Raw genomic sequence first — 144179 nt, 5'->3', positions numbered from 1 at the left:
GCCCAAGCTGAAAAGCCCTGTAGGGTGATCTTCATCATCCCCTTTCTCTTGAAGAGGATTTGTCCTCAGATCTAGATGATTCTTTAAGGCCCACAGCTTTGAAAGCTTGATTCCTCCAGGATCAAAAACACATCTACAAAAATCATCAAATAAATTTTCATTAAAATTCTGGACATCATGTAGACTATGTTTTCCGAAGACACATGACAATGGGATTTTATGTTTGGAAATATTTTCAATGAAACCCACTTCACTAAAACATTGATTTTCACTTTGACCTAATTGAGTCCAAAAAGGTAATTCTAAGTCAGAGATTGACTTTTGCAAATCTTTTGAGGAATATGGAATGATTGGTGAAGATGGAAAAACAATTTTAGGGAGAGTTAAGACAAAAGTATTAATGACTAATAAAGAAGAGTTGAAAGATGGAATTACTCCCTTGAAGTCTATACAATGAGCCGTAGGATGTTGTATCTCTACTTCCCTAAGGATTATTTCTTTCCTCTCAATCTCTTCCTCTTTTCTTTTAAACTCTGCCTCTTGTCTTACTCTCTTTTCCTCTTCATATTCTATTCTCTTTCCTTCCTCCTTTTGTTTTCTCAACTTTTCCTCTTCTTCTCTCAATTCTTGCTCAAATTTCTCTCTTTCTTTTTGCTCTCCTTTCTGAATTCTTATTTTTTCTTTTTCTTCCAACCCCCTCATCTCTCTTAAGAGTATTGTGAGTTTTTCCTCCTTCCTTCTTGCTATCTCAATTTTCTTTTTCTTTATCTAACGATCAAAATCAAAGGAAGGTGGTATGAATGTTCTTCTTATGCATGCTCTCAATTAACTCCAATTTTGAATGGGAGATTTTCTTCCTTTTTCCACTCTAAACTGCCTATAATCCCACCACTCTCTTGCATGTCCTACAAAACTTGAAATGCACAAAGTAATAAAGTAGTATTTACTATGTCTAAGATGGAATGATTGCACCAAATCATCTATTTTCCTCTCCCAAGATATGTATGATAATGCACTTATGTCCTCACCAAAGAAAGGGAATGTACTCTCATGTGTATGATGCATTTTATCTTCACTATGACTACCTAACAATCTATTGTACAAACGATAACTCATTTTGGAAAATACTCTTGAAACACTTATCTAAACAACTTTTCACAAAGAAACTTTAGGAATTTTAAAGAGAATATAAAGGAAAAGATTTCTAGAGATGTTTCAAGGAAAGGGAGGTGAGTTTCATGGACAGGCTTAGAAACCAAACCTTTCCTAGCTAGAAATCTCTAAATTTCTTTCACAAAAATTCTCAATAAAATTTCCCAACAAGACAGATCTTAATTGTGAAAAACAACTTCCAAAGTGTGTGAAATCTTATGACCAAAGAAAGGTCAACTAAGTGTTTAAAGATTTGCACCTAGATATCACGGTGACCTAGAACATAGAAGCAATCATACAAATTACACAAAACCTTGACATTTACAACATAAAGGCAGAAAACATAAAAAGTGAAAACCTAAACTAGACGAAAATCCTAAGTGAAAATTCAAGTGGCCTTTGGAACCCCTTGAACCTCACACTACACCTTAAACTATTACAATTAAATGCTAAGGATGGGATTGCTCTAAAGCATTTTCCCACCTAAGCCAAATAAAAGGAGAAAACTGAAAGAAAGAAAATTACATAAAATTCGTGACATCAAAACAACAAAAACCAAAATAAAACTATGCTATGCCAAGCTATGTCTCTCACGCTCTCGGTCCAGCCTCAAGTGTGTCTCCTTTGTGAACTTTACTTGTTGCTTGGAGTTCCACTTTGGTTTCCACCTCCTAGGATGCTACCTAGAGTATTTGGTTACCTCCAAAGAAATCTTCCACCAAGAATGTAACACCAAACCAAAGAAGCCAATAAGGAAAAACAAGAAAAGCTTAAATGAAAGAAGAGCTAAACTCAAGTGGAATATAGTTGAAACATACTCAAAGATTTAACAAAGAAAGACAAACTAGAAATAAGGCAAACAAACAAGTTAAGCACTCAAATGAATTACCTAAAGAATGACACTAGAATTGAAGAGAAAATCTGAAAAAGAAGTGCTCAAACATGAAGCTTATAGTACTCATTGCAACAGTGCCAAATGAAGCGAAGAATCCACTTGAAATTAAGGCAACTCAAGGCAATATAGAGCACATAATGAAGGATTGACCCCAACCAAGGATGGAGGCACATGCTTAAGAAGACTAAGCATGTTTAGAAAGGAAGTTCACTAATCCTTCATCCCTTTCATTTGTGTTTGTTATTTTTGATTCCCTAAGTTGACTTAGTTGAATTAACTTTAGTTGACTTGTTGACCTTTGACTAGGTTTGACTTGTTGATTATAGTTGATTTGACTTAAGCCAACATGTTAATCTATGTTTATTTGCTTTGTAGGTTAATTAGGAGTAAGAAAGCAATGCTAGGTGGCGCATGGTGATTGGGGAGCACAAATGATGTGGATGAGAGAGTAAAGCAAAGGAATAAAGCATAAAGTAAAAGGCATAAAACAAGTGTACCTATGTAACTTTGGTCTCCTTTGTTTTTAGCACACTTTGGCCACTTTTTGGAGACATATGAGACACATTCTTTCTCTCCTTTTGTGCTAGAACGAAATTAGCCTTGCACACACCATAGTTGGCTCTTTTGTCTCTCAGTTTTGTAACCTTATTTGACCTAGTTTCTAGAAGCTAGGGTTAGGTTTTTGTAGAGACATCCTTAGGTATCTTTTATTTGCTTAGAGGCCCCTAAACTCTTCTATATAAGGGGTGCTCCTAGACATGTAAAAGGGTTGAAGATTTTGAAGTAAAAACACTCTTGTGTCTCAACCATTTGTGAGAGTTTCCTTCCTTGGGAGTGAATACTATTAAGCCTTATATTGCATAGCAAGTGGCGGCACACATCCACTAATCTTCAAGGTTCCCATGGCTTCTAGCCTAGCCTTGTAGTGGCGTGCTTCTCACATTTTTTTACCATTTCTCTCCTCTCCATTTTATGTTTTCTTCTTCCTTTAATTGTTCTTGGTTTTCTATGGTTTATGTGCTTTCCATTTCCTTTTTGTTTTGAATCAATCCATCATCTTCTTCTCTTGAGCTTTGTGAAAGGAACCTTCACATCTAGATATCTTGCTATCTTAATGTCCAGTGGGGATTTCACTTAACTTTCTTAATCAACTCACACCATATTCAATAATCTTAAAAAGGAACAAGATAATCCTTCATCATTTGGTATGCCAATAAGCTAGAGATATACACTACTTAATATTGCTGATTTTGGAGTTTGTAAAATACATGAATAAGACCTTGATTAGTTCAAGTAACTTCTAATGAAGCATAATTGGGTTATGTGGTATGTCTCTATCCATTTGAATGTTCCTTTGGGTTAGTCACATGTGGAGAATTGGTTTGGTGAAGGCATGGGTGTCAATATTAAATTGCATCGGTGCATAAGATCATGTGCTTAAAATTGTTAGAGTGTCGCTGCTTACATTGTGTTTGAGCATGCTTGGGATGGTCTATACAACTAGGGTATGAATGCACATGTGAGATGCTATAAGGCCTAGAACATTATAGATGGCAATGCTTTTCATTAGGGGTACTCTAGAATGAGAGCAAATGAGAGCAACCTGTGTGAAGTCTGCTTGAACCTGATTTAAAACCAGTAATTTGCAAGTACTGGTGTAGCGACTGGCGGTACGTGTCCCCCGCCAGGCAATCTGGAAGCGACAGTGCCTAGCGGTATGTGTCTTCCGCCATGCGATTTTGCTATAGCAGATTGGTGTTATGCTTGTTATGATGTGCGTGATCTACATGGCTTTTAGGATATCTTAAACGCCGGCTTGTTGGTGTTCCTTGAGTTGAGCTCGGAACGTATCCTTTGAGTTAAGCTCGGGATAGGGGTTAAACACGTGGCATTCCTCGAGTTGAGCTCGGAATGGCATCCCTCGAGTTGAGTTTGGGATGGCGGATGAACACGAGGAACCCTTGAGTTGAGCTCGGGTTGGTGAGTGTTGCCGGTGTGAGTGTGCTGGTTGTGGCCAGTACGGATGGGTCCAAATAGATTGCCCTCCTTAGTAGTTGACTGACGAGTTTGGTAGTCTTGGGACATTACGAATTATGTTCTTATATGGGAACACCACCTGGCATTACGGTGTATGATCCGTAGCATGGTTACCCGCATGTGCTCTATCGGTTGTGGCCGATAGGTATGGCAACAAGACACCTTGAGGTACCCACTAGAAGATGTAGAACACGAATAACATGGTGGTGGCCATGTGATGTGATATCAAAGGATGGAATTCCTTTGGTGTGATTGTGTGATTTGTATATTTGTGTCATATATATATATATATATGTTTATTTTGTTAGCTCACCCTATCTGCTTGTGTTTGGCGATGATCGTGTACGCGGTACACAGGAGCAGATGATGTTGCAGGTGGATCTGGTGAGGCTTAGCAGCGGAGTGGGGAAAACTCATGGGAATAGTTTTATAAAGTTTTATCATTTATGGTTTTGGATTAAAGATGTAATTTATTATGAGACTGTTTTGATATTTCATTTAATTTTGAGAAGATTTGAACTCAGAGTTATCTTTATTATGAAATAAATTATTTGAAATTTCCCATGTTTTTGGGAAATGGATTTATAATTAATGCGTTTTTATTTTCTTATTTTATTTTTTTGTTTAAACCCGTAATATCCTAACGGGATGTTACATTTGGTATCAGAGCAATGGTTTTCAAAAGATTTTTGGGCCTTGGGGAGTGAGGTTGACGCGTTTCAGTTGTAAATTGTGTGTTATGGTTAAGTTCTAATGCTTAACTCTATATGTCTAAGCTTAGTAACAGTGTACGTGCTGGGTTTTGTTGAGCAGGCAAGGGTAGTTGCTTATAAGACCTAAGAAAAGTAATGCTCTTACTGGGTTTTGGTGAATAGGTAAGGGGTATTACTTGTCTTTCCCGATGCGTTGGTGCGCGAGGGGAGAGGTTCTTTCCAAGAAGCGTTGGTGCACAGGGAAAAGAGCTTGTGAACTGGAAGTATTAAGAATAGAAAATGTCTTGGTAGAGTGATGAGGGTGCACACTCATGACTATATCTGACATAGTTTCCTTTCTTAATTCTAAAGGTTTTGGTAAAAAGGGAGAATTTCAAGATAAAGGGAGTCGAGACAGTCCTATTTGCATTTTTGATGGGTGACCTCAATTTTCGAGGACGAAAATTTTTTAAGGTAGGGAGAATGTAAGACCCGTGAACATTAAATAATTAAATAATTAATTAATTAATAAATGCGGGTAGGAAGAACATTTATGGTATTTAATTCTGATTTGTATGACGTGAAAAAGTGCTAGCTCAAGTGGTTGAGAGTACTTTGATTGTGTGAAAGGACTTGGGTTCGAGTCCTATGTATGCCATATGTGTAATTATGTTGTGGAATAATATAATATGTTAATTATATTAGTTAGCAAGAAACATGAATTGGCTTGATGGTTTAGCATTGATTTGGTATTGACATGGTTGTGGGTTCAAGTCTTGGAGAACCCAAATTAAACCATGAGACAACCAATGGACATTAACCATAATTTAATTGGATTTTCGTTTTAGACCATTAAACCACATTAAGAGCACTTTTAAAAGGCTAATTAGAGGTAAGAAAGAGGGTTTTGGTGGGCTGTTATTGTGGTTGCAGAAGGGAGAACGAAAATTTAGTGTTTGTGAAGATTGAGAGTGTTGAGAAGAACCAAAGAGAGCCATTGTGATCAAGGGAGAATTTTCAAAGTTCTAAAGCAAAGGAGACCAGGTTAGGGGAGCTGAACCACGTCCTATATGAGTTTTTATGCGTAATTGTATGATTATAGAATGTGTATGTTTGGTTTTTGTTAAAATTGCATTGAAATCTGAATTTCTGGAATTTTTCCAGAAACCGCCTGGCGGCACATGCCAGTTTAGTATGTTTCTGGGTTCCCTGAGGAACCGCCTGGCGGTGAATCCCTGTATCGCCAAGCGCCACGAACCTGCAACCCAGTTTCTGGGTTTTGTGATGAACTGCCTGGCGGTGATGAACACCTGCCAGGCAACGTGAACTTGTTCATTTGATTTTGATATTTTTATGTGTGCTGGAGTGATTCTGATTGAGGAAATGGGAAGTCCTTATTGGTTCTGAATGTTTGGGCATCATACATAATTGAATTACATGTGAGTGATGGTTAAATTGGACAAAAATTGAATTAATATTATTTGGGTTTGAGATTGTTATTGTGACACTAAGTTAAGCGGAATAATGTAAAGCGTTTTCGTATAGTGGGAGCCATAGGAACGAACCATGATCTTAAACTTGTAAGTGTAGCCTTTGAATCGAAAAATCAATGGAAAACAGAGTAGTTGGGGATTGGTTAAAGCTCGCATGTGTAGAGAAGAAGGTTGGGATTCCTAGAACAGCAGGAACCGCCTGGCGGCACATTGGTTACCGCCAGGCGCCATATCAGAGGTGTGAGGGGTGCTCTGGTTCATGAAAAATGTTGTTATTTGTACTTTTCACGCAACAGGGATCACCCGGCGGTAGTACAGTCCCGCCAGGCGCCATCTTCCACTTCTGGGCGTCAGGCGCCATCTTCCACTTCTGAAGATTTGAACTCAGAGTTATCTTTATTATGAAATAAATTATTTTAAATTTCCCGTGTTTTTGGGAAATGGATTTATAATTAATAAGTTTTTATTTTCTTATTTTATTTTTTTGTTTAAACCCGTAATATCCTAATGGGATGTTACACATGCCTCCCATCACCTTCACAGACGACGACTTTCACGGCCTAGACCACCAACAAGACGACCCTATGGTCATTACTATCGAAATAGAAAACTACGCAGTTAAAAAAGTCCTAGTAGACCAAGGCAGTTCCGTTGACATACTCTATTGGGCAACATACCAAAAGCTTCAATTCTAGACATGGCCATGGTCCCGTATGATGAACCCATTTATGGCTTTTCTGGAGAACAAGTTTCCACCCGCGACTACATTGACCTTCACACAGTCTTCCGTGATGGAGCCCAAACCAAGACCATTCCTATATGCTTCCTCATTGTTGACGCACCCACATCTTACAATGTCCTCCTTGGCCGCCCCTCGCTCAACACCCTTGGCGCCGTCGTCTCCACCCCTCATCTGGCCATGAAGTTCCCCTCCCCTTCTGGCGACATCCTTACTATCCATTGTGACCAATGCCCTGCACGCGAATGCTACATGGCCAGCCTTCGCCCATAACTCCCTATCCAGCAAACCAATCACATTGAGAGACCACCCCGCTCCGAGATCGCTCTGTTGGGTGACGATCTAGACCACAAAGTGGGTCAAGATGTTCGCCTCGAACCTATTGAAGAGACCACCCCCCTAGAGCTCCCGAATGGTCACTCCATCAAACTTGGCACCGGATTAGACTCTGACGAGCGTGCCATCATCACACCCGTTCTAGTCGGCAACATAGACCTTTTCGCCTAGTCAGCTGCTGACCTACCTGGAGTGGACCCTCTAGTAGTATCCCACAAGTTATCTATCTACAAAGAAGCCCAGTATATCTCCCAAAAAAAACACAAACTCGGTGAGGAGCGATGCCTAACGGCTAAGGCTGAGGCTGATAAATTACTGAGCGCAGGATTCATTGGAGAAGCTCACTACACCACTTGGCTTTCTAATGTAGTCCTGGTGAAGAAAGCCAACGGCAAGTGGCGGACGTGTGTCGATTACACTAATTTGAATAAAGCTTGTCCTCGAGATGCCTACCCCCTACCCAACTTTGACCGACTTGTCAACGGTGCGGCTAGGAACATGGTCCTCAACTTTCTTGACGCATACTCCAGTTACAATCAAATCCCCATGGCCGCATCCGACATGAACAAAATCGCTTTCATCACTGACGACGCCAACTATTTTTACAAAGTTATGCCTTTTGGCCTCAAGAATGTTGGAGCGACCTACCAACGATTGATGGACAAATTCTTTAGTCCTTTGATGGGCAAGCTCATCGAAGTATATGTCGATGACATGGTTGTCAAGTCTCCGAGCCATCACCAGCACGCGCAGGACCTCTCGGCAGTCTTCTCCGCGTTGCGACAATACAACCTTCGCCTCAACCCCGACAAGTGGGTATTCAGTGTCGACCGCGGCAAATTCCTCGGATTCATGCTAACCCAGTGCGGCATCGAGGCCAACCCCAAAAAGTGCAAAGCCATCATCGAAATGCGAAGCCCCACCAACGTCAAAGAAGTCCAACGCCTCATAGGCCGTCTTACGGCCATTTCCCGTTTCCTGCCCAAATTAGCCGAACAAACCCAACCCATCATTCTGCTGCTCAAAAAATCTACCAAGTTCATGTGGACTGATGATTGTGAACAAATTTTCCAAAAGCTGAAAACCACCCTTACCTCACAACCTATCCTCCACAAACCGGATACTCATCAACCATTGTTGGTTTATACCACGACTACAGATCACACCATCAGTGCCATGCTGGTTCAGGACGTAGGCGGCACTCAGCATCTTGTTTACTTCGTCAGTAGAACACTACAAGATCCTGAAATCAGATACCAAATGGTGGAAAAGTTGCCCTATCCTTGGTACACGTAGCCCGCCGCCTACGCCCATACTTCTAAAACCACAGCATCATCGTCAAAACCGATTACCCAATTCAGAAGATTTTGCAGAAACCAAACCTAGCAGGATGGATGTCGTCCTAGGCCGTTGAGTTGTCCAAGTTTAACATTCGTTATCAACCTCATGGCCCCATTAAAGCTCAATGCCTCCTAGACATCATCAACGACCTCCAACAGACACCCACAGAGGACCAGTGGACACTTCACGTAGATGGTTCTTCGAATCCGAAAGGTGCAAGTGCTAGCATCGTGTTGGAAGGCCCCAACGATATCCTCATTAAGAAATCCCTCCACTTCGCCTTCAAAACATCCAACAACCAAGCCGAATACGAAGCCATCCTCGCCAACCTATCCTTGGCCCGCGAAGTTGGTGTCAAATCCTTAACATGAAAAACTGATTCCAAGCTCACTGTGGGCTATCTGAATGACGAGTTCCAGATCAAGGACCCCACCCTTTTACAATATTACCATCTCGTCCGAGCAGTCATCCAATCCGCCTTCGACCAGGTCCGCATCCAACACATTCCTAGAACCGACAACATTAGAGCTGACATCTTATCCAAACTAGCCAGCACCAAATTAAAAAGTCGCCACCGATTCCTATTGCAACAGAACTATCTTCCCCTTCCATCACAAATACTTGCCACAACCTAACCTAGTCCCAAACCGACAATTCGACCAATCTTTACATCCAGTATCTACAAGAAGGGGAGGATGATGAAGAATTGACCCCAACCAAGGATGAAGGCACATGCTTAAGAAGACTAAGCATGTTTAGAAAGGAAGTTCACTAATCCTTCATCCCTTTCATTTGTGTTTGTTATTTTTGATTCCCTAAGTTGACTTAGTTGAATCAACTTTAGTTGGCTTGTTGACCTTTGACTAGGTTTGACTTGTTGACTATAGTTGACTTGACTTAAGCCAACATGCTAATCTATGTTTATTTGCTTTGTAGGTTAATTAGGAGTAAGAAAGCAATTCTAGGTGGTGCATGATGATTGGGGAGCATAAATGATGTGGATGAGAGAGTAAAGCAAAGGCATAAAGCATAAAGTAAAAGGCATAAAACAAGTGTACCTTTGTACCTTTGGTCTCCTTTGTTTTTAGCACACTTTGGCCACTTTTTGGAGACATATGAGACACATTCTTTGTCTCCTTTTGTGCTAGAACGAAATTAGCCTTGTACACACCATAGTTGGCTCTTTTGTCTCTCATTTTGGTAGCCTTATTTGACCTAGTTTCTAGAAGCTAGGGTTAGGTTTTTGTAGAGACATCCTTAGGTATCTTTTATTTGCTTAGAGGTCCCTAAACTCTTCTATATAAGGGGTGCTCCTAGACATGTAAAAGGGTTGAAGATTTTGAAATAAAACACTCTTGTGTCTCAACCATTTGTGAGAGTTTCCTCCCTTGGGAGTGAATACTTTTAAGCCTTATCTTGCATAGCAAGTGGCGGCACACATCCACTCATCTTCAAGGTTGCCATGGCTTCTAGCCTAGCCTTGTAGTGGCGTGCTTCTCACATTTCTACCATTTCTTTCCTTTCCATTTTATGTTTTCATCTTCCTTTAATTATTCTTGGTTTTCTATGATTTATGTGCTTTCCATTTCCTTTTTATTTTGAATCAATCCATCATCTTCTTCTCTTGAGCTTTGTGAAAGGAACCTTCACATCTAGATAGCTTGCTATCTTAATGATCAGTGGGGATTTCACTTAGCTTTCTTAACCAACTCACACCATATTCAATAATCTTTAAAAGAAACAAGATAATCCTTCATCAACTCCTCAAATGCGTCACTCCAAAACAAGCCCAGTACATCATTAAGGAATTACATGAAGGATTATGCGGCTACCATTCCGGTGCGCGCACCATGACTACTAGAATCTTTCACGCCGGTTACTTCTGGCCGACTATGGAAGTGGATTGCCAAGACTTCGTCAAAAAGTGTAAACCATGCCAAAAGGATGGCAACCTCATTCACCAGAAACAAGAACAGCTTCATTCTATACTATCCCTGTGGCCCTTCGCTAAATGGGGTATGGACATCCTCGGCCCCTTCTCCCCTGGCAAAGGTCAAGTAAAGTTCTTAATAGTACCCGTCGATTACTTCACCAAGTGGATAGAAGCCAAACCACTAACCACCATCACAGCCCAGCAAGTCCAACAATTTGTTTGGAAGGATATTATATGTTGATATGGTGTCCCACATACCATCATCACCGACAATGGCCGACAATTTATAGATAAGGAACTCACCAAATTCTACACCAGTCTAGGCATCAAACACATAACCAGCTCTGTCGAACACCCATAGACAAACGAACAGGCCGAGGCTGCAAACAAGGTTATCCTAGTAGAGCTACGCAAGCGGCTAGACAGCGGCTAAGGCCGGTGGCCCGAAGAACTAGTAGAAGTGCTATGGGCCTACAAGTGCACCCCTCAATCAGCAACGAACGAGTCTCCGTTCAGCCTAGTATACGGTGCAGACGCCATGATACCCGTTGAAATTGGCGAACCATCTATGCACTGAGAACTATATGACTAAACCCACAATCATCAAAATATGGCCACACACCTCGACCTCCTACCCGAGCTAAGAGAAAAAGCTCAAATACGCAACTTAGCTGCCAAACAAAGAGCTGCCAGGAAATATAACACCAACCTATGCCCAAAATCGATCATAAAAGGAGACTTAGTTTGGAGAATGGTCAGCAGTGCAAGAAAGAAGGATGGCAAGTTCTCCGCCAATTGGGACGGCCCATACCGAATACGTGAAGGCACTAGGGGAGGGGCATATCGGCTGGAACAATTGTCTGGGGAAGAAATACCCAATACATGGAATGTGTCCCATCTCAAGTTCTACTTTAGTTAAAAAAACATGTATTGTATCATACCAAACACTTGTAACCCTGGGTGTACTCTTTTTCCTCACCTGGTCTTTTTTCCCTAAGGAGCATTTTGGTCGGAGAGGTTTTAACGAGGCACCCCAGATTCAATGAATAATACGAAGGGTTCCAACCTTTATGACCACTCTTTACTTCACTTCTCGCATTCGTTTAAGTTCCCCACACTTACCACAAGTAAGCGGCCTGGGTCGAACACCCTTAACTTGATGTTAATTCGTTTAAGTTCCCCACCCTTACCACAAGTAAGCGGCCTGGGTCGAACACCCTTAACTTTATGTTAATTCGTTTAAGTTCCCCACCCTTACCACAAGTAAGCGGCCTAGATCAAACACCCTTAACTTTATGTTAATTCGTTTAAGTTCCCCACTCTTACCACAAGTAAGCGGCTTGGGTCAAACACCCTTAACTTGATGATTCGTTTAAGTTTCCCACCCTTACCACAACTAAGCGGCATGGGTCGAACACCCTTAACTTGATGTTAATTCGTTTAAGTTCCCCACCCTTACCACAAGTAAGCGACCTGGGTCGAACACCCTTAACTTGATGTTAATTCGTTTAAGTTCCCCACCCTTACAACAAGTAAGCGGCCAGGGTCGAACACCCTTAACTTGATGTTAATTCGTTTAAGTTCTCACCCTTATCACAAGTAAGCGGCCTGGGTAGAACACCTTAAACTTTATGTTAATTTGTTTAAGTTCCCTACCCTTACCACAAGTAATCTGCCAAGTAACGCAGCCATGACTTTCTTCAAGTATTTACCCTTACCGGGTCGAGCCGGTAGTTCAGCCTTCCTTTTAGTGCCGCCATGCACATGCACCTCAACTAGCGACTCCTGTAAGTTTGGAACATTAGTGTTCCCAGCTGTTTTTGCCTTCGCAACCATCTCCTTCCGCAGTGCTTGAAATAGCGTCAAGTTCTTCTTCCCGGACTAAGCCATATGCCCTACAAAAATGCACCAACATCCGATTAAGTCAACTTAGAAACATCAAAACCGTTTAAGTCATAAACAGATACCTTCAATATCAATAATCGGGTGAATCGAATTATAAACCCTAACTAGGCCCTTAGTGGGCAACTTATCAGAAAACTTCATCAAGACCTCCACCACCTCCTTATCCTCTACCAACAACTCATTGGTGCCCATATCCTTATACCGAAAAGGGGTTCCTATCCAACTAAATGGGAATTTTGTACTCCCATCTACATTAAGGAAGTAAGACCTGCCCTCCTCCTTCACCACAACCTTAAAGTAACCGTCTTTGAAGTGTTTGAAGGATTGTGAGAATGTGTCCAATCTGCTAATGCTAGGACGACTCACCAAGGATAACCAAGTAGTCGACTGACGGGGCCTAATGTCATAAAAATACAAAAATGCACGAGGAGAAGGTTGTAGATATAGTGATTGGCACAAAACACGAAAAGCTTGCATGTAGGCCCAACTGTTCGGATGCAACTGTGTAGGTGCCATGTTGAGCTTACGAAGTACTCCCATGGTGAAGTCATCCAATGGCAATCTCACATGCAGTTGGGAGAAATGACACATATACATATAAAAGAACTTCTCGGTCGCCCCCTCTTGGCCGTGACATACGCAGTCCATGGCGCTCACCCGCTCCAAGGAAACAATACCCTGGTTCACACCTTTCGCGATAACAGGGATGCAGTTCAACCAAGAGTTTAGTAGACGCGACCACCGAAACAAAGACGACTGATTACGGACGACAGTCGCTATCCATTCGTAATCGGCCTTGGTCGGCCAATTACTCTCCGCCATTTCTTCAGGAGGGTCTTATCGCACCTCAGTCACCGTCTCCATCGGAATTCTGCCCACCACAACCGCTGGGCTACTACTCTCCTCCTCAACTTGTCTACCTACACTCCTCCCAGACTCCATACTCTCACTACTGGAAGAAGATAACGACACACTATCACTACTACTAGACATACCATTTTTTGAAAAGATGACGGCAGGATCTAGGAACTAGTCGGACAAGTATAACTCACGCAAAGTCTTTGATTATTAAATTCTCGCAAATGAACCAACAAACATAAACTCATCACGAAATCTGCATTTATAATGGTGAATCTCAAACGATATAACTTTTTCCCGTAAAAAATCACGACCCATACCAATCGCCACAAGCACACCAAAGGCCATGGGTATCAGAAACGACGACGCAAAAACCCCCTTTGATTAGACCTCTGAAATCCCTTCACCTACTACCAACCTTTTCCCGCCTTTAGCCTTAACACTATTCATCACACTTAAAGGCTGGGGGACTGGTGTACCACACCTAGTCGGTCCCGCTGGCATATCAACACATATCATCCTTGACCGATATACCTATATCGGCAAAGGCTGGGGGACTGGTGTACCATACCGAGCCAATTTAACCAAGTAATAATAATAAACGATCACCATACCTACACGCAAAATCATTCAAGTAACCGGCCTAGGCTGACCTAAGCCTAATCGGCCTGAACCGGTAACATAGGATGCTAAAAGGAATAACCCGCCTAGGACAACATATGAGCAATAGCAGCACAAGCCGCCAAAGGGAGTAGTCGGTTTATGCCGACCACCTTAAGATACTCAGTGAAATCAAAGCCCCCCTGATATCCAGTGAGCCCTCAATAGTCGAGACTAAGGGCCTAGGCCAAGGCCTAGGCCCACCTATGGCCCAAACCAGGGCCTAGCCCATGGAATGGGCAAACATAATTAATAATCTATAAATATACATGGACCCCACAAATTAAAGGTACACATTCATTACTTCATTAATCACCTGAATTGACTTTTTTAGAGTTTTTGGCTGACTTAAGCTTCAGAGTCTCTTCTGCAGGTAACCCCTCCCGGGTCCAAGCCGATATATGCCAAATGGGAAGAGGCCAATCAAGGAGATAGCAGCTTATATGGGTAAGGTGACACTTGTGCCTAACTGATCTTATTGTTCTCTGCATGAACATAACTTTTGTCCTTTTTATATGGGTAAGGTGACACTTATGGTCATTCCTCAGCATGGAATGTATGACACGTACTCAAAACAAGCTTTACTCATTACCCTACTGTTGTTTTTACTTAGTTTGGACCATTTGCTGGTATAAATTTGCCATCTTTGATACTACTTTGCTGTGGATTCTGCTGCTTGAGGCTCTGCAGCAAAAAGGGGGTTTCAAGCTTATGTTTAATTCCTCAATCAATAGGTTCATTGATCCTTTGAGGTAAGCTCGCTGATTAAATTATTTTACAACACGTTTTCTTATTCTATCAACACATTCTTCTTGAATTTCAAGACTTGCAACAGGATTGTGTAGTGGTGGATTTGATTTCTTTTACTTCATTTTCACTAGTTTTCTTTTTGCCCTTTCATATTCATTTCCAGTATCATCTACTGATTTTTTTCCTATTTAAATGGATTTTGTGTATTCAGTTTGATGTATCAGAATTCATAACAGAAATCAGTTCGGTTGCCTTTGCTTGTGTTGGAAGGAAATATTTATAGTGAATTGTGATCAAATCCATCTATCAATTCTTCTTTCATATGTGGACTAGCCTCTTTTTCTCACTAGATTGATTTGGTTGTTTGCTCTATATTAGATAATTTACGGTTATTACTTGGTTGTTTTCCCTATTTTAGAGCTTCTTTTTGAGAAATGAAATAGATATGTTGCATGCACCATATTCTAACCACTAGTCTTAATTCCATATTTGATGAACTAAGTTGTCATTTTTTTCTTTCTGAGTCCTAGGCGTTACCCATAAGATTGGTCATTCATCTAAGATCCCACACCTTGTCTAGTTAGAGTAACTAAAACCATTCTTAAAACTTTGCTAATAACCTTAGGTATGCACGTTAAGCAGTTTTTGCTTCTTACAAGAACAAATAATATAATCTAGCAAGTGCTAGACCCATACACCAATTCTTTTTTACTGTTTGCTAGATTGATATTAATATCCACGAGTATTACATGGCAAAAATTACAATGTGCTATTATTTCTATTAATCCCAGGAAAAATCTGAGGTAAAGCTTCTGATGAAACAAGTGCTTAAAACCTTTGTTCCATAGGAATCATATACATAATAACATGCATTTATATCGTGCAGTACTAAGAACCACTAACAGAAGCTACAAGTTTAAATTATAATCAACAAGTCACAAAAAGAAAAAGATGTTTTAAAACCAAATACACTGAACTAGAATTGTCGCTAGTTTCACCAGATCCTCTCTGGCTGATATTTGTATACATTATGAGAATACACACTTTTGTGTAGTTGTATCAGCTTTTATAATCTATTTTTTAATGGTTCATTTGGTTATTAGTGGTCAAAGAGGAGGCCTGCCTATGGATAAGTAAACATAGGTGAATGTTATTTTTGTGCCAATTTGTTGAAATGCAATGAGTTCCTTCATTTCTTTTCAATGAAAGACATTACTGAACCATCTATGGAAGCCTTGGCTTTTCTTCTTTAGGATAGGGCTTGCATGTACGAAATCCCCTTTAAGAACAAAAGACAAAATTACAATGAAATGTGAACACGGTCTCAAGGAGTTGGAATTGGTTGGATTTTGTGAGGATGTGAGGTTGAATTAGCTACCTACATATTTAAGAATCACTACCAAAAAACTACTTTTTATTAGCGATTATTTGAGAGTATATTTCATGTCGTGGCGAACTAGATGTTGATTTGTTGTTAATACCATTGTTGTCACTTGATATAGCTTTGAAATTTTCGTTGAGTTTCTCATCAAGGCCTCCACAAATGTTTGTGCCACACCAGAAGATATTGTGGACCCTAAATGCATGGGCATCAGTGGATGCAGGTTAGTGTAAGGACTTAAACGAGTCCAGTTTTTCCTTTTCTTGGTTAATATGCTGATACTAAAATTCAAACTTATTTCTCTGTTTCTGTTTATTGGGGAGTGATACAGTAAATTTGAAAATTGCAAGCTTTATTCTGGAGATGTGGTTTAAGTGGCATGAATCTATGTGGGTATGGTTCCCTAAATTTATTAAGGTATGCATTAAGTTAGGAAATTGTGAGTTATATATATTAATTAATGTATTCTTGTCATGTGCTATTGATGTTTTGAGTTAGTGGAGCTTCCAATAAACCAAGATTGTTAGTAGTTACTAAAGTCAATATTGGGGCTTTGTCACCCATAAGCTATCATGTTGTATATTGTTTGTAATATATACATGACACGGGGAAGAAACTTCTGCCTCAAATCTTGAACTTTTAAGTATTTATATCATAATTTCCAAACACCCAATTCCTGAAAATTAGGATAAGAGGAAAATATATCATTGCCTGATAAGAGGAAAATATATCATTGCCTGTTAAGGATTGCATAAGGATTGCAACCTGTGTAGTGATATAGTATCATTCTTTCTATCGGTTAAAAATATTTCAAATAATAGAGCATACAGTCCTTATTTATATTGCCCATTAATATTCCTCCATTTCCTTTTATATTTCCACTTTAAGAGCAATGTAGTCGGCTTTCTCGTTTGTGTTAAAATTAGTTTTATCCTATATATTTGACTACTATTATTTCTCTCATTTATAACTAGTCTGCGGGAGAGCACCATCTGCATGTAATTGTTTCATTTGAAGTCAATGCATTTCATTGTTGATTCTAAGGACAACCAAGATGTCCTCTACCTTCACTGGTAATCACATTTTATCTCTTAAATCTAATCAATAGTGTAATGAATATTCTTGTGCATGAATGAATGGTTTAACATTTGATATGTTGCATTTGATCTTTTGGTGTCCTGAGATTTGGCTGTACTGTGAAAGTTTCTTGTATGTTGTGGAGAAGGGTGAATAATTTAAACTTTTGTCTGTTACTGGAATCATTTAGAATGAGGGATATTACCATGTAACACTCCAAAAACAAAAATTTTCAAGGTTTATTTGTTCTAGGAAATGTTATAAATGTATAAGTAATTTCTTCTTTTTAAGATAGATGTTGACTTAGACTTATGGGAGATTGTTCAATTCTTTTTATTATATTGTTCAAGTGTCGATTGGAAATTTATTACTTCAAAAGAGAATTAAGATTACTAATTTTTTGTTCATTACAACACTAGGTATATAGTTGATGTAAAAAAGAAAAGAAAAATGTTAACTGTAAGACCCGGGGAAAAATTAAATTAAAGGGAAACACATGATAAAAATTAATGACTTGATTAATATTGTTGATTTATTTAATTTAATTAAATTATCTAATTATGAAATATGAAATAATTATTATTTAAGTGATTTAAGTTATTGTTGTATTTATAATAATTATTTAAGTGATGTTATTGTTGTATTTATTTTTAGTTATTAAGATTATATTTAAGATATATATGTGTGTTTATAAAGGGTTGGTGCGTGAAAAATAACAAGAATGTGTCTAATTCAGTGGCTAGCGCTTGTAGTTGTTTGTGCGGCAGTTACAGGGGTCGAATCTCTTCGACTTGTTGTCGAGGTTTTAATTAATTTCTCTTTCATTCTTTATTGGTTGTGGGGCCCATGGAAAATTATAAATTGAAAGTTTCTCTCTCCTCAAATTGGTTTTCCATACGCGAAACTACATGCTGCAGGTTTTATTTTTTCTCTTTCTCTTTGCTGCCATGCACAAAAAAATCTGAATCTTTTATTTCTCCTAAAAACAAAATCGTTGCAGCATTTATTCTGTTTCGCTTTCCTAAAAAAAAAACAAAACCTGATTCTTTTTATATTTTCTCTCCTCTTTTGGTATTTGAAAATGAGGGTTCTTCCTCTTTCTGTTTTCCTGTTGCTGCACCTGCAACCAGCTTTTATTTTGTTAAAGAAACGTTGCTGCCTCTGTTATAGAAAAAATAAAAACGGCAAAAGCTTAAAATTTTAATAGAAAGATTACGTTAGGGTTTATTAGTGGAGAGTGTAATATATAATCTAAGTTATTTATGTTTTGGGGTAAAAAGAGAAGAAAGAAAGTGGCAAATGGAGGTTGTAACCTAGAGAAGAACTAAGGGTGAAGGCTACTACATGAGGTAGGGGAAGCTTAACTCTTTCTTTGTTCTCTTTTAAATGTTTGATGCTTGAATGTTGTGCCACTGGGAACTTTTCGTGATGGTGGTTGGGTTCTAGTTTTGTGAAGCTTTGATAGTTGGGGTGTGTGCATGATTCATGGGGTTGTTTACCATGGTGTGTATGAAGTATGAGGTTTGGTTTGAGGTATCCTTGTGAAGATTGCAACGCATGGTAGTAGGTTTCTTGTTCGTTGGGGTTTAAAGTTCTCAAACTTACGTTTTATTTATTTATAGCAAACTTCAGATTTGATTGGTGCAATGGTGGACGTGAAGGGACACCTCTTATTCATGGCAGCTTAGTTTCTTTTTACCACATATAGTGTGTCATTATGCTTTACGTATGGGCAGCTATGTACTATTCATTTTATATGTTCCAGATATGTTCCAGTGGGTTGAATGGTGGAAGGCCATGCTTTCACATGAAATTTCTCTTTCACATAAACACTTGTATTAGCTTTTCTCTTTCTTCATTTTCATATCTCTTTCACGTAAAAGTGGTGCAGTAAGTTTCTTTCTAGTTTTCCCAAGATTAGCATGTTGGTTGGTGCATGGGTGGGATCCACGTATGAATACAATTTTTCTTTCCTTAATTTTCTCTCTTTATTTGAATGCATGCAGACCACACGTTTTTGGTCTTTGGCCGATTTTAATAGAATATACTTATGTGCTTTGGAACTTTTGATGGAACAACATTTTGTAAATGAGTTATGGGAGATTTCTATATTTTGGTTACTAGCCACGGGTTCTACTTTTATTTGACCATTTTATATTCTTGTTCATGTAAAGGCTTGAGTGAAGTAGTGGAGAGGGAAAATATATTTCTCCTTATTTCGGCTCGTTGCGAGTATAGTGCTCGATATGCGATGCATCGACGTTTTTACTCATAATTCCTTGAGGGATAAGGGAGATAGTCTAGCTGCATTAAGCAGGATACATCGAACCGTCTGTTCTAGGAAACTAGATGTTGTTGTGGGGTGAGAGGCCGCGGAAAACCAAAGATTGTGTATGATTACTATATGTGAAGAGGAATTGAGATGAATGTGGTGTTATGCTTAGTTGAGCATGATTGATGTTATTTTGGTTAATTGTTTCTTGAATGCGACGTTGAGTATTATTAGACATATTTTTTTTATGAATTTCTTTTATGAATATCATTATTTATGGTTAGTAGAGGTGTCAATTTGGCCCAGCCCATAGGGTTTGGCCCTAGCCCATGTGGGTTAGGGCCAAAAAAGCCCACATTGAAAAAAAAACCCCAACAAAGAAGCCCACAGGGGCAAAAACCCTACAAAAGCCCTATGGGCCAGGGCCAACCCATGGGCTTTCATCTTCCACACGAAAAATATATTATTTTTTAAAATATATTATTATCTGTGGGACAGGCACGACGACCCGAATAGGTCTAACGACTCGGACCTGCCCGACGACCTCGACAAGAATGACGGCTCGAACGGGCCCAATGATCCAAACAGGCCCAACAACCCGAACGGGCCCGACGACCCAAACGGGCCCGAATACAAGACAAACCTCACAACACGGACGGGCCCAACGACATGGAAGGGCCCGGCGACCCGGACAGGCTCGATGACCTGGACGGGCCCAATGACCCGAACAGGCTCGACGAACCTGACAGGCCCTATGACCCAAACAAGCCCGACAACCCGAACGGGCCCGACGACCGGTATGGACCCGACGACCCGGACGGGTCCTACAACCCAGACAGGCCTGACGACCTAGATGGGACCGACGACACAAACATGTCCGACAACCCAGACAGGCCACACGACCTAGACGAGCCCGACAATCCGGACAGGGCCAACAACCCGGACGAGACAAACGATATGAACAGGCCCGACGACACGGATGAGCACGACGATCCGAACGGGCCCAATGATCCAGACAGGCCCAATGACCCCAACGGGCCCGACAACCTGTATGGACCTGACGACCTAAACGGGCCCTATGACCCAGACGGGCCCGACGACCCGAACGGGCCCGAAGACACGTTCGAGTCCGACGACCTAGACGGACTCGACAACCAGGACGGGCTCGACGACCCGGATGAGCCCGACGACCCGGACGAGTCCGACTACCCGGACAGGCCCGACTACCCGAACAGGCTCGACACCCAGACGGGCCATATGATTCGAACGGGCCCGACGAACCGGACGGGATCGACGACTCGAACGGGCCCAACGACCCAGACAGGCCCGATTATCCAGACATGCCAAACGACCCGAACGGGTCATCAGGCCCATCCAAGTTGTCGAGCGCATTCTGGTCGTCAGGCCCGTTTAGATCGTCGGGCTCGTTCGGGTTGTCGAGCCCGTTCGGGTGGTCGGGCCCGTTCTGGTCGTCTGGCACGTCTAGGTCGTCGGGCCCGTCTGGGTCGTCTGGCCCGTTTGAGTCATCGAGCCCGTTTGGGTCGTCTGGCCCGTTCGGGTCGTCGGACCGTCTGGGTCGTCGGGCCTGTTTGGGTTGTCGGGCCCGTTCGGGTCGTTTGGCCCGTTTGGGTCGTCAGTCCCATTTGGGTCGTCAGTCCCGTTCGGGTCGTCGGGCCCGTTCGGGTCATCTGGCACGTCTGGGTCATCAGGCCCGTCTGGTTCGTCGAGGTCGTTCAGGTCGTCGGGCCCGTTCGGGTCGTTTGGCACGTCTAGGTCTTCGGGCCCGTTCGGATCGTCGGGCCCGTTTGGCTCGTTGGGCCTGTTCGGGTCGTCGGGCCCGTTTGGCTCGTTGGGCCCGTTCGGGTCGTCGGGCCTGTTTGGATCGTCGGGTCCGTTTGGATCGTCGGGTCCATACGAGTCGTCGGGCCCGTTCAGGTCGTTGGGCCTGTCTGGATCATTGGGCCTGTTTGAATCGTTGGGCCCGTTCGGGTCGTCGGCCCGTTCAGATCGTTGGGCTCGTTTGGGTCATAGGGCCCATCTCGCTCGTCTGGCCCGTCCGGGTTTTCGAGCCTGTTTGGGTCGTTAGGCTCGTCCGTGTTGTCTGGCATGTCTGGGTTGTCAGGCCTGTCATGGTCGTTGGGCCCATCTTGGTCGTCGGGCCCGTCCGTGTTTTCTGTCATGTCCGGGTTATCCGGCCCGGCCTGGTCGTCGGGTCTATCCTTGTCATCGGGCCCGTCCTGGTCATTGGGCTCGTCCGGGTCGTCGAGCCCGTCCAGGTCATTGGGCTCGTTCGGGTCGCACAACTTAATCTTTGACTCTGGCTTAATGTAGTATTATTCTAGGGGCTAACCCACCTTAGCCCTAGCCCTAACCCACTAGAGAGGGGGCTTTGGGGGCTGGGGCTTTTTTTTGGCCCCCTCATTTGGGGGCCTCCTAAAAGGGGGCTTTATGAAGAGTGGGCCAGGGCTGGCCCATGGGCTAAGGGCCAAATTGACACCTCTAATGGTTAGTTTACCCCTATTTGTTTGTTTGTGTGTTTGTTGTATGTGCGATGATCGTATAACGTGTGTGTTATACGGGAGCAGATGATATTGCAGATAATCTTGGCTTGGAGTAGATTGACGAGAGGCTATGGTGAACTCGGGATGTTTTTATAATATATTTAGTTGTTTTAAATCAGATTCTAAAATTATGTAATTTTCTTTTATCCGCAAATGTTATTGGAAGTTTTTGACAAAGTGACGTTTGGAATTATGTAATTTAAATTAATTGAAAAGTGTTTTTTCTTAGTATATTTTCAATGATAATTCTTTTTCATCAAATGCGTTCATTTTATAACTATCCGTGACATCCCAAAATTGGGGTGTTCATTAACCAATATATTTTAGGCTAGAAAACTATAAATAGTAACAATAATAGGGAAATTAGAGAACACTAATGAAAATTTGAAATAATGAACAAGGAAATATTTTACATAACATAAAACACTATAGCGTTATTCGAAGTCCAAAGTGCTTCAAAGCACAATGCCCATCAAGCCTTATGGTGGAAGAAGGTTTTAGAGAGACAAGATTGCAACAATCAAATTCTTTACCAAATTGTCAAAGAAATTGTCACATGTCAAGCAACCAACTCATCCTAAATGCAAATTGAGAATGCAATAGGGAATTGGGAAACACTAATGACAATTTGAAATTAAAATGAAAAAGGAAATATTTTACATAACATAAAACACTACAACATTATCCAAAGTCCAAACTACTTCAAAGCACAATGCCACTCAAGTCTTATGGTGGAAGGTTTTAAAGAGACAAGGTTGCAAAAATGAAATTCTTGACTAAATTTTCAAAGAAACTCTCGCATGTCAACTAGCCAATTCATTATAAATGCAAATTGAGAATGCCATTGACTAATAATGGTTCATATCTAACAATAACAATCCTTAAGGGTTGAGTAAGCAAGAACATACAGAAAGCAAACCTTTTACAGTTTTTACCACATCATATATTATTACATTGTCAACCAATTAAAAATCATCTTAAACTTAAACATGTCACAACCTATAATGAAATGTTTTGGAAGATACCCCAGAGTCACCTAGATTCTATAGAAACTTCTAAAATTTGTATAATTATGATTTTAATATTTTTTGGATTTAATGCTATATATTTTAGGTAGGAATTTGTTTTTTTATTACTGTCTTCCTTGGGAGACTACTTCGTTTCTTGTTGTCTTTATTAGGGAGATTTATTTCCCCTTTCATTCCATATACTTGGCTCTAAAATGTTGATGTACAAATAATTATAAGCAATGAGAAATAATTCTTCATATTTGCCTTCTCCTTTAGAATGAGTTTAAAAAACCTTTACATTGTTGTTGCATTCTAATTAAATTCATTTTTTTCATCCAATTCATGAAATATACTTAAATGAACATGAAGGTACAACAAACAATACTAAACTTATGATATTTCGAAGAAATTCCCACCAACCTTTAAGCCACATGTATCTTTCCGTTTGGTTGTTGGACATTTGAAAGGTTCAATAATATGTTTGTTATTTGTCATAACATTCTCCAATGAACAAGCAACAACACTTTTTGATATACGGGTTTGCGTATGTGATTCATACAGAGAACCCTTAGAGCACACAAAATCACTAGACGAAAGCAGTTTGCTCTCTATTGTCTTTCCAAATTGTTTTGATGGTATCTTATGTTGCTTCTCGATTGTAGAGCATTTATGTAAACCAACAGATTCAAAGACACATTTTCTCCTTTTCATCGAAGGGATGTCTGGCTTCGCAGTTTTAGCATTTGTTATTTCTCTCCTTAACAAATCATTTGGTTTGCTTAGATGCCAAGTCCAGTACACCACCAATATTAATATTAGAATTTTTAACATCTAGTTGACCCTTATGATGCTTAGGAAAATTTTTTGCAGTCTGTTAGTATCCCCATACAAAAAAAAATCATTGGCATCATCATTAAAAACAAATGAGACACAATTATTGCATTGTATTTACAAAAAGTACCTATTAGAACACCTTCAAAAAGGAGTTTATCAACAAAGTGATATATATAATTTCTTTTATATGTTTTGATTCTTGTTATATTTCAATTGTTGTTAAACTAGTTGTGTAATAATTTTGAAGGCTAAGTTTCTAGTGGAATCTGATGCTCATGTGACATATATATTCAAATCACTTAACATAAAATGGAGTGAGTATAGACAACAACTATGGCAACAACTTCTTTTATTTTTCAGAGTTTACATTTGTAATTATGATTCACATTTATATTGTAGGTTTCTGATCAAGGAAGTGTGCCAACTAATAGAACAAGTTCTGGACATGAGGAAAATCATATGTGATAGTTGAAGAATATAATATAATGTAGAAGTTAATTGAATCATTTTATGTTTTGAGAACCATTGCAGTACTTCATGATAGTTTTTGTTGACTAATATTGTACTTGAATTTGAATTTGAATTCGTATATTTGTTATACTTTGATATACATTTAGTCATCTATAAATAATTTGTCAATTTGATGAGTTTATATCTATTTAAGTATAATTTCATTAAATATAGATTAAAAAAATAGAATAAATGTAAATAATTGTGATTGAAAAAATATATATGAATACATAAATTATAAATGAGTAAAAAAAATATAATAATAATAATTTAAAAATCTATGGTACTTTACGGAGGTTTTGAAACCTATAGTATTTTACGGAGGTTTTGAAGCCCATGGTAGTTTAGGGGGTTTTGAAACCCATGGTATTTTATGGGGTTTTTGAAACCTATGTTATTTTATGGAGGCTCTAAAACCCATAGTATTTTATGGAGGTTTCAAAATCCACGATATTTTACGGAGGTTTCAAAATTCATGATAATTAACCGGGGGTTTTAAACCCACAAAACTTAACTGAGGTTTTAAAACCTATGTTAAATACAAGAGGATAAAAAACCTCCGTTATTGATTGGTGCTTCTTGGGGTTCATAAGAACCCCGGCTAACACATTCTCCAGGGATGGTTTAGCAGGGGAAATCGAAACCCTGGGTAAAAAACTTAGTAGAGGTTTTAACCTTGGGTAATGTAAAAATAAACCTTCGTTAAAAATATTTTTTCTTGTAGTGTAACTTCTTGATTAATTCTAATCTAAGTTTTCACCTTTAATCAAAGTAACTTCTCAATTATTAGCAAAAACTCATTCAATCATATGAAAGTTTCTAAAATTAATCAAAGTAACTTCTCAATTAAAATTTAAAAACCCTTGGACTCATATGATTGTTATGTTATGTAGATTTAACATCGTGCTAACTTGCTACATTGTAAAAATCATTACTTTTATTAAATTAAGAACCAAAAGACATAGATGAAAATAAATCTCAACAAGAATCAATAGAACAAACAAATTAATTGATCTAACCTCAGAATCCAATTAAGAAATTACAATGGAATCAACCCAAGAAGTTTAGCTTTCCATGGAATGCAAAATAAAGATAGAAGAGAATAGAGAGAGAAAAAGGAAACGAAATTAGGCCCCCTAAGGGTTCTTAAACTCCGAAGTCCCGAGCTTGTTCTTTCTGCTTCTCCCTTGGTCTCTTTATATAGGAATTGGACTAGGCTTTTATGTTGCTAAAATCTCTCAAATATCTTTTAAAATAAAGATAAAGATAAATATTTAAAAATATTTGGAGAGATATAGACTATTTGACAAATATATATGGTTGATAATATCAATATCTAATATAATTAAATTAATTAATTAATTAAAGATATATGATAAATTATCACCAATTAGTATTTGTATTAATTTTCCAAATCAACCCTTTGCAATCTCCTTAAATTATCTTCTAAATAATCCAATATCTTCAAGATATATTTGTTTGTTGTGGAACTAAAAAGATTCAAGAAGATCTTGTCATATTTAAAAAGATTTGGTAGTTATTATCTTTTAATATTTTATGATATAATTAAATAAGATAATTATTTAAAAATATCAAATAAAATATCTAAAGATATATTTTTCCCAAATTATCTTTTATCATAAAGATAAAGAAAATCGCAAGGTCCAATTTTTTTGTTCCTCTCTTCTTGGTACAGCCAAACTTCTTCACTTTTTCAAGCTTTTCTTGTCATCTTCATGCAATGCTTGGCTTGAATTTTTGTGCTTTTGATAATTTCTTATTCTTGGATTTATCCTTAAAGTGCCATGAAGCTTTAATCAATTTATTTCTACACCTCCATGAGCTCAACTTAGCTGCAGCTGCACTAACACACCTCAAAATATCCAAAGAACATTTATGCAACTAAAAAGCTATTTTTAACATGTTTTTGTATCTCATGCTCAATAAACCCAATTATAAAAAATCCCAATTAAATCAATCTTTAAGCACACAAATTCAATTAAATACCCATAATTAAACATTAAATGAGGGCAAAAATACGCACTCATCAATTAGTTAAGCTGAAGTAATAAAGAGCAAATGAAAGAAAATCAATTACACAAAAAAACACAACAACCTAAAAAACAACTTACTTTTTTAATTCTTTACCTTGACTCAACTCCACATATTGGCTAATCGGAGTAGTTTCTTTTACATCTGTAGTAGGTCAAAACAACTTGGTACAAAATTGAATCAATGTCCGTTTCGAGTTCTCTTAACTAAAACATCATTTCAAGATAAACTGCTAAAAGTCAACTTCGATCAATGATGTTAAAATCAATCTCTCAATACTCCATAGAATTATGCAAAGTTGAAATATCAAGCTAAGCTATAAATATCAGCACTACAACACTAAAAGAAAATACAACCAAAACTACTGAAACAACTTTTAATTGGTATAATAAAGTGCAGAAAAGGCAAAGGTCTGGTCCTAAACCTGGTATCCCAACACCCTTATCCACAAATTAGATTTCACCGGAACACAAAAACTCTCTACAGAATCAGTGGTCAATATGCACAAATTACGCTGAAACTAAAATTATCTAGATTAACATATGCAAATCAACTAACACATAAACAATCAAACATTGTAATCTCCCCGGCAAAGGCGCCATTTGTAAATCCTCTAGTGGCATGACGATTCAATCAATAATCCTAGTTTCTACCTAATGAAGTATACATAACTAGCTAGGTTTCAATCCAAAGAGATTGCAAATGGGTGGAGTGCATGAGTTTGGGCTAATCTAATTTGTATGGGGGAAAACTAACTTAACTAGATTTTCACATCTATTAAATCTAGATTAGCTATCCAAAATTATACTAGTAATCTTACAAATGCAAGACTAAACTACTGACTACAAATGACAATGCAGATACTCCTACTTCTAATATAAGATAACTAACTACAAAAATTCCTAAAGAAATCCTATTAACTAGTATAAACCACAAAAAATATGAACTCAACACAGCTCCATACTTAGCCATTTTTGACTCATGGCCAAAGTAAAAAAATAGCACATCCGAGAAAACTCACAACCTAATTCAAGATCAAACTACACAAAATATGAACTTAACACATCTCCACACTTAACCATTTTTGAGTCATGGACAAAAAAAATAGCACATCCGAGAAAACTCACAACCTAAACACAATTCTGCATAAATCAATTGGATCAATCGTAGCTCAAAACTGCAAAATGGGCATCAAACATCCAAATTCAAGCTTGCAAAATTATATCAAGCCAAAATATCTTAGATCAATCAAAACCAAGTAAGAAACAATCAAGCTCAGTATCAAAAAATCAGATTTCACCTTCCAAGACAGCTCAATGTGTGGAGGCCTGTGTTTACTTTAGCAAAAACATGCAAAAATCACAATTTCAAAAGTTTGAAAAGATTCTAATCAGTATTAGTCAATCCAAAACACACTCCAAATCAAATCGCTATGACATCATCTCAGCTTGTAATCGTGGTCTGGTTTTGGGGTAGGATTTAGAAAAGGGCCAACTCAAGATCAAATACTCATGTGCAATGACAATTTCTCAAGGTGAGTCAAAATGGACTAAGTGGACGAACAAGTCCTAGATCATCATATTTAGAGCATCATCCCAGATCAAGCAACACCAAAAAAAGGAAATTCTTACACGCAACTCTACATAAATATAATCGTACAATCAATAAGTAAGCTCTAAAGATCTCGAGGGATAATGTTTGTCTAAACTTAAATTTTACTTCTCTTTCATGCAAAACTATGACAAGAATCAAAATCAAGCACGTAAGCTAATTTTCATCTTGATAAAATAGAACTTAAACGGAAATTTGCAGTCAAAATGAAATTTAGCTAACCTATATAATTATGCAGACTTGAAACAACAAGTAAGGTTGATAATAGTACCAAAATTGCAATGAAAACTAAAATAGAACCACAATACAACTTTAAGGAGGAGGTCTTCAAAAATTTGACCGCACTACTGCTATTTACGCTACCCAACCTGTAGCAGCTGCATGAAAAAATCTAAAACAAAAAATAAAGAAAGTGAATTGTTCCTATACTTAGAAAATTGCAGAAAGTCGGTAAAAAGTTATAAAAAGAACACTTGTTAGTAAACATGTTAGTAAACCTAAATTAACAAATTAAAGCTAAAGTGAACACATGATAAATGTCAACATGTCAAAGTTTAACTTTGTAACGAAACTGTACAATAAAACAAGATCTCACAATTTAAAACAACGAAATCTTCAATTAAAGTATTTAACAAGAGTAAAACATTTGTTAAGCTGAAGTAATAAAGAACAAATGAAAGAAAATTAACTACACAAAAAAACACAACAACCTAAAAAAAACTTACTTGTTTAATTCTTTACCTTGACTCAATTCCACGTATTAGCTAATCAGAGCAGCTTCTTTTACATCTATAAGTCAAAACAACTTGGTTCAAAATTGAATTAATTTGTTTCGAGTTCTCTTAACTAAAACATCATTTCAAGATAAACTGCTAAAAGTCAACTTCGATCAATGATTTCAAAATCAATCTCTCAATACTCCATATAATTATGCAAAATTGAAATATCAAGCTAAGCAAAAAATATCAGCATTGCAACACTAAAAGAAAATACAACCAAAATTACTGACACAACTTTTAATTGGTAACATAAAGTGCAGAAAAGGCAAAGGTTTAGTCATTAACCTCGTTTCCAAACACCTTTATGCATAAATTAGATTTCACCGGAACGCAAAAACTTACTACAAAATATGTGGTCAATATGCACAAATTACACTGAAACCAAAATTATCTAGATTAAAATATGCAAATCAACTAACACACAAACACTCAAACATTGTAATCTCCCCAACAAAGGCGCCATTCTTAAACCCTCTAGTGGCAAGACGATTCAGTTTATAATCCTAGTTTCCACCTAATGAAGTACAGTACCTGGGTTTCAATCGAAACAGATTGCAAATGGGTGGAGTGCATGACTTTGGGCTAATCTAATTTGTATATGGGAAAACTAACTAAACTAGACTTTCACATCTGTTAAATCTAGATTAGCTAACCAAAATTATACTACTAATCTTACAAATGCAAGACTAAACTACTGAATACAAATGACAATGCAGATACTCCTACCTTTAATATAAGCTAACTAACTGAAAACATTCCCAAAGAAATCCTATTAACTAGTATAAACCACACAAAATATGAACTTAACACATCTCCACACTTAGCCATTTTTGAGTCATGGACAAAAAAAAATAGCACATCCGAGAAAACTCACAACCTAAACACAATTCTGCATAATTCAATTGGATCAATCGTAGCTCAAAACTGCAAAATGGGCATCAAACATCCAAATTCAAGCTTGTGAAATTATATCAAGCCAAAATATCTTAGATCAATCAAAACCAAGTAAGAAACAATCAAGCTAAGTAGTCAAAATCAGATTTCACCTACCAAGACAGCTCAATGTGTGGAGGCCTGTGTTTACTTTAGCAAAAACATGCAAAAATCACAATTTCAAAAGTATGAAAAGATTCTAATCAATATTTGTCAATCCAAAATGATGGAGCTCCAGAGGTGCATGAAGAGCTCCATGTGCAACGGAAATGGATGAAGGAATGGAGGCAAGTTGGAAGGCACTTGCAAGCAATGGAAGGTGAAAGAAGTGATAGGATTTCCTAATCTATGCTAGCCTAAGGAAGGTGGCTAGAGGTAGAGAGAGGAAATATCTAGAAAGTGGTGACTCTCAAAGGCAATAGAGGGAGGAGTGCTCTCAACTCAAGTTGCATCTGTTGCATAAAATTTCAAGAGTGTCTACAAATGAGTGAAATTTTGGCTTTTATATGAAGCCATTTACACATGAGAAAGGAGAGCCATTAGATGGAGTGGGCCTTGATCTTGGCCCTTAGATCAAGCTTGGAGAAGGAGGCTTGATCTTGGCCATTGGATGATGCCTTGGAAAATGAGGAAGCATTCCTAACCCTTGGATGCTTTGGATCCATAAGGTGTAGGAAGAAGTGTTGACTTCCACTTAGTCCACCTTGGCTCTTTTGATAGCTCATGGCCAAATCTCCTATTGGGCTTAGTCAAGCCCAATTTTATCAATTGAACTACTCATTGTTTGACTTATTATTCTAGAAAGCAAGGCCTAAACAATGGGCCAATCTTATTGCTATTCTATTGCTCTTTGATACACCTCTTCAAATCTTCATATCTTCTTTGGCCAATGTGAAGAGTGTGAGAAGCCCATGTGGGTTTGGGCCATCTTGAATGAAGCCCAATTGGATCTTTTTGAACATGCCTCTTGTTATTGGGCCTCTTGATGGGCTTGGGCTTGAGATGCATATGGGCCATGGATTGGGCCTTGTGCATGATTTGGGCCTAGGCGTTGCCCAAGCTATAAGCCTTATTGGGATCACATCACAAAACACACTCCAAATCAAATCGCTACGACATCATCTCAGCTTGTAATCGTGGTCTGGTTTTGGGGTAGGATTTAGAAAAGGGCCAACTCAAGATCAAATACTTATGTGCAATGACAATTTCTCAAGGTGAGTCAAAAAGGACTAAGTGGACAAACAAGGCCTAGATCATCATATTTAGAGCGTCATCCAAGATCAAGCAACACCAAAAAAAGGAAATTCTTACATGCAACTCTACATAAATGCAGTCGTACAATCAATAAGTAAGCTCTAGAGATCTCGAGGGATAATGTTTGTCTAAACTTAAATTTTACTTCTCTTTCATGCAAAACTATGACAGGAATCAAAATCAAGCATGTAAGCTAATTTTCATCTTGATAAAACAGAACTTAAACGGAAATTTGTAGTCAAAATGAAATTTAGCTAACCTATATAATTATGCAGACTTGGAACAACAAGTAAGGTTGTTAACAATACCAAAATTGCAATGAAAACTAAAATAGAACCACAATACAACTTTAAGGAGGAGGTCTTCAAAAATTTGACTGCACACTACTACTACTTATGCTACCCAACCTGTAGTAGCTGCATGAACAAATCTAAAAAAAAAAATAAAGAAAGTGAATTGTTCCTCTATTTAGAAAATTGCAGAAAGTCGGTAAAAAGTTCAAAAAAAGAACACTTGTTAGTGAACATGTCAGTAAACCTAAATTAACAAATTAAAGCTAAAGTGAACACATGTTAAATGTCAACATGTCAAAGTTTAACTCTATAACGAAACTGTACAATAAAACAAGATCTCACAATTTAAAACAACGAAATCTTCAATTAAAGTATTTGACAAGAGTAAAACATTTGTTAAGCTGAAGTAATAAAGAACAAATGAAAGAAAATTAACTACACAAAAAAACACAACAACCTAAAAAACAACTTACATGTTTAATTTTTTACCTTGACTCAAGTCCACGTATTAGCTAATCAGAGCACCTTCTTTTACATCTATAGGTCAAAACAACTTGGTTCAAAATTGAATCAATCCATTTCGAGTTCTCTTAACTAAAACATCATTTCAAGATAAACTGCTAAAAGTCAACTTCGATCAATGATGTCAAAATCAATCTCTTAATACTCCATATAATTATGCAAAGTTGAAATATCAAGCTAAGCTAAAAATATCAGCATTGCAACACTAAAAGAAAATACAACCAAAATTACTGACCCAACTTTTAATTGGTAACATAAAGTGCAGAAAAGGAAAAGGTTTAGTCATTAACCTCGTTTCCAAACACCTTTATGCACAAATTAGATTTCACCGGAACACAAAAACTTGCTACAAAATATGTGGTCAATATGCACAAATTACGCTGAAACTAAAATTATCTAGATTAAAATATGCAAATCAACTAACACACAAACACTTAAACATTGTAATCTCCCCAACAAAGGCGCCATTCTTAAACCCTCTAGTGGCAAGACGATTCAGTCAATAATCCTAGTTTCCACCTAATGAAGTACAGTACCTGGGTTTCAATCGAAACAGATTGCAAATGGGTGGAGTGCATGACTTTGGGCTAATCTAATTTGTATGTGGGAAAACTAACTAAACTAGACTTTCACATCTGTTAAATCTAGACTAGCTAACCAAAATTATACTACTAATCTTACAATTGCAAGACTAAAATACTGAATACAAATGACTATGCAAATACTCCTACCTCTAATATAAGCTAACTAACTAAAAACATTCCCAAAGAAATCCTATTAACTAGTATAAACCACACAAAATATGAACTTAACACATCTCCACACGTAGCCATTTTTGAGTCATGGACAAAAAAAAATAGCACATCCGAGAAAACTCACAACCTAAACACAATTCTGCATAATTCAATTGGATCAATCGTAGCTCAAAATTGCAAAATGGGCATCAAACATCCAAATTCAATCTTGTGAAATTATATCAAGCCAAAATATCTTAGATCAATCAAAACCAAGAAACAATCAACCTAAGTAGAAAAAATCAGATTTCACCTTCCAAGACAGCTTAATGTGTGGAGGCTTGTGTTTACTTTAGCAAAAACATGCAAAAATCACAATTTCAAAAGTTTGAAAAGATTCTAATCAGTATTTGTCTATCCAAAACACACTCCAAATCAAATCGCTACGACATCATCTCAGCTTGTAATCGTGGTCTGGTTTTGGGGTAGGATTTAGAAAAGGGCCAACTCAAGATCAAATACTTATGTGCAATGACAATTTCTCAAGGTGAGTCAAAAAGGACTAAGTGGACAAACAAGGCCTAGATCATCATATTTAGAGCGTCATCCAAGATCAAGCAACACCAAAAAAAGGAAATTCTTACATGCAACTCTACATAAATGCAGTCGTACAATCAATAAGTAAGCTCTAAAGATCTCGAGGGATAATGTTTGTCTAGACTTAAATTTTACTTCTCTTTCATGCAAAACTATGACAGGAATCAAAATTAAGCATGTAAGCTAATTTTCATCTTGATAAAACAGAACTTAAACGGAAATTTACAGTCAAAATGAAATTTAGCTAACCTATATAATTATGCAGACCTGAAACAACAAGTAAGGTTGTTAACAGTACCAAAATTGCAATGAAAACTAAAATAGAACCACAATACAACTTTAAGGGAGGTCTTCAAAAATTTGACCGCACTACTACTACTTACGCTACCCAACCTGTAGCAGCTGCATGAACAAATCTAAAACAAAAAATAAAGAAAGTGAATTGTTCCTCTATTTAGAAAATTGTAGAAAGTCGATAAAAAGTTCAAAAAAAAGAACACTTATTACTGAACATGTCAGTAAACCTAAATTAAATCTAGATTAGCTAACCAAAATTATACTACTAATCTTACAAATGCAAGACTAAACTACTGAATACAAATGACAATGCAGATACTCCTACCTCTAATATAAGCTAAGTAACTAAAAACATTCCCAAAGAAATCCTATTAACTAGTATAAAGCATACAAAATATGAACTTAACACATCTCCACACTTAGCCATTTTTGAGTCATGGACAAAAAAAAATAGCACATCCGAGAAAACTCACAACCTAAACACAATTCTGCATAATTCAATTGGATCAATCGTAGCTCAAAATTGCAAGCTTGCGAAATTATATCAAGCCAAAATATCTTAGATCAATCAAAACCAAGTAAGAAACAATCAAGCTCAGTATCAAAAATCAGATTTCACCTTCCAAGACAACTCAATGTGTGGAGGCCTGTGTTTACTTTAGCAAAAACATGCAAAAATCACAATTTCAAAAGTTTGAAAAGATTCTAATCGGTATTAGTCAATCCAAAACACACTCCAAATCAAATCACTACGACATCATCTCAGCTTGTAATCGTGGTCTAGTTTTGGGGTAGGATTTAGAAAAGCGCCAACTCAAGATCAAATACTCATGTGCGATGACAATTTCTCAAGGTGAGTCAAAAAGGACTAAGTGGACAAACAAGGCCTAAATCATCATATTTAAAGCGTCATCCAAGATCAAGCAACACCAAAAAAAGGAAATTCTTACATGCAACTCTACATAAATGCAAACGTACAATCAATAAGTAAGCTTTAAAGATCTCGAGGGATAATGTTTGTCTAAACTTAAATCTTCTCTTTCATGCAAAACTATGACAGGAATCAAAATCAAGCATGTAAGCTAATTTTCCTCTTGATAAAACAGAACTTAAACGGAAATTTGCTGTCAAAATGAAATTTAGCTAACCTATACAATTATGCAAACTTGAAATAGGAAGTAAGGTTGTTAACAGTATCAAAATTGCAATGAAAACTAAAACTACTTACGCTACCCAACCTGTAGCAGTTGCATGGTCAAATCTAAAACAAAAACTAAAGAAAATGAATTGTTCTTATACTTAGAAAATTGCAGAAAGTGGGTAAAAAGATAAAAAAAGAATACTTGTTACTGAACATATTAGTAAACCTAAAATAACAAATTAAAGCTAAAGTGAACACATGATAAATGTCAACATGTCAAAGTTTAACTATGTAACGAAACTGTAAAATAAAACAAGATCTCAAAATTTAAAACAACGAAATCTTCAATTAAAGTATTTGGCAAGAGTAAAACATTAGTTAAGCTTAAGTAATAAAGAGCAAATGAAAGAAAATCAACTACACAAAAAAACACAACAACCTAAAAAATAATTTACTTCTTTAATTCTTTACCTTGACTCAATTCCATGTATTAGCTAATCGGAGTAGCTTCTTTTACATCCATAGGTCAAAACAACTTGGTAGAAAATTGAATCAATTCGTTTCGAGTTCTCTTAACTAAAACATCATTTCAAGATAAAATGCTAAAAGTGAACTCTGATCAATGATGTCAAAATCAATCTCTCAATACTCCATAGAATTACGCAAAGTTGAAATATTCGGCTAAACTACAAATATTAGCACCACAACACTAAAAGAAAATATAATCAAAACTAGTGACACAACTTTTAATAGGTACAATAAAGTGCAGAAGACAACCACCACCACCAGCGTGTAGGACGAGCTCTTCTCGCGAAGACAACCATCAGACGACCTCTTCTCGCAAATACAACCTTCAGATGAGCTTTTCTCGCAAAGACAACCATCAACAAAGACGACCTTTTCACCTTTAAGAGTTGAAACAAATAAGCAATGGGGTGACTTGTGACATGATGTTGAACGGTAAAGTTAAAAGGTTTGTGAGAAGGGATCTAAGTCATGTTTCCTGATGACAAACGCCAGCCTTGGCCAAATGCAGACAAGAAGAGTGGTCTTTAACTATTGACAAGGCCCAAGCTTTTATCTTTTGGGCCAAAATTTTTAAATACTAGATTAGGATTTTATTTTGGGCTTTGTATTTTGGGCCCAGTAGAATAGGGTTTTCTTTGGGCCATGTATTGGGCCTTAGAAGAAATTGGGCTTTAGAAGTAATTTTGGACCAAAAAGGGGAATTGGGCCAAATGGGCCAAGAGTAGTGTGTCTACTCTAGAAAAGCCTAGAAGCTTCTCAAACTTGCTCTCCAAGGATAAGAGTTAGCTTCCCATGGCAAGACAAGTGTGACTTGCTTAGGTGGCAGGTCACACCTTCCACATGCTCCTTTTTGGCTCTAAAATTCAACTTTCTAAACTCCTTTTTCCCTCCACTTTTTGGAGACTCCTTGGTCTCATTTTATCCTATAAATAGAAGACTTAGGAGATGTATTTTTCAGCTTGAAATTGAGTAATCAATTGCTGCCCAAATTTGTGCACAAATCTCTTTTGAGCTCACCTTAGAGTAAACTCTTCTCTAGTTTACTCTAGTCTTCTTCCTTAGGAGTTGGCCTCATCTCTCTTAAGAATCCTTTCACCTACACCGAACCAAATACCTTAAGCTTCTTTCCTTCATGCTTCCGCATCTAACACCATCCATGGAGCCTCCATTCTTCATGCAAGCTTCAATGGAGACAAGAAGAAGCCATCATGTGGTATCGTGAGCCTTGGTTTTAGTGAATTAAGGGCTTCTTCTCCATTTTTCTTTCAATTTCGTGTTGTTCATCACTTTTTCTACTTGTCTTGCTGTTTTTGTTCATTTTATTTTGAGTATTAATGTCTTTTTACTTTGGTTCATCTTCATTTGCTTCATCTTGAACCATCCTTGTGTGCTTTAGGTGTTCTATTTGGTTTCTACCGTTTACTTTTCATTTTAATTGAGTATTTGTTGTTTTTTTGTTTAGTTCATTCTCTTGTTCTTGAGTTTATTTTGATTTTAAGATCCATATGTTTTGTCTAGAGTCATGTTTAGTCCATATATGTCATTAATTCCTTGTTTAGCTTTTAATTTTCTTTGAATTTGTTGGTGATGTGCTGTTGAATTCTGTTTCAGATTTGAGTGCAGTTTTAATCCTTAAAAATTAACACTCTCTTCTCTCTTTGAGCCTTGGAAATGAACCTTCACATCTAGATAACCTTAGTTATCTTAATGTCCAGTAGGAATTTTCCTTGTGCTTGCTTAATATCACCATAAATCACACTAAATTTCCTTTCAATTAATTGTGCTTTGGTGCTTTTTCATTTCTGTTTTTGAGTTCAGATTGCTATTTAGATCTTAGCAATGTCTTAGAGTCAATTTCCATTGTTTTTCATGATCTTCTTTTGGTTCCTTTAAGTTTCCTCCTCCTTTTTGCTTTTTGTTTCCATTAAAATGCAAATGATCAAGCATAGTGTGGTGGTGATTCTGTTTTGTGGTGGAAACTAGTTGATGTAAGAGCTATAAAAAGAAAGAAAAAGAGCACAAAAAGAATAAAATCAAGTGCCAAAAAGAATCAAAAGAAAAGATCAAAAGAAAGTGGCAAAAGAAGTACACTAGAATCACTACCATCACTTGAGTTTGAGAGCATTATTTTGTTGCATTTTACTGCTGTTCCAGTTTCTGTCTGACTGCACACTGTTTGTATTTGATTTATCATAAAAAATTGGCCGGTGCAAATCCAAATCTATTTTTTGCCTCTTTTAGCTAAGACATAGACAAAAAAGTGAAATAAAGAATCATTGAAAAATGTTGAGAAATGAAAAAATGAAAAATAGCTGAAGCAGAGGCCTGAATTCACGTTTTTGGACTGGCAGTGAGTGAAAAATCAAATTTAAGTGCAGTTTTCTAGCTTATTTTGGTTGTTTTTCATCCATTCTAGTGTCATTCATTAGGTAATTCATTTGAGTGCTTATCTTGTTTCTTTACCTTATTTCTAGTTTTTCATTTCTTTGGTAATCCTTTGAGTTTGTCATGGCATTATTCACTTTTGGTTTAGCAATTATAATTTTGTGCTTTTCTTGCTTTATTTCTTGACCTCTTTTGGTTTGGTTTCTATATTTGGTGCATACTTCTTTTCGGAGATGATCTAATTTTCCTAAGGTAGCATCCTAGGAGGTGGAGTACCTAGTCCCGAAAGAGAATCTTCTTTGGTGAGATCAAGAGGAAGTGCAAGAGTGAAACACTTGTGAGGACCAAGCCAAGAAGACAAAGCCAAGAAGACCTTTTACATTTTGTGCACTTTGATTGTATTCAAATTGAGTTGTAAAATTGTAATGCTTTCCTTCTTGTGTTCATGGCCTAGTTAGGTGTCTTGGGGGAGTCTTAGGTACTCAATCTCATCTCTTAACTAGAACCTCTTCTATACATTAGTGAAGCGCTTTTAGTGGTGAAGTTTGAAGGTTCCAAGTGCCTTCTACTTCTACCAAAACTTACGCCGCATATAGCTTATAATCTTTCTTGTTTTTAATTTTCTTGTTTGATAGTTTAGTGTGTGTCAACTTAGTCTTTGAATTAATTTCATTTAAGAAGTTTTGTACAAAAGTTTCAAGTTCCCTTGGCTAGGAAAGACTTGGTATGTAAGCAATCCAAGTGATTCACCTCTCTTTCCTGGAGAAGAACTAAAAGCTTTTGCTATCTACTTCTTCTTTGAAATTTTCTTTTAAAGACCAAAGTATTCTAAAAAAAAAGAAAAAATGTCTCAACCTCCTTCTCAATGTATAAGTGCTTCAAATGTAGAAGAAATAAGTTTGAAACAAATTGTCTTTGATTTGAGAGCACTACTACGTTGGAAGGAAGATGAAATAATTGCAAGGGAAAGGGAAAAGCAAGAAAGAGATAGGTTTCATCAACTTTTAGATAAAGAGAGGAGGGGAACAAGAAATATGGAAAGGTTGCATGAGAGGATGAGTAATAGGAGTCAACATTTGTACTCCCACACTCCAACACTAGTCACACACTATGAAGAAGATAGTAGACTAGTTGACAACTTCTATCAGCCTCCTTCTCCTCTGAGAAGAGAAAGAAGAGAGCCTAGGGAACCAAGAGCCATTAGAATAGAATTCCCTCACTTTTATGGGAAAGATGATGTTGAAGCTTATCTTGATTGGGAAATGAAGGTTGAGCAACTCTTTGCTTGCCATCAAATAAGTGAGGAGAGGAAAGTACCCTTAGCTACCCTTAGCTTCCAGGGAAATGCTATGTATTGGTGGACTGCCTCGAAAGAGATAGGAGAATCAATCAAAGTCCCGAGGTCAAATATTGGAATGACCTCAAAGGAGCCCTTAGGAGAAGACATATTCCCTCCTACTATCATAGAAAGCTAATGGATAAGCTCCAAAGACTCCATCAAAATAAAATGAAAGTGGAAGAATATAGACAAAAGATGGAGTTATATATGATGAGGGCTGGGATTAGGGAGTCCAAGGATACCACCATTGCAAGGTTTCTTAGTGGCTTAAGTCTTGAGATAAGATATAGAGTAGAATTGTTGCCCTACCAAGACTTAAATGACTTGGTTCAACTTTGCATAAAGGGAGAGCAACAAATTCTAAGGAAAAATTTTCGAAATGACTACTCTAACTCTTATACCAAGAAAGAATTCAAGAGGGAGGGTAAGCAAGTCAAAGAGGAACCCTCCAAAAGTTTCAAGGAAAAGGAGAAACCAAGGGAAGGCACATCTTCACACACTCGCACTAGTGAAATCAAATGTTTCAAGTGTCTTGGTAGAGGTCATGTTGCATCTCAATGCCCCACCAAAAAGACCATGATCTTAAGGGGTGTTGACCACTATAGTAGCCAAGATGAGCAAGAAAGTGAGAGTGAGACTTCTAGTGAGGAGTCTAATGATGAGTCTAAGGAAATTGCCTATCCTTGTGAAGGAGACCTTCTAATGATTAGAAGACTTCTTAGCAACCAACCCATTCCAAAAGAGCCAACACAAAGAGAGAACATCTTTCATACAAGATGTAAAATTTTAGAAAACACTTGTTCTCTCATTATTGATAGTGGTTCATGTTGTAACTGTTGTAGTACAAGGTTGGTTGATAAGTTGGCTTTGACTATCATTCCCCATCCAAAACCTTACAAACTGCATTGGCTTAATGAAAGTGGGGATTTGACAGTCCAACATCAAGTGAAGGTCAAGTTATCCATAGGGAAATATGAAGATAGTGTGTTATGTGATGTAGTACCTATGGAAGCTTGTCATGTTTTATTAGGAAGACCTTGGCAATTTGACAAGAAAACCATACTCAATGGTCTTACCAATGAAATCACCTTCACTCACAAGGATAGAAAGTTTGTCTTGTATCCTCTATCACCATCTCAAGTAGTAGAAGATAAAATGCAAATGAAAAATAAAATAAAGAAAGAAAAAGAAAATTCTACCTACATGCATATTAGTGAAACAACAAGTTCCAATTATTTAGGTAGAAAACACAAGACTTTTGAGTGCCCTAGCAAAAAAATCATCATTCTAAGGGGCAAAGACATGTGTGAAAATAAGGTCAGGCTTACTTCTTCCTCTAAACGAGAAAAGCAAGACCAAAATAAACCTTGTGTTGAAAAAGGAAATATTTACAAAATTATATGGATTCAACATAAGGAAAATAAGAAGCAAGATGAAAAAGCTCCTAAAACCAAATACCTTTATCATTCATTTGATACAAGGTGTATGAACATTGGGAGTCACATTATTTGGATGTTTACTAGTATAACATTCATTTTGTTGTTTGGTGTTTGTTGTAGGATGGTCTTTGATCCTGGAGGAGGAAGACACAAGAATAACAATAATAAAGGCTGTTGTCATGAAGAAACATGTAGATCTGAGGACAGATCCTTCGCAAGAAGGAGGGGATGATGACAAACGCCAGCCTTGGCCAAATGCAGACAATAAGAGTGGTCCTCAACTGTTGACAAGGCCCAAGCTTTTATCTTTTGGGCCAACATTGTTTAAATACTAGATTAGGATTTTATTTTGGGCTTTGTATTTTGGGCCTAGTAGAATAGGGTTTTATTTGGGCCATGTATTGGGCCTTAGAAGAAATTGGGCTTTAGAAGTAATTTTGGACCAAAAAGGGGAATTGGGCCAAATGGGCCAAGAGTAGTGTGTCTACTCTAGAAAAGCCTAGAAGCTTCTCAAACTTGCTCTCCAAGGATAAGAGTTAGCTTCCCATGGCAAGACAAGTGTGACTTGCTTAGGTGGCAGGTCACACCTTCCACATGCTCCTTTTTGGCTCTAAAATTCAACTTTCTAAACTCCTTTTTCCCTCCACTTTTTGGAGACTCCTTGGTCTCATTTTATCCTATAAATAGAAGACTTAGGAGATGTATTTTTCAGCTTGAAATTGAGTAATCAATTGCTGCCCAAATTTGTGCACAAATCTCTTTTGAGCTCACCTTAGAGTAAACTCTTCTCTAGTTTACTCTAGTCTTCTTCCTTAGGAGTTGGCCTCATCTCTCTTAAGAATCCTTTCACCTACACCGAACCAAATACCTTAAGCTTCTTTCCTTCATGCTTCCGCATCTAACACCATCCATGGAGCCTCCATTCTTCATGCAAGCTTCAATGGAGACAAGAAGAAGCCATCATGTGGTATCGTGAGCCTTGGTTTTAGTGAATTAAGGGCTTCTTCTCCATTTTTCTTTCAATTTCGTGTTGTTCATCACTTTTTCTACTTGTCTTGCTGTTTTTGTTCATTTTATTTTGAGTATTAATGTCTTTTTACTTTGGTTCATCTTCATTTGCTTCATCTTGAACCATCCTTGTGTGCTTTAGGTGTTCTATTTGGTTTCTACCGTTTACTTTTCATTTTAATTGAGTATTTGTTGTTTTTTTGTTTAGTTCATTCTCTTGTTCTTGAGTTTATTTTGATTTTAAGATCCATATGTTTTGTCTAGAGTCATGTTTAGTCCATATATGTCATCAATTCCTTGTTTAGCTTTTAATTTTCTTTGAATTTGTTGGTGATGTGCTGTTGAATTCTGTTTCAGATTTGAGTGCAGTTTTAATCCTTAAAAATTAACACTCTCTTCTCTCTTTGAGCCTTGGAAATGAACCTTCACATCTAGATAACCTTAGTTATCTTAATGTCCAGTAGGAATTTTCCTTGTGCTTGCTTAATATCACCATAAATCACACTAAATTTCCTTTCAATTAATTGTGCTTTGGTGCTTTTTCATTTCTGTTTTTGAGTTCAGATTGCTATTTAGATCTTAGCAATGTCTTAGAGTCAATTTCCATTGTTTTTCATGATCTTCTTTTGGTTCCTTTAAGTTTCCTTCTCCTTTTTGCTTTTTGTTTCCATTAAAATGCAAATGATCAAGCATAGTGTGGTGGTGATTCTGTTTTGTGGTGGAAACTAGTTGATGTAAGAGCTATAAAAAGAAAGAAAAAGAGCACAAAAAGAATAAAATCAAGTGCCAAAAAGAATCAAAAGAAAAGATCAAAAGAAAGTGGCAAAAGAAGTACACTAGAATCACTACCATCACTTGAGTTTGAGAGCATTATTTTGTTGCATTTTACTGCTGTTCCAGTTTCTGTCTGACTGCACACTGTTTGTATTTGATTTATCATAAAAAATTGGCCGGTGCAAATCCAAATCTATTTTTTGCCTCTTTTAGCTAAGACTTAGACAAAAAAGTGAAATAAAGAATCATTGAAAAATGTTGAGAAATGAAAAAATGAAAAATAGCTGAAGCAGAGGCCTGAATTCACGTTTTTGGACTGGCAGTGAGTGAAAAATCAAATTTAAGTGCAGTTTTCTAGCTTATTTTGGTTGTTTTTCATCCATTCTAGTGTCATTCATTAGGTAATTCATTTGAGTGCTTATCTTGTTTCTTTACCTTATTTCTAGTTTTTCATTTCTTTGGTAATCCTTTGAGTTTGTCATGGCATTATTCACTTTTGGTTTAGCAATTATAATTTTGTGCTTTTCTTGCTTTATTTCTTGACCTCTTTTGGTTTGGTTTCTATATTTGGTGCATACTTCTTTTTGGAGATGATCTAATTTTCCTAAGGTAGCATCCTAGGAGGTGGAGTACCTAGTCCCGAAAGAGAATCTTCTTTGGTGAGATCAAGAGGAAGTGCAAGAGTGAAACACTTGTGAGGACCAAGCCAAGAAGACAAAGCCAAGAAGACCTTTTACATTTTGTGCACTTTGATTGTATTCAAATTGAGTTGTAAAATTGTAATGCTTTCCTTCTTGTGTTCATGGCCTAGTTAGGTGTCTTGGGGGAGTCTTAGGTACTCAATCTCATCTCTTAACTAGAACCTCTTCTATACATTAGTGAAGCGCTTTTAGTGGTGAAGTTTGAAGGTTCCAAGTGCCTTCTACTTCTACCAAAACTTACGCCGCATATAGCTTATAATCTTTCTTGTTTTTAATTTTCTTGTTTGATAGTTTAGTGTGTGTCAACTTAGTCTTTGAATTAATTTCATTTAAGAAGTTTTGTACAAAAGTTTCAAGTTCCCTTGGCTAGGAAAGACTTGGTATGTAAGCAATCCAAGTGATTCACCTCTCTTTCCTGGAGAAGAACTAAAAGCTTTTGCTATCTACTTCTTCTTTGAAATTTTCTTTTAAAGACCAAAGTATTCTAAAAAAAAAGAAAAAATGTCTCAACCTCCTTCTCAATGTATAAGTGCTTCAAATGTAGAAGAAATAAGTTTGAAACAAATTGTCTTTGATTTGAGAGCACTACTACGTTGGAAGGAAGATGAAATAATTGCAAGGGAAAGGGAAAAGCAAGAAAGAGATAGGTTTCATCAACTTTTAGATAAAGAGAGGAGGGGAACAAGAAATATGGAAAGGTTGCATGAGAGGATGAGTAATAGGAGTCAACATTTGTACTCCCACACTCCAACACTAGTCACACACTATGAAGAAGATAGTAGACTAGTTGACAACTTCTATCAGCCTCCTTCTCCTCTGAGAAGAGAAAGAAGAGAGCCTAGGGAACCAAGAGCCATTAGAATAGAATTCCCTCACTTTTATGGGAAAGATGATGTTGAAGCTTATCTTGATTGGGAAATGAAGGTTGAGCAACTCTTTGCTTGCCATCAAATAAGTGAGGAGAGGAAAGTACCCTTAGCTACCCTTAGCTTCCAGGGAAATGCTATGTATTGGTGGACTGCCTCGAAAGAGATAGGAGAATCAATCAAAGTCCCGAGGTCAAATATTGGAATGACCTCAAAGGAGCCCTTAGGAGAAGACATATTCCCTCCTACTATCATAGAAAGCTAATGGATAAGCTCCAAAGACTCCATCAAAATAAAATGAAAGTGGAAGAATATAGACAAAAGATGGAGTTATATATGATGAGGGCTGGGATTAGGGAGTCCGAGGATACCACCATTGCAAGGTTTCTTAGTGGCTTAAGTCTTGAGATAAGATATAGAGTAGAATTGTTGCCCTACCAAGACTTAAATGACTTGGTTCAACTTTGCATAAAGGGAGAGCAACAAATTCTAAGGAAAAATTTTCGAAATGACTACTCTAACTCTTATACCAAGAAAGAATTCAAGAGGGAGGGTAAGCAAGTCAAAGAGGAACCCTCCAAAAGTTTCAAGGAAAAGGAGAAACCAAGGGAAGGCACATCTTCACACACTCGCACTAGTGAAATCAAATGTTTCAAGTGTCTTGGTAGAGGTCATGTTGCATCTCAATGCCCCACCAAAAAGACCATGATCTTAAGGGGTGTTGACCACTATAGTAGCCAAGATGAGCAAGAAAGTGAGAGTGAGACTTCTAGTGAGGAGTCTAATGATGAGTCTAAGGAAATTGCCTATCCTTGTGAAGGAGACCTTCTAATGATTAGAAGACTTCTTAGCAACCAACCCATTCCAAAAGAGCCAACACAAAGAGAGAACATCTTTCATACAAGATGTAAAATTTTAGAAAACACTTGTTCTCTCATTATTGATAGTGGTTCATGTTGCAACTGTTGTAGTACAAGGTTGGTTGATAAGTTGGCTTTGACTATCATTCCCCATCCAAAACCTTACAAACTGCATTGGCTTAATGAAAGTGGGGATTTGACAGTCCAACATCAAGTGAAGGTCAAGTTATCCATAGGGAAATATGAAGATAGTGTGTTATGTGATGTAGTACCTATGGAAGCTTGTCATGTTTTATTAGGAAGACCTTGGCAATTTGACAAGAAAACCATACTCAATGGTCTTACCAATGAAATCACCTTCACTCACAAGGATAGAAAGTTTGTCTTGTATCCTCTATCACCATCTCAAGTAGTAGAAGATAAAATGCAAATGAAAAATAAAATAAAGAAAGAAAAAGAAAATTCTACCTACATGCATATTAGTGAAACAACAAGTTCCAATTATTTAGGTAGAAAACACAAGACTTTTGAGTGCCCTAGCAAAAAAATCATCATTCTAAGGGGCAAAGACATGTGTGAAAATAAGGTCAGGCTTACTTCTTCCTCTAAACGAGAAAAGCAAGACCAAAATAAACCTTGTGTTGAAAAAGGAAATATTTACAAAATTATATGGATTCAACATAAGGAAAATAAGAAGCAAGATGAAAAAGCTCCTAAAACCAAATACCTTTATCATTCATTTGATACAAGGTGTATGAACATTGGGAGTCACATTATTTGGATGTTTACTAGTATAACATTCATTTTGTTGTTTGGTGTTTGTTGTAGGATGGTCTTTGATCCTGGAGGAGGAAGACACAAGAATAACAATAATAAAGGCTGTTGTCATGAAGAAACATGTAGATCTGAGGACAGATCCTTCGCAAGAAGGAGGGGATGATGACAAACGCCAGCCTTGGCCAAATGCAGACAAGAAGAGTGGTCCTCAACTGTTGACAAGGCCCAAGCTTTTATCTTTTGGGCCAACATTGTTTAAATACTAGATTAGGATTTTATTTTGGGCTTTGTATTTTGGGCCTAGTAGAATAGGGTTTTATTTGGGCCATGTATTGGGCCTTAGAAGAAATTGGGCTTTAGAAGTAATTTTGGACCAAAAAGGGGAATTGGGCCAAATGGGCCAAGAGTAGTGTGTCTACTCTAGAAAAGCCTAGAAGCTTCTCAAACTTGCTCTCCAAGGATAAGAGTTAGCTTCCCATGGCAAGACAAGTGTGACTTGCTTAGGTGGCAGGTCACACCTTCCACATGCTCCTTTTTGGCTCTAAAATTCAACTTTCTAAACTCCTTTTTCCCTCCACTTTTTGGAGACTCCTTGGTCTCATTTTATCCTATAAATAGAAGACTTAGGAGATGTATTTTTCAGCTTGAAATTGAGTAATCAATTGCTGCCCAAATTTGTGCACAAATCTCTTTTGAGCTCACCTTAGAGTAAACTCTTCTCTAGTTTACTCTAGTCTTCTTCCTTAGGAGTTGGCCTCATCTCTCTTAAGAATCCTTTCACCTACACCGAACCAAATACCTTAAGCTTCTTTCCTTCATGCTTCCGCATCTAACACCATCCATGGAGCCTCCATTCTTCATGCAAGCTTCAATGGAGACAAGAAGAAGCCATCATGTGGTATCGTGAGCCTTGGTTTTAGTGAATTAAGGGCTTCTTCTCCATTTTTCTTTCAATTTCGTGTTGTTCATCACTTTTTCTACTTGTCTTGCTGTTTTTGTTCATTTTATTTTGAGTATTAATGTCTTTTTACTTTGGTTCATCTTCATTTGCTTCATCTTGAACCATCCTTGTGTGCTTTAGGTGTTCTATTTGGTTTCTACCGTTTACTTTTCATTTTAATTGAGTATTTGTTGTTTTTTTGTTTAGTTCATTCTCTTGTTCTTGAGTTTATTTTGATTTTAAGATCCATATGTTTTGTCTAGAGTCATGTTTAGTCCATATATGTCATTAATTCCTTGTTTAGCTTTTAATTTTCTTTGAATTTGTTGGTGATGTGCTGTTGAATTCTGTTTCAGATTTGAGTGCAGTTTTAATCCTTAAAAATTAACACTCTCTTCTCTCTTTGAGCCTTGGAAATGAACCTTCACATCTAGATAACCTTAGTTATCTTAATGTCCAGTAGGAATTTTCCTTGTGCTTGCTTAATATCACCATAAATCACACTAAATTTCCTTTCAATTAATTGTGCTTTGGTGCTTTTTCATTTCTGTTTTTGAGTTCAGATTGCTATTTAGATCTTAGCAATGTCTTAGAGTCAATTTCCATTGTTTTTCATGATCTTCTTTTGGTTCCTTTAAGTTTCCTTCTCCTTTTTGCTTTTTGTTTCCATTAAAATGCAAATGATCAAGCATAGTGTGGTGGTGATTCTGTTTTGTGGTGGAAACTAGTTGATGTAAGAGCTATAAAAAGAAAGAAAAAGAGCACAAAAAGAATAAAATCAAGTGCCAAAAAGAATCAAAAGAAAAGATCAAAAGAAAGTGGCAAAAGAAGTACACTAGAATCACTACCATCACTTGAGTTTGAGAGCATTATTTTGTTGCATTTTACTGCTGTTCCAGTTTCTGTCTGACTGCACACTGTTTGTATTTGATTTATCATAAAAAATTGGCCGGTGCAAATCCAAATCTATTTTTTGCCTCTTTTAGCTAAGACTTAGACAAAAAAGTGAAATAAAGAATCATTGAAAAATGTTGAGAAATGAAAAAATGAAAAATAGCTGAAGCAGAGGCCTGAATTCACGTTTTTGGACTGGCAGTGAGTGAAAAATCAAATTTAAGTGCAGTTTTCTAGCTTATTTTGGTTGTTTTTCATCCATTCTAGTGTCATTCATTAGGTAATTCATTTGAGTGCTTATCTTGTTTCTTTACCTTATTTCTAGTTTTTCATTTCTTTGGTAATCCTTTGAGTTTGTCATGGCATTATTCACTTTTGGTTTAGCAATTATAATTTTGTGCTTTTCTTGCTTTATTTCTTGACCTCTTTTGGTTTGGTTTCTATATTTGGTGCATACTTCTTTTTGGAGATGATCTAATTTTCCTAAGGTAGCATCCTAGGAGGTGGAGTACCTAGTCCCGAAAGAGAATCTTCTTTGGTGAGATCAAGAGGAAGTGCAAGAGTGAAACACTTGTGAGGACCAAGCCAAGAAGACAAAGCCAAGAAGACCTTTTACATTTTGTGCACTTTGATTGTATTCAAATTGAGTTGTAAAATTGTAATGCTTTCCTTCTTGTGTTCATGGCCTAGTTAGGTGTCTTGGGGGAGTCTTAGGTACTCAATCTCATCTCTTAACTAGAACCTCTTCTATACATTAGTGAAGCGCTTTTAGTGGTGAAGTTTGAAGGTTCCAAGTGCCTTCTACTTCTACCAAAACTTACGCCGCATATAGCTTATAATCTTTCTTGTTTTTAATTTTCTTGTTTGATAGTTTAGTGTGTGTCAACTTAGTCTTTGAATTAATTTCATTTAAGAAGTTTTGTACAAAAGTTTCAAGTTCCCTTGGCTAGGAAAGACTTGGTATGTAAGCAATCCAAGTGATTCACCTCTCTTTCCTGGAGAAGAACTAAAAGCTTTTGCTATCTACTTCTTCTTTGAAATTTTCTTTTAAAGACCAAAGTATTCTAAAAAAAAAGAAAAAATGTCTCAACCTCCTTCTCAATGTATAAGTGCTTCAAATGTAGAAGAAATAAGTTTGAAACAAATTGTCTTTGATTTGAGAGCACTACTACGTTGGAAGGAAGATGAAATAATTGCAAGGGAAAGGGAAAAGCAAGAAAGAGATAGGTTTCATCAACTTTTAGATAAAGAGAGGAGGGGAACAAGAAATATGGAAAGGTTGCATGAGAGGATGAGTAATAGGAGTCAACATTTGTACTCCCACACTCCAACACTAGTCACACACTATGAAGAAGATAGTAGACTAGTTGACAACTTCTATCAGCCTCCTTCTCCTCTGAGAAGAGAAAGAAGAGAGCCTAGGGAACCAAGAGCCATTAGAATAGAATTCCCTCACTTTTATGGGAAAGATGATGTTGAAGCTTATCTTGATTGGGAAATGAAGGTTGAGCAACTCTTTGCTTGCCATCAAATAAGTGAGGAGAGGAAAGTACCCTTAGCTACCCTTAGCTTCCAGGGAAATGCTATGTATTGGTGGACTGCCTCGAAAGAGATAGGAGAATCAATCAAAGTCCCGAGGTCAAATATTGGAATGACCTCAAAGGAGCCCTTAGGAGAAGACATATTCCCTCCTACTATCATAGAAAGCTAATGGATAAGCTCCAAAGACTCCATCAAAATAAAATGAAAGTGGAAGAATATAGACAAAAGATGGAGTTATATATGATGAGGGCTGGGATTAGGGAGTCCGAGGATACCACCATTGCAAGGTTTCTTAGTGGCTTAAGTCTTGAGATAAGATATAGAGTAGAATTGTTGCCCTACCAAGACTTAAATGACTTGGTTCAACTTTGCATAAAGGGAGAGCAACAAATTCTAAGGAAAAATTTTCGAAATGACTACTCTAACTCTTATACCAAGAAAGAATTCAAGAGGGAGGGTAAGCAAGTCAAAGAGGAACCCTCCAAAAGTTTCAAGGAAAAGGAGAAACCAAGGGAAGGCACATCTTCACACACTCGCACTAGTGAAATCAAATGTTTCAAGTGTCTTGGTAGAGGTCATGTTGCATCTCAATGCCCCACCAAAAAGACCATGATCTTAAGGGGTGTTGACCACTATAGTAGCCAAGATGAGCAAGAAAGTGAGAGTGAGACTTCTAGTGAGGAGTCTAATGATGAGTCTAAGGAAATTGCCTATCCTTGTGAAGGAGACCTTCTAATGATTAGAAGACTTCTTAGCAACCAACCCATTCCAAAAGAGCCAACACAAAGAGAGAACATCTTTCATACAAGATGTAAAATTTTAGAAAACACTTGTTCTCTCATTATTGATAGTGGTTCATGTTGCAACTGTTGTAGTACAAGGTTGGTTGATAAGTTGGCTTTGACTATCATTCCCCATCCAAAACCTTACAAACTGCATTGGCTTAATGAAAGTGGGGATTTGACAGTCCAACATCAAGTGAAGGTCAAGTTATCCATAGGGAAATATGAAGATAGTGTGTTATGTGATGTAGTACCTATGGAAGCTTGTCATGTTTTATTAGGAAGACCTTGGCAATTTGACAAGAAAACCATACTCAATGGTCTTACCAATGAAATCACCTTCACTCACAAGGATAGAAAGTTTGTCTTGTATCCTCTATCACCATCTCAAGTAGTAGAAGATAAAATGCAAATGAAAAATAAAATAAAGAAAGAAAAAGAAAATTCTACCTACATGCATATTAGTGAAACAACAAGTTCCAATTATTTAGGTAGAAAACACAAGACTTTTGAGTGCCCTAGCAAAAAAATCATCATTCTAAGGGGCAAAGACATGTGTGAAAATAAGGTCAGGCTTACTTCTTCCTCTAAACGAGAAAAGCAAGACCAAAATAAACCTTGTGTTGAAAAAGGAAATATTTACAAAATTATATGGATTCAACATAAGGAAAATAAGAAGCAAGATGAAAAAGCTCCTAAAACCAAATACCTTTATCATTCATTTGATACAAGGTGTATGAACATTGGGAGTCACATTATTTGGATGTTTACTAGTATAACATTCATTTTGTTGTTTGGTGTTTGTTGTAGGATGGTCTTTGATCCTGGAGGAGGAAGACACAAGAATAACAATAATAAAGGCTGTTGTCATGAAGAAACATGTAGATCTGAGGACAGATCCTTCGCAAGAAGGAGGGGATGATGACAAACGCCAGCCTTGGCCAAATGCAGACAAGAAGAGTGGTCCTCAACTGTTGACAAGGCCCAAGCTTTTATCTTTTGGGCCAACATTGTTTAAATACTAGATTAGGATTTTATTTTGGGCTTTGTATTTTGGGCCTAGTAGAATAGGGTTTTATTTGGGCCATGTATTGGGCCTTAGAAGAAATTGGGCTTTAGAAGTAATTTTGGACCAAAAAGGGGAATTGGGCCAAATGGGCCAAGAGTAGTGTGTCTACTCTAGAAAAGCCTAGAAGCTTCTCAAACTTGCTCTCCAAGGATAAGAGTTAGCTTCCCATGGCAAGACAAGTGTGACTTGCTTAGGTGGCAGGTCACACCTTCCACATGCTCCTTTTTGGCTCTAAAATTCAACTTTCTAAACTCCTTTTTCCCTCCACTTTTTGGAGACTCCTTGGTCTCATTTTATCCTATAAATAGAAGACTTAGGAGATGTATTTTTCAGCTTGAAATTGAGTAATCAATTGCTGCCCAAATTTGTGCACAAATCTCTTTTGAGCTCACCTTAGAGTAAACTCTTCTCTAGTTTACTCTAGTCTTCTTCCTTAGGAGTTGGCCTCATCTCTCTTAAGAATCCTTTCACCTACACCGAACCAAATACCTTAAGCTTCTTTCCTTCATGCTTCCGCATCTAACACCATCCATGGAGCCTCCATTCTTCATGCAAGCTTCAATGGAGACAAGAAGAAGCCATCATGTGGTATCGTGAGCCTTGGTTTTAGTGAATTAAGGGCTTCTTCTCCATTTTTCTTTCAATTTCGTGTTGTTCATCACTTTTTCTACTTGTCTTGCTGTTTTTGTTCATTTTATTTTGAGTATTAATGTCTTTTTACTTTGGTTCATCTTCATTTGCTTCATCTTGAACCATCCTTGTGTGCTTTAGGTGTTCTATTTGGTTTCTACCGTTTACTTTTCATTTTAATTGAGTATTTGTTGTTTTTTTGTTTAGTTCATTCTCTTGTTCTTGAGTTTATTTTGATTTTAAGATCCATATGTTTTGTCTAGAGTCATGTTTAGTCCATATATGTCATTAATTCCTTGTTTAGCTTTTAATTTTCTTTGAATTTGTTGGTGATGTGCTGTTGAATTCTGTTTCAGATTTGAGTGCAGTTTTAATCCTTAAAAATTAACACTCTCTTCTCTCTTTGAGCCTTGGAAATGAACCTTCACATCTAGATAACCTTAGTTATCTTAATGTCCAGTAGGAATTTTCCTTGTGCTTGCTTAATATCACCATAAATCACACTAAATTTCCTTTCAATTAATTGTGCTTTGGTGCTTTTTCATTTCTGTTTTTGAGTTCAGATTGCTATTTAGATCTTAGCAATGTCTTAGAGTCAATTTCCATTGTTTTTCATGATCTTCTTTTGGTTCCTTTAAGTTTCCTTCTCCTTTTTGCTTTTTGTTTCCATTAAAATGCAAATGATCAAGCATAGTGTGGTGGTGATTCTGTTTTGTGGTGGAAACTAGTTGATGTAAGAGCTATAAAAAGAAAGAAAAAGAGCACAAAAAGAATAAAATCAAGTGCCAAAAAGAATCAAAAGAAAAGATCAAAAGAAAGTGGCAAAAGAAGTACACTAGAATCACTACCATCACTTGAGTTTGAGAGCATTATTTTGTTGCATTTTACTGCTGTTCCAGTTTCTGTCTGACTGCACACTGTTTGTATTTGATTTATCATAAAAAATTGGCCGGTGCAAATCCAAATCTATTTTTTGCCTCTTTTAGCTAAGACTTAGACAAAAAAGTGAAATAAAGAATCATTGAAAAATGTTGAGAAATGAAAAAATGAAAAATAGCTGAAGCAGAGGCCTGAATTCACGTTTTTGGACTGGCAGTGAGTGAAAAATCAAATTTAAGTGCAGTTTTCTAGCTTATTTTGGTTGTTTTTCATCCATTCTAGTGTCATTCATTAGGTAATTCATTTGAGTGCTTATCTTGTTTCTTTACCTTATTTCTAGTTTTTCATTTCTTTGGTAATCCTTTGAGTTTGTCATGGCATTATTCACTTTTGGTTTAGCAATTATAATTTTGTGCTTTTCTTGCTTTATTTCTTGACCTCTTTTGGTTTGGTTTCTATATTTGGTGCATACTTCTTTTTGGAGATGATCTAATTTTCCTAAGGTAGCATCCTAGGAGGTGGAGTACCTAGTCCCGAAAGAGAATCTTCTTTGGTGAGATCAAGAGGAAGTGCAAGAGTGAAACACTTGTGAGGACCAAGCCAAGAAGACAAAGCCAAGAAGACCTTTTACATTTTGTGCACTTTGATTGTATTCAAATTGAGTTGTAAAATTGTAATGCTTTCCTTCTTGTGTTCATGGCCTAGTTAGGTGTCTTGGGGGAGTCTTAGGTACTCAATCTCATCTCTTAACTAGAACCTCTTCTATACATTAGTGAAGCGCTTTTAGTGGTGAAGTTTGAAGGTTCCAAGTGCCTTCTACTTCTACCAAAACTTACGCCGCATATAGCTTATAATCTTTCTTGTTTTTAATTTTCTTGTTTGATAGTTTAGTGTGTGTCAACTTAGTCTTTGAATTAATTTCATTTAAGAAGTTTTGTACAAAAGTTTCAAGTTCCCTTGGCTAGGAAAGACTTGGTATGTAAGCAATCCAAGTGATTCACCTCTCTTTCCTGGAGAAGAACTAAAAGCTTTTGCTATCTACTTCTTCTTTGAAATTTTCTTTTAAAGACCAAAGTATTCTAAAAAAAAAGAAAAAATGTCTCAACCTCCTTCTCAATGTATAAGTGCTTCAAATGTAGAAGAAATAAGTTTGAAACAAATTGTCTTTGATTTGAGAGCACTACTACGTTGGAAGGAAGATGAAATAATTGCAAGGGAAAGGGAAAAGCAAGAAAGAGATAGGTTTCATCAACTTTTAGATAAAGAGAGGAGGGGAACAAGAAATATGGAAAGGTTGCATGAGAGGATGAGTAATAGGAGTCAACATTTGTACTCCCACACTCCAACACTAGTCACACACTATGAAGAAGATAGTAGACTAGTTGACAACTTCTATCAGCCTCCTTCTCCTCTGAGAAGAGAAAGAAGAGAGCCTAGGGAACCAAGAGCCATTAGAATAGAATTCCCTCACTTTTATGGGAAAGATGATGTTGAAGCTTATCTTGATTGGGAAATGAAGGTTGAGCAACTCTTTGCTTGCCATCAAATAAGTGAGGAGAGGAAAGTACCCTTAGCTACCCTTAGCTTCCAGGGAAATGCTATGTATTGGTGGACTGCCTCGAAAGAGATAGGAGAATCAATCAAAGTCCCGAGGTCAAATATTGGAATGACCTCAAAGGAGCCCTTAGGAGAAGACATATTCCCTCCTACTATCATAGAAAGCTAATGGATAAGCTCCAAAGACTCCATCAAAATAAAATGAAAGTGGAAGAATATAGACAAAAGATGGAGTTATATATGATGAGGGCTGGGATTAGGGAGTCCGAGGATACCACCATTGCAAGGTTTCTTAGTGGCTTAAGTCTTGAGATAAGATATAGAGTAGAATTGTTGCCCTACCAAGACTTAAATGACTTGGTTCAACTTTGCATAAAGGGAGAGCAACAAATTCTAAGGAAAAATTTTCGAAATGACTACTCTAACTCTTATACCAAGAAAGAATTCAAGAGGGAGGGTAAGCAAGTCAAAGAGGAACCCTCCAAAAGTTTCAAGGAAAAGGAGAAACCAAGGGAAGGCACATCTTCACACACTCGCACTAGTGAAATCAAATGTTTCAAGTGTCTTGGTAGAGGTCATGTTGCATCTCAATGCCCCACCAAAAAGACCATGATCTTAAGGGGTGTTGACCACTATAGTAGCCAAGATGAGCAAGAAAGTGAGAGTGAGACTTCTAGTGAGGAGTCTAATGATGAGTCTAAGGAAATTGCCTATCCTTGTGAAGGAGACCTTCTAATGATTAGAAGACTTCTTAGCAACCAACCCATTCCAAAAGAGCCAACACAAAGAGAGAACATCTTTCATACAAGATGTAAAATTTTAGAAAACACTTGTTCTCTCATTATTGATAGTGGTTCATGTTGCAACTGTTGTAGTACAAGGTTGGTTGATAAGTTGGCTTTGACTATCATTCCCCATCCAAAACCTTACAAACTGCATTGGCTTAATGAAAGTGGGGATTTGACAGTCCAACATCAAGTGAAGGTCAAGTTATCCATAGGGAAATATGAAGATAGTGTGTTATGTGATGTAGTACCTATGGAAGCTTGTCATGTTTTATTAGGAAGACCTTGGCAATTTGACAAGAAAACCATACTCAATGGTCTTACCAATGAAATCACCTTCACTCACAAGGATAGAAAGTTTGTCTTGTATCCTCTATCACCATCTCAAGTAGTAGAAGATAAAATGCAAATGAAAAATAAAATAAAGAAAGAAAAAGAAAATTCTACCTACATGCATATTAGTGAAACAACAAGTTCCAATTATTTAGGTAGAAAACACAAGACTTTTGAGTGCCCTAGCAAAAAAATCATCATTCTAAGGGGCAAAGACATGTGTGAAAATAAGGTCAGGCTTACTTCTTCCTCTAAACGAGAAAAGCAAGACCAAAATAAACCTTGTGTTGAAAAAGGAAATATTTACAAAATTATATGGATTCAACATAAGGAAAATAAGAAGCAAGATGAAAAAGCTCCTAAAACCAAATACCTTTATCATTCATTTGATACAAGGTGTATGAACATTGGGAGTCACATTATTTGGATGTTTACTAGTATAACATTCATTTTGTTGTTTGGTGTTTGTTGTAGGATGGTCTTTGATCCTGGAGGAGGAAGACACAAGAATAACAATAATAAAGGCTGTTGTCATGAAGAAACATGTAGATCTGAGGACAGATCCTTGGCAAGAAGGAGGGGATGATGACAAACGCCAGCCTTGGCCAAATGCAGACAAGAAGAGTGGTCCTCAACTGTTGACAAGGCCCAAGCTTTTATCTTTTGGGCCAACATTGTTTAAATACTAGATTAGGATTTTATTTTGGGCTTTGTATTTTGGGCCTAGTAGAATAGGGTTTTATTTGGGCCATGTATTGGGCCTTAGAAGAAATTGGGCTTTAGAAGTAATTTTGGACCAAAAAGGGGAATTGGGCCAAATGGGCCAAGAGTAGTGTGTTTACTGTAGAAAAGCCTAGAAGCTTCTCAAACTTGCTCTCCAAGGATGAGAGTTAGCTTCCCATGGCAAGACAAGTGTGACTTGCTTAGGTGGCAAGTCACACCTTCCACATGCTCCGTTTTGGCTCCAAAATTCAACTTTCTAGACTCCTTTTTCCCTCCACTTTTTTGAGACTCCTTGGTATCATTTTAGCCTATAAATAGAAGGCTTAGGAGATGTATTTTTCAGCTTGAAATTGAGTAATGAATTGCTGCCTAAATTTGTGCACAAATCTCTTTTGAGCTCACCTTAGAGTAAACTCTTAGTTTACTCTAGTCTTCTTCCTTAGGAGTTAGCCTCACCTCTCTTAAGAATCCTTTCACCTACACCAAACCAAACACCTTAAGCTTCTTTCCATCATGCTTTCGCATCCGACACCATCCATGAAGCCTCCATTCTTCATGCAAGCTTCAATGGAGACAAGAAGAAGCCATCATTTCCTCTCCAAACAACATGATTTTTAATTGTTACCACTTCACCGATGTATTTATTTTGTTATTAGTTCACAAAGTTCAAGCTTATAAATCATGTATTGCATACGGAATGAATAACTATACAGGAGACCAAACATATTATCATTAATGCGGGTTAGCTTGTAACATTAAATCCATTTTCCATTTTTCATTTTTCATTTTCTATTTTGTCAACCAAGCTTAAACAAGCTAGCTATTTATGTTTAGGAGATCATTTGTCTACGGAAACAATAAAATTGAAAAAAAAATATTATTTATTTAAATAAAAGTATATGTTTTAAGACAATATATTCTTGCATGTAACATTCTTCCTTTATTAATAAATTTTTAATTTACTTTATGACAAAATTAACTTAAATTCTACCTAGTGGAAGTTTTTAAATAAAAAAGTCTTTATTTTCTAATCATCATAAGTAAAAAATTATTAAATTGCTAAGATTTATTTATATCTTGAATACTCTTATTTAAATTGTAAAATGCATAACTTTTTTTATTTTTTTATTCTAACCACTGATAAACTACATAAATGATATAGATTACATAAGTTAACACATTGATAAATAAAAATTTAAAAAAAATGTGATAGAATACAAATAAAAAAAATGTCGAAAACTAAAGTATTAAATTATAATATAACTTAGTTAGAAACATAATATTTGACGGGATAATTACTTAATGAGTCATCATTTAATTTCTCAATTTAACTTTAAAAATTTGTTTGTATGATTTTGTCGTATCATCCAATCTTTGGATGTGCCAAAAAAACTTAAGTGGACCGACAAATAATGTAACGTCCCAAATAAATAGGTAAAGTCCATTTAATAAAAACGCCACATACATAATATTCAGAGGGTACGAAGATTTGGGATATGAAATACTCCATACCCCAACATATCCATAAAACATAAAAAAGGCCCCACACGACCTAAAACAAAATACACTAGTGAACTAATAGTACTAAGTCTTGTACAGATAAGAAAAAAAACATAGCAAATAGATTTTTCAGCGATGGGCTCCATAGTGGGCCCAATACCCGTCCAGTCCATCAAGCTGTATCATTCCTATCATCATTACCACTGCCAGATGTTCTCCTATCTGCTCCCATCAATAGAATTGATGATCATCGCAATAAGAGAAGAGCCACATACAAGACAACCAAACAAGCAACAGGGTAAGCTAGTGTAAAGAAATCTTATATCACAACAGTCAACATGCAATCTCAGGTCAAACATGAATAACAGACATTCACACGTGGATTACCAAAATCATTTAAGACCCCAAGACTTGACTATCCGGATACGCATAATGAGGCACCACCATGTGGCAGTGGAATTATGTCCTAGCAATGAGGCGTCACCACGAGGCCTTCGCAGAATTATACCCTTACAAGAGGCACCACCACGTGGCCTTCGTGGAATTACGTCCTGGCCTTGAGGCACCACCACGATACTCACATGGAATTACGTCCTTATGTTGAGGCACCACCATGAACTCTCACCACGAGGTTCATGGAATTAAGTCCAATAGGTGAGGCACCACTAGTGAATCCCATTAGGAAGTCCCATGAGATTACGTCCAACATATGACACGCCACCAAGAGCTCTCACTACAAGAGTCATGGAATTACGCCCTACTCACACTTTATACATGTTTCACCAACCAATCAGAAGTTCCCATAATACTAATCATCATGTATAACAATCCCATCATGCAACTCATGCTTTCCAATCCATACAACATACAACAACATACCATTTCCATCTCAACCTCATATATTAATCATGGCATCATCCCGCAAACCCTTCTAGTAAAGCATTTAGATCAGACAAGCAAGCCACACATCAGTGAGCCATTCAACAATAGCATCAAAACCCGCCCGTAACCTCGCTCAAGCTAACAGGTCTCGCTCAGGCGAGAGAGACCCTCTCGCTCAAGTGAAACCCTTCTTGCCTAGGCGAGGGCGCGACAAGAGGACAGTGGGTTCTGCGATGTCTCGCTCAGGCGAGACTCTTCTCACCTAAGCGAGATTGTACCTCGCTCAAAATGAAGCCAAGTCGCCTGAGCGACCGTTCGCGTAGGGAAACCTGGGCGAGCCCCTATTAATCTCGCCTAGGCGAGGCAGGCTCGCTTGGGCGAGAAGACCAGTGCTCACCACAGTTCTCTCGAGTAACAGTCACCCACCCTCATCCAAACAGTTCAACAGGCATTTTCAACCGATTATATTCTCACACAGGCCATTCAATCATCATATACTCATCAAATAAGCATATTCTACTGAAAATATGGTAAGGTCTAGCTTCCCTTACCTGGAAATAGCTAGAGGGAGGGTTCGACTCCAATAGCGGGGACGCGACAATTTTCGGGACAAACGCACAAGCTGGAACAGAAAAGCGGAGCGAGTTTTCAGAGTGGTTCACCATGAAATCCTAGCTAGGAACACAAGCATACGGACGGAAAGGGAATGAGGGAGTTGTAGAATACTTTAACGAATCAAGGAGACGAAGCTGGGCTCACTGGATCTGGATTGGGGTTAAACCCTAGCAGAGCTCTTGGAGAGAGTAGAGAGAGCTTGACGGCTGTGTTTTCTGCAGAGTGAAGTGAAAGAGGTGAGACTAGGGTAGATTAGGTCTGAATCTCCTTTTGGGCCAGCCTTTAGGCCCAATCGATTGGGGCAACCCTTAAAATAAAAGGCAGAAAAATAATTGGGCCTTACAAATAACACCACATAATCCTCCATGAATCACTCCTTACAATCACTCTACACTACACATGTCAGTCTCACAACAACCCATCAAGATGCATTCCTCTACACCCTTCCACACCATATATCAACAACACATACTAACCAAATAATAAAATCTTACAAGTTCAAAAGTAGTTATTAGGTTAAAAATTAGAGTCGTCAAAGTGGGTCAGAACCCATGGGCCAACTCGGCCCACCACGGGTTCGGGCCGAGTTGGGTTGAAATTTTTTTACAAATTTCAGTAGGGTCAATTTTTGACCCGTCTCACCCGGGTTGAACCCGTGGTGGGCTGGGTTGGCCCACCAACTCGCGTGGTGACACACATTATGTTGGACTTTACAATGTTGGGTTGTGTTTTTAACCAAACACATTGGTGGGTTGACAAATGGAAACCTAGTTTCAAGTAACAAAAGTATAATTATTGAAAAAAGTATAATTAGTTTGCTGAAAAAAGTATTGCATTCAATAAAAGATTGGGTAAGTCACAAGAATGCTTTAATTTTGGATAGTAATTTGTATTTTTATTTATTTATTTTGGTTTGTATTGGAGTTTAACATCGATTGGATTATATTTAGATTGTATTCAAGTTTATTTAAATTTTAATTCGAAATATAATTTCCGACTTAAGAAAAAAAATTATATTTTTTTTAATTAAGTGGGCTAGTGAGTCAACCCATTTAACCCACCAACCCGTGATGGGCCAGGCCGGGTTCAAATTTTTTCGGCTCGCTAATAAGTGAGCCGGGTTTGGTTGGCCCACTAAGTGACCAATCCATGGTGGGCCAGATTGGGTTGGGTCGGGCTGGGCGGTCCATTTTGACAGCTCTAGTTAAAATACATATTTGATCCCTATTTTGGTTTAGTTTTATTATTTTAGACCCAATATTGTTTTTTTTTTCAATCAGGTCATAATTTCCTTCAATTTGGTCCATTTTTACTAACACCGTTTAAATAAATAACGGTAATGAACAGTAATGGTCATGTGTCACTTCGTGATTTTTTTGTTTTTATTTTTTTTTTTAATTTTTAAAAAAATGTCCACGTATCAATTGAGCTGCGTGTCACGTGTCATAGTTAATATTTTATATTCAATTTAGTTTCGATATTCGTTATTTTTTTTCAATTTAGTCTCAATTTTATCTAAAATTGAACAATTTTTTTCCTCTCGAAATTGATAGCAAATTTAATTTTCATTTAAAACTTGTAATGATATTTTTATTAAAATTCACAAATTTATTAAATTTTTTTGTTTAAGATTATAATTAGTTTAAAATGAGAACGAAAATTTTAAGGATGATAATTAACACCATAGATTTAAACTTTTCAAATTAGTCCTCATCCTTATCATTTTCCCATTTTTAGTTCTAATTCAAACCTAATTGTAACCCTATTTACATAAAAATTAAATTTGATCTCAATCTAAAGTGAGACAAAATTGTTTAATTTAAAAAAAAATAGGACTAAATTGAACAAAAATAACAAATATAGGGATCAAATTGAATATAAAACATTGACATGTGAACATTTTTTAAAAATTTAAAAAATTAAAAAAACCGCAAAATGACACATGATAGCCACGGTTCATTATCATTAACTATTCATATGGTGTTAGAAAAAAAGACTAAATTGAACAAAATTGATGAAAATTTAGACCTAATTGAAAAAAAAAACAATATTAAAACTAAAATAACAAAACTGAATGAAAATAAAGACCAAATATATTAATTTTCAAAAATAGAACAAAGAAATATGAACCGCTTAAATTTTGAACTTGTGGTCAACTTTATTTTTGATATTTTACGTAATTTTATTAAAAATAGTTATTTTATTTAAAAAAAATTAAAAAGCAAATAAAGAAGACTAAATTTAAAAAATATTATTTAAGAGAGTAAAATTAATAAAATAATTATTTTAATTTAGAAAAAAATATTGTTTAAAATTGGAATAAATTTATATATATTAACAAAGAAAATCCTTTTTATAAGTATAACTATAATATAAAAATTTATCAATCGGCGGAATATACCTTGATTGTATCGTTTTAAACCTTAAATTAAAAACTTAATATGTTTTAAATATGTTGCATTATAAAATAAACAACTTCATTAGATAAAAATATATAAAATTTAAAAATGAATTATACAATATATAAAACTTATTCATTACTCATTAATGATATTGTTAATCTTTAAACATCACAACATACAACATCATTAGTAAGTTTCAAATTTCATAAAAGAAACTAAAACATTAAACAAGTCAAAATTAGTATTACAAAAGTTCTAATTTTTTTTTTCCTTCACGAGTTATGTTGTTTACTTGTGTTGGACTAATCATGATTTTACTACTTGTAGTTCTCACAAACATGATTTTATTTTCTGCTTCAATGAATAATAATGAAGATGACAAAAGCTTAAACCTCCAAGGGCTTGGCTGTTTTTCACAGGGTAACTCTAATGCATCTCTGAAGCCAAATGGTAACTATGTTTGGCTTTGGAAACTCCTTTTCTCTATCATGCAATCTTCCAAAACTATCCTAAAAGAGAGAGAGAATGAGGGATTAAACTGTCAAAGTAAAGGTTTTGACAGAATTTAATTAATAAAGGAATTAAACTAAAAGCAAGCATAGTGATTTTCTCATGAGCTCATCTATACTCGAGAAGACATCTCGGTGATTTGTGTCCACTTTGTGGTCACTTGGTTCCCAAGAGAAAACCTAACTGTGTGCAGATATTGAATCCAATCTCAACTCACTGATTAAACATCACAAACTGAAATTAAGACTAGAAAGCGCTGCAGAATTTAAAGGCAAAAATCATAACATTGTGAGTGAACAATAAATAAACAAATGCACAAGCTGAAAATGAGAATTGGAACTTTGAACGGAACTAAACAACAAAGTGTAAATGGATTTCATTGCAGAATCGGAATCAAAGGTTTACAAGAGATAAAGAGAGTGTTAGAAATTTAAATGGTGCAAGGAATCTAACTCAGGTCATCTCCGACCACTTTGTACTCGTGGTTGATCCAAGTATAGCTACTCGCACACCAGGAAGACTCAATCTCGCCGGCCATTTTGTGCTTGTCGGAATGTGAGTAACCCCTATACAATGACTCTCAACTCTCGCTCACAACAACATTGAACCCTAGCTCTCACACATTCCTCTCTCGCGCACTCGCAGGGCTCTCTCACAAAAACCTAATCTGCTCCCTTTTAAACCCTTGCGAAAAATCAGAAAAGAAAATCATAAAATGCCTAACCCAATTCCTTGATCAGAACCAGAAATGCGACAATGAACCCTCTTCGTGGTGCCTTGGATCAACCTTGAATTCTCCCTGTTCGTTCATCACAAATCTGCCCTGATCTCCTCGCCCATCAACCTTGATCATGACTCAGGTTTGTTCTCCCTTGGATCAAAAACTCGCACATCAGATTCTAGATCTCGAGCCTCCATCTCACGCGAATCAACTTCATTCTCTCTTCTCAAATCAGCTTTCGCACATAAGATCCCAGCATCAAGGGTTGGCATGCGTTGGAGCTCTCCATAATGTCAACAACACTCGTCCGCGTCTCAATAGGAGTTGTGACATTTTTAGTTCAATGTTGCGTTTTGACTAATGGCATATCTGCAATAAGAAGAAAGTTAGATTAAGGGTTTAAAACTAGGATTAAAAAAAAAAGGGAGAGCCTCCTGGCAAAAACTAAGTTTTATTAAAAGGGGACATTTTTAAAAGAGCAAAATTATTTTCAACAAAAGACTACTAAAACCACCTTTTTTTATCACATTTTTATGAAAACTCAATTTTTCTAAACAACCAACAAAAACTATTTCATTAAACATAAACACATATTTATTTAAACTAAAAAAAAAAAACAACATAAAATGGAGTGCTAACAAAGGTTTACATCCTTCATCCTTTCTTTCTTCTTTTCTTACTTTTCTATGTATTTTTTGTATAATCTGGTTTGACTTTTTTCTATGTTGTGGATCCTCTCCTTTTTCTTGCACCCTTTATATAAAGTGGTAGAAGAAATAAATAAAAATAAAAATAAAAAGGAACGAGGGTGGGAAATTATGTTAAATATGACAAGAAAAGATATTGTATGAGAGTGAAAGAATGTGAGAACAAGGAAAGTGGATTGTTACAATACATTTTCTTTATTTTTTATTATTTATATTTTATTAATAGACCATTGTAAATTTTTGTTTTAAATTTAAGATAATACTTTTGATATATAAGTTTTTAGTTTTATCAAATCAAATAACATTTTATTTTTGTTAGAAAACCTTTTTTTTCTACTTTTTCAGGTTGTTTTTTAATATATTTTATCATTATATATATATATATATAATATATATATATATATATATATAATTAATATATATATACATTTTATTTGTTTTAACTTTTTGTTGTTTATTTTAGAAACAATTATGATTTATTTTATTCAACATTTTTAATTATTATTTTATAAACATTTATCATTTAGTTATCGATAAGTTCATAAACAGATAATTATATTAAATATTTACATTACGCACATCACTTATATTACGCATTACATTATCATTGATTTAATAAATGAGATTATATTGACTTTCAGTAAATTTTAAATAAAACAGAGACTTATTTAGATAAAAAGAAGTTTAATTACTTTAACAGTATCTAATTTTCTTCGGATATATTAATTTAATATCCATTTTAAAAAAAAATTAAGTTCTAACTTTTAAAAATATAATTTAATTAGATAAAATAATAGAAATCATGTTAAAAAAACTTTATAATAAAAAAATATAATACAATTTATTTTGAATATTTATTTAGTTGGATTTGCAGAGATACTTTTACTTATTAACAAAAGTTAAAAATAATTAATTGTCTTAGAAATTGATTAAGTTGACTCATCTAATACTAAATGAATTATATTACTATAGACTAAGTCCATGTGTCCATATTACGCATAATAAATAAATTTATTTTCTATGACATCATTTGAATTCGTCTCGATTTTAATAAATATCTCCCTATTAAATGTTTGAAGATATATGTAAGTATGAGTATCATGAATGACAATGATGTGGGACGGGACGGGTTTCACTATCCCATATTCATCCGCGTAAAAAATATTTATCCACATCCTTATACCCAAATCCAACCAGTATCAAAGTTTTATCTCATCCTCATCTTCACCAGATAATAGGTATAATCTCGTACCCGTACCCGTTTCCTCACTACTTCAATATAAATTTTAATTAATTTTTATAAAATAATAAAAAATTATGGTAAAGGAAACATAATATTATTAAATATTCAATATTAGGAGCATGATTGTTTCTTTGATATCAAATACTTTGAAATAAATTATAATTGTTTACATTTTAGATTAGAATACAAAAATAAAATTTTATGAGAACTAAAACATTTATTAAATTTGCAAACTGCAAACATTAATGAAACCTAGTTGATAAAATTTGAAAATATTTTTAAATAAATTTGAAGGAAAACAAATATTCAAATTAAAATATATTTTAAATGTTTGTTTACTTCATTTTTTTAATTCTAATGAATCTCTTTTTTTATACACTAATAAAAATGATAATACATCACTTAATCAAAATGATGCAAATAACAAATAATAAACATAATAATAAAATTTTAACATGGATATTGTATCTTTTGAACTCCAATATATATTGGATGGTGATAAAAAATATTCATGATAAATTATATTAAATTTTTTGATATTGTAGTAAATAAAAGTTATTTATACAATTATAGTAAAAAAATTACAGTATAATTGATATAATGAGTTAGAAAATAAAAATAATTAGATAAAATATACTGAAATAGAATTCTACATGATGAAAATAAACAACAAATAAAAATATTTAAAGATTAACAAATGTGTCTCAGAAACAATTTGAGAAACTATTGGAAGAAATCGCACAAAGGACAACAAATGTATAATTAAAGGTATGATAAGATGAAAAATACCTTAGACATCTAAGAACACTTTTCAAATATCAACAAATATACTCAATAATTGAGAAATAATTATTTTAGCGAAACAAAAAAGTTATTCAAATGAAACAAAAATTAATAAAAATAATTAAAGAATTTTTTTTATATTACCTAGTAAATGAAAGGTTTATGCTATTAAACACTTAAATTGAGAGTATTAAACATACTCATGTGAAAGAAAAATATACAATAAATAAAAATATTTAAAAATAATAGAAATATTCAAATATGAGACACAAATTTTTTTTAATTGAAATACATCATTTTAACATAATTACATATAAATGTTATGATAAGATGAAAAATATATTGGAGATGCGAATGAGTTTGATGACAAACCAAATAATTAGAAGAAATAAAAAATTGAAATATATATATATATATATATATATATATATATATATATATATATATATATATATATATATATAGTTCCTTAATTAATTATGAATATTTTAATAATTTAAATGATGACGGAGACAGATATTAAGGCGGGAATATGTACATCCCATAACCATCCCATATCCAATTGAAAAAGTCAAAGAGGGGATTTCCCATACCCATACCCAGTCAATGCGAGGATTCCCCAATTAAAACGGGGACAAATTCGGACAATACCCACAGGGACGGATTTATTTGCCCTCTCTAGTGGGTATACTTAATTATTTTAACTGGTTATAGATACAAAAATGAGGATGAATATACCTATATTTATCGTTCTTTCCATACTCATTTCAATATTCACTACCATTCTCATTGTATATATCAGCATGAACATTAATATGAATTTTTATTTCTAAAATGAAAATGTGATGATGAAACGTGTTCTAACCCTCTTCCATTACCATCACTAACTAATATTAATCTAATACTAACACAAATATTTATTTATTTAAAAATAATAAAAATAATTAACGTTGGTTTAAAAATATCAATCACAACTCTATTAATATCGAACACTGCACCTTATTATTACTTGATAGATACATCATTTAAAATTAATTTTACCTTTAGTTTTTAATAATTAAAACTTATCAAATAAAACAAAAGCGTAATTTTACAAATAAATCATGTATCTTTTAAGAAGAAAGCATTTGTCAAAAAAAAGAAAAAATAATAGAGATATACATATACTTTCAGGGAGTTAATCATTGGTTTGATTTTAAAAATCACAAATGGTTTAGATCCTTTCATGTGACTTGGTCTCGTTGAAATGGGAAGTGTAATAAATTATTACCTGACTCTTTTCATTTTGTTTCCGTCATTTCTGGAATCCTTTTAACACTTCCAATTTTTGAAGTAAACTTTCGTTTCTGCAAATTTGTCACCACCACGGAGGTAGCATCTCACCCCATTCTCTCTCTTTTGCTGTATTTGCTTCCATTTCTTTTCTGCAACGTCGATTTTATTTTTTCTTTTGGGTTCGTTTGATTCTTCTATCTGATACTTCTTTCAAAGTACAGTTTTGAAGGAAAAGCAAAATTATATTTTTACCTACAAAATGGAAAAATTATGCTGGAAAATAGAGCTAAATTGGATATCAACACGAATACTCTTATACTGTATTTATGAAATGTGGCCTGTTAGATGGAACATAATAGTTTGTCTTTTGTTTACGATTCAGAATCGTTATGTGTTGAATTTGTGATCTATTTGAATATATTGAAGGCTTCTAATCTTTTGTTCAGATGTTGCATTGTTACGTTATTGCTTTCGTTTTGGTGTTTTCACCATTTATTGCAATATCAAACGCAAGTGCTGGTGATGCTGATCCACGATACAGGTACATACATAAGTCTAATTTTTTTCAAATCTTCTTTTGTGAAAACATGTAAATTGTTATTTCAATTTCGAACACATCTTACACAAAAACAAATTATGGGGTTTTATTATGTTCTTGTTTTTCTTTGGACGTTAGGAATTGTGTAAAAGAATGTGATGAAAGTGGATGCATTGGGAAAAGATGTTTTCCAAACTGTAAAATTTCTGCAGATGAAGTGCCTGTTATTGGTCCTCCATGGGGCATGTTAGAGCCACTTTATGCACGATGGAAAAAGGCGCATTGCAAAAGTAACTGTCACTACTATTGCATGCTTGATAGAGAAAAAGATAGGGAGTTACTAAATAATGAGCCAGAAAAATACCATGGTAGATGGCCCTTCAAGCGTATATATGGAATACAGGTTTGTTTCTTGATAACTCATTCATTCTACACTTCATTTCAATTTAAACATAAATTATCCACGGTTGTTATTTTACTGTTATCTAATCAAACTTGAAATTTCACTTTTGGTTTTTTAATGATTGTTTAATGCAAATTTACTATTGAATAATCAGAAAAAAATATAACTATGACTAGAGAATAATACAGACAATACCTTTGAAACTACGTACAAATTTTGTCCTTTTAATTGATGTCCAAAGACATCAAGTTTTTGTTTAAAGATCTAACATGTCATTCCCTTTTTCAGGATCCTGCTTCCATGGTTTTTTCTTCCCTCAATCTTGTAATGCATTTACATGGTTGGATGTCCTTTTTCACTCTTATATACAATAAACTTCCTCTAAAGGCACGCAAGAGGCCCTACTATGAGTATGCTGGTTTATGGCATATTTATGGGCTCTTGTCCTTGAATTCCTGGTTTTGGAGTGCAATTTTTCATAGTAGGTAAGTCACTTAAGCATATAGTTTTGATATTTGAATTTTAGCAAGGCAAATGGTAGTCCAACTTATAGTTGGATTTAGTCTAGCAAATGTAAATGGTAGTCTAACTAATACATGTTGATGCTTTCATTGTTCTTTAAAGGATATATTTCTTTCCTTTCCAAAAATTACTATATTTCCTAAAATCCCACCAAGCTAGTTCAAAGAAAAAGAGACAACCTATCTTATAATCTGTTTAATTTAGTGACATGTTTCTTTCTCACAATGAACTGCAGATATTGTGAGATAATAGAGAGGCTATACCACTTTTCTGCAGTTGCCCTCATTGGATATTCCTTGATTTTGGCCATTTTAAGAAGCTTCAATGTAAAAGATGAAGCTACTAGAGTTATGATTCCTGCTCCATTGATATCTTTTGTAGCCACTCATATAATGTACCTCAACTTCTATAAACTAGACCATGGTAAGTATTCTCCAGTAATCTTTACACTGCTGATTATTCCTGAGGACAAGAATCACATGAAAGCCATTGTTTACATTTTTTTCCTCTCAGAAATATGTTCTTAGTTATCTATTCCATCCATCCAAATGTGTGGCTTTTGAAGAAATAAATTTTAATGTGTTTTTTTATTTTTTTCCACTTTCTTAGTTTTTATGGAAATTTTTAAAACTCTGCAGAATGGAACTTCAAAGTTTGTCTAGCAATGAGTGTAGCACAACTTGCAACATGGGCAATTTGGGGTGCTGTTAGTCACCATCCATCACGATGGAAGCTTCGTTTTGCTGTTCTTATGAGTGGCCTAGCAGTGTCCCTACAGATATATGATTTTCCTCCATATGAAGGACATGTGGATGCACAAGCTCTTAGGCATGCCATTACTGTTCCTCTTACCTATCTTTGGTGGAGTTTCATTAGGGATGATGCTGCATTTCTAACCTCTGAACGTTTAAAGAATTCCAAGAAATCTAAATAGCTTGTGTTTATTTCAAACTTCTGATTTTCCTATTTGTTTTTATTTAACAAATTTAGATGTTCATTGCCCAGTTTTGTACTCATAGTTGGGAAAATGATGAAATTTACCTTATGTTCATTACCAAAATATATCAATATTTTCGGTTAGAAATTACGTAATATATTAATAATAATCTAAACGTGTAATTAATTTGTTAAACAAAATGAAATTTATGGTTTATATATTTACAGGGACTAAAAGTGCATTTAATTTGTTTCTTTGAACGTTTATTTTTTCTCATATGTATAGTGCCTTACATTAAGGAATATCCCAATGATGTTTGCTGTAAAAGTACAGAAAATAATATCACTACCAGAAAGAACTCTATTACCTTCACATTTTCTTGAGAAAAGTTATACATAAAAAATATTTGCAAATTTTAGGATGAAATGTTTTTCATACGAAATATTTATGGTAAGGCCCATTTATTTCTGCCAAAAATCCTTAAGGGCTGCCCCAAAGTTGGTTGGGCCTAGGGCCGGCCCAAAAAGGGGAACCATACCCTAAGTCTGCCCTAGACTAATCCTTTCTCTCCATTCACATAAATCGTAGCCGTCAAGTCTCTAACCTCTCCCCAGAAGCTCTGCTAGGGTTTACTCTATCCCAATCAAGCGAGCTCAGTTCATCTTCTTGATTCACGTAGGTACTCTGCGACTCATACGCCTTTTTCCCTTTCGTTGTTCACTTTTCCAGTTAGGGTTTCGTTGTAAGTTTATGTTAAGACTTATTCCGTGGTTCTGTTCCACCTCGCTCATCCCTTCCTTGTTTTGTTGCATCCCACTGTTGGAGTCGAACCCCAATTCTAGCTAGTTCCAGGTAAGGGAAGCTAGACTTCGCGTTTTGATTCACTTTTTGTATATGTTGGTTCTATTTCGAGTTTTGGTGCTAGTATGTTGCCTATGATGATGTAAAAATGCTTTGGGTGCTGTCATGAGTGAGTCTGTGTTTGAGCATGCGTGGAACAGTGGTGGAAACTGATATACTCGCCCAGGCGAGCTCATCTCGCCCAGGCGAGAAAAGCGGGAACTCGCTCAGGTTTCTGCTCGAGCGCTCGCCTAGGCGAGCTGCTGTATTTTGAGCGACGAACAGTCTCGCCCAAGCGAAACCGTCTCGCCTAAGCGAGAGTTCGCGACATTTTTCAGGAAGCCACTGTTGCAGTCTCGCCTAAGTGAGAGTCTGCTGTTTGAGCGAGAGCACTCTTCTCGCCTGAGTGAGGACTCCAGCTTGAGCGAGACCTCTTTTGGGTTTTTGCTATGCTTTGTTTCTTGAATGTTGATGGTTGTTTGATTGGCTGGTTCATTGACTTATTAAGTACAAAGGGGATGGATATGCATGTGCTATGTATGTTATGGGTGAGAACAAATGAATTGGAAATGAGCTTGGTATGAGATATATTTGATGGTTGATCACTCATACTAAATGACGTGTTAAAGGTATGCATAGAAATTTCATGATTGATTGATAATGTATGAGTAATGGTGGTTTAGGACATAATTCCATGACCCTTGTAGCGGGGCTCGTGGTGGTGCCTCATCTTACGGACGTAATTCCGCGAGCCCTTCGTGAAGGAGTGCCCGGTGGTGCCTCAGCAATAGGACCTAATCCCATGAATCCTGAGGGGAGGGTGGTGCCTCATTGTGCGTATCCGGATAGTCAAGTCTTGTAGTGTTGAAAGGGGTTTGGTGTATTATGTGAGCGTTCCGTCAATTGTGCTTGATTATGTGATTAAATGATGATTATTATAATGTGTGAATTTTGTACACTAGCTTACCCTTTCGCTTGTTTGTATGGTTGTGTGTGTGGTTTTCCTCCCTTGCAATGATCATCAATTCTATTGATGTGAGCATATGTGAGGACCCCTGGCAGTGGTGATGGTAATAGGTATGTTGTAGCTTGATGGATTGGACAGGTGTCGGGCCCACTGTGGGGCCCACTACTGGAGGATTTTATGTTATTTATGCTCTTATTGTTTGAACAAGGCCTAGTGCTTTTATTTGTTTCTTTCAGTACATATCTGGTTGGGCCATGTGGTGCCCCCTTTTCTTGTAATCTGGGTATGTCCAACGTATTGTATACTTTCATACCCTAATGAGGTTTTATTTATCGAGGTTATTCAGTTTTTGGGACGTTACATTTATGGTATCAGAGCGGTCGACCCTTAGGATCTATGGTCTAGTGTGCCTGCGTAGTTAACTTTTGTGTTGCTAGCTAAGCTCTCAGCTAATCAAGTCTAACTCTTGTTTTTCCTGTGTGTTAGTGACATGGCACCTCAACGTAGGAACTCTCAGCCTTCTCAGGGTGATGCACCAGACATCGCCAGGGCGATAGAAGCGATGGTGGCTACTATGGCACAATAGAGTACTGCAATGATACAACAACATGAAGCATCAATGCAGCGACAAGTGGCCTCACTTGAGTAGCAGCAGCTGGTTATGCAGCAGATGGAAGCTGCTAGGGTGGCTGCTGAGGACGTTCACCGTCAACACATGGAGGCCCTCCGTCAGTTGGAGGAAAACAAGACCACTGCCCCTGTCCACGGTCCTGAACCGAGACCTCTCCATCGGGAATGGAGTTTGGAAGACTTTCTGAAGCACCATCCGACTAAGTTTAATGGGAAGACTAGTCTAGATGTCGCAGACCAATGGTTGAAGGACATTGAGAGGATTTTTTATGCTAAGATGTGCCCCGAGGATAGTAGATTAGCCTTCACGGTGTACATGCTCACAGGTGAGGCTGAACACTGGTGGATCAGTATGAAGTCCATCATGGAAGAGAGGCAGGAACCAGTTACTTGGGAGTTCTTTAGGAGAAAGTTTCTCTCTGAGTACTTCTCCGACAGCGTCAAATATGCTAAAGAGGTGGAGTTTTTGCAGTTGACCCAAGGAAGCAAATCTGTGGCTGAGTATGCGAAAAAGTTCAAGCATCTCAGTCGTTTCTACACCATGCCACTAGATGAAGAGTGGCGATGCAAGAAATTCGAGAACGATCTCCGTGGAGATCTTCGGCTGATGGTGACCCCGCTATCCATCAAGGACTTTGTAGCCTTGGTGGAGAAGGCTAGGGTTATGGAGAAGATGAAAGTGGAAGTGGAAACTCAGCACTCACACCAGTAGAGGGTGGGAGGACCATCTGGGTCCAGGCATAGGCACGAGGAGAGGAGGAAACCCTATATTAGGCCTCATTCCCAGTCTCAGGGGTCTAGGGAACCCTCTTCTCAGCAAGGCATGATTCAGTGTTATTAGTGTGGGGGACCGCACAAGAGGAATGTTTGCCCTCAACTCGCAGGCTTCAAGAGGTGCAACAATTGTGGCAAGGAAGGCCACTTCGGCAGAGATTGCCCCACCCTCATGAGGACAATGACGCGTACCCTAGTCCTAGCCCCAGCCCAGAATCAGTAGAGGAGGGGAGGCAACAAGCCTCCAGCATCGGGCAGAGTGTACGCCATGACTGGAGCCGAGGCAACAGGCTCAGGTAACCTTGTCATGGGTCAATGTGTGATTGTTGGTAAATCTACATGTGTATTGTATGACTCTGAAACGACACACTCTTTTGTGTCTGAAACTTGTGTGCAAAGGTTGGGTCTGCCGGTTTGTGAACTGCAATGTGACCTTGTGGTATCTACTCTGGCATCGGGATTGGTCAGGACATTGTCCTTGTGTGCTAGGTGTCTAGTGGAGGTAGAAGGACGCAGGTACAAAGTGAATCTGATCTGCCTACCTCTACAGGAGTTGGAAGTGATCCTAGGGATGGATTGGCTCTCTACCAATCATATCCTTATAGACTGCCGAGAGAAGAGGTTATTATTCCCCAACTCAGAGGAGCCTGAGTTGTTATCGCCTCACGGGGTTACGAAAGAACTACAGGACGGTTCTCATTGTTTCTTGATCTTTACATACCTAGAGGTGGAGGGAGAGGAGATGAAGTCTGTCATACCGGTGGTACAAGAATTTGGAGACGTGTTCCTAGAGGAAGTACCAGGATTACCCCCTAGTAGAGAAGTGGAATTCTCGATTGATTTGGTACCTGGAGCCGGGCCAGTATCGATTGCTCTGTATCGTATGGCTCAGGCAGAGTTGGTAGAGCTCAAGAAGCAGATAGAGGACTGATATCGCTGTCGTTAGGCGATCAAATTACCACTACTTTAGCAACTTCAGTATTGCCAGTTAGTAGTGAACAAAATAGTTAGGGTTAAGATAACCCTGAGTCGTCTCACAACGAATACGGAATTGATCTCAAATATTTGATTCTTAAAAATGCAATTAAAACTAGCAATTATAAAAATAGGGGGTTTTTGATATGCAAAGAAAATGACACGGAAGATTGTAAACACAGTAATAGTAAATAGGTCAATTCCATTGCTTTTTCTAAATAAGATTCTTCATTGGTTATCTAGAGATTATTGTTAAATTAATTATTGTTGTTGATTTAAAAATTAATCAATGTAAAGACTCAATTCATTTGTTGCCATCCTCACTTTTAATCAAAGTACCGTCTCAATTAAAAGAGAGAATTGTTAGATTATCCATAGTAAATTCAATCAAAGTACAGTCTCAATTAATTTTACTATGTCTAATCATGTCTATTCCTTTATTTCTTCACCAAATAGAAAACTTAATTAATCAAAGTAAAGTCTTGACTAATTTTAGTTAAAGTAATTACCACTAATCAAAGTAAAGTCTCAATTATTGGCAAAAACTTATTTAATCAAATGAAAGTTTCTAAATAAAATTAAAGTAAAGTCTCAATTTAATTTAAAAACCTTTTAGCTCATATGATTAGCATGCATGTAGATTTAAAATCATTATTTTCTACTCGATTAAGAAGTAAAGGACATAAATAAACAAAAACCACAACAATAATCAAAATAACGAACACATAAATTCATCTAACCTCAGAATCCATTTAAGAAATTACAGTGGAATCAACCCTAAAAGCTTAGCCCTCCATGGCTTTGATGGAATACATGATGATATGAAGGAAAGAAAATAAAAGAAAGAATGAAAGATGTGGTGGAGACGGTATCTGCCAAAACCAGAGAGTTCTAAGTGTCTAAGCTGTAAGTTGTAAGTTCTTCGTTATCTCCGCTTCTGCTCCCTTAATTCCTGTCCAATTTCCAATTCTGCCCCTCTCATTTAACCATATTTGCAGTTTTGACCAGAGTTGACTGCTGACTTTGACCAATTGACTAGAGTTGACCAGTTGACCAGAGTTGACCAGTTTGACTATCCTATCAGATGCTGACACGTGGCAGTGTACTCTCTCTCCAGAATTAGGGTTTGCTGCTCCTTCCTCCTTCCTCCCTTGGCTGCGCATCTGACGGCGTGGTGGTTCATGGTGGTCCAACGGTGCGGACGCGTTTCCAGCGTGGTGTGGAGACGCAACGTGCAGATCTGGTTCTGCTGCAGAGAAGATGAAGTTGTCTCGCTGATGGTTGACAATGGAAGAAGATGGCGTCGCGATGATGGTGGTCAGATTTCCGGCGAGTTGCGCTGCTACGGTGGCTGTGGAAATGGTGGATTCGAAACTGGTTCGCTACTGCGTCGCAATGGATGATGGTGGTTTCGCTCCAGCAACGTTTATGGTGGCCAACGGTGTGCGCGAATCTGGCTCAGGTGTACCGCAGTGATGGCTCGAGGGTGTTGCAGTGATGGAGGCGAGAAGATGCGCGAATCTGCAACATATGAAGCTTCTACTCCATGGGTTCCCTTCAATAGAGTTATAGAATTACTCCTTGTGGAAAATTGTTGATGGTTCGACGCCATAGTTTCAATCAATTGTCTTGCATTTGTTGGCGTTTTGTCCACCAATGACCCTCCACTTGCAGCATCTATCATTTGTCTATCCATGATACTCAATCCCTCATAAAAGTACTGAATGAGGAGATGCTCGTTTATTTGGTGATGAGGACATGAAGCACATAACTTTTTGAATCTTTTCCAATACTCGTGAAGACTTTCTCTTTCTTGTTGCCTTATCCCATAAATATCTTTGCGAATAGCAGCAACTCTAGATGCTGGAAAAAACTTTTCCAGAAATAATCTTTTCAGAGTCTCCCAAGTATTGATGGATCCTGGCGGAAGGCAGTATAACCAATTCTTAGCGGCATCTTGCAATGAGAATGGAAAAGCCTTAAGCTTGATATGTTCCTCTGTCACTGTTGTAGGTCTCATGGATGAACAAACAACATGAAATTCCTTCAAATGATGGTACGGGTCTTCTCCTGCTAATCCATGGAATTTGGGTAAAAGATGGATTAACCCAGACTTAAGCTCACATTCTCCATCTGGATATTGGATGCACATGTTTTGTGTAATTGCTGCATCCGGTGAAGCCAACTCTCTTATTGTTCTTTCTTCCATTCTATCTTCTTAAATTTCTGGTTCAGGTGATGGATCAAAAGATATGTTAATCACCGGAGGTGATTCTAGTGGTGCACTTTCAGTGGTAGGTTCAGATGATGATGGTGCTCCTTCAGTAGAACACCTGAGTTCAAGTCTCCTACGTGATTTACGCAAGTTCCTTTCAAGTTCTGAATCAAGTTGATAAAATTGACCCGGATTGGCCTGAGTCATGCACTATTCAAGTCCACCTGAAAGTGTTTCCCTGTGTGTTTTTTTTTTCTTCCTATTCTTGTTTTGGAGAAAGATTTCAAGAAAGAAAGGAGTTAAGATGTCGTTGGGTCTACTCCCAGGAAAGAGAGGTGCGTCATAGTGGACAACTTAAATACCAAGTCTTTCCTAGACAGAGTTTTCCAAACTAGTCTCAAAAAAATTTCTTAAAAGAAATTCTTAATCAAAACAAAAATAGAACTTTGCTTGAAATATATTAAAAGAAAACTAAAGACTACAAAAATAACAAACTCTATTAAACGTATATGCATAAAATAAATAAATAAATAAAATAAATAAAATAAAATAAAATAAATAAATAAAAACAGAATCAAAATAAAAGAAATACTAACCGTATATTTGGCTCAGGTGTACCGCAATGATGGCTCGAGGGTGTTCCAGTGATGGAGGCGAGAAGATGCGCGGAACAAGCTTCGCGAAGGCGTGGTGGTAGTGGCGCGTCGCGGGGTCTGTGGTGGCTCGTGTGCGGACGTCTTTGCTGGTGCATCGTGGTTGCTGATTCCGACGTGCAATGGAGATGCTAGAACGTCAATGGTGGCTGCCGGCGTTGCAGGTGAAGGTGGTGTGCGTCTGTTACGTTTTCCGGCGTGGTAGTGGAGGACGCTACCATGGCTGCTGGTGCGAAAATGGTGGCTGCCGGCGTGGTGCAGTGGTGTGCAGTGCCTCGCGGTGGTCGGAAAGAGGTGCGGCGGCGGCTGTGGAGGTTGGAAGGAGAGGAGGAAAATTAGGGTTAGGGTTTCATGTGTGAGATGGAGGAGATGATGACGTGGCAAGATCTGAGTGGTCAATTTGGTGAGTGGAGGATTATGACACGTGGCTTGTTCTGGTTGGCTAATTTTAAAAAGTGGGGATTGTCACATGGCATGATCTGGTTGAGTGGAGTTTAAGTGGTAGGAGGGGTGCAACTTATTGAAAACTGGGGGTGCAAAACAGGTTTTTGTGGTCCACTTGCAGGAGGAGTGTGCAAATAAAATCTGGGAGTGCATTTAGCTCTTGATTTATTCTTTTCCAGAATTTCTTGATTTTGGACTTATTTTGTAACTTTGAATATTTTAAATCCACACTATCAATGACCAAAAATAAATTTCAGCTGCATTAACAAACGTTAGAATATCCAATAATATTTTATGCAACTAAAATCAATTTTTACACCACTTTTACCAAACTTACTCAATAAATCCAATAATCACAAATTCTAATTAAATCAATCTTTAAGCACAGAAAATTCAATTAAATCCCCAAATTTAAATATTAAATGAGGGCAAAAATTTGAACTCATCAAGGACTTACTGGAGAAGCAGTTTATCCGACCCAGTACCTCACCTTGGGGAGCACCAGTACTATTGGTGAAGAAGAAATATGAGAGTTCACGTCTGTGCGTGGACTATCGGCAGCTGAACAAGATGACCATCAAGAACAAGTATCCTCTCCCAAGAATAGATGACTTGATGGATCAGTTGCATGGATCGTCAGTATTCTCGAAGATTGACTAGCGGTCAGGTTATCACCAAATATTGGTAAAGGAAGGAGATGTGCAGAAGATGGCCTTCAGGTCCCGGTACGGACACTACGAGTATGTGGTTATGCCTTTTGGTGTGACTAACGCTTCAGTGGTGTTCATGGACTACATGAACTGGATATTTAGACCGTTCCTAGATAAGTTTGTCGTAGTCTGCATAGACGACATCCTTATCTATTCCAGGACCCAAGAGGAGCATGCCGAGCACCTAAGGATAGTTCTTGGTATTCTGAGGGAGAAACAATTGTATGCTAAACTGCCCAAGTGTGAATTTTGGATGGATGAAATGCAATTCTTGGGACATGTGATATCCGCCCAGGGGATAGCAATAGACCCAGCAAAGGTAGAGGCCGTGGTAAAGTGGGAAAGTCCCAAATTAGCGACGAAGATAAGGAGCTTCGTGGGTTTAACGGGGTACTATAGAAGGTTCATTGAGGGATTTTCCAAGGTAGTGGCGCCCTTGACGCAACTTACTCGGAAGGACCAACCTTTCACTTGGACTGACAAGTGTGAGGAAAGCTTCCAAGAGCTTAAACGGAGATTGACGAGTGCTCCAATCCTAGTGATCCCCGATATTGGAAAACCCTTCGAGGTTTACTGTGATGCCTCTCACCTAGGGTTGGGTTGTGTGTTGATGCAGGAGAAGAAGGCAATGGCCTACGCTTCGAGGCAACTCAAGGTGCATGAGAGAAACTACCCCACTCATGACCTAGAGTTCGCAGCTATAGTATTCGCCTTGAAAATTTGGAGGCACTACCTCTATGGTGCCCAATTCCGGGTATTCAGTGATCACAAGAGTCTGAAGTACCTATTCGATCAGAAAGAGTTAAACATGAGGCACAGACGATGGATGGAGTTTCTGAAAGATTATGATTTTGAACTGCTATATCATCCGGGAAAGGTCAACATGGTGGCCGACGCTCTGAGTAGGAAGACTGTACATACTGCTCACCTTATGATAAAGGAGGTGGAGCTACTAGAGCAGTTCAGGGATATGAAGCTGTAGGTAGAATTGGGATCTGAGTTCATCAGGTGTAGCACCTTAACTATATCTAGTGAGTTCTTGGATTCAGTTAGGGAAAGGCAGTTAGTGGAAGCCAACTTGAACAGAGTTAGAGAGCAACTAGGGTCGGAAGAGGCAAAGGACTTTACCTTGGGTAGTGATGGCATATTGAGATTTCAGGGCAGGGTGTGTGTACCCGATGATGTTGAGGTGAAGAAGTTAATCCTAGAGGAACGACACAAAAGTCATCTTAGTCTGCATCCAGGCATGACTAAGATGTACCAGGACTTCAAGGAAAACTTTTGGTGGCAAGGTATGAAAAAGGAGGTGGCACAGTACGTGTCTGCCTGTCTGACTTGTCAGAAGGCAAAGGTGGAGCATTAGAGACCCGGGGGGATTATGCAACCATTAGAGATATCAATGTGGAAGTGGGACAACACCTCGATGGACTTTGTGACCCTTTTGCCACGAACTTTTAGGGGGCATGACACCATTTGGGTCATAGTGGACCGATTGACCAAGAGTGCGCATTTCTTAGCAATGAACCTGAGGATGTCTATGGTTAAGTTGGCTCAGTTGTACATCAAGGAGATTGTGAGGTTGCATGGGGTGCCTTCGAGCATTGTATCAGATAGAGATCCACGATTCACATCACGGTTTTGGCAAACCTTGCAGGGTGTTTTGGGAAGCAAACTCACAATGAGTTCAGCCTATTATCCTCAGACAGATGGTCAGTCTGAGAGGACGATCCAATCACTTGAGGACTTACTGCGAACATTCATACTGGATCACTTGGGTGCTTGGGATGAAGTGTTACCGTTGATTGAGTTTACCTACAACAATAGTTTCCATGCAAGCATTGGGATGGCACCATATGAGGCTCTCTATGGTCAACGGTGCAGGACTCCCTTGTGTTGGTATTAGGATGGGGAGGCAGCGCTAGTTGGGCCAGAATTGTTGGAACAGACCACCGAGAAGGTGAGATTAGTGAGGAATAAAATGCAGGCTTCACAGAGCAGACAAAAGGCTTATGCAGATCGCAAGAGAAGGCCCTTGGAATTTGGGGCTGGAGATCACGTATTCTTGAGGGTGACCAGAACCACTGGTGTGGGAAGGGCTCTCCGCTCAAGAAAACTTTCTCCTAGGTTCCTTGGTTGTTATCAGATCTCGAGGAGGATTGGACCAGTAGCTTATGAGATAGCTTTGCCTCCTCAATTGGCAAATCTTCACCCGGTGTTCCACGTATCGCAGTTGAGGAAGTATGTGTTTGATCCGGCCCATGTGTTGGAAGTTGAGGACATACAGATCAAGGAGGACCTCACTATGGAAGTACCACCCATTGCTCTCGAGGATAGCAAGGTTGAGGAATGCAGAGGAAAAATAGTCAGCTTGGTTAAGGTCATCTGGGATTGGAGGACAGGTGACTCTACTTGGGAGTTGGAGGAGGATGTGAGGAAATCACACCCGCACCTTTTTTTACCTGGTAAGTTTTCATTTTCGAGGTCGAAAATTTTCCTGTTGGGCAGAATTTAAGGCCCATTTATTTCTGCCAAAAATCCTTAAGGGCTGCCCCAAAGTTGGTTGGGCCTAGGGCCGGCCCAAAAAGGGGAACCATACCCTAAGTCTACCCTAGACTAATCCTTTCTCTCCATTCACATAAATCACAGTCGTCAAGTCTCTAACCTCTCCCCATAAGCTCTGCTAGGGTTTACTCTATCCCAATCAAGCGAGCTCAGTTCATCTTCTTGATTCACGTAGGTACTCTACGACTCATACGCCTTTTTCCCTTTCGTTATTCACTTTTCCAGTTAGGGTTTCGTTGTAAGTTTATGTTAAGACTTATTCTGTGGTTCTGTTCCACCTCGTTCATCCCTTCCTTGTTCTGTTGCATCCCACTGTTGGAGTCAAACCCCTGTTCTAGCTAGTTCCAGGTAAGGGAAGCTAGACTTCGCGTTTTGATTCACTTTTTATATGTGTTGGTTCTGTTTCGAGTTCTGGTGCTAGTATGTTGCCTATGATGATGTAAAAATGCTTTGGGTGCTGTCATGAGTGAGTCTGTGTTTGAGCATGCATGGAACAGTGGTGGAAACTGATATACTCGCCCAGGCGAGCTCATCTCGCCCAAGCGAGAAAAGCGGGAACTCGCTCAGGTTTCTGCTTGAGCGCTCGCCTAGGCGAGCTGTTGTATTTTGAGCGACGAACAGTCTCGCCCAGGCGAAATCATCTCGCCTAAGCGAGAGCTCGCGACATTTTCCAAGAAGCCACTGTTGTAGTCTCGCCTAAGCGAGAGTCTGCTGTTTGAGCGAGAGCACTCTTCTCGCCTGAGCGAGGACTCTAGCTTGAGCGAGACCTCTTTTGGGTTTTTGCTATGCTTTGTTTCTTGAATGTTGATGGTTGTTTGATTGGCTGGTTCATTGACTTATTAAGTACAAACGGGGTGGATATGCATGTGCTATGTATGTTATGGGTGAGAACAAATGAATTGGAAATGAGTTTGGCATGAGATATATTTGATGGTTGATCACTCATACTAAATGACGTGTTATGGGTATGCATAGAAATTTCATGATTGATTGATAATGTATGAGTAAGGGTGGTTTAGGACATAATTCCATGACCCTTGTAGCGGGGCTCGTGGTGGTGCCTCATCTTACGGACGTAATTCTGCGGGCCCTTCTCTGAGGAGTCCCCGGTGGTGCCTCAACAATAGGACCTAATCCCATGAATCCCGAGGGGAGTGTTCACGGTGGTGCCTCGAGACCAGGACGTAATTCCACGAGGGTATTGTGGTGGTGCCTCAAGGCCAGGACACAATTCAACGTGGTGGTGCCTCTTGTAAGGGTGTAATTCCACGAAGACCTCGTGGTGATGCCTCACTGCTAGGACTTAATTCCACTGTCTAGTGGTGGTGCCTCATTGTGCGTATCCGGATAGTCAAGTCTTGTAGTCTTGAAAGGGGTTTGGTGTATTATGTGAGCATTCCGTCAATTGTGCTTTATTATGTGATTAAATGATGATTATTATAATGTGTGAATTCTGTACACTAGCTTACCCTTTCGCTTGTTTGTATGGTTGTGTGCGTGGTTTTCCTCCCTTGCAATGATCATCAATTCTATTGATGTGAGCAGATGTGAGGACCCCTGGCAGTGGTGATGGTAATAAGGATGTTGCAGCTTGATAGATTGGACAGGTGTCGGGCCCACTGTGGAAGATTTTATGTTATTTATGCTCTTATTGTTTGAACAAGGCCTAGTGCTTTTATTTATTTCTTTCAGTACATTTTTGGGTTGGGCCATGTGGAGCCCCCTTTTATTGTAATCTGGGTATGTCCAACGTATTGTATACTTTCATACCCTAATGAAGTTTTATTTATCGCGATTATTCAGTTTTTGGGACGTTACATCTATAAACTTTTGTTTGAATTATTATTTGCAGATAATAATTACAAAGTTTTTAATGAAAAATAATCTGCAGGAAATCAATATTGATACCTAATTTTGTTGTATTCACTATCAAAACAAATATATATTTTCTGGCATTTTTTTTTTAAATTTTATTCAAAATATACCAAAATTTGTGATGAATATTATTTTGCAAAAATTTATTACAAATTTTTTATAAAAATATGTTATATATAATTCTTGTCAAATTTACTCCAATTTTTCTTATTAATTATTTATTATTTCATTTGATTTTTCTGATTGAAAAATACAAGAAAAAGTTGGCAGTGTTTTAAAGTTTTTCACGTATATTTTCTTAAAAAATAAATTGGCAAATAACCGTTATACTATTTTAAAATTGACAAAAATTCTATATTATATTTATATGAAGTTTCCTTTTAAATATTTTTTCCGCAGAAAAATATATTTGTTTACATGACAAATGATCAGTCGCTCAATTCAAAACTTAAGAGTGGTTGCGGAGGTAAGAGGAAGTGAAGCCAGTGATCGGCCAGTTCATGGAGACGGTGGACAAGAACAACGGCATCGCCGGATCCACCACCGAATCCAACTACTATGTACGAATCATCAGCATGATCAACCGCGAGCTGCTTAAACCTTATGCCTCCGTACTGCTGCACCGCCACTCCTATGCGCTCGTCGAAGTTGTCCCGTCGAAGGCTGATTTCAGTATTTCTCTCCTCAGTCAGTTCGAGAAGCCCGACGTCACTTATAATGTAAGTTTCTTTACGTTTCATCGTTTTCACTTGTCGAATTTAGGTGAATGATGATACCTAGAGTTGTTGGCTAGTCTTGAATCAGGTTCTTTTGCTTTTGATTTTTCCTTGCGGTTTGGTTAGGGTTTGTTGAGGCTACATTGTTCCTTTTCGGATTGGAAGTAAACAATAGGGCTTGATCTTTCCCATCCATGTATTTTGTATCGATGAAGCACGAATAATAATTTAAGGTTTATGCAGATTCAGTTTGTTTAAGGTGCTGGTAACAATGTAATAAATGCTTTGTCACTCATTTAGTCAATTGTAAACTTGTAATGGTTTTAGAAGTAAAAGATTTGCTATTGTATAATTTTCCTAGATAGTTGTTCAGTTGAATCATAGAGAAACTAGTTTCTCACTTGCACTTTGAATTTATTTATAATATGCAACGCTTTGAACTTTGAATTAATGGCTCACTTTATAATATGCATCGTATAAATTTGTTTATTTTGAATGTATGCAAGGAGGAAATACAAAGAATTAAGACTTGTAATAAAAATATCATCATCTTGAGAGAAGTTAGTAGCAAAAGTGGCAAAAAGTGAGTTCAAGCTTCATAAGTATTAATTCCATCATGGTCTGCCTTGCTATATAGTGAGGCTTGTTATTATACCTTGGAGTTATGTCTAATATGGGAATTATTGTACCTCAATTCCTATATCAATTCTAGTACTCACATGTGTTTATACTACGCAACTTTAGTGGAGTTGTACCCTTAAGAATAGTGAGGGGGGTAGGTATACATTGTTTAGAAAGTAACAGTAAAACTACAAAGTGAACTAAGAAAATCATTAAAAAAAGATGCTTTTTCTGTCAATCTATTCCTTAAATTGAAATTATCTTATAAGTTTTTATTTTTGTTTTATATTTCCCATAATATAAGAACCTAGAAATTTTATTCTCCTGATCCTTCACTCTTAATTCTTATGCTGAATGTAGTGTTAAAACTAATTCAATGTTTCTGGACAAGACACCCTCATTTAGGGTGTGTTCACTTGACATAATTTCCTATTTGGAAGGAAATGGTAGGTTGGATTAGGAGGTGAAAATTAAGTTCGTTTAAGTCGATCGCAGAGCGAGTGAAGGCGATAATTTGCAGGATGCACTACTTTTTTAATCCCGCTTATTGGAAGCAGATTTGAAGGGATTGTTTGAGAAAATACCCTTTTATCCTCTGGAGGGATCTGATCCATGGACATTGGAATCAATCTTGCAAGAAATTTGTGGAAAGGGATCTATGTACTTTGGAACCAATCCACCTAGAGGTTTATGGAGAAGGGATCTAATTCCATTTGATGTTGGAACGGATCTAGCCATGGAAGAGATCTAATCCAGCTTTCTGCAGATCTGATCCCATAGCAATATCTTTTTTTTTACAATTTTAGTATTAAAAAAAATTAAGAAAATATATGTAACTCATACAAATATCAATGTATACTAATTTTTATATAAAGAACAATATGGTAATTTATCTATTACTTCTATTAAAACATTTTTTTACAATTATCATATCACTCAAATCACTCACAAATTTTCACAAACTTTACTTCCAAATCCATTCATTATCACCATTAAATCTCTTAAGAAAAACAAAACACAATTCACTCAAATCCAACCACTCCCTCTCTCTCAAACTCATCCACTCAAGTGAACACAGCGTTAGTACCTCTCCACTTGACCATCAACCCTTAACCTCCTCAATCAACGTAAGTTATAAGCACTGACACCCTATATGTGCATTGCATAAACTTTTTTAGTTTATATTTTAATAAGGTTGGGCTTTGCTAGAAATATGTTTAATTTATTTTAAACATGTTGAACAAAATAGATCTACCAGGTATAACCAAATTGAGTTATCAAGGAGATTGAAGAGGTTTCTCTACCTACTTATAGACCCTTGATATCATCATATTCTTAGTTTAAATTTTTCAGTCTCACAAGGACTTGGTCTAGTACTATTCTCATATAAGTTTGTCCTCCTTTAACACTATAATTTTCCTTTTTTTTGGTAAGAAAGGAATTGATTAAACTCTAATGGCTCCAACAGCCATGGTGAAAGAGGTGAACAATTGAAACTGTGATGGAAAACCAAAGAGCAGGTCTAATAGAAGGAATAAATCCCAGTATTATTGAATGGCAAACAAACAGGAAAAATACAGAAAAGTGATTTTGTCCACAGAGCCTAGCTCCAACAGAGAGCTATTGCCCCCTTTCCATAACAAATTTCCAATATTCTTTCCTCCCCTCTATCTCTTCACTCTCCCCAGTATATCAGAACGACCCGTGCACAACACACTCTTGTGCCAGCTCATCATTCTCTCACCCTCCTATTCTGCCTCTCATACACTCTCCAAATAATGGGCCTGGCCTTATTATCCAGTTGCCTGTTTGGGCTGCTATCACACTGAAACAGAGGTTGATTTCGGAGGTGCTTGAGATTGGGATAAATTTTCACTTTGAAACAGAGATTGATTTCTTCCCCTTTCATTACTTTTCTTAAATCCTTTTTTTCATTCATTAACTTATTAGATTTTAGGTGCTTTTGGTAAATTTCTGACATGATGAAGCTTAGATTTGATTTCTCCTGGAAGATTTTTCCTAGTTCCATATGATAGTTGGAGTGGTTGTTTTCTTATTATATGCCATGCTTCAATTTTAAGCTTAATCATATGGTTCCATGTAGAGAGATCTACAAGTTGGTGTGTGTTTAAATGTAATTTAAACACCTAGAGGGGACAGGGTGAAACACAGTGACGTGAATTCAGTTTTAACTATAAAAATAAATTGGAATGGAAAGTAAGTAGAAATTCCCAAAACAAAATTTTAAAAACTAATCAGATTGCAAAATGAAATTGAAAACGGAGTGCAGAATTGGAATTCATCTAAAACTGTAAAAACAGTATGTGAAAGTCAGAATTGGAAAACATGTATCATCATTGTCATTGTATTAGTTTGCCATAAAATAGAGGATGTGAAAGTTTCCACAATAACTTGGCTTTGGTTTTGCCTTATTAATACTCAAAACTAGCCATGAACAATTGAACACCAGATAAAATATTCCTTTACGAGCCAAAACAAACTTAGTCTCCATAGGTCTATAAATGAACACTGCAATTATGTGTACTGGTAGTTCTGTTAAAAGATTGTGAACTTTTCATGTCAAATTTAGTCTCCATAGGTTATTTTGATTGCCAAACTTCAACATTAGAACTTTGTTAGGGGCTTCTGCATAAAAGGGAATGAAAAAATCTTACTCTATGAATACATGCCAAATTAGAGCTTGGACTCATTTATATTTGGTGAGACTCCATATTCCATCACACAACGTTCTTAAAGTATTCTCTAATTATTATAGCCATAACTTCACTAACCCTATTCTTGATTTGAAATGTAAAATGCATGCGTTGAAAGACCTTGTTCTTGATTTGAAATGTGATTTCAAATTCACAGTTAGAGTATATATGTAACACCACCAATTCATTAATTGGTTGGTTTGAAATCACACCTAATTGCTATAAGTTAAGTAAGACTCAGTCAAAAAAGTAATGAGCACTAATCCTATATTGAAGGCTATCTAGTCTTAGCCATGTTTATATCATATATAGCTAATTTTTAAACTATGGCAGAAGCGTTGTGATGTAGTCTTGACCCCAACTAAGGATGGAGTCATATACTTAAAAAGATTAAGCATGTTGGTTGACTTGTTGATCTTTGACTAGTGTTGACTACTTGACTAGAGTTGACTTAACCTAAGTCAGCTAATCCTTATTTATGTGTTTTGTAGGTTTAATTAAGGTTAAGTATGATAGATGATGTGGCGCATGCAAAGTGGAAAGTAGAGGTGACTTGGCACCTAGGTGGAGGAGAGAGGACAATATAAAGCAAAAAGCACATGAACTGATGAAGGATTGACCACTCAAGGACCCATGGAGACTCCCCCAAGAAGAATTACTAGAAGCATGACTAAAGGGGATGTTCTTTCTTCTATGTCTCTTTCTTTATTTTTCATCTTAATTTTGTGATTTCCCTAAGTTGACTTAGTTGCCTTAATTTTGGTTGACTTGTTGACCTTTGACTAGGGTTGACTCATTAACTAAAATTGATTAAACTTAAGCCAACATGCTAATCCTTGTTTAAGTTGTTTTGTAGGTTATTTTAGTAGAAGGAAGCATGATAGGTGGCGCATGGTGATTGGGGAGCATGATTTGGAGACCACTTTTGTCTCTTTCTCCACCCTTTGGCCGAGAATCCACATGGGAAGACACACCACCATTTCATTTTGTGCCTAGCTTGAAGATGCTTCTACAATTAGGGTTTTCCTTGATTTTCTAGTTAGCCCTTTTCATCTGTTGTTTTTTGTTTGGAGATCCCCAAGACTCTCTATTTAAGGGGAGCTCTACCAATTGTAAAAGGGTTGAACATTTTGAATCAAAACATTCTTGTTTCAACCACCATTTTCGTGAGCTAGCCCTCCTTCTAGGAGTGGAAGAACTCTTTGCCTTATCTTGCTTATGCAAGTGGCGACACCATATCATTCATCTATAGAGCTTGGTTTGGCTTTGCCCCCTCTAAGAGTGGCGTGCTCCACTTCCATAACCATTACTCTCTTCTCTTCCATTTTGTTTTTGTTCTTCTTTGTTTCCATTGCATTTTCGTTTTGTGTTTCCATCCATGTATTTCGTTTTAAAATGCAATCCATCTCCTTCTTCCTTTGAGCTCTTGGAAATGAACCTTCACATCTAGATAGCTTGCTATCTTAATGTTCAGTGGAAATTTCCTTGAGTTTTCTTAAACAACTCAACACCATATTCAATAATCTTAAAAGGAAACAAGATAATCCTTCATCATGAACCTTGTACCACCTTTGTACCACTTTTCTCTTTTGTCTTTAGCACCTTTTGGCCTTTTGTGAGACATTTGAGACACATTTTATGGAGGCCTTTAAGGCTTGGACGAAAATCACATTGCACACACCATAGTTAGTCCATTTGTCTCTCATTTTGTAACCTAATTTGACTTAGTTTCTAGAAGCTAGAATTAGGATTTTGTAGAGACATACTTATGTATCTTTTATTTGCTTAGAAACCCCTAAACTCTTCTATATAAGGGATGTTCCTAGGCTTGTAAAAGGACTTGTAAAAGGGTTGATCAAAATTGAGTAAAACTTATATTGTTTCAACCACAAAACCATGAGCTCTCCTCTAAGGAGTGGAGACTCTTCCTTTGTCTTATCTTGCATAGCAAGTGGTGACCTCCTTAATCATCTCTAGGGTTGGTTAGCCTTTTGGCTCCCCTATGTGTGTCATGTTTCCCCTTCACCATTTTCATTTTCTATTGCTTCCACTTCCATTTTGTTGTTGTTTTCCTCTATTTCAATTCGGTTTTCTTGATATAATGCTCATTTTCTTTTGTTTCTTGGTTGAAATCATCACTCTCCTCTAGAATCTCTAGAAGTGAACCTTCACATCTAAATAATTTGTTATCTTATTAGTGGGATCTTGTCTAGGTTTTCTTAAGAAATCTAACACCACATTTCATAAAATCTAAAACGAACTACATCACGTTGTGTCATGAAGACAACCAACTACTGGACCTGCACTTCTAGCACTGGCTATGGTGGCGAGGCTTATAACTATCATGCGCACACACTTGTAAGTATAAATAACAAACTTAAAGAGTTATTTCTAGTTTTCTTTGTGCAATATCTTCGAGAATGTTTGTATGTTAAACTCTGTTAGATATTTCAATGAATAAAGTCAGGACTAATAGGGTTAAGAAATTGGTTTATGTTTGCATTATGATTGTGTTGTTAGCTTATTGTTATTGTTGTTTCGATGCTGCTGACGCTACACTGCACCATTTTTATAACTGTGTTTTTTATAACCAACAGACTTAAAAGTATAAAAGTGTTAATCTAGTTGAATTAAGGCTTTGCTGAGTATTCTTATCTTCTGTGAAGTACCATTCTTTTGACATATAATTGACGATCTTAGTCTACAGAATTCATCTTATGATTAAGATTCCAGTCCAAGCCTTTTCTTTTGAAAATTCTCCACTACTAGAATTAAATATGTGCATATTTTGAAATTTTGAATTTTTTTTATGACAATGCAGAGAAAGAATGCATATTGAAAATGCAGAGAAGAAGAGAAAGAATAAATGAAAGACTGAAGATGCTACAAAGCCTTGTCCCGAACGGAATCTAAGGTAGATTTCTCAATCAATATCTAACTACTGCCTAAGTCAAACAAGTGGTTGACTTAAGATGCTGAATTTTGCTTCCTCGTGAATTGCATGCTTGAGGAAGCCGTTCAATATGTGAAGTTTTTACAACTCCAAATTAAGGTAACAACTTGAGTTGAGATGCTCCTCAGGCTTTACTTTGCATCCAAATTTTAGTTCAGTGTAAAGATTTTTGTTATATCATAAGATAGAGACTCATTGTCATTTCAATTTAACAGCTTCCGTGCTCTGATGATCTTTGAATTGATGATCTTTGGATGTACCCTCCTATTGCTTACAATGGAATGAACTAGACCTCAATTTTACCCCAACCAAAAAGCCATAAGTAAATTGCATAGCAATGAAAGGGTGATGATGCAACAGCAATATGGGAGCTTCCTTTTATGACGTTTCGATTATATTCATAAGTATGTATTAACTGCCATTTGATCATTAGGAAGTTTGAGAATTTTCTGTTCATAAAGCAAGAGATTGATAAATTAAAGCGAACCTTGTGTATTTTTTAACCATGAGAAATCATTTTCGGTTGATTTCCTGTTTGTTTATCTCATTGGCACAAGATAATGATTTTTTTTTATAGTTTAAAATTTATACGTTTTATTTATTTTTAATTATAGTCCAATTCAAACTTATTTGTATCATATTGTCTCTAAAAAATAGTTTATTTAGTTAAAATGTAAAATATAAAATATAACATATTTAAAATTTAAAATTGGATAAAATTACATTTAAGAAAAATATAAAGATACTAAAATAACTAGACCTTAAATAGTAATATTTTTTAAAAAATTTATTATAAAAAAATTATTGTGGAATTTCTTGAAAAAATATTAGCAGAAAAAAATATATTTAAAAAATTTAATTTTGCAGGAAAAATTAATTGAAAATTTTTTGGAAGAAATTTTTTGCAAATTTAAATTACGGAAGAAAATTACTTGTAAAATTTAAATGTGTAGGAAAAAGTACTTAATATTTTTTAAATTGATTTTTTCTTTTAGAAAAAATTGCTACGAATTTTTTTTCAAGAAAGTTTGTTGTGTATATTTTTCACAAAAAAATTTACAAGAAATTTTTTGTAAAATTTTAAATTTTAAAATAACTAATTACTCACAAAATATTACCTACAGATTAAAATTTATAAGAAAAATAACAAAAAATACTTTTCCGGCAAATTATTATAAAATTGTTAGAAAATTTTTATAAAATATGAAAAATTCTAATAATGAATATGTCTTGTATATGGTTCAATTTGAATATTATATTTTTTTTATAAATAACCTTAAATTTTACAGAATAAAAGAAAAACTTAAATTATTCGTGTACTATGAATTAGAATATAATACTTAATTTGTTTTTATAATAATTTTCCCTAGGAATGAAAAGAGTTATCCCTTTTAGAAACATGATATATATATATATATATATATATATATATATATATATATATATATTATTGTTTTAAATAAAGTCATTCTCTTAATTAAAAAATAAACTTATAAAATCATATTTTGAATATTTTTTCAATTGTTTGATCTTTTCTTCACCAAAATTATATTTCTTTACAAATCTATTTACATTCACTACAACATGAATTATTTTATTAGTGATTTTTTTATTGGTTATATCAAATCGTTGAAAAAAAAATTATAATTTATGTTAATTAATTTTAACAATAACAATTGATTATATTATTTTAATATTATTAATTTCTAACAATTAGGGTTTAATTCGAAGTCTGATAATTAGTTTTTTTTTTTTTTCTGTTTGTATCTTTCTATTCTATTATGTTCTCATAAGCTATGCGTTTGTCTCTTCCGGCATAAATGATTCGCTTATGTCTTCCAGCATGTGTTGAAATTTCTGCAAGCTTTCTAATGTGTTTTGGTTGAGAATTTTTTAAGTATTGTGGAGAATCTTTTGAGTATGTGGTTCATCCTCTTTAGCAAATATGTCGATCAATTTTATTTTTTTAAATTATTAGTGTGTATCAAATTTATAACTTTTTTTCTATTGGTTAAAATACCTTTTTGGTCCTAATTTTCGTCAAGTTTCAAATAAGTCCTAATTTTGATTTTGTGTTCAAATAGGTCCTAATTTTGTCAATTTTATTCAATTGGGTCCTTTTTTGCTAACATCGTTTAAATCATTAACGGCTATGAACAATGACGGCCACGTATCACTTTGTGGTTTTTTGAATTTTTTTTATTTTTTGAATTTTTTTTGAATTTTTTTTGAATTTTTTTTAAATGTACACGTGTCAACCCAGTAGTGTGCCATATGTCACTTTGTGGTTTTTTTGAATTTTTTTTATTTAAAAAAAAATGTAAATGTCCACGTGTCAACCTAGTAGCGTGTCACGTGTCAAAGTCAATGTTCTATATTCAATTTGGTCCCTATATTTGTTATTTTTGTTCAATTTAGTCTCATTTTTTGTTAATATTAACCAATTTGGTCCCTATCAAAGATGTGATCAAATTTAATTTTTATATCAAAGTTATAATGATGTGAATTTTAATATATTATATAAAAATATTTAATAAAAAATGTGAATTTTAATATAAAAATTAAATTTGGTTTCAATTTGGAGAGGGACCAAATTGGTTAATTTTAACAAAAATTGGGACTCAATTGAACAAAAATAACAAATATAGGGACCAAATTGAATATAGAACATTAACTTTGACACGTGGCACACTATTGGGTTGACACGTGGACATTTAAAAAAATTTAAAAAAAATTCAAAAAAAAGTTCAAAAAAATAAAAAAAATTCAAAAAAATTCAAAAAAACCACGAAGTGACACGTGACACGCTACTGGGTTAACACATGTACATTCAAAAAAATTCAAAAAAATCAAAATAAAAATTCAAAAAAAAAAACCACGAAATGACACGTGGCAGTCATTGTTCATGGTGGTTAATGATTTAAATGGTGTTAGCAAAAAAGGATCCAATTGAACAAAATTGACGAAAATTGGGACCTATTTGAACATGAAACCAAATTTAGGACTTATTTGAAAAAACTTGACGAAAATTGGAACAAAAAAGGTATTTTAACCTTTCTATTATTTTCATTTAATCACTAATCACTAAGTCACCTTATTAATCATCTATTATTTTTTAATTTGATTGTCTTTTATTACTTTTCTATTAAAGTTGTGATCCTTTATGCATTTTGTCTTGTTTATCATTTAGCACATGAAAGAACTTTGTGAGGGAATATGGAAGATAAGTTTCCTTCCTTCACTAAATCACTCTTATGAGAACAATAAAACAAATTAGTTTCTAGTTGAATGAAGCATTGCCAGCCAAAATTTATAATTGCTTCTTACTATTTGCAAGGACTCAATCCTTTGATGTTCATGTTTGTTGTATCTTCTTCTCTTCTTACTATAAAGAATGACCTTACCTATCAATTTATTATTGTAATTCAGAATCAATAACAGGACCTGTTTGAACAAGCTTCTCCATAAACACTATTAAGAGAAAAATAACAAAGAAAAAAAAAAACCGAAATGAGCTTCTCTATATGCTAAAAATAGCTTATGCACAGGTTAATAATAAAAATTTAGAGAAGTTAGATAGGCGAGTTTCTACAAATTAGCTTATGCATATAAGCTAATCTTAGTTTATGAAGAAACTACTTTTAATTTTTCTCCTAAAAGTGTGTTGAGTACACATCCGAACTGGCCCACACTTTTTTTTCTTTTTTTTTTAATGATTGCCAAAATATTGTGATATTGAAATTGAGTTACCTTACCACCGTAGTGAAAAAATATATATTCTTGCACAACACTCATTTTTAGTTTGGCAGGCGATGTTCCTTTATTATGTAGATGGTTTCGCTAAGTATGTATACACGGCTCTATTGGATTGATTATATTTGTTACGGGTGAAAAAAAAATCGAATTTTTTTTATTCAATCCACTTTTGCTCGTATCCAATTCATTTAAAATCTATTTTATTAAATATTCAATCCATTTAAAATCTATTTTAATGGATTTGAATTTTAATCTAATCTACATTTTATATATTTTATGGATTGAATATCCATTCTCTAAATCAAGATTTTCAAATATGGATAATCCAAACAATCCAATCCAAATTTTCAATTTAAATTTTTAGTTAGGTTAGGCTAAAGGTTGAGATGAACTAGGCTAAATTCAGACTCGGACAGACCTTACTCGACTACCTGTACAGACCGGGCAGGCCCGACAACCATAACGGGTTAGGTGAGCCTAAAGACATGAATGGGCTAGGCGGGCATGGCGAACCGAACGAGTCGGTCGGATCCGACAACCTGAAAAAGTTAGGCGAGCCTGATGACCTGAATAGGCTAGGCGGGCCCGAAGACTCAGATGGGCTGGGATGGGTTGGGCTGACGACTCGGACGGGTTGTGCTTGACAACCTGTATGGATTGGGCAGGCCCGCCGACCCTGATGGACCTAGCGTGATGTAGGATTATCTTGTTCCTTTTAGAAGATTATTGAATATGGTGATGATTGATTAAGAAAACCAAGGAAATTCCCATTGGACATTAAGATAGCAAGCTATCTAGATGTGAATGTTCCTTTTCAAGGTTCTAGAGAAGAGAAGAATGGATTGATTAAAAACAAATAAGAGTGGACAACACATAAAAAGAGTAAAACCAAAGTCACACACACAAAGGAAGAAGAAAGCATAAAATGGAAAGGAAATGAATGATAATAATGTGAGAAGCATGCCACTACAATGCTAGGCTAGAAGAAGCCATGACAACCTTGAAGATGAGTAGATGTGTGCCGCCACTTGAATCAAGATTCAAGATAAGGCTTAAAAGCATTCACTACCTAGAGAGGAAGACTCTCACAATAGTTGATACACAAAGGTGTTTAATTTCTCCAAAATGTTCAACCCTTGTACAAGTGTTAGAGGTCCCCTTAAATAGAAGTATCTAGGGGCCTCTTAGCAAAAACAAATAAGCTAAAAAGGATTACAATGCAAATAACAAAACCTAGAGTCTAGAAAGTAGGTCAACAAAGGAGCATATGGACACATTCTAGAAGCCTTCTTGGCTAAGGCAAGGTGGATGCTCCTTCTAGATGTTTCTAGACTTCTTGGTGGCCAAGGCATGTGGTCATCCTTTCTAGATGTTTCTAGAAAGCTTTGCTCCTTCTCTTTCCTCCACATGTGCTCTCCAAAAGCCATCTAAATGCGCCACTTGTCCTTTCTTGTCCCACCTCTTAATGAACCTACAAAACAAGTTAATTTTGAATTAGCATGTTGGCTTTAGGTTAAGCTAATCCTTTGAGTCAACAAGTCAACCCAAAGTCAAGGTCAACAAGTCAACTTAAAAAAAGTCAACCAAGTCAACTTAATGGAATTTTAAACTAAAGAAAATAAAAGCAAAGGAAGGGATTAAGGAACTCCCTTTCTTCTAAACATGTGCCATGGGCCATCATCCTTGGTAGGGATCAATCCTTTATCACAACGGGCTTGACGATCTAGACAGTTTGAGTTGCCTCGACGACTTCGAAATGCTGAATCGACCCGATAACTTGAACAAGCCATGCCAGACGACCGTACGGATCGAGCAGGCCTGATGACCGAACGGACCAGGCGGACCTGAAGAGTCAGATGGGTTGAGCTGGGCCAACCGAACGACTCGGACATGTCGTGTCCAACGACCTGTACGAACTGGGCAAGCCCAACGACCCTAATGGGCTAAACGAGCTCGACAACCCAGACAGGTTGATTCGTGTTGGCCTTAAGGACACAAGTTTTAAAAAATTCAATTTAAATTTCTTTTATAAAAAAAATGGATTTTGGATTTTGAACTTGGTCAAATATTTGGACTGGATTTAAATCTTGATCTAAATATTTGGATCTAGATTTAAAAAAAATCCAAACTAATTTTGCTGAAAAAATAGATTTGGATCAAAATTCTGATCCAATTATTTAGATCTAAAATGGATGTGGATTGGATCATTAAAAATTCAATCCATGACCACCCCTACTATTTGTTTTGTATTTTTTATTTGAATATTCATATTAGCATTATTCGTTGTAGGGAATGGCCTAGATGTGGATGAGTATGTGAGAAAGGCATACAAGTTTGCTTATTCATGTTGTATTTTTCTCTTATCTTCATACACCTTCATACACCTTTTAATGTTTTTCATTTATAGGGTATTGTTTACCTCGGCTTAATAATGAATCTTTAATTTTTCTTCATAAATACTTATTTATATAGTAATGTTTCATTAAGTTTTATTTGAAGTTCATATTTTTTTTTGTTGAATATAGAGAAAATAGGATTTGAGATTAATTTCTCTTGTGTATAAACCACACAGAGGGTAATCTATTTATAATAGAGACATATACAACTAAAGAGTAGCTAAAAATAAATAGAGTAAATAGAAGATATTGTGATTAACCATATCTAACAATATCTTAACAATATCAAATAATATCTAAACAATATCTAACACTCCTCATCAACCTGGAGCATACAAATCATATGTGCCAAACTTATTACAAACATAATTAATTCTAGGGCCCCGTACAAACTTAGTAAAAACTTTTGCTAACTGATCACTTGAGTTAACAAACTCAGTGTTAATATCTCCCGACATAATCTTTTTCCGAATGAAATGACAGTCAATCTCAATGTGTTTGGCCCTCTCATTAAAGACAGGATTAGAGCTAATATGAAGCGCAGCCTGATTGTCACATACAAGTGTCATTTGAGTGACATCTCCAAATTGTAACTCTCTAAGCAATTGTTTGAGTCAAACAAGTTCACAGGTAGCTAAGGCCATAGCTATATATTTTGCTTTTGCACTGGATCTTGCCACAACATTATGTTTCTTACTTTTCCACGAGATCAAGTTACCACCAATAGAGACATAATACCCAGATGTATATCTTCTTTCAAAAGGAGATCTTGCCCAATCAGCATCTGAATAACAAACAACTCTTGTATGATTATTAGAATTATATAACAATCCTTTTCCCGAAGATCCTTTAATATACATTAAGAAACGAATGACTACATTCCAATGATCTACACATGTGGAATTAAGAAATTGGCTTACCACACTTACTCCAAAGGAAATGTCAGGACGAGTAATTGTAAGATAATTCAATTTCCCAGCCAATCTTTTATACTACTAAGGATCATATATAGGCTCCTCTTGATTTGATAGAAGTTTAGTATTGAGATCCATGGGTGTATCAACAAACTTTGAACTCACCAACCCAGTTTCCTCCAAAATATCCATGGCATACATCCTTTGAGATATGACAATACCATCATTGGATTGTGCCACCTCAATACCAAAGAAGTATCTGAGTTTGCCAAGATCTTTGGTTTGAAAATGGTGACAGAGATATTGTTTCAACTGAGAGATGTCATGGTTGTCACTACTTGTAAGAATGATGCCATCAACTTATATTATCAAATAAACACATTCAACACTCGACTGTCGATAATATGTTGTATTGATTTTTTTTGTATTGTTGATTCAAAGATCTTCCATACTACCATTTGAAAATTATTTTTGTTTGGCCTATTGCATGTTTTATTGGTTTCTATTACCTGAGAAAGTTGCTTCTTAATATTAGCAGGATGTAATTTGACCTTTTATTCTTAATATTTGCTGAAATTTTATCTGATTGTACCTCAACTTTCAAGAAACCCCAACATTTCAGGTTTACTTAATTCAAACCCCAACATTTGAGGTTTATTTCATTCTTATGTTATTTTTATATTTTCTCTTACTTTCCATTCACCTTAACTTTCAAGAGACGCCAAGATTTCAGGTATAATTTTGTTTAAATGCAGAAATTGTTGCCATCTTAAGTCATAAGCAAATTTGTTGTTGATTAGTTATGAATATGGCATTGAGGTAAGCAGAGACCAAGGAGTAGTTGGTAATGGTAACCAACTTTTAAATGTAAGTCAAGAATATTGATATAATGGAATCCCTTTAATATGTTGTATTGATTTTTTTTTTGTATTGTTGATTGAAAGATCTTCCATACTACCGTTTGAAAATTATTTTTTTGTGGCCTATTGCATGTTTTATTGGTTTCTATTACCTGAGAAAGTTGCTTTTTAATATTAGCAGGATGTAATTTGACCTTTTATTCTTAATGTTTGCTGACATTTGATTTGATTGTACCTCAACTTTCAAGAAACCCCAACATTTCAGGTTTACTTAATTCTTATGTCTTTTGATATGCATACATCAAGTCAGTTCTTTCCTTTTTCATCTACGTTACAACATTTATGTTACTGTTTGCATTACTTTACTTCTTCCCTTTTTCTTCTTTGTGTTTTAAATTTTCAAATGTTCAAACTACATCTTTATTTGAAATCAGATCTTTATTTCCTATTTTCGTTTATTTGTCAACCTTTTCCAACATTTAAAGTGACTTTATGTTGTCTTTTTGTACTGCTCTCTGCCATATTTCCTTTTCTTGCACAACATTAAGCCATGTGAAAAACAGCTTTTGTTTTTTTCTGTTGTCTTCGTATTTTTTTCAGTCACTTTTCCCAATTTTTACTCCATTTGGTTAACCTAAACCACATTGTGCGTATTGTTTTAGTAAATATCTTTACTCATGTCAAAATTTGCTTCTGCTTTTCCCGATTGTTTCTAAATTTGTGAAATGAAAACTAGAGCATGCGTATGGTGTTGTTTTTTATTTATGATCTTCCAATACTTTTTTATTATGTGTTTTTGTTTTGTACAAATATATGTCTGCAGACCTTTCTTCATTCCCTACTATACTCTAATTTCCCTCATTTCCCTCATTTCCCCTCATTCCTTAAACCATGTCTGTTATCCAAAAACACATACACTCCTTACAAGAACTCAACCGGAGAAGGAAAGTTGGAATATCGTTGCAAGAGTTGTAAGGTTATGGTTTGTTGAAGATTACACAAAAGGAAAAACTCCATTTTCCATGGAAATTGTTCTTCCTAAAACTATAAACGCCTTTTATTTTTTTACTTTTCCTAAATTTTTTATTTTTACCCATAAGTTTAAATATGTTTTTATTTTTTCATTTATGAAATTGTTTTTGCAGGGTGTCCTAATCCATGCATCTGTTAGACGCACATTGATATACAAATTCTAGTCTGAAATCAAAGAGGATAAGGTTTACACCATTCAATCTTTTAGTGTTTCATATAATGGTGGTTCTTATAGAACTACAAATCACGCCTATAAGATCAACTTCCAATTTGGAACCAAGGTCAATATGGTTGAAAGTACCTTAGTTCCGAAAACTACAACTTCATACACCGCTTTTTCAATAATCATAGCTGTTGGTTTTGACACAAATTACTTAGTTAGTAAGTATATTTTTGTTATTTTTCTTTCTTTTTTCGTATAACTTTTTGTTAATTTTTCTTTCTTTCTGTTTCCTTTTTCTGTAGATGTCATTGGAATGTTTACTGGTGTTGGAACAGAGAGGGAGCTAGAGAAAGCTGGTAAGAAAACCAAAATGAATGTCATCCATCTGTTTTTCTTCTTTAGTGTTTTTTATTTTTTTTTTATGTATTTTGATGAAGCTTGGTGGAGACATGAAGCTTCAAGTGCAGCGGAAATGATGGAGGAAGCATGGAAGAGTGGAAGGCAAGTTTGTAGGCTCTTGCTTACAATGGATAGGTGAAAGGATGAATGATTTAGAGGTGGTTCTAGCCTAGGAAGGAGGCTAGAGGTAAAGAGAGTAAGCTCTCTAAAAGATGACTCTTAAGTGGCAATAGTGAGGAGTGTTCTCAACTCAAAGTGTCTATTGCAAAAAAATTCAAGAGTGTCTATAAATGAGTGAAATTTTAGCTTTTATATGAAGCCATTTACACATGAGAAAGGAGAGCCCTTGGATGGAGTGGGCCTTGATCTTGGCCCTTAGATCAAGCTTGGAGAAGGAGGCTTGATCTTGGCCATTGGATGATGCCTTGGAAAAGAAGGAAGCATTCCTAACCCTTGGATGCTTTGGATCCATGAGGTGTAGGAAGAAGTGTTGACTTCCACTTAGTCCACCTTGGCTCTTTTGATAGCTCATGGCCAAATCTCCTATTGGGCTTAGTCAAGCCCAATTTTATCAATTGAACTACTCATTGTTTGACTTATTATTCTAGAAGGCAAAGCCTAAACAATGGGCCAATATTATTGCTATTCTATTGCTCTTTGAGACACCTCTTCAAATCTTCACATCTTCTTTGGCCCATGTGAAGAGTATGAGAAGCCCATGTGGGTTTGGGCCATCTTCAATGAAGCCCAATTGGATCTTTTTTAGCATGCTCCTTGTTATTGGGCCTCTTTATAGGCTTGGGCTTGAAGGTGCATAGGGGCCATGTATTGGGCCTTGAGCATGATTTGGGCCTAGACATTGACCCAAGCTATAAGCCTTGTTGGGATCACATCATATTTCATCTGCTTCTCTTTTTATGTGATTTTTAACATTCAATAGTTTGTGACTGGAGTGTACTTTATTTGGTAAATATGTTGATATGTTAAATGCATTTCTGGCCTCTAGAGAGGATCAACATGTTGTCATTACTTTACATTATTGCAAAGTGAAGACCTTCCAAGGTAACTAACTTTGATTGATTATTACAGTTGTATTAATTTTTAAAATTGTTTTTGACATGACATGTTGTCTTTTGTAGATAAAGTTTCTATTCAAAACTGTATGAACTGAATCTCTTTCTCAACCTCTTACCCAACTTTGTGCTTCTTCTAAAGTTAGCTTAGAAGACGATTTCATTAAGCTGCATCCTAGGAGTTCAATTGAAGGTCTCAAAGATTTTAAACAGGTTCAAATATTTGTCTCTATGTTGCACATAAATATTTTTATTTAATTACCATTTATTTTTTTTCATATTGTTACATTATTTATTTTACAAGAAAGTACTTTTGTAGTAAAGGCTACTATCAAACATGTGCTAGATCATGATGATTGGTGGTATACAGCATGTATTTGCAACAAAGCAGTATATATTGATTCCAAAATGTTTTTTTGTGAAAAGTGTAACAAGCATGTCATTAAGGTTACACCTAGGTAATATTATTAATCTTCAGAATATGATTTTATTAATATAATTTTAAGAAAACGGAATAATGTTCATCATGTCTTTATTTTTTTTTATGTATAAACTGAAACTTCGTGTAATTGATGCTACGGATTCTAAAACTTTTGTTGTATTTGATTGTGAGGCAAGTGCAATGTTGAAGAAATCATGCTCTGACATTCTTGACTTACCAGACAAGGTTAAGTTTCTAATCTAATCATTTCTGCTTATATTGTTGACATTTAACTTAAATGTTTTGTTTGATTTTCAAATGAATTTACAATCAATTATTTCCTATTCTATATTGGGTACTTTGTTTCCACTTATTTTAATCATTATTATTATGTACAATACTTTTTTATCATTAATTTACATCATCTATATTTATCCTTTTTTTAATAGAACACTGTTGTTCGAGACTTGCCTAAAGAGTTTGAAGTCTTAATTGATAAGACCTATCTGTTCAAAGTTGAGTGCAAGAATGATTATAATAGCAAATTTGAACAATCATTCAGCGTTAAAAAAGTTTGCATGGATGAAAAAGTAATTGAATGTTTTTTTGATGTTGAAATTAAGTCTTTGGTAAGATCTTATTTATTTTTTTTGACGTCTTATCCTATATTTTTCTTTAATTTTAATATTATTTCTATTGGATACAATTTTTAGGATCTATACTCTGCAAATGAACAAGAAAGCAAAGTAAATGAGCGAACAAATCAAATCGCATATGATTCCATTGCAGAGGTAGTTGAAGATTACAATTTAACTTATTTTGTAAAGAATTATGTATGCTAATTTTTTTAATTTTTTTTTAGGATTTGCTGATCAAATTCACAGAAGAATCAAATGATGTTGAGACTCTAAGTGATCATTTGAACAATATAGTATCAAGCCATGTTCCTGCAAAAGAATCCTTGAAAAATAAAGATGTAATTGATGTTGAAATTGATTATTTAACCCGCAAAGAATCATCTCATCTGGACAATCTTGATTTGGCTACTCAACCACCTGTCCCAGCAATTAAAAGACAAAGTCGATCTATGGTTGAAGAAAACAAGAAGATTCCAATGAAGATGTTGAAGAAGAATATCAAGATTGAAAAGTGATAGACTACAAATTGTAATAGACTTTATTTGGTGTTTTATGTTGGTTATGTTATTTTTTGAAAAACATTTGTTGCTTTTATGTATTTGTACTCATGACCACTATTTTGTGTTTGTCTTAGGTTGTTATTTTGAAAACATTTACTTCAACTATGTTTTAATTTAATTATGAATTACATCAAATGTTGCTCAATTCTGAATAGATTTCATGGTTATTATTCTTAATTTTGAACTCTATGTTTACATTCACAATTTGCTAGCTGAATCAAAGTGTGTTGATATAATTTGACATTGTCAACACCATAATCATGCTAGCTACATGAAATTAATTAAGTTCAGCAGAGGTTTTTCCTTGTGTTTTGGGTTATAAAAAATCGTTTATTTTCACTATTTGTGTACCTTTTTTAAATATATTTCTAGAAATTTATATACCTTTTGTTGTATATGGTTATTTTTAAAATTGAGTATATATTGCTAGCATAATGTCGAAGTGTTGATATTATTTTTAATGTCAACTACATTATGATGCTAGCTACATCAAAGTCATTAAGTTTTTATCTATGTATATTTTTCAACTACATTATTGTTTTCCCAACATATAAAACTTATTTAATGTCTTTAAAACCATTCTTCCTTCATCAAATATTTTACACAATTCTCCTTTCACAGATTGATTAACAAATAAAAAAAAACTATGTAACTTTGCATTTAAAGAATGAAAGTTGATTTTTATTTTCTTAATCATAATTTTTCTTCCTTATTTTGTTTAGCTTTTCAGATAAAAAATGATTACTCTTTCAATTTTAAAACAAATTGTCTACCTCTTTTTATGTTTAGTGTCTTAAATTTATATTTTCTATTTTTATTTTAAATAACTTTAAATAAACGTTAAATTTTGTTATATAAAAATACAATTTTTATAATATTAACTTTTATTCTTTTAGTAATTAGTTATCTTCTTTCTTAATATTTTATTATATTATTTTTATCTGCTATTACTCTTTCAACTTCTTATTTGTTTTTATTTATTAAAAAAATTTATATTTCTCTAAAATTTTTTGAAATTCATTTTTACTTTATCAAAATTAATTTAAAAATATTCTTAAATATGATTGTATTTTCAAAAACCCTTCTTTAATTTTGCTTTAATTACAAGTCTTTTCATATCTATATAACCGTCTGTTTGCCTTATTTACTATCAAGTTTTATGTTTTTTATAAATCACTGAAAAAGAACGGTCACTCCCCTAAACTTGCTTCCATGGATTCCTCTTTGAGTGTCACTACCAGAAAAACTTTAGGAAGGTTCACTACGTATCATTTTGTTCATAATCAAGTACGTTTACTTCACAAAAACTTGAAAAAGTATGTGCTTTGCTGTTTTTTTTAAGTTTAAACCGTACCACATTGCTTCTTCATCCATCTTAATCGTTCAAAAGCATGTATTTCTTTTTTCATTTTTTTCACAATATTACTTATTATCGATTTTCTTTCTAAAAATTCAAATTTTGTGCAATAATCGTTCAAAGGTCGGTTTTTTCTGTTTGTTTTCCATGCCTCATGTATGTCAAACTATATTTTTCTTCATCATCTATGCAATTTTTTTTACTTCTTCTCCAAATCTTACTTCATTTGTTTTTTGGTTATCAAAATGTCATCTTTCTTCAATAATCGTTGAAATCCGTTAAATATTCTGTTTTTGATGCATTTTTCATGTATGTCGACCTTTTTTGTCTTTCATAAGACAACTTATATTTTTACTTTGATTGAACTCTGACTTAGTATTTATTTCTTCTAAAGATTTCAACTTTCTTCATTGAGCCTTCAAATTCATTACTTTTCTGTTTTTTTTTATACATTTTTCGTCTATGTCGCTTATTTTTTTTGTTTACATCACCCATGCATGTTTTTATTCCTTGACTTAAATATTTTTGCTTTCATCAGCAGTTTCATATTTGTCTTATTCATCTTTTTGACCTTTCTATCTGTTTTTTGTCTCATTAGGAGTTCAGACATGTTGATCCAATATTTTTTGCTATTTTTGGTGAGGAATTAGGACCGGTTTGGCAGTTGGAAGATATTGAAGGGAATCAACATCAGTTAACTTTCAATATGTATGTGAATCATCTCGTTCTCACAGATGGTTGGTATAGCCTAAGAGTTTTTTATAAATTGCAACATATCCATCAAATTGTATTTAGATATGTTGGCAATTCAACCTTCCACATCATTGTATTCTCCAACATGTCTACAATATCGACTGGTGCGAAATTTCTTTCAAACCTAATTCGGTTGCGAAAAAAACATTTGTTTAGAGTGAAATTGTCAAAATCTCAATGCAAAGCCAGCCATCTGGTGAACTTTTCATTTTATATTTTTGTTTTATATTTTATTTTCTTTATATATATATATATATATATATATATTTTTGTGCTCTTATTTAGTTATTTTTTCAGGACCTACAAACTGACTTTGCAAATTACGTTCGTAAACGTAGATTGAGGAGGTTGGAATTGCAGGGACGTCACAACACTTTCATTGTTCAATGTAAGCTTCTGCTCCGTAATACACCTAAGAAGTCAAGTAAGATTGTGAAGGGATGGAAAGACTTTTGCACATTCAATCGTTTGGAAGAAGGAGATATTCTTGTGTTTCTCGCTGACAAAGAAATGAAAAAGAAGAAGATCAAAGTCTACACCCACAAAGAATGCAGTTTTTAATATTGCACTTTTATTTTAGTTTACTTTTTATATTATGTATGGTTTTTTGAAGAACTTTCAAAATACTTTGCTTTTATTTTGTTTGTAATAGTTTTAGCATCCTTTTTTTGTTGCTTCTAATAATTAGAAGCCATATCTATAAGTATTTTACCTAATTTAATTATCGTCAAGTTTTATATTTTAATTATTTTCCTAATACAAAATTTATTTAAATATTGATTTTCTAAAATAAATTTTCAATTCGGATAATAAAAATAATTGAAAATGATTATGATGAGAATTCAAATATGTTAAAAGATTTGATTGATTTTCTTAAAAAAAGGTTATAAGTAATAATAAAGAAGTCAATTTTATATTTTGTAGTACTAATATTTGGACATACTAACTGAATATAATTTGCATACAATTTTATTAATTTCTTTACAAAAATTATTTTAATATTTGTTGCAAAATTTATTTTAATTATTTTTTAGTAATCTTTAACTTATTCGCATAATATAGTAACCATGAAAACATTAAAACCCATTTCAGTGTGAACTCTCTTAGAAGTTTTTTAATTTAAATTTAATTTCTTAGAATTTATTTTCATTTCTAAATTCAAAACAATAAAATTATTTTGTTTTGCCCTTTCTTTAGTAGTTTCATGTTACACTCAATGTAGAAACAAATGTTTGCTTTAAGGGTTGACTATTACAAACCATAGTACTTTTGTGCTTGCCCGAAAAGGACATATAGCACAGATGCGCATTCTGAAATAAGGCTTTGCATTGTTTGCAAATCATCAACTTGGACATTGCAGATCAAATCTTTTTGAAAAGGTACGCTTTTCCAAATATTGAGTTATATGTTCAGTTCTGATATTTCCATATCAATGAAATGTTTGTTCTTTTTTGTCAAAAGTTTGTACTAACAGTACCTGAATCAGGAAGAATGTGCGTGGAAAACTAAAAATGTGCCTACATCTATTGATAGTTTTTTTCTTGCTTTCTACTTTACTTTCTTCACAGTGCGTTGTTAATTGGTTTTGTTATTAGTTTTCTATTACTAATTTTAAATTTTAATCTTATTTGATTTCTAACATGTTCTGAATTTGTAAAACACCATAATACAACAATACAATGCATAACTTCTGCACACTTTGAACATTATCACAACAAAATGGATTCAACAAATGGAAGAAGAAAAAGGAAGAACATTGTCTCACAAAATTTTTCCAAGACCTTGACGAAGTCCACAGGTTAAATAAATTTATGTTTCTCACATTGCATTTTTAAGTTTCTTCATTTTTTCTCTCATTTCATTCGTTTCTCATCCAATTCAATTAAATCTACACTCTTACGTAAAAACAAAGATGTAAATACTAATCTTACTTCATGTATGTTATTTTTTTTTTGTTCTTTTGATTGCAGTAACAAATGAGGACAAATCCAGTCCAAGTGAAGCATTTCCTTTTCCAAATACTACACCTCTTTCTCAGTTAAGAAATTGTGGTAATCATTTTTTCATTCACTATAAATTTCATCCAACAAATTTATTACTGCATTCATTATTGTCAATCCGTTTTTCATTTCCTTCACAAATATTGATATCAAAAAGCCACCCAAATCAATTTACTCAATGCACTAACACAAATATGGATTTTGTAAAAACTTCCAGTCTGATAGTTTTCTATATGTTTATTATTTGTGTTGCATAGTTTACATCTATTCTTTTCTCATTTGACTTTTTAATAATTCTACCAGTATGGAAAGAAAATGTTACCCCAGATGCAACTATCAAAACCTACTTATCTCTCAATGAAGATACACACGTGCAGAATAAAAGAATTCAATCTACAAATAGAAAGCCACTTTCCGAGTTGACATATTTTGGTAAGTTTATTATTTAATTTAATTTTCATTCAAATTCAGTACAAATGCTAGCACTACACACTTATTGGTCTCATTATTCATCTTTAATGCATATTATACAATTAACACACATGGATATTAGATTACATCATTTCATAATCAATTTGTTTCATCTTTAAATGCATTTCATAATCATTTGTTTAACTACATTTTGCAAAACTTGACCAAAATAATGGGAAAGTTGCACGAAGAAGAAGGAAACTTATTATAAATCAGAAGTTGGCAGAAAAAAGTAATACCATTGGTGATAAAAATGTTTAATTACTAATTCTTTATATATCTATTATTATCTTATCTTGATTTCAATTCCTTTCATACTAAATTTTACTATTACTACCTCTCTTATTAGAATTTCATGGTTCTACCTCTATTGGATCTACCAATGCTCCAATTTTGCACAACAGCAAAAGTAACAACACAGGTACAAATCAAAAATATATTAATTTTTTTTAATGCTTTTCTCTTAGTAGAAAAAGTACAAACACAGTGCTTTAATATATTTTAGTCTTTTTATTACTTTTAGTTTTTCAAAGTCAAATTTAAGTTATTTTAGTTATTCAAGTGTATAATTATATTTTATTGATAAATTAAATTAAGAACAGAATTACAAAATCATATAAAATTTAGAATTCGGTTCATTAATTTATGGATGTACTTGCAGGTATTGTTCAATTTGATTGTCATATTGGAAGAAGCAAAACCAATCTGTTTAATACACAAGAACTGTTACCTAAAGAAATTGTGGGTAGCAGCTCCAGTCATGCTTCACTAAATTGTTCTGCTTTTTCTGAAGTTGTTAATCCTTTTTATTTTCAACAAAACCAAAGTCATGGTAATTTCTAATATAAACAAAATTCATTTCATTACTTTAATTTCTTTAGTTGTTACAAATTCAGGTTGCCAATATTCATTTCAATCTATGTTCAAGGTGTACAATTCTGTCAGCCTTCTCGGGAGCAGGCTATTAGATCTATTTCGAAGATATTGGATTTTAACAATAATTCTGATGAAGATGAAAATGATGGTAATCAATAATGGTTCATTTTAAATAATAAATACTTATTGTTTCTTTATGTAAAATTGGTTTTTCCTTTTCTTTCAGATAACATAATTGGACATTCAATGTGAAACAATACTTTTTAGTGTTTTTATATTTAAGTATAAATGTTATTTAAGTAATGACATATATGTTTTTTATGTACTTAGGAAATGTTGATGTTGGGGAGTGTTCACTTGAGTGTCCCTATTGTCAAGCTCAATTGTGGTACGAAGAAAGATCTGATAAATGCAAAAGATTAAAACAAGTTGATTTCTCTCTTTGTTGTCAAAAGGGAAAAGTACAACTTCCATTGTTTATGAAACCTCCACAATTGCTTCAAAAGTTGTTCAAAGGTGAAGACAGTACAAGCCAACATTTCTTACATTACATAAGAAGTTACAACAACATGTTCTCATTTACATCCATTGGTGCTAAGATCCATTCCTCAATCAACGATGGATCAGGTCCTCCTGAATTTATTCTTAGTGGTCAAAATTACCATCGCATTGGAAGTTTATTGCCTGAAAAAGGATTGATGAGTTCAAACTTTTGCCCTCATTTAATATTTAAATTTGGGGATTTAATTGAATTTTCTATGCTTAAAGATTGATTTAATTAGGATTTGTGATTATTGGATTTATTGAGTACATTTGGTAAAAATGGCGTAAAAATTGATTTTAGTTGCATAAAATATTATTGGATATTCTAACGTTTGTTAATGCAGCTGGAATTTATTTTTGGTCAATTAATAGTGTGATTTTGAAATATTCAAAGTTACAAAATAAGTCCAAAATCAAGAAATTCTGGAAAAGAATAAATCAGGAGCTAAATGCACCCCCAGATTTTATTTGCACACTCCTCCTGCAAGTGGACCACAAAAACCTGTTCTGCACGAAACCACTGCAACCTTGCGTCTTCGAACCTCCATGCCTGAGCCAGATCGAAACAGAACGCAACTGTAGCAGCCACCGTTCGCGCACCTGCAACCACCGCGAGCACACCGCCAGTGCGAACCTGCGCAGCTCCATCACGCACAACAGCCTTCACCGGAGAAGAAGACGAACATGCACCAGTTTGCGTCAACCATTGCAGACGCGAGACAGCTTCACCATCTCTGCAGCAGCTTCAACATCCAACCTGCACCAGTGAAACGCGCGCAGCAACCACCTCGCCGGAAAACGGCAGCAGCCGCCGTCATTGCACCTGCGCAGCCAAGGGAGGAAGGAGGAAGGAGCAGCAAACCCTAATTCTGGAGAGAGAGTACTATGCGCCACGTGTCAGCATCTGATAGGACAGTCAAACTGGTCAACTCTTGTCAACTGGTCAACTCTGGTCAACTGGTCAAAGTCAGCAGTCAACTCTGGTCAAAACTGCAAATATGGTTAAATGAGAGGGGCAGAATTGGAAATTGGACAGGAATTAAGTTGCTAATTAATTAAATAAAAATAAAGAATTTTAGCAACTGACAGATAAAGCCCAAAGTCCAGTGAAAGCCTATATAAAGAGACTTAAGGGAGCAAAAGCGAGAGAACTTACAATTTACAACTTAGACAGCTGAAAACTCTCTGGTTTTGGCAGACACCGTCATCCATCACATCTCTCTTTTCTTTTATTTTCTTTCCTTCATATCATCATGTATTCCATCAAAGCCATGGAGGGCTAAGCTTTTAGGGTTGATTCCACTGTAATTTCTTAACTGGATTCTGAGGTTAGATGAATTTATGTTTTGGTTATTTTGATTATTGTTGTGGTTTTTGTTTATCTATGTCCTTTGCTTCTTAATCGAATAGAAAATAATGATTTTAAATCTACATGCATGCTAATCATATGAGTTAAAAGGTTTTTAAATTAAATTGAGACTTTACTTTGATTTTGTTTAGAAACTTTCATTTGATTAGATAAGTTTTTACCAATAATTGAGACTTTAATTTGATTAGAGATAATTACTTTAACTAAAATTAGTCAAGACTTTACTTTGATTAATTAAGTTTTCTATTTGGTAAAGAAACAAAGGAATAGACATGATTAGGCATAGTAAAATTAATTGAGACTATACTTTGATTGAATTTACTATGGACAATCTAACAATTCTCACTTTTAATTGAGACTGTACTTTGATTAAAAGTGAGGATGCCAACAAATGAATTGAGTCTTTACATTGATTGATTTGTAAAACAACAACAATAATTAATTTAACAATAATCTCTAGATAACCAATGAAGAATCTTATTTAGAAAAAGCAGTGGAATTGACCTATTTACTATTACTGTGTTTACAATCTTCTTTGCATATCAAAACCCCCCTATTTTTATAGTTGCTAGTTTTAATTGCATTTTTAAGAATTAAATATTTGAGATCAATTCCGTATTCGTTGTGAGACGACTCAGGGTTATCTTAACCCTAACTATTTTGTTCACTACTAACTGGCAATACTGATGTTGCTAAAGTAGTGGTAATTTGATCGTCCAACGACAGCGATATCAAATTTGGCGTCGTTGCCGGGGAATACGGTTAGTATTTCTTTTATTTTGATTCTGTTTTTATTTATTTATTTATTTATTTTATTTATTTTTTATTTCTTTATTTATTTATTTATTTTACGCATATACGTTTAATATTGTTTGTTATTTTGTAGTCTTTAGTTTTCTTTTAATATATTCCGAGCAAAGTTCTATTTTTGTTTTGATTAAGAATTTCTTTTAAGAAATTTTTTGAGACTAGTTTGGAAAACTCTGTCTAGGAAAGACTTGGTATTTAAGTTGTCCACTGTGACGCACCTCTCTTTCCTGGGAGTAGACCCAACGACATCTTAATTCATTTCTTTCTTGAAATCTTTCTCCAAAACAAGAATAGGAAAAAAAACGCACAGGGAAACACTTTCAGGTGGATTGCATTGTGCATGACTCGGGCCAATCCGGGTCAATTTTATCAACTTGATTCAGAACTTGAAAGGAACTTGCGTAAATCACGTAGGAGACTTGAACTCAGGTGTTCTACTGAATGAGCACCATCATCATCTGAACCTACCACTGAAAGTGTACCGCTAGAATCACCTCCGGTGATTAACATATCTTCTGATCCATCACCTGAACTAGAAATTCAAGAAGATAGAATGGAAGAAAGAACAATAAGAGAGTTGGCTTCACCGGATGCAGCAATTACACAAAACATGTGCATCCAATATCCAGATGGAGAATGTGAGCTTAAGTCTGGGTTAATCCATCTTTTACCCAAATTCCATGGATTAGCAGGAGAAGACCCGTACCATCATTTGAAGGAATTTCATGTTGTTTGTTCATCCATGAGACCTACAATAGTGACAGAGGAACATATCAAGCTTAAGGCTTTTCCATTCTCATTGCAAGATGCCGCTAAGAATTGGTTATATTGTCTTCCACCAGGATCCATCAATACTTGGGAGACTCTGAAAAGATTATTTCTGGAAAAGTTTTTTCCAGCATCTAGAGTTGCTGCTATTCGCAAAGATATTTATGGGATAAGGCAACAAGAAAGAGAAAGTCTTCACGAGTACTGGGAAAGATTCAAAAAGTTATGTACTTCCTGTCCTCATCACCAAATAAACGAGCATCTCCTCATTCAGTACTTTTATGAGGGATTGAGTATCATGGATAGACAAATGATAGATGCTGCAAGTGGAGGGTCATTGGTGGACAAAACGCCAACAAATGCAAGACAATTGATTGAAACTATGGTGTCGAACCATCAACAATTTTCCACAAGGAGTAATTCTATAACTCTATTGAAGGGAACTCATGGAGTAGAAGCTTCATATGTTGCAAATCACAAGAAATTAGAAGGGAAGCTGGATGACTTAGCGGCCATGGTAAGGACCTTGATAGACTTACAGAAAAAGCCTATCCCTTCTACTTTATGTGGAATTTGTGCTTCTACTAATCATCCTACAGAGGCTTGTTCTATGTTAAAAGAGACAGGGACGTTAGACAATGAACAACCTCAGGCATATGCTGCAAACATCTATGGCAATAATAGACCACCTCGGCAGCAATACAACCATGATTTGTCATCCAACAAGTACAATCCAGATTGGAAGGAATATCCCAGCCAGAAATGGGGAAATCAACAGCCTCAACACCAACAAGTCTATGTTCCACCTCAACAGAGGCAACAACCACAACCAGCTGCAACCTCTGGTGATTCAAACATGGAAGTAATGATGAAAATGATGGCTGACATGATGAAGGGACAAATCAATGAGTTGAAACAGACGATGGAAGCAACCAATCAAAACTTGCAGAACCAGATTGGACAAATGGCAAATGAGTTAAATCAGATGAAGTCTCAACAAGGCTCGAGCAATTTGCCTGCACAAACTGTAATCAACCCGCGAAATGTAAGTGCTATTACTTTAAGATCGGGTAAGCAAATACAAGGTCTTGGGGATGCCCAAGAAGATGAAGATAAGGACAATGAAGTTATACCTAATAATGAAAGAGGAAGATTAGATGAAGCAACACAAGCAACATCTGAAATACCTGCACCCAGTGATAACTGCAGGTTGGTATCCCCTAATACTTCCTCTGAAAATTCTTCTCCTTATTCTCCTCCTCCTCCTTATCCAAACCGTTTGAAACCAAAAACTAAAAAGATGGAGGAGTTAGACAAAGAAATCCTAAATACTTTCAAGAAAGTGGAGATAAACATCCCTTTGTTGGATGCTGTAAGACAAATTCCTAAATACGCCAAGTTTCTCAAAGAATTATGTACACATAAAAGGCGTATTATGGACAAAGAGGTAGTGAACATGGGAAGAAACGTCTCTAGCTTAATCAAGAAGCCTGCAGTCAGAATGCCGCAAAAGTGTAAGGATCCAGGTATGTTTTATGTTCCCTGCATTATAGGAAGTACTAAGTTTGACAATGCTATGTTAGATTTAGGAGCTTCCATTAATGTAATGTCTTTATCTGTTTTTACTTCACTTCATCTTGGACCTCTTAAGTCTACTGGTGTGGTCATTCAGTTGGCCAACCGTAGCACAGTTAACCCTGCAGGTGTGCTAGAAGATGTGCTTGTCCGTGTGGACAAGTTAATTTTTCCTACAGATTTCTACATCTTGGACATGAAGGATGATGAAGGAATGAGTTCAACCACAATTATCTTGGGAAGACCATTCATGATGACAGCACGTATCAAGATAGACGTGCATGCAAGATCATTAACTATAGAGATAGGAGATGAGAAGGTGCAGTTCAATGTGTTAGAAGCCATGAAGCACCCAATTGAAGACCATTCTTTGTTTTGTATTGATTTATTGAATAATGTAGTGAACAATTATGCTTTTGGACTTTTGGACGTTTTATCTGGTTTTTCTTCTTCTTTGGATTTCTCTTTTTCGAATATTTCGGGCTCAATTTTAGATGAAAGAGAAAATTGTAAAACAGGTGATGTTGAGGACGCGGTGTCACTATTTGATACCTCTGTGGCGTCCAAGTGTGATGCTGAGGTGGCTGAAATTACCTTAGGCAGTAAATTGTTGCCATCTGTGGAACAGCCACCCACTTTGGAGTTGAAACCTTTACCATCTCATTTGAAATATGTTTATCTTGAGAGGGATGGGAAACTCCCTGTTATTATATCTGCCTTGCTTACTGACGAGCAGGAACAAAAGCTATTGTAGGTTATCAAAGATCACAAGCGAGCAATAGGCTGGACTTTGGCAGATATTCCTGGTATTAGTCCTTCTTTTTGCATGCACAGAATACTCTTGGAGGAGGATGCTAAGCCAGTAAGGCAACCTCAGAGGAGACTGAATCCTCAGCTAATGGAGGTTGTGAAGAAAGAAGTCACCAAGTTGCTACAAGCAGGTATTATATATCCTATTTCTGACAACACTTGGGTGAGTCCTGTACATGTGGTCCCCAAGAAATCTGGGATCACCGTGGTCAAGAATGAGAAGAACGAGTTGATTCCTACTCGTATTCAGAATAGCTGGAGGGTCTGTATTGATTATAAAAGACTAAACTAGGCCACCAGGAAGGACCACTTTCCTTTACCATTCATGGACCAAATGTTAGATCGATTGGCAGGTAAGTCTCATTACTATTTTCTTGATGGATTCTCTGGGTATTTTCATATTTGTATTGCCCCAAAGGATCAACATAAAACTACCTTTACTTGTCCATTCGGTACATATGCTTATAGGAAAATGCCATTTGGCCTTTGCAATGCTCCTGGAACATTTCAACGATGTATGATGAGTATTTTTACAGATTTGTTGAAGCATTGTATTGAGGTTTTTATGGATGATTTTAGTGTATATGGTTCATCTTTTGATCACTGCTTGTCTAATCTTACTAGAGTCTTGGAGAGATGTGAAGAAACTAACCTTGTTCTAAATTTTGAAAAATGTCATTTTATGGTGGAACAAGGTATAATTTTAGGTCACGTTGTTTCCAAGAATGGTATATCTGTAGATCCTGCTAAAATTGACATTATTTCACAATTGCCTTACCCCTCTTCTGTGAAAGAGGTTCGATCTTTTCTTGGACATGTAGGATTTTACAGGAGGTTTATCAAGGACTTCAGCAAGATAGCGAACCCTCTCTCCAACTTGTTGCAAAAGGATGTAGCATTTGACTTTGGAGAGAGGTGCAAAGATGCATTTGATACATTGAAAAAGGCGCTTACCACCACTCCTATCATCCAGCCACCTGACTGGACATTACCATTCGAGTTGATGTGTGATGCATCAAACTTTGCAGTAGGAGCGGTGCTTGCACAAAAAGATGGGAAGCTATCACATGTGATATATTATGCTTCCAGAACATTGGATACAGCGCAGGCTAACTACACCACGACTGAGAAGGAATTATTGGTTGTTGTGTTTGCCTTGGACAAATTCAGACCGTATATACTAGGTTCCAAGGTAATTGTTTATACTGATCATGCAGCATTAAAATTCCTTCTGAAGAAAGCAGATTCGAAACCAAGGTTGATCAGATGGATGCTACTGCTCCAAGAGTTTGACATTGAGATTCTAGACAGAAGTGAAGCATATAACTTAGTAGCCGATCATCTTAGCAGGATTGAAAATAGAGAAGATAACGTTCCTATTAAGGATGACTTTCCTGATGAAGTCCTCCTAGCATTGACTGCTGTGAAAGGTATGTTTCCTGAACCTTGGTTTGCTGACATTGTTAACTATTTGGTCGTTTCTGCTATTCCTCCTTCCTTCTCCAAATATGAAAGAATCAAGCTAAAAAGTGAGGCAAAATACTACATCTAGGAAGACCCAATCTTATGGCGCATTGGTAGTGACCAAGTCATAAGGAGGTGTGTTCCAGATATCGAGATACCTCATGTGCTTGAGTTTTGTCATTCGTCTCCTTTTGGTGGACATTATGGCACACAAAGAACAGGTAGGAAGGTGTTGGATTGTGGATTATATTGGCCTACTATTTTTAAAGATGCACAGAGGGTATATGAAAATTGTGAGCAGTGCTAAAGGGCAGCCAGATCCATTACAAGAAGGGATGAAATGCCTCAACAACCTATGCTATATTGTGAGGTATTTGATATTTGAAGTATTGATTTTATGGGTCCTTTTCCTCCTTCTTTTGGGTTTTCTTATATTTTGCTTGTTGTAGACTATGTCTCCAAATGGGTGGAAGCCATAGCTACAAGGACTAATGATTCTCGAGTTGTTATAAGTTTTGTCAGGTCTAACATTTTCTGCAGATTTGGGATACCACGAGCCATCATCAGTGCCAGGGGACTCATTTCTGTAATAGGCTACTTGAGAACATGTTGAAGAAGTATGGGGTGACACATCACATTGCTACACCATATCACCCCCAAACTAATGGGCAAGCAGAGATCTCTAACAGGGAGATTAAAAAGATACTAGAGAAAGTAGTGAAGCCTAGTCGAAAGGATTGGGCCACAAGATTGGATGATGCACTTTGGGGACACAGGACAACCTACAAAACACCTATAGGTATGTCACCTTTCAGGGTGGTTTTTGGAAAGGCTTGTCATCTACCTGTGGAGATTGAACATCAGGCCTATTGGGCCGTGAAAGCATGCAACTTGGATTTGGAAGAAGCAGGAAATGAGCGAAAACTTCAGTTGCAAGAATTAGAAGAGATTAGGCTTGCAGCCTATGAAAACTCAAAGTTCTACAAAGAGAAAACCAAGAAGTTCCATGACCAAAAGCTTGTGGCTACAAAGGATTTCAAGGTAGGCCAGAAGGTGTTACTATACAAATCCAAGCTTGGTCACATGAGTGGTAAGTTGCGCTCTACTTGGGAAGGACCATACATTGTTACAGAAGTCTTCCCTTATGGAGCAGTGGAGATCAAGGAAGAATCCTCAGCAAGAACTTTTAAAGTTAATGGGCATTGTCTTCGGATATTCAATGAAAATCAAGATATGCTGAATAAGACGATGGATGGGATGATCTTGACTTCTCCTTCATACCTTCCACCTTGAGGAGGTAAGTACACTTCATACTTTTTCTTTGCATTTTATACATATTGAATACATTGAGGACAATGCATGGATAAAGTGTGGGGGTGTGGAGAGATTTCCCCCTTCTGATTTTGTTTTCTATTTGTTTTGTTTTTTTTTCTTTTCTAATTTTGTTTTTTGTTTGTTTTTATTTGTTATTTGTTTGTTTTTATTAAAAAAAAAGTTTCTGTTTTCAATAAAACATATTGACATTGGATTTTTGGATTTGATTCACTAATTGGAACGGTCATAATTCTGGGAAAATAAGAGTCATGTGCTATGAGTGGATTGTTGTCTGTGATTTACTGATTGAGTTGATTTGAGAGTTTCTGGAATAAATCTTTTGTGAAAGAGTTTTTTGACCTTGTGAGTTTTGAGCTTTATTGTAAGGATGAACTACCATGTGTCATTCCTATTTTTCTTGTGTGATTTGCTCATGTCTTGTTGGTACTCAAATGTTTAGCTTGATTCTGTTGTTTTGCATCTTAGGTGAACATGCATGATTTGATATGACTGAGGCATTTCTTGTTTTTAGCTACTTGGCCAAATAAGCTAACCATGACATTGACCCATTGGCATTCGCTTGAGCTTAAACCTCTTTTTCTTGTTTTGAGCATATTGCTAAACCTTAAAAAGAAAAAGACCATGTTTGTCCTTACCTTAGGGAGAAAGAAGGAGCTGGTGGATTATGTTGAGATTGGTTGAGGAATAAAGTGTGGGGGTGAGTATTTCCCCCACAAAGTTATAAAAATGGCAAAAGGAAAATAATTGTTGATGACAGAGTGTTGAAATGAAAAATGATTGCTGTCTGAAAAAGAGCAACAAAGGATAAAAGAGAAAAAAAAAGAAGTAAGGATTGTTTTTGAAACTATGCTCCATAACTCTTTCTTCCCTACTATTTCAAAAACACACAAATCCTAAAGTTTTTCCTACCTTTGCCTTGGCCTCATTATAACCTTGAAAAGTCCTCATGATTTTTGAATGCATGTTTTCTGAAAGCTATGAATATTAGAGTCTTGCTAAGCATTGAGAGTTTTAGTTGCATGGGTATTTTGAGTGAAAACACAAGCCAAAACACTTTAGCGAATTTTGGTGAGAAAATATACATTTGACTTGAGTGTTTCTCTTTCATATTTGATTATCTTGTAAACTCAAAAGATTAACTCATGTGTGATCTGTTTCCATTTGTATTCATTTCTTTAATCCACTAAAAATATGGAATAAAAGACCTCAAAATAAAGTTTTGAAATTGTTCAATTTTGCCCAGGAGTGCAAAAGGATAAGTGTGGGTGTGTGATGAGTTCAAATTTTTGCCCTCATTTAATATTTAAATTTAGGGATTTAATTGAATTTTCTGTGCTTAAAGATTGATTTAATTAGGATTTGTGATTATTGGATTTATTGAGTATGTTTGGTAAAAATGGCGTAAAAATTGATTTTAGTTGCATAAAATATTATTGGATATTCTAACGTTTGTTAATGCAGCTGGAATTTATTTTTGGTCAATTAATAGTGTGATTTTGAAATATTCAAAGTTACAAAATAAGTCCAAAATCAAGAAATTCTGGAAAAGAATAAATCAGGAGCTAAATGCACCCCTAGATTTTATTTGCACACTCCTCCTGCAAGTGGACCACAAAAACCTGTTCTGCACCCCCAGTTTTCACTAAGTTGCACCCCTCCTACCACTTAAACCCAACTCACTCAGATCATGCCATGTGACAATCTTCCACTTATTAAATTAACCAATCAGATAAAAACATGTGTCATGATCTAGCAACTCAAAATTCAACCAATAACATGTTGCCACGTCATCACCTTCAACCTCCCAAACCCTAGCCTCCATCTCCTTCCATCACCATGGCAACCGCCGCCGCCATCTCCTCGCCAGCCACCGGCCACCACCAATCTGCAGCAGCGGCGGTGCCACCATCTTCTTCTAGCAACCACGACGCACCAGCGGAGACGTCCACACGCAGATGCAGCGAACACCACCGCACCTCTCCACAGCCGCCGTCGCACCACTGCACCATTGCCACCGCAGATCTGCACCTTCACGTCGCGCCGCGCCACCTCCATTGCGCGCATCTTCTTCCATCACGAAACCACTGCAACCTTGCGTCTTCGAACCTCCATGCCTGAGCCAGATCGGAACAGAACGCAACTGCAGCATCCACCGTTCGCGCACCTGCAGCCTTCACCGGAGAAGAAGATGAACCTGCACCAGTTTGCGTCAACCATTGCAGACGCGAGACAGCTTCACCATCTCTGCAGCAGCTTCAACATCCAACCTGCACCAGTGAAACGCGCGCAGCAACCACCTCGCCGGAAAACGGCAGCAGTCGCCGTCATTGCACCTGCGCAGCCAAGGGAGGAAGGAGGAAGGAGCAGCAAACCCTAATTCTGGAGAGAGTACTCTGCGCCACGTGTCAGCATCTGATAGGACAGTCAAACTGGTCAACTCTGGTCAACTGGTCAACTCTGGTCAACTGGTCAACTCTGGTCAACTGGTCAAAGTCAGCAGTCAACTCTGGTCAAAACTGCAAATATGGTTAAATGAGAGGGGCAGAATTGGAAATTGGACAGGAATTAAGTTGCTAATTAATTAAATAAAAATAAAGGATTTTAACAACTGACAGATAAAGCCCAAAGTCCAGTGAAAGCCTATATAAAGAGACTTAAGGGAGCAAAAGCGAGAGAACTTACAATTTACAACTTAGACAGCTGAAAACTCTCTGGTTTTGGCAGACACCGTCACCCATCACATCTCTCTTTTCTTTTATTTTCTTTCCTTCATATCATCATGTATTCCATCAAAGCCATGGAGGGCTAAGCTTTTAGGGTTGATTCCACTGTAATTTCTTAACTGGATTCTGAGGTTAGATGAATTTATGTGTTTGTTATTTTGATTATTGTTGTGGTTTTTGTTTATCTATGTCCTTTGCTTCTTAATCGAATAGAAAATAATGATTTTAAATCTACATGCATGCTAATCATATGAGTTAAAAGGTTTTTAAATTAAATTGAGACTTTACTTTGATTTTGTTTAGAAACTTTCATTTGATTAGATAAGTTTTTGCCAATAATTGAGACTTTAATTTGATTAGAGGTAATTACTTTAACTAGAATTAGTCAAGACTTTACTTTGATTAATTAAGTTTTCTATTTGGTAAAGAAACAAAGGAATAGACATGATTAGGCATAGTAAAATTAATTGAGACTGTACTTTGATTGAATTTACTATGGACAATCTAACAATTCTCACTTTTAATTGAGACTGTACTTTGATTAAAAGTGAGGATGCCAACAAATGAATTGAGTCTTTACATTGATTGATTTGTAAAACAACAACAATAATTAATTTAACAATAATCTCTAGATAACCAATGAAGAATCTTATTTAGAAAAAGCAGTGGAATTGACCTATTTACTATTACTGTGTTTACAATCTTCTTTGCATATCAAAACCCCCCTATTTTTATAGTTGCTAGTTTTAATTGCATTTTTAAGAATCAAATATTTGAGATCAATTCCGTATTCGTTGTGAGACGACTCAGGGTTATCTTAACCCTAACTATTTTGTTCACTACTAACTGGCAATACTGATGTTGCTAAAGTAGTGGTAATTTGATCGCCCAACAACAGCGATATCAAATTTGGCGCCGTTGCTGGGGAATATGGTTAGTATTTCTTTTATTTTGATTCTATTTTTATTTATTTATTTATTTTATTTTATTTATTTATTATTTCTTTATTTATTTATTTATTTTACGCATATACGTTTAATATTGTTTGTTATTTTGTAGTCTTTAGTTTTCTTTTAAAATATTCCGAGCAAAGTTCTATTTTTATTTTGATTAAGAATTTCTTTTAAGAAATTTTTTGAGACTAGTTTGGAAAACTCTGTCTAGGAAAGACTTGGTATTTAAGTTGTCCACTGTGACGCACCTTTCTTTCCTGGGAGTAGACCCAACGACATCTTAATTCATTTCTTTCTTGAAATCTTTCTCCAAAACAAGAATAGGAAAAAAAACGCACAGGGAAAGACTTTCAGGTGGATTGCATTGTGCATGACTCGGGCCAATCCGGGTCAATTTTATCAACTTGATTCAGAACTTGAAAGGAACTTGCGTAAATCACGTAGGAGACTTGAACTCAGGTGTTCTACTGAAGGAGCACCATCATCATCTGAACCTACCACTGAAAGTGTACCGCTAGAATCACCTCCGGTGATTAACATATCTTCTGATCCATCACCTGAACTAGAAATTCAAGAAGATAGAATGGAAGAAAGAACAATAAGAGAGTTGGCTTCACCGGATGCAGCAATTACACAAAACATGTGCATCCAATATCCAGATGGAGAATGTGAGTTTAAGTCTGGGTTAATCCATCTTTTACCCAAATTCCATGGATTAGCAGGAGAAGACCCGTACCATCATTTGAAGGAATTTCATGTTGTTTGTTCATCCATGAGACCTACAACAGTGACAGAGGAACATATCAAGCTTAAGGCTTTTCCATTCTCATTGCAAGATGCCGCTAAGAATTGGTTATATTGTCTTCCGCCAGGATCCATCAATACTTGGGAGACTCTGAAAAGATTATTTCTGGAAAAGTTTTTTCCAGCTTCTAGAGTTGCTGCTATTCGCAAAGATATTTATGGGATAAGGCAACAAGAAAGAGAAAGTCTTCACGAGTACTGGGAAAGATTCAAAAAGTTATGTGCTTCCTGTCCTCATCACCAAATAAACGAGCATCTCCACATTCAGTACTTTTATGAGGGATTGAGTATCATGGATAGACAAATGATAGATGCTGCAAGTGAAGGGTCATTGGTGGACAAAACGCCAACAAATGCAAGACAATTGATTGAAACTATGGTGTCGAACCATCAACAATTTTCCACAAGGAGTAATTCTATAACTCTATTGAAGGGAACTCATGGAGTAGAAGCTTCATATGTTGCAGATCACAAGAAATTAGAAGGGAAGCTGGATGACTTAGCGGCCATGGTAAGGACCTTGACAGACTTACAGAAAAAGCCTATCCCTTCTACTTTATGTGGAATTTGTGCTTCTACTAATCATCCTACAGAGGCTTGTTCTATGTTAAAAGAGACAGGGACGTTAGACAATGAACAACCTCAGGCATATGCTGCAAACATCTATGGCAAAACCCCCCTATTTTTATAGTTGCTAGTTTTAATTGCATTTTTAAGAATCAAATATTTGAGATCAATTCCGTATTCGTTGTGAGACGACTCAGGGTTATCTTAACCCTAACTATTTTGTTCACTACTAACTGGCAATACTGAAGTTGCTAAAGTAGTGGTAATTTGATCACCCAACGACAGCGATATCAAGGATCAAATCCAAAATTTGCACAACTATATATTTATGACACAGAAAATGAAACAACCAACAGAGTTAGTCACTTTGGGTATGTGTAAATAGTTTATTTATGTTTTAGCCATCATTGCGCATATAATTGTCTAATTTTTAATTTTACAAGTCTGATAGTCAGTAATCCATATTTGATAAATCATTGATCGAAGAGTTGAAGAAAATGATTGACAAACACAATGTACTTGCTCAAACATTCAAAAGAGTAAGAGATTTTATACATGATGATGAACAATCAGATTTTGGATTGAGGTTATTTAGACATCGCTTTAAGGATCCTAGAGTATACAATACACCAGTAGCAGATGAAATGGCAGCATTGATTGTTGGTGATTTGAGCACCTTAGATGTAGGAAGGGACATCATTGTCAAGAAAGTTTCTGGTCAGTTAACAAGACTACATGAAACACACACATGTTTCATTCTTCTTCAATATCCTTTGATTTTCCCATATGGAGAGGATGTTTATCAAGAGGATATTCCAATTAGAGATTGTCAAAAATATGGACAAAGTAGAAAGAGAATTCGCATTTCTTTACAAGAATTCATTGCTTTTAGAATACAAGATAGAAAGGTTGAATTTGGTAATGTTGTAAATTTGCGTAGATTGTTTCAACAGTTTTTAGTACATACACCATGATTGAAGCCCAAAGGTTGTCTTTTATATGAAATAATCAAAAACTCATTCGTTCAGATATTCTGAATGGGTTACAAGAAGCTGTTAACAAAGGTGAAACCGATCCTTCTTCCATTGGTAAGCGTATTGTTCTTCCAGCTTTATTTACAGGTGGTATAAGATACATGTTCACCAATTGCCAAGATGCTATGGCAATTTGTAAAAGGTATGGCTATCCAGATTTGTTTATAACAATCACATGTAATGTAAATTGGCCTGAAATTCTTGATTTTGTCAAATCAAGAGGATTAACTACTTCAGATAGGCCAGACATTGTTTGTAGAGTTTTTAAAATGAAATTATACCAAATAATGACAAATTTCAAGAAGAATCATTTCTTTGGCAAAGTCAATACAGGTATACCATTCTACTTTTCTTAATTTATTTTTCTTACTGGCAATTGTTTTCTCTAATAATTATTTTCCAAATTTAGGTATGTATACAGTTGAATTTTAGAAGAGAGGTCTGCCACATGCTCATATATTACTATGGTTAAGTGACTCAAACAAGTTAGAAAATGCAAAGCATATAGATCAAGTCATCTCTGCTGAACTTCCTCATCCAGATCTCTATCCTACACTTTCAAAGGTTGTTCAAACATATATGATACATGGTCCTTGCGGAACCGCTAGATTCAACTCACCATGTATGAAAGAAGGTTGGTGTTCTAAATTTTTTCCTAAAAAATTTAGACATTCAACTACAATTGATGAAGATGGATATCATGTATATAGACGTAGAGATGATGGTTTATTTGTGTTGAAAAATGGACATAAATTAGGTAATGCAAATGTGGTGTCATATAGTCCTCTTCTCTTAATGTGTTATCAAGCTCATGTTAATACAGAATATTGCAACATATCCAACTCAATCAAGTATTTGTTCAAATATGTCAACAAAGGTCCTGATAGAGCAACAATTAAAATTACAGACAAAGAGAATGAATTTACAGAGATGCGTATTGTTGATGAGATAAAAAGATACTATGATTGTAGATATTTATCTGCATTTGAAGCAGTTTAGCGAATTTTTGGCTTTGATATCCATCATAGATGGCTAGTTGTTCAACGTTTAACTTTTCACTTACAAGATCAACAACCAATTTTGTTTAAAGATGATGATCGAATTGATGATGTAATCCTTAGGAATGAGAATATGAACACCATGTTCCTAGCTTGGTTTGAAGCTAACAAAAAATTTGAGGAAGGTAGAAACTTGACCTATGTTGAATTTCCAACAAAGTTTGTTTGGATGTCTCAACAAAAACAATGGAAACCAAGAAAGCAACGTTATAGTATTGGTCGACTAACATATGTTCCTCCAGGATCAGGTGAATGCTACTCCATGAGAATCTTACTAATAAAACAAAATGGTTGTATTGATCATGATAGTATAAAGACAATTAATGGTAAAACATTCTCCACATACCAAGAGGCTTGCCAAGAATTAGGATTATTGGCAGATGACAAAGAATTCATTGATGCCATTAAAGAGGCTAGCCATCTTGCATCTAGAAATCAACTTAGAAGGTTATTTGTTGCTTTGTTAATCATGAATACAATGTTTAAGCCAAATGTTGTTTAGGATGTAACTTGGACTTTACTTGTAGATGGTATCCTATATCAAAAAAGAAAAGACTTAAACATACCAGGTACTAAATTGAATTAATCTACACTGTTTTTTCCATAATTAGGTATTAATTACATTTTCTATTTTGTAGATTTTCAAATTCAAGAGCATGATTTACACAATCTTTGTCTACTAGAAGTACAAGAACTTCTAAATTCAAATGGGCGAGCTTTAACAAATTATAGTTGCCTTCCTCAACCTGATCTTTCAAATTCATTCAAATTTCAAAGTAGGTTCATTGTTGATGAAATGAATTATGATAAAGAATAAATGGAGAAGCTACATCAATCTCTATTGTAGTCTGTCACTAATGAGCAACTACATGTTTATAACAAAATTATGACAATAGTGAATTCAAAGGTAGGGAATTTCTTTTTCTTATATGGTTATGGTGGTACTGGAAAAACATATCTCTAGAAACTTTTGTCAGCTGCTATTAGAGCAAAGGGAATGATTGCCCTTAATGTAGCTTGAAGTGGCATTGCATCTTTATTGCTTCCTGGAGGAAAAACTACTCATTCTACTTTTTGCATACCATTAACAATCAATGATGAATCAACCTGTAACATCAATCAAGGAAGTCTTCGTGCTAAACTATTGATGGAAGCAAAACTTATAATATGGGATGAAGCTCCTATGATGAATAAGTTATGCTTTCAAGCTTTTGATAGAACATTGAGAGACATTATGAGAGCTACGAATCAACATAATGCTGACAAACCATTTGGTGGAAAGGTGGTGGTCTTGGGCGATGATTTTAGACAAATCTTGCCAGTAGTAAGAAAGGGATCAAGGTATGATATTGTGAACTCATCAATTAACTATTCTGATTTGTGGCAATATTGCACAGTTCTTAAGCTATCACAAAACATGAGGTTAAAGACTGCTGCTTCAAATGAAAGTGCAAAAGATATAAAAGAATTTGCTGATTGGATTCTTAAAATTGGAGATGGAAATATGAATTTGAATGAAAGTGGTGAAGCCAACCTTTCAATACCAATAGATCTTCTAATTCAGGAAAGTGAAACACCTTTACTTTCTTTAGTCAAATTTGTTTATGGTGGTTTAATTGAAAATATCATGACTCCTGGATTCTTTGATGATGGTGCTATACTTTACCCTACAATTGATAGTGTTGAACAAGTAAATGACTTCATTTTATCTTTGATTCCTGGTGAAGAACAAGTTTATTTAAGTTCGGACAGTCCTTGCCAATCCGATGATGATCAAGAAATTCAAGGTGAGTGGTTTACTCAAGAGTTTCTAAATGATATTAAATGTTCAGGAATTCCAAATCATAGGATTAAATTGAAAGTTGGCATACCAATTATGCTTTTAAGAAACATTGATCAAGCAAATGGTCTGTGCAATGGTACAAGGTTGCAAGTTAATGATTTGGGAAAGAATGTTATCTCTGCTACGGTAATAACTGGCAAAAATGTTGGTGACAAAATATTTATACCAAGAATGAACTTGACACCTTCTGATTCCAACATCCCGTTCAAATTTCAAAGGAGGCAATTTCCAATATCCTTATGCTTTGCGATGATAATAAACAAAATCCAATGTCAAACTCTTTCTAAAGTTGGACTTTATCTCCCTCGACCAGTTTTTACTCATGGACAATTGTACGTAGCAATTTCTAGAGTGACATCAAAGAAAGGACTAAAAATCTTAATTCTGGATGAAGATGGAAAAGTAACCACTACAACTACAAATGTAGTTTACAAAGAAATATTTGAAAATCTTTGATAAAGGTATAAAAATTACTTTTATATCATTCTTAAAATTTTTCAATTATTGTACATTTAACTGTATTTCTTTTTTACCTTGTAGATTACAATTGGTGCAGATTACTTTATTTTTTGGGTCCATATACAAATTTTGGTGCACATTACAGTTCATGCAGATTAGTAGTGTATAATATATAGTGATTGATAAATGTTTTGATAGCTGCATTAGATATTATTTTGTTTTCCAGTATCTACTTCATTGAATTCCAGTAATGCTATTTATATATTAATACACTATTGTTTCTGTTATTCGTTATATATATGTTGTTTTTCAATTGTTATTTGTTGCTTTACTGTATTGTCAAAAATAAATGTCTAGATACATGTGCTTGGGTGTTACTGAAAAAACAACATTCATTTAAATTTACATAATTGCATTTCATTTCTTTAATTTTCTAAATGTTAAAGAATCGGAATTATATAATTTTGCTGTTACTTTTGCTGTAACTTCTATACTTTATTTTATCCGTTACTTTTTGTGTCAATGAACAATAACAATTTTAAATTTGTTGTCACTGTTTGCACGTGATAATGTTCTCTATTCTGACTTAAACTTTCCCATTCCATTCACAACTTTCACTTTACCATTTGATACACATCCTTCACTCAACACTACATTTAAACCTCCATTTCTCTGCAATTACAAAATTGGATATGGAGCAAACCCAAGATCAAAGAACAATAATTTGGAAGTTCAACACCATCTACATATTCTCTAAGTTATGTCTTCAATTTTAACACAAATACAAATTTAGATCTAATACCATGCATTGAGATTTTCTGTTCTATGTGGTTCGCTGTGTTCTGTATTCATATTGTATCATCATGATCCCCACTTTAGTAGTAATATTACAGAGGAACACAATCAAATCTACTAACGTTCATTTAACGTATGTACTGCACTTTCATATATATCTAAAGATTTCAATCTTCAGAATTTTTACTTTATTTAATTTTTTTCTAATTATTTTTGAAAAGAATTATTAATTCTGGATTTAATTTTTATCAACGTTTGTTTATATATAATATATTTTTTGTTGATATATAAGTATGTTAACAACTTATATACGTTTTGTTTTTGTTTCTGTTCTTGTAGAAAAAATATTGATAATGTCTTTATTGTTTGAAAATAATTTAGTGTCCTCATTATTTTGTAGCCATTTTTATTTGTTGATCGACACTTTGATGTTGGTTATGCACACGAATTAGGCCCACAGTGGCACTTGGTAGATGTAAATGGTATGAGCAAAACAGTTACCTATAACATGGATTCAGATAACCCAAGGATCACTGAAGGTTGGTTTAATATGAGAAATTTGTATCAAATTCAAAGTGATTCTCACATCCAGTTTCAGTATTTGGGAAATTCTTTATTTCACCTAACAGTGTTTAAAGGTGGATGTACAACAACAAGTTTTGATGAAGGCGTGACCACCTCCTTAGAAGTTCCCTCAAGAAGGATCACTAGAAGCATGTCTAGAAGGGAGTCTTCTATTCCATCACCTTTATTTTTGTTTTGCATTACTTTAGTTTGAATTCCCTAAGTTGGTTTCTAGTTGACTTATTTTGGTTGACTTGTTGACTTTGATCCAAAGTTGACCTTTGACCAAGATTAGATTAACTTAAACCAACATGCTAATCCTTGTTTGTCTTATTTTGTAGGTAATTAAGAGAAAGTAGAGCATGACTAGGTGGCACTTGGTGATTGGAGCACTTGGATGAAGTGAAAGAGAGAGGAAAGCAAAAAGCATAAAGCAAAAGCAAAAGTAGACATGTACCTTGTCTCCTTTTGCCTTTGTGGTTTATGCCTTAGAAGGTCACTTGGTCTCCTTCCTCTTTTGGCCTAGAATCCTCATGGGAATGCCTCCACCAATCATCTCCCTTCACTTGGCCAAGACTCACTCTCACATTAGGTTTAGGGTTTGCTAGTTAATCCTTTTTCATGTTTTTGTATTTGCTAAAGGACCCCTATGAACTCCTATTTAAAGGGTGCTCCTTGTCTTGTAAAAGAGTTGATCATTTTGTTATAAACTTTGTGCATTCAACCACCAATTTTCGTGAGCTCTCATTCCTAGAAGTGAACTCACCTTTGCCTTATCTTGCTTGCAAGTGGCGGCCCCATCACTCATCTCTAGGGTTTGGTTGGCTTAGATCCCCCCCTATGAGTGGCGTGCTTCTTCCATTCTTCATCTTCTATGCTTTCCATTTTTATTGTTTCTTCTTTCATTTTGCTCTTTTAGTGTTGTTATTGTCGTGTGTGTTTAAGCTTGAATCCAACTCTCTTCTTCCTTTCATGAGCTTGAGAAATGAACCTTCACATCTAGATAGCATGCTATCTTAATGTCCAGTGGGAATTTTCAAAAACCTTTCTTAAACAACTTCACCATATTCATAACTCTAAAAGGAAACAAGATAATCCTTCATCAAGTTTGACAACATTTATGCACCGTATTACTCATCAAAATACAAGATCTATATTTTCAGTGAAATTGACAAAGTATCAAAGCAAAGCAAGTCACTTGGTATATTCCTTCTTATTTATTCTTATGCTTATTAGTATAATTAAATTGAAATACTTATACTAACAATAAACGTTTGAATCATGTAGGATTTGCCATCAAAGTTTGCCAACTTTATTCGGGAGGTGAAGGTACAAGACGTCTTTCTTATAGGGCCAAAAACTATAGTGAATTGCAAAATACTAATATCCAACAAACAACGAAGTTCAACAAAGATTGGTCAAGGTTGGAGGCTATTTTGTTCTGAAAATGAATTAAAAGAAGGAGATATTGTTGTCTTTCAAGCAGACAATGATTTCATCGAATCAAATGTTGAAGTCTTCGTTAATGGTTGTTGTTGTGATTAGATTAAGCATAATATTGTAATGTTGATGAACTATGGTCATTGAACTTTGTTATATGACAATATAGTTGTGTACTTCATTAATTATGGTCATTGAACTTTTTTATATTACAATATAGTTGTTTCTAATAAATTGTTAAACTTTTTTTCATAATTTAATAATTTATAATAATTATTAAAAATAATCCTATGCATTGCACGGGTAAAAAACTAATATATATATATATATATATATATATATATATATATATATATATATATTTTACTTTCTATCTTATTTTAACTTTAATTTTATCTCTTTTTTATTTCTATTTCTATTACGTATACATATTTTATTTTCATCTTGTTTTATTTTTTTTATTGTTTTTATTTTTACTTTATGTAACGTCCCAATAAAATAGATAAATCCAATTTAATGAAACGCCACATACATAATTATCCAGAGAGTACGAAAATGGGATATAAAGTACACAGTTCCCCAAACATATTCATAACAAAAGAAAAGAGACGCCACCTTGCCTAACACGGGTACGATAGTTCAAAAGTAGCACAAGTTCTTATCCAGAACAATAGAAATCTAACTAATAAGATTCTCTTAGTTGCGGCCCCATAGTGAGCCTAACACCCGTCCATAGACATCAAGCTGCAACATCCCTATTATCATTACCACTGTCAAGGGTTTTCACATCTGCTCACATCAATAGAATTGATGATCATCGCAAAGGAGTAAACCACACACAATCATATAAACAAGCAAAGGGTAAGTTAGTGCAGAAAGGTTCTTATATCATAACACTCAACATACGAGTTCATAGTCAAGCATAATTAGCATACATCCACATAAGAAGTACCAAACTACATAAGACACCAAGACTTGACTATCCGGATACATACGATGAGGCACCACCACCAAACTATGGAATTACGTCCTAGCAGTGAGGCATCAGCATGAGGCCTTCGCGGAATTACATCCTTACATGAGGCACCACCACGAGGCCTTCATGAAATTACGTCCTGACCTTGAGGCACCACCACGTTACCCTCGTGGAATTACGCCTTGTCGATGAGGCACCACCATGAACTCCCCCTAGGAGGGTCCACGGGATTACGTCCATTAGGTGTGGCACCACCATGAACTTTCCCTAGGAGGGTCCACAGAATTACGTCCATTAGGTGAGGCACCACCATGAATACTCCCTATGAAGGTCATGGGATTACGTCCTACTCGCACTTTAACCATGTTTCGCCAACCACTCTTAGAGTTCTCATGCACATCAATCTCATGCGAATATGTATATATATTTGCCAAACCAATCAAGCATATATCACACCAAGCCCATGCTAAACACATCAACTTACGATCCCAATATATCATATACAATACATATAGCATCATGGCTTGAACCGTCTTAGGCGTACATCAATCAATCATGTGAGACATACATATATACACTTAGAAATGCCAAATCTCGCTCAAGCTAAAGAGTCCTCGCTCAGGCGAGAGGAACCCCTCGCTCAAGCTACTTGCTCTCGCCTGGGCGAGATTGCAACAGGGAGCACGTCGAGGTCTCGCTCAAGCTAGCCCAACTCGCTCAGACGAGACTGCTCTCGCTCAGGCGAGTGGCCTTCGCTTAGGTGAGCCCTCGAAATAGAGAGGGGAGTGAGCTACTGTTGTTCTCGCTCAGGCGAGAGCTCCTCGCTTAAGCGAGAGCTTTCGTTTTGAGCAACCAACCCGCTCGCCTAGGCGAGTTCAACAGAGCTCACCACTCTCTCTCGCGCAGAAACATGTCCACATCATTATAGCAATACAAACCACACATTTTCATACAATTAATAATACATACCAACCATCCAGTACATAGGATCAACCGAACAGGCATCTAAAACGTAAAAACAGTAAAGCCCTAGCTTCCCTTACCTGGAAAGAGGCTAATAACAGATTGTGACCTTAAGCCAAAGAACAGAGCAGCTCCAAGAGTAGGGTTACGAACTCGAACAGCGGCACAGAGAGAATAACAGGGTTACTACTGTGAATCCTAACAGAAACCACAAAAACAAACTTAGAAAGGAGGGAGTAGGTTCAAGGACCAACTTACGTGAAACGAGGTGGGCTTTTGAGCTAGCACGAACAAGAGGGAACCAAACCCTAGCAGGGCTTCTGTTGATAGGGAAAGGGAGAGAGTAAGGTCCTGTTTTACGAAAGAATGCAGAAATGAGAGGGGTTAGGCTGCCTTAGGGGCTTTGGACACCCTATGGGCCAGTCCTTAGGCCCAACAGATAAGGCTGGGCCCCTTTAAATTTTAAGGCAGAAAAAGAGGGTTTTACACTTTATATATTCATTTTTATTTTATCTTATTTTTAATTTATATTCAAATTTTTGTCTTATCTTATTTTATTTCCTTTTTTTATTATTTTCGTTTTGCTTAAAAAAATAATAATAAAAAAATATATACCAATAGTATAAAATTGGAAGTCAAGCCTCTGCTGACCATTCCCTTCCATGCAAGAAAAACGTTCAGGTTTTACTCCCTCTCTACGTCTTAGCACAAAAACAAAAATGTTGGGTATCTGTGCATCCATGGTAGTCATAACAACTGACAAACGTAGCCAAACTGATAGGGTGGTTGGGAGGCATCTGCCTTGTGCTTTTGGTCACCACAAAATATCCTGACAGAAGATGAATGAAAAGGGAAAGATGGTAATGACTCTTTGGGGGGAACGTAAAAAAAAAGATGGACTGATTAAGAAAGGTGGGAGATTGATATGCTGGGGGAGCTCGAACAAATTTTCATCATAGAGGAGGAACAGAAAATGGGAGAATAGCGCTTGGAAAATAGAGGAGAATAACACTTGGAAAATAGAGGAGAAACAAGCGAGCCAAGGAGGAAAGAATCATGAGACGTGAAGCCAGCAACTGATAGAGACTGCAAAGTAGGTACTTCATCTGAATACTTGAGTGCTTGAATGTTTAAGATGAACCTGATGCAATTGTGTGCTTGAGAATGTGGTCGTATATTGATTTTTGCGTGTCATTTATTTGGCTCATTGAATCTCTTGTGTGCATTTCTACATTATTGTTGCTTGAATCCTCCATTATCACCCTCGTCATCCTCACACCCTCATCGTACCTCCAGTCTTTAACAAAGTTTTATCATCACCATCATTTCCCTTCCTTCATTCATTCACCTTTGTTGAAACCAATCATCTTCATATTACTTCTCCTGCAGCCTGTACTTTGAACAGAACCTTTCACCATTATTCATCCATCTCCTTCACCTTCATTACTCCATTCTCCTTCACATGTCCTTCACCATGATCAACCAAAGCCCAATGCAAACTAGTTTCATCCACCACCCCATTATCCTCTCTGCTTCACCATCGTTCCCAATCCACCAATACTTTCACCGTTGAACCAGTAACACATACTCGCACACAGAACCAACTTCATCCTCAATTTCACAAACCTGCAACCCACACCCAAACAAGCCGAAACCCATCTCTACTTTGGTCTTCAAACCCAAGTCTAAACCTTTATTCACGTCACAATATAATACTTTCATTGGCACCCTCACACCAATTTCCAGCTCCGAAATCACTAATCATATGGTACCATCATCACTCAAAACCAAACCGTAGAACAATACAGCAAGGAGAATAGGAAAAAACAATCGTTAGCGTCGTTGTCGTCGGCGAGTCGAAGTCTCAAACAGGGGCGGTCTTGGTCACGGCCGATAGAGGGTTGGTTTTCGTGGTGTTTGTAACACCCTCTATTTTATATTAATTATATTTAACTTTATTGTTTAAATATATAGTATGATTTCATAAGTAACTTTATTAATTATATACAATGTAAAAGATGATTTTTTTTTTTTGGGTGCTAACTACTTCTTGTTTTGAGTTGTGTAAGTAAAATTGTGATTAAGGCTTCATTAACCATTGGATTAGGTTGAAATTTTAATAAAGCATTCCTAAAACATAGTTCTTCAATATGAACGGTGAGATTTTGAATTGGAGGTGCATGCAAGGAGCAGTTACTTCCGCACTTTAGTGTAAAAGTAAGGTCTCCAGCTCCTGTCCAGTTCTGAGTTACCTTGGTAAATATTTTATTCCTGCTTCGTTAACCGTTGGATCAAGATAAAACTTTTATACAGAGTTGCTAAGACATATTACTAAAGGTTGACCATTTGGAATTGTATTTAGAGGTCTGTGGTTAGAGAAATAAGTTTTGCAGTTTGACCTAGCATCAGTTACGTCCTGTTTTGGGTTATTTTAGTAACCATTTGATTTCAGTTTTATTAACCGTTGGATTGAGCTCCAATTTGTTCGCCCAGTTCTAGAGACATAGGTCTTTAGTTTCACCGTTGGGATTTACAAATAGAGTTGTGTGTTAAGAGATATGAATTTTACACTTTGGAGTGAAAACAAGTCTTCTAGAAAGTCAACAAGTCTTCTTGCAACTAGCATGAAGTCTCCTACAATGGGAATTTCGACCAAGCTTCTCTCTATGGTCAAAATAAACTTATCCTCACTAAGGAATCTCATAAATTTACCATCAATACATCCTTATCCCTTTGTCCAAGATTTTTCCTATAAATAGTACTTCATTTCACACATCTTCTTCACAAAAATCGAAAACAATAGAGAAGGAGAGGTCTAAACTCTTGGGAGAAAATTGAAGTAGGAGAGGGAAATCCAGAATCTTGAGGTCTTCATTTTCATCTTAGAGTATATTTAGCATCTTCAAGGTATGGGGGGTCTATCTCAAATCTCTAAGTCTTTATCTTAGCAAGTTTTCTTTAAGTATACAATCTATCTTCTTGATTCTGAAATTTTCATACATTATCTTGAAATCTTGAGTTGAAAAATGGATTCCTTGGGTATGAAAACCTAGGATTAGGTTCAAGAATCACCTTATTTGAAGCTTTACACAAAAAATTATAAATAAAACAAGTTTGCTATTTTACTTATAAAATTTTATACGGAAATTATGTTTTAATTATGATTACTGTTTTGATCAATTTTCTGTAAAGTTATTGTGAGAGAATGATTCATGCTTGGTTGTTAATTTTAAATTCTTTTTAACTTGGTTGATTTTACTATTTTTAAAATTGTGACAAATTAGAAACGTTGTTGTTATGCTGCCAAAATTTTGTGAAAGTTTCAAGAATTATAAAGATAATGCGAAAGGATGATTGTAAATTAAAGTACAAAAATAAAGAATAAAAAGGACTGTATGGATAGTACAGAGATACATTGGGTATAGAGTCCAGAGAAAGGTCTGATAGACCTAGGAGAATCGAGGGTGGTGATATAGATACCCTGGATTGACGTATACAATTAGCCGGGTATTCGAAAATTCACAGGCCTCACACTCTATTCTCGACCGTCCTCTTGACTATACTTTAAGACCAGGAAGCTGGAATAACGTACATGTTGTATCCGTGAGAACGTTTAGCCTGCTGGCACTATCCATATTGGCGTAAGACCATTATGATTCGGAAAAGTCTAATGGCAGTGTTTGGGACCCAAAGTATATAAAGAAAGAATATGAGATGAATATACTGATGAGTTGAAACTCGAAATTCTACGAATATGATTATTAAAAGATTGATAATGAGGATTTTGATATCCTAAATTTAAAACATACAGAAATGATTATTTTATTGATTAATTTGATTTTAATATTTTTGGCATGGTTAGTTATGACATTATGAATATTTAAACTTTTGTGAAAATGTTTCATTCAATTGAAAGTTTATTCAAATGATCATACTTTGAAATGTTATGATGAATTTTTGGAGTTAAAGGAAAGACTCACCCTTACTTTCTTTATTTTTCAGAGGAAGAAATTGGAGACCTAACATGTAACAATGAGATTGTTTAGCCTAACTTTTCTTGTAACCTTGGATTATGTTAAAGCTACAACTGATATGGTGTAACTTGTTTGTTATGTATTTCAAACTAAAAGTACCTTTAGTTGGTTGTAAAAGTATAAACAAACTTCTGTTACAAACACTTATATGTATATTAACATTTTATTCGCATAACTATCATGTATGTCTAACAGATTATACATTCGAGTGATGTATTATTATTTATTTTTTGTTTGGTATTTGTTAATTGAATACAAATAAATTTTTCCTTAAGTAAATGATACATTTGACAAGTAAAGAACATCTAGTAGCACTGGATTTTAGTTGGGGTGTTACATTAGTGGTATCAGAGCCTGGTTCATTCCAAGAGGACTAAGTATGGACTAACTTTGCTTTTGTTGTGTGTTTCTAGATTCTTTGACAATTAAGAATGTAGGAATATTGTTCTGAAACCTACATGGTAATATGTGATTTATTGAAAATATTTTTTTTTCTTTTAAAATGAAAAATAAGCGTGAAAAAAAAGGGTATATAAAACAATTCTTTATGAAACTAATACACTAGTTTCAGGGAATCATAACAGGTAGACCCAACAACACAAATGGTGAACTCTTAGTTAGAATGACACAAATTCTGGAAAATTTAGTGTGTGATAGAGGAAATGAACCAATAGAATATCGGGGTTTGTCCGCTTTCACAAAACATCACCCACCTAAGTTTGAGGGCAAATTCAACCCAGAAGGAGCTCAAAGATGGATAACTGAAATAGAAAAGATTTTCAATGCCATGGGCTGTCATGAAGAACACAAGGTTACATATGCGACATATATGTTGATCGGGGAGGCAGAGAATTGGTGGAGGGTTGTCAATCAAACCTTACCACATGAAGAGGGAATAGTTTCATGGGAAGATTTCAAAGCTAGTTTCTTAGAAAACTATTTTCCAAAGGATCTTAAAAAACAAAAAGTTAGGGAGTTTTTGGAGCTCAAACAAGGGAACATGAGCATTGGAGAATATGCTTCTAAGTTCCACGAACTTATGAAGTATTGGCCATACCATCAAAATAATGGAGAAGAACTTTGTGCGCATTTTGAGAATGGGCTAAGAGCAGATGTTCGTACAACAGTCAGTATCTTTCAAATTACTGATCTTTCAACTTTGGTAAGTAAATGTAGAATTTACGAGTCTAGCCTGAAAAGAAAAGATGTGGATATGAGAATAGGAGGACCAATGAGAACTGATAAGAAATATCAGGTTCATGTTAACAAAAGGCCATATCAAAGACCTAACACTTTTTATCTTGGTGGAACAACAAATCGTAATGGCAACAATAACGTTGATAATGACATAAAATGTTATCGTTGTGGAGGACCACATTTGAGGAAGGATTGCAATCAAATCTTTCCTTCTTGCAGCCATTGTGGAAAAGCTGGACATCTTGCTAGCAATTGTTGGTTTGCACAACAAAAAGTTGACAGTGACAAGGGAATTCTGAAATCTACACATCATAATGGCACTAAACCAAAAATTCAAGGGAAAGTTTTTGCCATGAGTGGAGCTGACACAACAACCTTTGATGATCTCATTCGAGGTAAGTGCATCATAAGTGATAGAGTTATTGATGTTCTTTATGACTCTAGAGCCACACATTCATTTATATCTTTGGATTGTGTAAAAAGTCTTGATTTGCCTGTCACAACTATGCCTTATGATGTTGTGGTGTCCACTCCTACTGATAAACCAGTTACTACCTCTAATGCATGCTTGGGATGTTCTATCATCATACATGGTAGAACTTTCTTAGTGGACTTGATTTGTTTACCATTCTCTTGTTTAGACATAGTATTAGGGATGGATTGGTTGTCAACCAATCGTGTCCTTCTGAACTGCAAAGATAAAACTTTGATCTTTAGTACACCGTCACAAGAAAACTCTAGATTTATAACTACAGAGGACTCTAAACCTATAAAAGATGTCAAAGCTTTTATGGTCCTATTTTCTTCTATTGTAGAAGAATCTCTTGATGTGAGTAGCATTCCTGTTGTTAACATTCAATTGAAAGTTTATTCAAATGATCATACTTTGAAATGTTATGATGAATTTTTGGAGTTAAAGGAAAGACTCACCCTTACTTTCTTTATTTTTCAGAGGAAGAAATTGGAGACCTAACATGTAACAATGAGATTGTTTAGCCTAACTTTTCTTGTAACCTTGGATTATGTTAAAGCTACAACTGATATGGTGTAACTTGTTTGTTATGTATTTCAAACTAAATGTACCTTTAGTTGGTTGTAAAAGTATAAACAAACTTCTGTTACAAACACTTATATGTATGTTAACATTTTATTCGCATAACTATCATGTATGTCTAAATGATTATACATTCGAGTGATGTATTATTATTTTTTTGTTTGGTATTTGTTAATTGAATACAAATAAATTTTTCCTTAAGTAAATGATACATTCGACAAGTAAAGAACATCTAGTAGCACTGGATTTTAGTTGGGGTGTTACAGTGTTCGCAGACCTAATCGCGGTGGTGGCGAGTTGAGGGAATCATGGCGCTTTTCTCTCTCGTAGAAGATGATAAGCAAGAATCGGAGATGAATGGACGACCGACGACGGTTGGAATCATCGACGGTAGTTTCTGGCGGGCAAGGCTGCGCAGCTGTGAAGGGGTTTGTTGTAGTTGTGTGGTCATGCGAGAAAGAAGTTGGTCATGTCTTGCGCGAGAGAAGCAACGACAATGGAGACGATTTGGGGAGTTGGGTTCTCGTCGGCGATGGTTCCGGTGGTGACTGGCATCGACAACGACGCCTCTCGTTGTCCGTGGGATGTGCGACGGCAGCACCTACCGCTGGTGTCGTGATGGCTTGCGTCAATGAAGAAGAGAAGGTTGCCATGGTGGAAGGAATAAACTTTAGTTAATTAGGGTTTTCGAAAATAAAGAAAAGAGCTTCAGGCCTTCAACCCTTCATTACCACATGCACCCCTGTTTTATCTCATACACCCCTATGTGTTATGTTTTGTCCTTTCTTTTCTTCTCGCACCTCCAATTTCTGATAGCTTTACACTACTATGTTTACTAATCTGCACTACTATGTTTACTTACCCCACCCCCTCTCCATGTTCTATTGTCACTTTTGGGCATGTTTTATATTTTACTTATTGCACTCCCATTTTTACTATAAACACCTGATTAACTTCATGCACCTCCCACGTTATTCATGCACCATCATATTTTTGTATTTCACTTTTATCCTTCTTAAATAATTTCATCCTTTTATTTATTTATCTATTTTTTTATTATTCATTTTTTATTTATTTTAAAAAAAATAAAAATAAAAAATATATTTGAAAATTATCAAAATTACAAAAATAGGAAAATCTAAAAATTCTTTTTTCACTTTATTGTGTCTGCCCGGTCGCTCGCACCGCGTGACACTCATTTTCAAAAATATCAAAAATAGTTTTCTTTCTCTTTTAGTGTCTGTCCGACCGCCTGCGTCGTGTGACACGTATTTTCAAGTAATTTAAAAAATACAAAAAATATAAAATTTCAAAAATATAAAAATATCAACATTTTCAAACAACTACATCTCTTAAGAACTACGTGATCCTTGATTCTCCGCCGTGAGATACGTAGGAGCAAGGCCAGTCCTTGTCAAGTCCACCTCCAAAAAAGCAAATCATTTTCTCTATTGTTTTCCAAATATCTTTTAAAGAACTTCGTAACCCTGATTTCTCATTTTTAATGAGAATACGTAGGACCAAGGTCAATCCTTGTCCGGCCCAAAAAACTAAAAAATATTTTGTTTCTTTTTAGCATTTTTGTCTTATTATTTTTTGGGAAAAATAACATTTTGAAAATCACATCAACTTTGCATATTTAATTAAAGGTACCGCCCTCAAGCGGGTGTTGTAGGGTGCTAACACTTTCCCTACGCGTAACCGACTCCCGGATCCAAAATCTAGTCTTTCGCATACTTGTCTTATCTTTATGGTTTTCCATAGTTTTCCAGAATAACTATGGTGGCGACTCCTAAAATCCTTTTAAATCCGTTTTCTTTTTTGGTTCGTCGTCCGTCGCCATTCCAGTTGCGACATAGACAAAATTGGGTGTGGACATTAAGGATAATGAAACAATTTGACACATAAAATAGAACCTATGAATGACACTAGAATTGAATGACAAATTAAAAATATAAAGAAAAGCTTAATGAAATGAAAGGAAGCTTATTCTAATCTCAATATTTGATAAAAAAACAAGTGAATTATTCCACCTTTGTTAAGGACAAATTTAAGATAGACTAAACAACCCTAAATTGCACTTTTAAATGATTTATCACAATGCTCTCAAGAAAAGTGTGAACAGATGCCTTCACTTCAAACATTTATCATTTTTTCATTTCTCAACATTTATCTTTTATTCGTTTTTTTTTTTGTATTTTTCATGAAGCTCTTACGCACAATATGTTCAAAACATATATGGATTTACACTTATCAATTAATTGTGATAAATAAAACAAATAAAGTGGAACAAAATTATGAAACCGAAACATATTTGAAAAATAGTTTGGAAAAACTACTTTTAAGAACTTGATAATGATCTAGTATCAAGCATGAACTCAATAGAGCAAGTTAAAACACTCAAAGTATAGCCAATCGGTAAAAATGGCATAGAATTGCAATAAAAATATATTTAACATACAATAGTAGATTTGCATACAACATATTGCATTGTTCAACATTTTAATCAAATATATGAACTTTTAATTGGTTAAACTCATGAATTGTAACATTTAAATGAAATACATGACTAGGGCAACATGGAATAGATGCTCAAATGAAAATTAAACTCAATCAAACATGATTTCACCAAACAAAAATGATTAAAGACTCAATAAAATGGAAAAGCACATCAAAATGAACATGTATGGAGTCCTAATCAAGTTTGACTGATTGATTTATAGAGGAAATCAAAATGAATCATCATCCAAGAAATTAGAAACAAAATGAATTGTGTAAACACATAAGACAAGCAATGAATGTATGAAACAACATTGAAAACAACAAAGGAACTGAGAACTTAGCTCAAACCTGAGGCAAACATGGCTTGACATGACTCTAATACCACTTGATGAAGCTCCTTTCATGAGATGGCTGGATCTATAAGACTCCCTGGAAGAGTAGCAGAAGCAAATGTAACAGAAAAGTGTTTTGGTGGTGTTGAAATTGGTTGGTGAAGGTTGAACTCTAAGAAGGTTGGGCCAATCTTAGAGAAGGAAGGCTAAAAGAGGTTCTTAAAGGAAGCTCTAGCAAGTGACTCTCAAACGCAAGGTGTGGAATCTTAACAACATAACACTAGCATTCAAAAGTTATCTTTTACAAAGGATGGGACTGTAACATCCCATCAGGATATTACGGGTTTAAAATAATAAAATAAAATAAGAAAATAAAAACTCATTAATTATAAATCTGATGAGTCTATATTCAAGAGTAAGCCATGCGGAATTGATGAGGCTTCCATGGAGAAGGATGAAGGTACGGAAGCTAGAAGATGAGAGGAGAGGTGTTGCGGCAATGGTGTTTGGAGAAGCTCTCAAGTGAGGTTGGGCCAACACTCAAGGAAGGGGACTAGAGGAAACCAAGAAGGAGAACTCTAGCCTAAGTTGATTCACAAAAGAGGGGAGTCTGGAGTCATCTCAACAGAATTTCTCTATTATATTCATGAATGAAAATACAAGGGTCCTAAGCTCTCTATTTATAGGCTAAAATGAGACCAAGGAGTCTCCAAAAAGTGGAGGGAAAAAAGGAGTCTAGAAAGTTGAATTTTGGAGCCAAAAAGGAGCATGTGGGAGGTGTGACTTGCCACCTAAGCAAGTCACATTTGTCTTGCCATGGGAAGCTAACTCTCATCCTTGGAGAGCAAGTTTGAGAAGCTTCCAGGCTTTTCTAGAGTAGACACACTACTCTTGGCCCATTTGGCCCAATTCCCCCTTTTGGTCCAAAATTACTTCTAAAGCCCAATTTCCTCTAAGGCCCAATACATGGCCCAAAGAAAACCCTATTCTACTGGGCCCAAAATACAAAGCCTAAAATAAAATCCTAATCTAGTATTTACAAGCAAAGTGTCCTAGGCTAGGTCTTCACATCTTCCTTGGCCCATGTGAAGTTCATCTTGGGCCTTGCATGCGCATTTAAGGCTCATTCCTCTTGTATTCTCCTAGCCATAAAAAGAATCAAGACAATTAAAGATAGCACAAAAGAATGGCCCAATAAAAGTATAAGGCCCAAAATGATTATTTATTTAATGACAAAGAAAAACTAAATGGGCCAGGCTATTGGCCCAAGCTGAAAAGCCTTGTAGGGTGATATTCATCAAAATCCATTTCCCAAAAATCCAAGAAATTTCAAAACTTTATTTACTTCAATAAAAATTCCAAAATCCTTGAATATAATTACTATTACCATTAACAAATAGTCTACTAATATTAATAATTACAAGTGATCTGAAATCATAAAGATAATGTAAAAACTCTGAGAAAATTGCCCTAAGACTAGTCCCGCTCTGGCTCTATGCCTCACCAGATCCACCTGCAACACCATCTGCTCACGTATACCGCGTATATGATCATCGCCAAACACAAGCAGATAGGGTGAGCTAACAGAATAAACATATAAATATAAACACATTTATATATATCACACAAACACACCAAAGGAATCTTTTCCCCTGATTCCACACCATATGCCCACAACCATGTCAATCATGTTCTACGTCTTCTATTGAGTACCCCAAGGTGTCTTGCTGCCATACCTATCGGCCACAACCGATAGAGCACGTGCGGGAAACCATGCTACAGATCATACACCGTAACGCCAGTTGGAGTTCCCATATACGAACATAGTTCATAACGTCCCAAGACTACAAAACTCGTCAGCTAATTATTGAGAAGGGCAATCCATTTGGACCCATCCGTACTGGCAACAACCAGCACACTCACACCGGCAACACTCGCCAACCCGAGCCACAACTCAAGAGTTCCTCGTGTTCATCCGCTATCCCGAGCCACAACTCAAGGGACGTCATTTCAAGCCACAACCCAGAGAATGCCACGTGCTTAACCCCTATCCTGAGCCACAACTCAAGGGATATGTTCTGAGCCACAACTCAAGGAACACCAGCAAGCCAACCTTTAAGATATCCTAGAAGCCTTATAGAACATGCACATCTGATGAAGGATTAACCCCAACCAAGGATGGAGGCACATGCTTAAGAAGACTAAGCATGTTTAGAAAGGAAGTTCACTAATTCTTCATCCCTTTCATTTGTGTTTGTTATTTTTGATTCCCAAAGTTGACTTAGTTATATCAACTTTAGTAGACTTGTTGACCTTTGACTAGGTTTGACTTGTTGACTATAGTTGACTTGACTTAAGCCAACATGTTAATCTATGTTTATTTGCTTTGTAGGTTAATTAGGAGTAAGAAAGCAATGCTAGGTGGCGCATGGTGATTGGGGAGCATAAATGATGTGGATGAGAGAGTAAAACAAAGGCATAAAACATAAAGTAAAAGGCATGAAGCAAATGTACTTATGTACCTTTGGTCTCCTTTGTTTTTAGCACACTTTGGCCACTTTTTGGAGACATATGAGACACATTCTTTGTCTCCTTTTGTGCTAGAACGAAATTAGCCTTGCACACACCATAGTTAGCTCTTTTGTCTCTCATTTTTTGTAACCTTATTTGACTTAGTTTCTAGAAGCTAGGGTTAGGTTTTTGTAGAGACATCGTTAGGTATCTTTTATTTGCTTAGAGGCCCTTAAACTCTTTTATATAAGGGGTGCTCCTAGACATGTAAAAGGGTTGAACATTTTGAAGTAAAAACACTCTTGTGTCTCAACCATTTGTGAGAGTTTCCTCCCTAGGAAGTGAATACTTTTAAGCCTTATCTTGCATAGCAAGTGGCGGCACACATCCACTCATCTTCAAGGTTGCCATGGCTTCTAGCCTAGCCTTGTAGTGGCATGCTTCTCACATTTTTACCATTCCTTTCCTTTCCATTTTATGTTTTCTTCTTCCTTTAATTGTTCTTGGTTTTCTATGGTTTATGTGCTTTCCATTTCCTTTTTGTTTGAATCAATCCATCAACTTCTTCTCTTGAGCTTTGTGAAAGGAACCTTCACATCTAGATAGCTTGCTATCTTAATGTCCAGTGGGGATTTCACTTAGCTTTCTTAATCAACTCACATCATATTCAATACTCTTAAAAGGAAAAAACATAATCCTTCATCAACATCATAACAAGTATAACACCAATCTGCTACAGCAAAATCGCCTGGCGGGGGACACGTACCGCCAAGCACTGTCCGCTTCCAAACCGCTTGGAAGATATGATGAGTCGAACCTTGGCTCACATTCAATAACAAAATTTTTGGGAATTTAATATTATTTTTGCGCTTAAAATTGTATTTAGTTGCATATTATATTATTGGATATTCTTGAGTTTAATAATGCAACAGTAATTTAATTTAGGTCCTTAAGAGTGTAAATAATGAATATTTTAATTCATAAATTAAGTCCCAAAATAGAAATTTTGGAGAGAAATAGTTCAGGTACTAAAAGCACCCCCAATTCTCATGTTTACACCCCTTTTCTCCAATTGGAATATCTATTTCTGAAAAAAAAAATTCTGGAGGTAGTTGCACCCTTTATTTTCAGGTTTACACCACCCTCTTTTGTAATTGGACTTCAATTTCTGTTTTGTACCCCTCCTTTTTACTAAGCTGCACCCCTAAGGTCACTTAAACTCTAGTCCACCAGATTTCGCCACGTGGCAATCCTCCATTCACTAAAATAATCAACCAATGTTTGCCATGTCATCATCTCTTTCCCAACACAAACCCTAACTCTAATCTTTCTTTCTCTCTCTTTCGCACCAACCCACTCCGCGCCACTACACTCCGTAGTCGCCATGACCACGTCCGGCCACCGCTGCACACGCCGGAAAGCCGCCGCCCGTCGCGCCCTCGTCGGAAACCCTGTCACTGTTGTTGCACCGGTGGTCCGCGACATCTTCATCTTCTCCGCGCGTCCGGCAGCCAGAACCTTCATTGTCGCACCATTCGAGCTTGCCGGAACCGTCCAGCATCTCCAACAGCACCCGCGCCAACACTTCCACATCCTCTCGCGTGAGCTGCCATACTCTGTGTCGTCCACCACGTGAAACCCTTACAATCGCACCTGCACCTGCGCCACCGTCGCGCTCGCGCCAGAACCACCATGACAGCACCTGCATCAACGACCACCATCTTCTCGCACGAGCAGCAGTGCACGAAGCCGAAACTACAGTCCCAACTTTGCATCACGCCGGAATCACCATGGCTGCATAACCTTCTTGCGCGAATTGCCAGAACCGCACCTGTATTACGAACACGAAGTCGCCGCACCTTCTTCTTTGCGAGCCTACAGCAGCCACCATAGAGCTCCGTTGTTGTCTTCTCCGTTCATCACACGACCCTTACCATAAAAGCACCACTCGCACCCCGTCGAACGACCTCCTCTGCACCATCACTCATGGACCTACACCTTCTCAAACGCTACTACAATCGCCGTTCAACATATCCGTTCTGTTGTGCATATCGAATAGCCTCGAATCGGCGTTTTCTTGTCGACACGTTGCCGGAAATCACTTGCGATAGTCCGCTCCGCCACCATCGCAACAGTCATCAAACATGGAAGAAGCACATGGAAAACCCTAATTCTAAAGAGAGACTGCTCTAACACGTGGCAACCTCTCATTGGACAGTCAACGAGTCAACACTGGTCAACCAATCAACTTTGGGCAAGGGCGGTCAACGTTGGTCAAACAGGCTATTCTTATACTAGTTTTGGCAATTGGTTCCTCTGTAGGAACCCTAAATGGCCTAGAAAGGAAAAGATAGTTTGGCGGTAGTTCACCACCAACTAGACTAATTATGGAAATTTCCCAGAATCACAAATTCTAAAAATGGAATATACAAATTATACGTAATCATACCATACTTAGTATGCCAATCAGATTTAAAATAGTCAACACATGAAATTACCCTATTTAGCATGCCAATCACATTTAAAATACAGTTAACATGTAAGGTAATCCAATTATCATACCAATCAGAATTAAACATAAACTTAACGCGTAAAGCTCCCCTAACATGGTTTTCCTTCGCCTAAAGCTTTGACAATTGAAAAGTTCTCCCTTGATCACCAAAACCCTCCTTGATTCTTCTCAATTCAGCTTACAAAGCTTCCCTCAATCCTCCCCACTCTCTAATTTTCGTGCTCTGTTCTCTCACCTCAATAACAGCCTTGCAAAACCTTTCTCCTAGCCTAAATTTTACCTTTTTAATGGTGCTTTAATGTGAGTTAATGACATAAAACGAAAATCCAATTAAATTATGGTTAATGTCCTTTAATTAGTTGTCTTATGATGGTTTTCCAACCCCCTTGGCTGCTAGGGTTTCCTTGCCCTTTCACCTTCATGCCAAAACTAAAATTGAAAAAAAGAAAGCTTAATTTGGTTCTACCAAGGTTTAAACCCATAACGATGCCAATGTTCAATTCAATACACAACCATTCAACCAATTCATGTTTTGTGATGACTAATATAATTCTATGATTATATTATCACTCAACATGATCAAGCATATTGTCAAAATAATAATAATTTAAATAACACACAAATGGCATACATAAGACTTGAACCAAAGTCCTCTCACACATTTAAGTACTCTCAACAACTTAAGCTAGTACTTTTTCACGTCACATCAATCAATATTAATGCCTTAAAGGCTCCCACTACCCGCATTTATTAATTAATTAATTATTTAGTTATTTAATTTTCACGGGTCTTACAGGGACTCTCCATTTGTAGGAAATGAGACTTCAATCTCTTGGCCAAAAGAAAGGGAAAATGTAAAAGAATTTTCAGCACATGTGCTCTAACTTCCTAGCCTTGAAAAGTGGATCAAGTGACATGAAGCACCTCACATTTACCATGCTTTGAACCATGTGCTAAATATGTTAAATGTATGGTGATCTAGAATGTGCTTCTTAGCCTAGCATTTCAATTGGATCAATTGAAGCCCAATTTAAATGCTAGGTGATTTTTCTTGATCCAATTTTAATGTTCAACATGATTATTTTAATCATGGCCTGAAATTAAATCTAATATACTAAACTCTTGATCCAATCTCTCATTTCTTGGATAAATTTTATTTACTAGATGGCATGGTTGGGTCCAAGTCATCAAAACCCCATCCTAAACCTTACAAACTTCAATGGCTAAGTGAATGAGGGGATTTTAATGTGGACCAATAAGTGGAGGTCAAGCTCTCTATAGGGAACTATGAAGATAAAGTGCTTTGTGACATAATCCCTATGGAAGCTTGTCAAGACCATGATAATTTGACAAGAGAACTATGTACAA

At 35.9% G+C, this 144179-nt stretch overlaps 7 protein-coding genes, 2 long non-coding RNA genes and 2 pseudogenes across 9 annotated transcripts; all 11 read left to right on the top strand.

Moving 5' to 3' along the window:
- The first annotated feature begins 24051 nt into the window (after nucleotides 1-24051).
- Nucleotides 24052-24578, top strand: LOC114184309 (uncharacterized). Its single transcript, XR_014994845.1, has 2 exons — nucleotides 24052-24240; nucleotides 24326-24578. It is a non-coding gene; the product is annotated as an uncharacterized LOC114184309 (long non-coding RNA).
- Nucleotides 24579-39000: 14422 nt separating this feature from the next.
- On the top strand, nucleotides 39001-40675 carry LOC146886360 (uncharacterized). The gene is made up of 2 exons (XM_085673410.1): nucleotides 39001-40141; nucleotides 40461-40675. The coding sequence occupies exons 1-2, from the start codon at nucleotides 39037-39039 to the stop codon at nucleotides 40673-40675; spliced, it is 1320 nt and encodes a 439-aa protein (XP_085529536.1). The 5' UTR covers nucleotides 39001-39036.
- Nucleotides 40676-43917: 3242 nt separating this feature from the next.
- LOC146886359 (uncharacterized) lies at nucleotides 43918-45592 on the top strand. Its single transcript, XM_085673409.1, has 2 exons — nucleotides 43918-45058; nucleotides 45378-45592. The coding sequence occupies exons 1-2, from the start codon at nucleotides 43954-43956 to the stop codon at nucleotides 45590-45592; spliced, it is 1320 nt and encodes a 439-aa protein (XP_085529535.1). The 5' UTR covers nucleotides 43918-43953.
- A 3263-nt stretch (nucleotides 45593-48855) lies between these two features.
- On the top strand, nucleotides 48856-50509 carry LOC146886358 (uncharacterized). The gene is made up of 2 exons (XM_085673408.1): nucleotides 48856-49975; nucleotides 50295-50509. The coding sequence occupies exons 1-2, from the start codon at nucleotides 48871-48873 to the stop codon at nucleotides 50507-50509; spliced, it is 1320 nt and encodes a 439-aa protein (XP_085529534.1). The 5' UTR covers nucleotides 48856-48870.
- A 3153-nt stretch (nucleotides 50510-53662) lies between these two features.
- Nucleotides 53663-55426, top strand: LOC146886357 (uncharacterized; annotated as a pseudogene).
- Nucleotides 55427-66069: 10643 nt separating this feature from the next.
- On the top strand, nucleotides 66070-68612 carry LOC114183004 (uncharacterized). Its single transcript, XM_028069827.2, has 6 exons — nucleotides 66070-66194; nucleotides 66545-66639; nucleotides 66775-67039; nucleotides 67328-67524; nucleotides 67797-67984; nucleotides 68200-68612. Exons 2-6 carry the CDS (start codon nucleotides 66545-66547, stop codon nucleotides 68493-68495), a joined length of 1041 nt encoding a protein of 346 aa, XP_027925628.1. The 5' UTR covers nucleotides 66070-66194; the 3' UTR covers nucleotides 68496-68612.
- Nucleotides 68613-70975: 2363 nt separating this feature from the next.
- On the top strand, nucleotides 70976-71647 carry LOC114184578 (uncharacterized). Its single transcript, XM_028071884.1, has one exon. It carries the CDS (start codon nucleotides 70976-70978, stop codon nucleotides 71645-71647), a length of 672 nt encoding a protein of 223 aa, XP_027927685.1.
- A 330-nt stretch (nucleotides 71648-71977) lies between these two features.
- Nucleotides 71978-72640, top strand: LOC114184577 (uncharacterized). The gene has a single exon (XM_028071883.2). It carries the CDS (start codon nucleotides 71978-71980, stop codon nucleotides 72638-72640), a length of 663 nt encoding a protein of 220 aa, XP_027927684.2.
- Nucleotides 72641-81550: 8910 nt separating this feature from the next.
- Nucleotides 81551-88689, top strand: LOC114186335 (uncharacterized). The gene is made up of 4 exons (XR_003605021.2): nucleotides 81551-81862; nucleotides 85686-87552; nucleotides 88016-88246; nucleotides 88363-88689. It is a non-coding gene; the product is annotated as an uncharacterized LOC114186335 (long non-coding RNA).
- A 31345-nt stretch (nucleotides 88690-120034) lies between these two features.
- Nucleotides 120035-123928, top strand: LOC146886356 (uncharacterized; annotated as a pseudogene).
- Nucleotides 123929-133325: 9397 nt separating this feature from the next.
- LOC114184575 (uncharacterized) lies at nucleotides 133326-134873 on the top strand. Its single transcript, XM_028071881.1, has one exon. It carries the CDS (start codon nucleotides 133326-133328, stop codon nucleotides 134871-134873), a length of 1548 nt encoding a protein of 515 aa, XP_027927682.1.
- The last annotated feature ends 9306 nt before the right edge of the window (nucleotides 134874-144179 follow it).

The sequence above is a fragment of the Vigna unguiculata genome, chromosome 5 (genome assembly GCF_037176805.1).
Source record: "Vigna unguiculata cultivar grain cowpea cultivar isolate G323 ecotype 2 chromosome 5, ASM3717680v1, whole genome shotgun sequence".
In the NCBI taxonomy this organism is placed as follows: Eukaryota; Viridiplantae; Streptophyta; class Magnoliopsida; order Fabales; family Fabaceae; genus Vigna; species Vigna unguiculata.
Note: the sequence above shows the minus strand (reverse complement) of the source record. Positions and strands in the feature narration are given on the sequence as shown.

Coding starts and splice junctions, on each gene's coding strand:
- LOC114184578 (XM_028071884.1), top strand. CDS start 70,976: ATGGAAGCTGCTAGGGTGGCTGCTGAGGACGTTCACCGTCAACACATG.
- LOC114184575 (XM_028071881.1), top strand. CDS start 133,326: ATGACACAAATTCTGGAAAATTTAGTGTGTGATAGAGGAAATGAACCA.
- LOC146886358 (XM_085673408.1), top strand. CDS start 48,871: ATGGATAAGCTCCAAAGACTCCATCAAAATAAAATGAAAGTGGAAGAA. Junction 49,976..50,294: donor AACAAGTTCCAATTATTTAG/GTAGAAAACACA, acceptor TGTTTGTTGTAG/GATGGTCTTTGATCCTGGAG.
- LOC146886359 (XM_085673409.1), top strand. CDS start 43,954: ATGGATAAGCTCCAAAGACTCCATCAAAATAAAATGAAAGTGGAAGAA. Junction 45,059..45,377: donor AACAAGTTCCAATTATTTAG/GTAGAAAACACA, acceptor TGTTTGTTGTAG/GATGGTCTTTGATCCTGGAG.
- LOC114183004 (XM_028069827.2), top strand. CDS start 66,545: ATGTTGCATTGTTACGTTATTGCTTTCGTTTTGGTGTTTTCACCATTT. Junction 66,640..66,774: donor GATGCTGATCCACGATACAG/GTACATACATAA, acceptor TTTGGACGTTAG/GAATTGTGTAAAAGAATGTG. Junction 67,040..67,327: donor AGCGTATATATGGAATACAG/GTTTGTTTCTTG, acceptor TCCCTTTTTCAG/GATCCTGCTTCCATGGTTTT.
- LOC146886360 (XM_085673410.1), top strand. CDS start 39,037: ATGGATAAGCTCCAAAGACTCCATCAAAATAAAATGAAAGTGGAAGAA. Junction 40,142..40,460: donor AACAAGTTCCAATTATTTAG/GTAGAAAACACA, acceptor TGTTTGTTGTAG/GATGGTCTTTGATCCTGGAG.
- LOC114184577 (XM_028071883.2), top strand. CDS start 71,978: ATGACTGGAGCCGAGGCAACAGGCTCAGGTAACCTTGTCATGGGTCAA.